This window comes from Diadema antillarum, unplaced genomic scaffold (genome assembly GCF_040938485.1).
Source record: "Diadema antillarum isolate AM-2024a unplaced genomic scaffold, OU_Dant_1.0 seq00000891_RagTag, whole genome shotgun sequence".
NCBI classification, from domain to species: domain Eukaryota; kingdom Metazoa; phylum Echinodermata; class Echinoidea; order Diadematoida; family Diadematidae; genus Diadema; species Diadema antillarum.
This window is the reverse complement of record NW_027271755.1, coordinates 250,181-394,359: the sequence shown is the minus strand read 5'-3', so window position 1 is coordinate 394,359 and position 144,179 is coordinate 250,181. Positions and strand designations below refer to the sequence as shown.

General features: G+C 37.8%; 1 protein-coding gene across 1 annotated transcript; it reads right to left on the bottom strand.

Moving 5' to 3' along the window:
* Positions 1-66,586: 66,586 nt before the first annotated feature.
* On the bottom strand, positions 66,587-139,137 carry LOC139740941 (poly(A)-specific ribonuclease PARN-like). Its single transcript, XM_071651527.1, is given in 21 exon segments — positions 66,587-67,773; positions 71,755-71,870; positions 73,351-73,642; positions 85,866-86,027; positions 101,676-101,731; positions 116,844-117,021; positions 118,102-118,177; positions 120,482-120,568; positions 121,588-121,722; positions 123,655-123,735; positions 126,054-126,099; positions 126,759-126,797; positions 129,441-129,503; positions 131,288-131,385; positions 131,387-131,449; positions 131,451-131,473; positions 134,774-134,834; positions 135,792-135,873; positions 137,087-137,154; positions 137,545-137,690; positions 139,119-139,137. Coding segments are annotated over 21 exon segments (1,944 nt in total). The 3' UTR covers positions 66,587-67,720.
* Positions 139,138-144,179: the final 5,042 nt, after the last annotated feature.

The window sequence follows — 144,179 nt, the reverse complement described above, 5'->3', positions numbered from 1 at the left end:
ACACTGACTGTATAATAGTAGTCGTAAAAAGTGATGGTGTGAACTCACTCCATGTTTACATTGACTTAGCGGGGAATCCCAGCCAAGTTAAAGGTTAGTCTGTAAAGTCAGTCGAAACGAGTAAATGTTTAAAAGCATACAGTGAAAATTTGATCAAAATTAAATGAAAATTATGGAAGTTATGAAATTGTTGAGTTTCTAATCTTTGCCAAACATTTCTCGAACAGTAATAATTGAATATTTAAACGTGAGAGCTGATTATACCATCACCTCACAATTTTCCATTGATCCAGTGTACTTAAAAACCGAACAAATACTTTCTTTGCTGTGAAAGTGTAAACCATAATGTTATTCCTTCCTGAATAACTTCAAAATAATTACCAGTCAGATATATCAGCATTTTAAAATGGGGCATAATAGCGTTTACATAAAAACATAGAAGAAAATGTAAGATTTCGAGAAAATACATGACAAGTGAGGCAATGACATAATCAATTCACACTTTTGAATATTCATATTGACTGTTCAATAACTGTTTTATGAAAATTACCAAAACTTCAGAACTTTCCGATATCTTTATTCCATTAATATCTTTTCCCAGTTTCAATAATACTTGTATCAACTGTCTTGAGTTCTCAACATGTTAGATCTTTCTGTTTTCCCCTAAAAGTCAACTTACTATTTTTAGAGCGTTTATGCACTTTGAAGCCATGTGAAGCCATGTGAAACCTGGAAAATTGTTTGGCGCGTGTATCTCTGCGGATTGGAACATCTTTCTCTTCATTCAATACAGAAACGCTCGTTATAACCTCCGCCAAGGAGGTTACATTTTTGCCGGCGTTGGTTTGTTTGTCTGTTTTGTATGTCTGTTTGCAAAATAACTCAAAAAAGTTTAGAACGGATTTTCATGAAATTTTCAGGAAAGTTGAGAATGACACAAGGAACAGATGATACATTTTTGTATTGATCCGGATCCAGGACATTTGTTTATTAATTCTTTTTATCTATCTATTCATTTTATTATTATTATTTTCTTTGGGGGGGGGGGAGGATCTTTTATCATTGGGAAATAGGGTCATTTTTAGGATATGTGTATATAACTCCTCAAAGAATAGCCATCATTACTTACCGTCGCTATCAATCTTTCTTGTGCACTATGTCATGATGACCGTTGATTAATTGTTATTACACAGTGGGAACGCAGGACAATAATAAAGGCTTGAAATCACAATATGGGTGGAAATGAGCTACTTGGTGGAGGTCCGCGCTCCCCTAATGCTTTTCTAGTTTAATAATTATCCCATCATCGTCCTACCGAATAAAACAGTTTTCACCTCTTATTCTCTTGTCTAACCGTCGAGAACTGCCGATACTATACAACTGTTGGTCCGGAAAAATGCAATTTCTACGCATAAATGGTCAATGTGTAGATATGATTAGTGGTATGTAAGGAATGCATTATGAAAGGTGAGAGTTTTGCTGAGTCGCCAAATTTGCGATGATGTCAACTTTTTTCTTTTGGTACAAGAATAATTCAATATAACTATCTATTGCTGGTTAAGATTTTGTAGCTAATATCCGTGATAATTTTAGTTTATCTTTAGTAAGCTTGAACTGTTGAAAGAAGGATTTTCGTCAACAACATATCTTGAATGAAGTAGGATACATTAAGCATTAACTGAACAGAAATATCAAGTGATAGGTGAACATTAAACGTGAAAATGTGAAATTATTATCAAGGAATTACCAATAAAAGCACGATAAAATTAATATGAACATTATTTTGGAAAATTCAATAAGTTACAGTCTACGTCACTCCACTGTAAATGTTGCTTGCGTTGAATTCACCTTCGATGAAATACCATCAGGACTTTAAAAAAGAATGAATCTGAAAAAAAAGAGAGAATGTTTTCTATAGTCTGATTGATCACACTTTATGCTTCTCGGGGAATGTGAAGGAACGAAACTGCGTATTTTGAGCAAAATGTCCAAACGTACGAAAGGAAAGCGGACACTGTACTTTAAGCGACTCGATTGTGATAATTCTAATAACCGCATTAGTTAATCCCAAAATTAACTTGGTTGTCATTATCTCATCACTTGCTTTTTTATCGTTCGGGAACTGTCATTAATCTAATCTGTTTGATATATATATCACATCACGCTCATTCAATATCTCTTATAGCAAGTGATAACCTCATTATAAGTATAAGTGGGAGCCTGCAGCCATTTCATAGACATGATTATACCGCTACTTATGCACATTTACAACAGTGTGAAAGAAATCTCCAGCATACAACTTTAACAGGTTTGCCAGCTTTTTGTGTAGGCATATTTGATATTTTTACAATCAAAATTCACACCAAATGAAAATTCCTTGGTTTCTAATCGTTTCGCTCACGTTTAAACAGACAAATATATGACAAAATGAGCAATCATACGAGTAGGAAAGACGGTTGAAGATCTCTTCATCTGTACACAGCACCACAAAGCTATAGCCAACCAGAAATAATGGTCTCAGCTATAAAGATCTAGATATGCTCTCCCTCACGATAAACCTGTGTAAATACGGTTTTAAAAACAAAAACAGATGGCCGACACAGAGCTAAAATTTCAGTTAAAGATTCCTCAGTTTGCATGATTTCATATAGAAGCGTTGTCCGATTTTGCTTTCGTGTTTGTCTGAGCGTTGCCATAATAGCCCCATGGTCTCTGAGCCTAATATCTGTGTTGATGCACGGGAACGTCAGGGTGCAAAGTGTGGGGGATGATGAATGACGGTAGAAATGTGTCAATACATGTATCTCTGCATAATTATTATAGACGGGAGATATTTATGAAGTTCAGTTTGACGTGTGTACGATAATACTTTATAGAGACCAGGGGCCCCCTTTTCATAAAACTTGCCATCAGTGACAACTGCCACATTTCTATGACAAATTTGCTCTCAGCCAATCAGATGAAAGGATTTCAGTAGCTTGTCACATCTTGGACAACTTGTCACTGATGACAAGTTTTATGAAACGGGCCCCATGTCTATTCATAGTCGATGTTTGTATGGCTTATTCCTCCAAGTGGAAGGTCAGGGATGTTTCCATAAAACAAAATACTTTTTAGCTCGGTAATATGATAGCATTTATATACATTATTATTACTGCAGTCAAACCTGTCTATAGCGGCCACCCAAGGGAGACGGAAAAATGACCATTGTAAACATGTATCCGCTAAATATACAGGGTCTTTTCTATTGGGGTATTGAGTTTAGTAGTCGTATACGGCAGGTGGCTGCTGTAGACAGGTGGTCGCTTTGACAGATTTGACTGTAGTATAGTAGTTTTATGGATTATGTACCACATAAAGTAACAATGGTAGGACCTAAATGATTATATCTTGTCAGTTATGGCAGGAGGAGTGAATGCTGAAAAGCAGAATTGGAAAGAACGAAAGAGAGCGAAAACTGTGATGATTTTTAAATACTGAGCGAGTCTCTCCTTACTGGCTGCAGGAACTGGATGGTAAAGATCTTCACCAGGCAGAGCGAGCAAAACTAGAACGATATGACGTAAGGGAAAAACGAGAAAGTTAGAATCGAGTACCTAAGACAAAACACAGACGAAGGACGGAAATAAAGATACAAACAGGGACCTGCTGGAGTTGGGATGTAATTACAGAAGCAGACTTGTACTAACAAAATTATAAAAGCAAAATGATCTACACTTGCCTATCGCAGGACAAGTAAAGGTTGACGTAAATGTGAGTATAGAAATTTGACTCGAAGGTATAAAATACGAGTTACGAATGCCTGTCGTTTATAAAATATAGAACCGAAAGTCTAAACATCATCCAAGGACTTTTGTAAATTGCTTTAAAGGAGGTAATATTATAATTCTTTTTGTATGAAAAAAAAATCTACAGTAATGTTCATCTGCATGAAAGTAATTTACGCAAAGATAATATTATCAATATTGTATTGTCAACTATAGAGGCAGTTTCAGTCAAGTATGCATAATGACTTATGGGATTGACCAAATTACTGATTATGAAGCTTAATATATAACGTTTGTATTCGCGCGTATTGATCTTGATCTCGTCCCGTTGAGGACGAGTCCCGAGTATACTCGGGCAGGTGTCTGTAGGGAAATGCGTGTTGTAGCAAAATCAGTCCGTCCTCAATGGGCTAATTAAAGGACAAGTTCACCTTCATAAACATAAGGAAATATAAAAGAAAATTCAACATATTTTCACTTTTTTCGCATAATAAAAGAGCAATTGACTTGCCTCTTTCTAAAGGCAGGGGGAATAATATTACCCATAACATTTATCGGTAACGAGTCAGGGGAATGTGTACTTTTTTCAAAAGATGGAATTTTGTGAAATTCTCTTTATATTTTCCTTATATTGTTGTACGCATGTGACATCTAAGTTATTCATACACTGCAGTAGTCTTCTCATCCAGCGGGTACTGCACAAAAACTTCAAAAATTCATAACTTTTGAACGGATTGTCTGATTCTCCTCAAACGTTCAATGATGTGTTCTACTAATATTGCTACATTCTCTCAATCCTTATGTTTATGAAGGTGAACTTGTCCTTTAAAGCAAGATATCAAGACAAAAGTACCGCAGTATCAAATGTCTCCATTCTTTTTTTTTCTTGCAGTATCCTAAGTTTGAAGTTATCCCCACAATATTTTATCATTCACACTACTATTTGGGAGCAGAAATAAGTGAAAAGGAAAGATAATCAAAGCTGCTAAATGATTCTTAATGTATCAATCAAAATACATGTAAGTTATAAATGACGCTTTTGCCAAGACAGTGGCAGATGATCACAGATAGCACACATGAATTAAGATACCGTAAAGCTAAGTATGGAATTAAAGTGTGAGTTTTATTTTCATTTTTTTAGTTCGCTACGACATATCCACTGCTTCTGCATCGGACATTTCAGTGACAGCGCATAGACCTATACGTATAGAAAGAAAACACATCTGATGGGATTTTCATAGAAAATGTGTTAACGTCTCTCTAAAATACATACAGAACGAGATTTAGGTTTAGGCATGAGATGTCTAGTGTTGGAGCAAAACGATTCAGCTATCAACTTGAAATTAAACAAATATTATCGTATTTACCACGTGGCCAGAGTTGGAGAGGCTTTCTTTCTATAAGTATATTGTCAATATTACATTGTCATTAGCTCGTCCTAATGCCTGTGTATAGCTTTTACATTTATTTCAACAATTTTCGTTTTGCAGTATAAATGGAAAAAAAAAAGTTTGTTGTTTTCAGACATAAGCGTTTAATGACACTATGAAGTACTTCCAGTCTGAAAAAAAAAGAAGAATCTGGTGTTTGGTGCGGTGCGTAAGTAATGCATAGATTTGGATCTCTATTTGATTAGACGAGATTAGGATCAGGATGAAATTACACCGTTTATCATGTGATGAACTGATATTCTTGGCATCAAAACTTTCCATCAAGTCGACCCCTCTGAGCCTATATTACTTACGTTTTCAATCACTCTAGTGTTTGGTCGGTAGTAATTGTTTTTGTTTTTTTTTTGATAAACGCTAAAGTAATAAAGAAGAAATTACTAGATTAGATGTTGCTTTGTGTTGGGATCACGATTAAAATGTGAATGAAATGACAGTGGTCACGTGGTTTGCGGCGAGGGTTCGTTTGATAAACCCTCACTCCACAGAAACTACCGAATGCATGTCATTTACATTTGATTGATTCGATTTCATTTGATTTGATTTCTGCATCACTTTTTCCCCACAAGAATGTAACACAAAGTCAATTAAAGAAAGTTATTGAGCATTGTTTGAATCTACCAGTCTAACAGGTGGAAATGATTTGAAACGGTTAATTGTGTTACTTCAATGTACAGCACTGTTTTTCGTAATACTATACAAAATGAAGACGCGCAGGAGTCATTTATTGCGTAAGATTTCACCTACCTGCTGTCCAAGAGACAAATCAAGCAATCAAAGTGTTGTAAAAGCAACGCAGGAGGCCATTTATATCACAAGCAGATTCTTACTGAGGATAATGAACTGTGACGTAGACATTACACACAATACGGCATAATAATATATGAATAATCCTTTCAAAACTCACCAAGAGGGGGGGGGGGGATGCGCAGTGGTGCATATAGTGCAACAGTGTGGAGAGTTTGCGTATCTACAAGTATTGTTGTGTTTATGATATGTTGGTGATAACGAAGGTATGCTTGATGGTCATGTTAGTTCTATAGGCAAAATTCGAGGCCCTTTCGTGAATGGTGAGAGTGAATAGAGAAGGAGAAGCAGTGAATAATTAGCGACATCCTGAAACTGTCAGCCATGCACCCTGCTGGAAAGAACACTGTGTCTCACAGTGTGAGACTCACAGTGTGAACACTGTGTGAACTCAGTGTAAAATCTCTTCACACTGTGACTCTCACACTGTCTCTCACAGTGTGAGAGTCACAGTGTGGAGAGAGTCACAGTGTGAACACAGTGTGAACATGTCTTTTGTTAGTCACATTGATATCACAGAAACATGCAAGTTGTGCTGAGTCGAGGGGAAGGTGCATTCCAATGTCGTTTGTTAAACATTTCAGTACTTTAGCAATGATTGGCAGATGAGGTCATCTGAGGAATATTGGTTTGGAAGGATTTTTTGTGGGCGTTCCCAAGTAATCTGAAGAAAAATAGAAGAAAAAAAAATCCTTCAAATATATGGAATGTTTCTAGATATTCGTTTCACCGCAAAAGTGATGATGAGGGTATCATAAATCAACAAAAATCAACATGCATTTGGATTTCAGGGGCCCTTTCAATTCGAGCATTTTAGCAGTGTGAATACAATGTGATTTATCAATTCACAGGGTGAAACAAAGCATTACTATGTGAACACTCTGTGAAAACCACACCATAGTGTGAAATCATCTTCACACTGTTAAATTCGAGCGTTTTCACATAGTCGATTATGTGAACACACTATAAACACACTGTGAACACACTGTGGGACACTGTATTCCCTCCAGTAGGCAAGTAAGGATTGATTTAACTTCAATATCTCAAAACTGTTTTTTTTTTTTTTGATAGATAATGAATTTTCATGCTAACATTGACAGGGAAGGAATTCCAGACATTCGGTCCATGGCATTTGAAAGACTTTTTTTTTTTTGTTCTAGGATATTTGTTGGGTTTGCTAAAATGATAGCAAGACAAACCATGCAAACGGCAAGATATAAGGTAGGAATGAATTTTGGATTAAGGGATTAAAAAATCATTTAAAACTGAAGGAAACTGATTTAAAAGGTATGAATGTCATTGATTTTGTGTTTTTGAATAATAAAAGGATGAATCGGGGGGAGATATAATGGTGGGAGTTCGTAATCAACCGCATGGCGCTTTGTTGTTGTTGTAAAAGTAGTATAGGGTTTGTTTTGGTTGAACGACTATTTGCATAAATGCAGGTTGCCAATTATGGTAATTACATTGTTAGCAATGACTTAGAAGTCACTGGCAGATTGAGATATGAATTTACCATGGAGAAAGACTTATACTGATATTGACAGAGTCTACATTTGATAGGTTCCTGCATGGTGAAGTCTTATGGTATTATCTACGTTACATTTTCGATAGACTTCACTATTATGGGGCTGAAAGAAAAACGTAATTTTGTAGAACCCAATGTTGCTGTATTGTGTTATATCTTCCTCAATATCCATGGTACGTAACACGTATAAGGCGCAAATAATTTTCATGTAATCGTATAGGGTCTTGGGTATTCTGGAAAAGAATATTCAGCAAGGTGTATTAGCACAATGATTCAAATTTGATGTTTGACATTTAAATTCCAATTTTGATTTAACAATTCACTGTAACATTCATTCCATTTGCATGATTTTATTTTCGTTGCATTCTGGAGCAAAACCATAGAGTTGAATATGTTCTTGAAACACGTTTTGTTTTGTTTTATTCTGCTTAATTTTGTTTATTTAAGGGGTCGATCAATGTCTTCTTTTCAAATGTAGAATATTCTCGTTTTTTCTATCAAAAAAGTATAAAAACAGCTATACGCCGTATGATATTCTGAGCACTGTAGATCACTTTCTCCATTAATGGGCACACACACACACACACACATTATTCTCTTTTTTAACTTCATTTTCGCTCCACCGGCTTGTCGTAGACCTAAGTCGTGGTCCTCTTGTTCAATCACACTGTCGCAGTTCCAAGCAAATCACAATGTTCGTCACCCTTTATTGAGGGAAAAGCAACTTATTATCGTGAAGTACATGAAATGAAGTTCATTTTGATTGAGGATTAGCCCTCTGGTTCCTGAAACAAACAAATGAGAAAAAAAAAGAAGTATTACAGTATTCATTGGGTTTTGAGGGCAAAGATTATCAACTTATATCATATCAAACAAGTCTGAGACCCTTCTAAAGCCTCATTTTATTAACAGGTTGCAGTTGTTGTAATTTACATGGATTGCAGTCGCAATTAACAAAAAAAAAAATGAAGCCTTTGACGGAGTAACTTTAAAACCGACATCTATACGAACTTAATACGATGTATTATTCCCTGGATTGTGGCAGATCACCCGCAAGACAGAAGGACCTTTATGTGTCTGTACATGTGAAAACATCATACACATACACACATAAACACACACACACACACACACACACACACACACACACACACACACATTTTAATAGCCATATCTCTATGATACAATATGTCAATTTCTCATAGAGTTGCATTCAGTTCAGAGTGCTAGTCATTGTGAATCCAAGAATAAAAGCACAAAATATAAACCGCCTACGTTTATATTATATATCCAATGTCACATTTGCGAATAGGTAGGAAAATATGTAATGATTAGTCAATAAAACAAGTATTTACACTTCACTCTCGCTGCGTTTGTACCACTGCATGCTGTTTTTCATTTCTGTTTTCATAATATTATGTAGATACATGATTATCCTGCTTGGCATTGGTTAGGTATAATATCTATAATCACAAGTTCTAAGTTTGATATACGATTTGGCAAGCGATTGAGCATAACTTGGCAAGCCTAAAACTCAATGCAAAATGGTCCTCATTCAGTTCCACTGAAGTTTGTTCGGGAGAAGAAAAAAAAAAAAACCCTTCACGTCATGTTAGTTTCTAAACTGTGATAGGTAGATTACTTGTACTTATAAGCTGTTTTTTTTTTTAGTTTTAGTTTTTGCAAAATCATCTACGGGATAACTCATGCTTATAAATGAACTACGATATGTAGATAGAATACGATGCAAACACAAAATATTTAATACTTAATTTTAGCTTGGTAAGCTTCGATCTACCTAGTAGGATAAGGTTTCTACAATTATTACCTAAGAAATTTTATGTTGTATTCGATTCGCAGACTATCGACGAAAAATCAGATTGGCACACTCAACATGTTCAAGAATAGGATACGCTTATGCTTACACATGACAGAATACATTTGGTGTTCCAGAAATAACCATTGGATAATGTTTGTTACAGACTATCATGTAGTAGGATTTGAGGACTCAAAGTACCTTGCACTCCGATGGATTGGTGGAAAAATACAAATAATGTAATAAAATGTACTTTGAGTTTCTTTTTGTTACGTCCACTGAAGGGTTAGTTCTTTTTCACTGACCTTGGAAACAAAAAAACAAAAGCGAGCAAAATCTTTCTGGTGCGGTATACATTATGTCTTGTATGGACAGTCATCTACACAGATGCCATTTTATATTTCACGTTAATTTTACTGCAGTTACTGCCAGTACAATAATCTCCTGTACTCTTCTGTACAGTATGTAGAATATTCGCTCAATAAAGGGTCTGTTTGAATGCTCAGGATAGGAAAAAACGGCGAAGCAGGAAGTTTAAAAGCACATTCGGCACGCATGTTTCGACATGACTACTATTTTTATTACTGTAAAACACATTCTACACTATTTCTCTATATGTATGAATGATAATAAAAAAAAGAAGTAAACGGGAGAACTGGATTGATGTTTATCTTTCCACGAAATCATGCAACGTTCTATCTTCAAATGCTTGCATTCTCTTTGTTTTTTCATACATTATCGATGTAGACAAGAAAAGATAAGCAGCTGTGCATTCTATCTACTCTTATCTTTCGACTTTCTCCACCTGACTGGGTTGGCTATGTGTTTTTTACGCTTCCTCCCTTTCTCCATTGTCGCCTCTAAAAGTACAAGGATCTTTGTTTGCTCATTAATCATGTTTGCACGTTTCCTGTATTTAATCACCATAGATATAATTCAGACCATGATCAGTTTCATTTTTCTCTTTTTTTTTACTCTTCCATCACACCATCCCGCCCCAACCCAGCGACCATGAAGGGTACCGAATATTTTATTGAGAATGGTAGTCTTAACAGTCTTTCTTAGAATCCTCTGCGGGTCTGGATAGACTCTGGAAAGTGTAACCCTCACCTTTTCACATCTCAGCTAATAACTTTACAATGGTTAATGCAGGGCTCAACATTAGCGGCGGTGGCCCGGTTGCCCGGGGCCACTAAAAACATGATGTCGGGTCACCAAATTTCAAAAAAAGGTTATCTTTTTGATAGCTCGATCGATCGGGCAACTAAAATTAAAAATGAAATCTTGTATTTCCTTTTATTTTGGGCCACTTCACTTCTTTTTTTTTTTTTTTTTTGGGGGGGGGGGGGGGGTGGGGGGGGGGATGGGGTACCAAATTTCATATTCAAAGATTTCAGTGGCCCGAAGGGCCCATCAGAGAAAAATTTTAGTGTCGAGCCCTGGCTAATGCATGAATCATATACCAATGGAAAACCAACGGAATTAAACATTGCCTGGACATTTCAAGATATATCTATTAAAGATGGATTTGTGTGTGTGTGGGTGTGTGACAGATTTACCATCGACTACCTCCCGAAACATTACAATTGTAAATCGGTAGCAACCAATCCTTAAACTCTTGTATGGAGATGGCTAATACTCCTCTGAAATGGTTACGGTTCCTTATTCCAAACAATTACCAAAGGTTCTTTGTTCCGAGGGTTCGTTATTCGGAAAGTTTGTTGATACAATACAAATGACAAAAAAAGTATCGTCATTTCGAAAGTTTGTTTATCCGAGAACGAAATAACACTGGAGGTTCATTAATACACGGACCTTCGGAATAAGGAACCTTACACGTTGGTTCAATTTTCAGACTATCGAACCATCGGAATAACGCCACAAATTAAATAATAGGATAAACGAACCCTTTTTCATTTCTGGATTAACGAACATAGGGAATTCGCGTGTTTCGGAATAACGAACCTTCGAAACAATGAACCTTATTTCATTTGCGGATTGACGAACCTTCGGCATAACGAAGATCACCTGTTTATAACCAGTGTGATGAACACAACTTAAAATGTCACGAAATTCCGGAAGATAAAAAAAACAAAACAAAACAAAACAAAACAAAAAACACACACACACACAGAAATGGATTGGGTTGATTGCTCGGGTGACCGTGTGATGTGCGTTTTTCTGTTTTTTGCTTGCGTTTTTGTTTTTAACTTTAGTATAGACTATAGTTGTTGTTGTTGTTGTTTTGTGAACGTTTTCTAGTTGTTTCAGATTTTTCAAAAGAAACATAGGCAATAACTGACAACTAAATGCTTAACGATAAGACAGTTTAACTTGCAGAGAAAATTGATTGAAATTACAAAAGAGGTATAAGAGCACCCTTTCAATTACACACAGACAGCGAAATCAGATAGCTCTGCTCTTTAATTAAAAAAAAATGCCAAAATGAGCTGTGCAAAAATGGCGTCGTATGTGCACACTGAAATACATGACTTGGCTTTGTCACGTGACCATGGCGTCGGCTGTGCAGATTTGAGTGTCTGTTTTTGCACACTTGTATCGATAATTCATTTTTTATAACGGAAGGAGTTACATTCGTCTTGGAGGGACGTCTAATAACATGACACAGTTGATGCCTTTTTTGAAGGGAATGATGAGCAAACTGCACCTCAACGGTGTCACTTTTAATTCGCTCAAGCTAATTAAAGGAGCATTTCCAGACGATTGTCATAACTTCACATCATGAAGTTCATAAATCCACAGTTCCATGCATAGATTTGTGAAATTTATTGTGGTCCTTTAGCAGAGAAATCAATATTCTAAAAACCTGAAAACAAATTACACTGAACAGTGTTGATGACATAAGAGCCTCACATATTTTCAGCAATGTATAGCAGTGGGATACCATTACAATACCATGTGCTTAACAAGTTCACCTGTGTAAAATTTATGCATGCCTTCTTCTTTTGTTCTGCTTCCTTGAGCTCCTATTAATGCATTCATGTAGTGAGGCTGTCATGTCATCATCCTTGTTCATTGTGATTTGTTATAAATTTCTTCATCCCATTCACTATAAATTTTGAAACTCCGTGACCAAGTCTAACCAATTTATAGTTGTCCATAATCAATGTAAAAGTCTGAAAATCATCCGGAGGTCTCCTTTTAAGGTCAGCTGTATTATCTAACTGACATCAATTCAGTGAATAAAGAAACTGGTCGTTGATTTTTTTTTTTTGTTTGTTTTATAAAGAAACTGGACGTTAATTCAATTAATTAAGACACTTGAATGATAATAAGTGTGTCGAGGAAAAATCTGTCCTTTCGATAGAAACGTGAAATAAGAAGCATTTAATGCGTATAAGCTCTATTTTCCTCTCATGTTGAAATCACTTGGCTAACCTCCAAGAACATGATTGAATGACTTTACGCTATGTTACCGAAAAGGATAACGGTCAAGGTCATGCTTTATCATCATCAGTTTTTAAAAACGCTCCCTCTATATTGGTGTGCAATTTAATTCCGTGGTTCGCGCGCTTTTGATATTCTATACTAGCTGTGTTTCTTTCCGACGTTATTTAGAAATAAATAAATAGATAAAAATTATCGAAGCAACTTCCGGAATAATGATAATGCACATAAAATGAATGATTACGATTTATAAAAAAGTGACAGCAATAATATGCTAACTGTCTTGTCGTGTATGTTGCGTATTCTCACATAAAATGGGTGCACGGTATAACATGCATATTTTGTTACAGAGTACGCTTTGGTTATTTCCGGTTTGCAGGTGCATGATTGTCTTTGTACAATATATGACTGTATGTGACGTCGCCATTGGGCTTAAGCGCGGGATGTTTCTAGTTAACGGAGTTTAAACAAACAGAACGGGAAAAGTTTCTCCGACATAGGACGAAAAAAACAAACAATGGGATAAGAAATTGTATTGCCCTCTTGGTTTACATTAAAGATTGATACTGGTCTTAACTACTTATGCACATTCACTGTGCTGATGAAAAAACAATCGCTTCAATCTGCTCCCACTATAATCTGAAACATAATACTACAGGAGCATAATTCCGTAAAATAATGGCCTGATAAGGATAAATAACGAATTCACCATTGCTAAAATTATTAGTATGCAACAAAGGAATAAATGAAAGAACGTTATATGATTTGTGTGTGTGTGCGTGTGTGTATGTGTGTGTGTTTGTGTGTGTGTGTTTAAAAAAGATAATTTAGTACAGCCATGAGGGAGTACGTAAACCATACGAATGTTACGGGCTGTATCATTAAGTTACCTTATCCGCTTTTGAATTTACACCGGCAACATTACCACAATTAAATTTTTATGTAAACAAGGACACGCGAAATTTATAAACTCCATAATCATCTCTTTATGAAAAATTTTCCTTTCTGTTAGAGCGACGTCAGTCTATACTTTTTAATGGCAACTTTCATATGGAGTAAGGTTTCATGTTTATAGGGCGCCAAACGGATATCTTCGCCCTACAACCTGTTTGCTGTGGAAAATAGTGGCCTTCATCGAGGCTCATTCAGTCATAAAGACGATCTTATATAATTGAAGTGAATTTGTTTTTGTAGTTGCCATGTACGACAAGGGGACCACATTATATTAGATGAATGTTATTTTGTTCAGTTGTGTAGATCTATTCTATCCTTTCATTTCATTCATGTATTCTTCGAAAACCTGTTTGTCCCATTAGGAGCCATGTGCTGGACTGCTTTGCAAGGGATAACCCTGCTGCACTCGATGCTAGTTGGGCGTTAGGAGCGCGTCCATGACATTCGCCTAGCGAGTTGTGAAACCCACGGGTCTGCGCTAGGGTCTCAGACTGACTTTGCCCGGGGAGTAGATGGCGTAGGAAGCGAAGCACGTACCGCTGGACGTGGAGTGTAACCATGGGAGCTCTCACAGTGCGACAGAGTGCTGATTGCTCGTCGGTCTGCCTCTTGCCTGTTACTGTAGAGCTCAAAGTATTCAGGTAAAAAAAGATGTTTTTCCCCCACTAATGACGCACATTACCTGTTTCAATGGTTGAACTACACTTGTAGTTGTGCGACATTGACGATTTGGAGATATGACTACATTACATAATCACCTCATATTGGACCGACAAGGAGAAATGTGTGGAGAAGCATTGCTACAGGTTAGTACAAAGGATTGGGTGAGAGTGGAATGATTATCAAGAAGAGGACTCAAGCCAGGAACATATAGAAGCTCTATGTTTATGGTGTAGGGAGTGTTCTGGGTGGGAATAAGAAATCATTTTCCCGTTGTCCATAATAAGATAATGGAAACCAGAATACTCGGTGGACAAGATGTCTCAGTGTGACATAATGACAGGTTTGAGGTTCGAATCTCATGAGCAAACTGTTGCTTGCTAAGATGCTTTCTTTTTGAGGTGGTGGTGGTGGGATCACTTCATGCGAATTAGACAAACCTCAGCGTGTGTACTTCTTAGCATAAGAAACAGACATGCTTTAAATAGTGTGCCATAATTGAAAGACTACTGGCACGACTGGCGACATGTATATAGTAGATGGCAAACGGTAATAGTTACCAATAGACTGTTAACAGGTGCTAGAGATATTTCATATCTCCAACACTAATATCAATATATTCGCGAACTCCCAAGAAACTTTCACGCCATTTAATTTGGTAAATGAAAACTACGAACTGCCATGCTTTTTGGACTACTCTTCGTCCTCATCCCAACGCTATTAAACAATGAGCAGTGATAATTAGAGACGAAGATGTAATACATGAAATACAGTTAACGTGTAGTCGACATGGATTCGTAATAGAACACTGAGTACCGAAAATACGGTTCGATCATTTTTGGATGCAGCGCTTTCCATTTTTCGTTATGGTGTTCATAAATGCCACTTGATGGTATAGCGTGTTATTGACGAACCCCAAATACCACTGATGTTGTTAGCTTTTTGATCAACATCATTTTGCAAAGGAAAGCCCATGTGCTGGTTGTTTTTTTTAAATTTTCCATCCTCTATAGTTAATACACAAAACAAAACATAAATCATACATGAATCAAAGAAACATAACAATGAAGATGGATTATCCATTTCAGATTCATTATGATAATGATTCGGTTCTTCCATAGGATCTATGTCACCGAGAAAATTAAGAAGTAGTTAGACGAGACGAGACTAAATGACGTTTAACACTTAAACTCACTAGGAAAAAGAAACGGCACTAATCATGCTAATCAACAGAGTGGTATCTAAACGTAGGACAGAAATACTTGCATGGTGGAGAGGCCTTGATGCGAGTCTGCGTCGGCATAATCGGCCGGAACGCCGGGGAAGTTTTGCTCCAGCGCCGTCGCTTTCGCTTCACGAGTGATTTCATATGCTACAAATATAGCTTTCCAGATAACATCCGTCCAGGTCTGTTTACCAGGAAATCAGATGATCTGCTTTCTTTGTGTTTTTAGAGTGGGTGTGTATGTGTTTGTATGTGATATCAGTGTGAAGATATAGAACACGAATGCAAAAACATGTATACACAGCAGTATCTCTTTATAATAAGCTGTCATTGTAGTTGCACCACTGGAACGAAATGTTGTCTTCTTCATATTGTTGCTGTTTTTAGAACCAATATCGACGTTTGAGAAAACATATAATTGCCGTATGCTTGTACAGACTGCTGTTTTGTTTGTTTTCATTTTACTTCGTTTTGGGTATTTTAAGGATGTTTCTTTTTTCTTCAAAGCAGTGACACCCTTTAGGCGAAAAGAGGGAAAAGATTCCAGTGAATATTTGATTACCATTACATGCTTATGCTGACGGTCTCCTGCTTACGTATTGAATCAAATGTACTGTCTTTTCTGTATTATATGCAACCATAGATGTTTTACAATGATTTTGTTATGATGCATGTATAAGATAATATAAAATCCACCTTTGTATTGCTCCTTTGTCATTTCGCTGTTTTGTTTTTGAATTAATCACACCCATGTAATTTATTTTGATTTGATTTGAGAGGCAGAATAAAATGATACGAATGACGAAGATTCAATGATTACTTTATCGGGTTAGCATGAGATGAAGCAAGAAGCATCAATAATGGAAAACTCAATCATTAGGAATTAGATACAGCATTCCCGCCACACCCCTCAAAATATCGGACCACCAAAACTGAATTGACCGGACGACCAAAACTGAATTGACCGACACTGTTTCATTGAAAGATACAAACTTTAAATTGTAGATTTATCGAGACTACACTCTCAATTCTTCCATTTCAGGTTTGGTTTCTTCCTTATCAGGTGCGCGCATGAACTTGTAATTAGTACGAATCAATTTCACGCTGTGTTTGATTTGAATATAGGATTTTGGAATTGTACCAATTCTTTTTAAAATACCTCCACGATGTGTAAGGTAGGATTTGGTACTCTAGGTTTTCCCAGCTAATTTTGTAAAATTGTCATCCATTTTCATTCAACACGTGTTTAATGGGCATTCAAATTTGTATGTTTGAACTTTTGAAGTGACTTTGCTTGAGCGATTTTATGTTAAGTGCTTTCAAATACGTTTTTGGGCACGCAAATCAATGGTAAGAATTCATATTCGGTGTGAAGGCATTCAATTTCGAGTTTGGGCATTAATTTCCAAATTTGTGCATTCAAATTAACGCGATGGTTTAACGAACACTTCAGAGCACTTTCAATGTCATTTTTGAGCGATCGATTTTCACAACTAAGCATTGAAATTCGTCATACATTTTCAAATAATAATAGAAAGTGATTTTGTTCATATGGAATGTGACTTTTACTTTTTGTGTTAAATTTCGTTATCATGATCGTCACCCTTTGAATATCTCTGAATATCATTCTTTTCCTCAACATTCCATGTGAACGTCAGTATAAATCCTTTTTTACATCATGATCATCAAATTGCCTTGTGGTTTTTATCTTAAGGCTCTATTTTAAACATGATCGCCATATAATCGTAATTTTGAATTTTTATTTCCATCATGATCATCATCATGTGTGATCCACATATATAAAAGAGTTGTCTTGACATTCAATTCAAAATAGAGTAGAAGTAATGTACTTTTTTTTCAATGGACAAGCAGAGTCGATTTGAATGCTCCTGTTGTGAACGTGTTTGCCCATACATACCATATGTATGCAAATTTGAATTTTCGGAAAGAAGCTGCAGAAAATGTATGCGCATTCAATGAATTGGAATGCTTAAAAGCGAAATCGGTTGCCGCCTTAGTTAATTCGAACAACAACAACAACAACAAACCGATTCTGAATGACGATATTTCGATTCATGAGCGTATTTTATGAAAATGAATGCTTCTAATATGGAAATTGTATGATAAGATAATGAAATTGGCCGGGAAATCTATATTATTTGACACAAAGAATGAAGAGAATAAGGATTTGGAGCTGAACCCTTCCGTTAAGCCAGTCGACGATATTAGATTTACGTCATTTCAACCTTCCCCCGCTTCTGGCTAGCTTTCCATGTGTTTGTTTTGATAGAACCAATGATTCGCAAGCCGTCAACATTATTTGCGGAGGTTGGCAGTTGATAAAGCAGTGGGGTAAGTGGCGTGAAACACACAACCCACAAACAAACCAGGTATAGAGTTAACAAAACAGATGCCAATCGCTTGTACCCTCAAAAAGTATGATAATTGAATTATTCCAATGTAAAGTGAAGAGTGTAAAGTATAGATATAAACGCTGGAATAATCCAGCTATTCTCGAGTTTAAGATCAGCGAAGTTCCCTTTAAAAAATGATAATAAATCGGCAGCAGTTGAGTCCGAAGAGAATGTTCATTCATGGACAATCTGGTCATGCCATTACCAGCATTACCAGCATGAGACAGAGAGAGATAGAGGGAGAGAGACACACACACACAGAGATGTATATATACATACATATATATATATATATATATATATATATATATATATATATATATAAACATGTTGAAACTCATTCTTTATCGGCCAAAAATGCATTACCAGTTTGTTTCTTCATATATATATATATATATATATATATATATATATATATTGTTATGGAGGAGAGTAAAAGATGACCGATGACTGATATAAGAATTCCCCATCTTCATCCATTATCCCGATGATAAACGTAACAGTGTTCCCACAATAAAACCACCTGTTATCACGCCTTCAAGCTGGGCAACCGTACTCTGGTACTGAAAATGCATCGTTTCCACTTTCAACCTATCCCCAAGAAAACTGTTCCTGGAAGGAGTATTTGAAGAGTTTTATCGAAAAACAAACAAACAAACGAGCTAACTCCATTCTTGAGAGTTTGAGACATTTGCTATCAAAGCTGCTAAACAACAAATAAAATAATAAGAAAATACGAAATGTTATTAGTCATACCTTTAAGAACATTCCTTGTCATGTTACAAGTGAGGTTACTTAAAGGGATCATACAGTTTTGGTTGAGACCTAATTTCTGGTTTCTAACATTTTTTGGTGAAATAATGAGAAATCTCTAATGAAATATGAAAGAGCATGTAATTCTCGATGAGGAATTCAACATTCATTTGATGAAAATTGGTTTTGAAATGGCTGAGATATCCAAAAAAGAATGATTCTAATAAAGTGTGGGACCCACACTTTATAACGATCGCTTTGTTTTACTTTGTTTTTTGGATGTTTCAGTCATTCCAAACCCGATTTTCATCAAATAAACTTCGAATTCCTCTTAAAATGGTATGCTCTGTACTATATCATAAGTGGGTTTTTTTTTAGTATCTCGCAAAAAGGTTAAAGCCCAATTCTCATCTCCACCAATACTGTACCATCCCTTTAAGGTTTTGTTTTGCTCTATCTGATGATGGACTTACGTCATGATAATGTTTCAAAATGGCGCTCAGCCCGTTTTTTTTTTTTAGATGAAACTCTTCATTAAAGTTTATCCAAGCACGCATATTGCTCTGGTTCGGAGGTTTACATTCGATGGAATTTGCGATTTCATCCAATTTAATCCGCTGTCAAGCACACTATTTTTGATAACCCTTTTGATCAGAAACATTTACTATCGCGAGTTCAACGTAGCATACTACAGAACATTTTTGGAAATGAAATTTGTTTCTTTTTTCGCATGCTTTGATATCTTAATCTTGAGATTGGCGCGCCATGATGTGTACATTACTCAGAAACGATATTTGACAATGCATGAGTCATTTAGTCCAGTCAAGGTATAATCCACTAAAGTTGATAACAGCCAAAAGGTGAGCGACTCGTCATATCATTTTGTAGTGAGTGAACTATTCATATAAATTATTTTCCCTCGCACACGCATCTACACAGCATTTTTGTGGAATCCAACAAAACATTGTTGGTTTACTGGTTCGAAGGACTGGTTATTTTGTCACGGTAATTCTTCCAAGGAGAATATTCCGAGCCTTTTCATTGAACGATAACTTTTCGTTGATTATTAAAGTAGTAAGTTACCAGATCAGAAATATTGAAAGCATGAGAAGTAGCAGTGATTATTATGTTTAATCTAAAAAACACACACACACACACTCAAAGATATGAAAGTTACTTATCGCTATAAATGTGATGAATGTATCTAAGCATTACAGCAGGTCTTCTGTCTATCTATAGGGACAGAGATGAGTATAGCAAAGCAAATATCGCACAACAGCGAAGCGTCTTGAGATTTAAAAAAGTATATATGTATATACATATATATATATATATATATATATATATATATATATATATGGCATTCTTGGCCTATTCGTTTGTTTGTTTGTTTGTTTGTTTTTGTTTGTTTTATCTAATCACGGAATAAAATGCCCTCGGTCAGCCAGGCAATGCTGGTTTTGTTTTTGTTTTTGTTTTTTCTTTTTCTTTAAATGTTACAACAAGAACGAAAACACACTCACACACACACACCACAACACAAGCAAATCAATCAAATCAAGTTAAAACAGAAACAGTACAACATGCATCGCAACATTAATGAAAACATTTACCAAATATTGCGGGAGAGAGAGGGAGAAAAAAAGAATATTCATTTGTACTGGGCATTCACGATTTCGTGTAAACTTATGCAGTGCCAATTTTGAATGCGGTCCATGCATGTGGCACGCAGTTTATTTAACTAGCAATACAAAGGGAAGGATGCGCGGTACGTCTCTTCACTCATAGGCGATCCTGGTGGGTTTTTTTTTTAATGAATTGGTTATTGTTGTAATTTCACACATGCTTCTGCCTCGAGAGCGAATACGCAATTTACTTTCGTCATAAATAATTTGAGAAGAGACATATGCATCCGTTTCACGTTATGTCTATCAAAAGCAGAGTCCAAATGAAGCGCCATTGTTTTTTTTTTTCTCTTTTCCTTTTTTAATCACGCCACTACAGGGTTTTGTGTATAAGTGTTAAGTACGTCTGACGAACAGCCATCGTCGAAAAGCCCACGAAACTGTGGCGGTATATAAGGGGGAACAGGCACAGTTAACTATGCACGCTCACTGGGCTGTTCAGGGCCATGTGGTGTAGTGGAAGCTACATGATGGACTCCGAAGTACAGGAGAACTCGTGGGTCTGACTTCTGGCCAGGCCGTCCATCATTGGACAAGGATAGGGACTTTGATTTACAACATTCCTCCTGACCAAAGTGTACGAATAGCTGCTCTTAGCAATGCTCGAGGGTTACATACATACCAATGACAGGGACCAAAAGGACAATTTCATAATACCGGTGATGATGATCATGATGATAAAATGTAATTGTCCTATGTTTACCCATGATAATCTTCAGGATTGTCTTCAGTGTCGGCAATAGCCGTTAAGGGATATAATTATGCAGCACACATTTGCAGAAATGTAGGTGTTATTTTGGATGATAAATTGATCATGGAAAATTTTGTGTCCCAAAAAATTTCTGCTCTGTTTCATTCGCATTGAACAAAATTGGATAAGTTCGAGGTTTTATTGACAAACACACATAGCATCAAAACGTTCAGTTGACGCTTTCTTCATATCCAGTGTTGATTTTTGTAATGAATCACTTTTGTGGCTTGTCGATCAAACAAACAAAGAGAAACACTGCAAAAAGTCAGGTGTTAAAAATGAAACACCGACCTGGTGTTAAATTCCCGGTGCTCATCTATGGTGTTAGATCAACACCTCAGGGTGTCATTTTAAGATATAAGATTGTGTTTTGAATAGTTTCTTAGTTACTTTTCTTCTTGTTGATTTTAAACTTCAACAAGACGATCACGAATTTTCCGATAAAGTACTTGATCTTTTAAAAAGAAAGTGTAAGCACATTTTGCACCACAGCAAGACCAGCTGGTGTGGATATTGAAGCTGGACGGGTGATATAACATTGAAATTAACACCAATAATGTCAAATCAACACCATGCGATGTCATTTTTGAATTAACACCAGCGCAGTGTCAAAAATATCATCAGGTACAGTGTCAAATTAACACCACGAACACTTTTCAACACCATCGCAATGTACTTTCTACACCTTTGGGTGTGGTCCTCTATTGACACTTGATCTGTGTTAGATTTAACACCCAAGATGTTAAATCTAACACCGATGTTTTTTGCAGTGTACAACCTGTCCAAAACTCACGTGTCACGTGTCCAAAATCAAGAAGCATGAGCAAAATTCACCAGTTCTAAGAAGCTTACACTGGCTTCCAGTCAAATATGAAAACAGTTTAAGATAAGATATTGCTATTAGCTTTTGATTTTTTTTCTTTAGTTTGCTCCTTACTATGTGAGAGAACTATATTTCAAATCTACACACCGAGAGGAACCTTCCCTCAAAACGCAGAGACTAGTTTGTTATTCCGAACAGAAGAACCAAATTTTATGGAGAACGAAAATGTGTACATAATAGCTTTACCTTATGGAATAATCAACCCCAGAATTTCAGATAAATTACTGACCGACTAACGTAAACAGCTTCAAGTCTGCTTTGAAAACGCATTCTTAGAGTCCAAACAAACATGAGACTCGGTACGAATAACTATTATTTTGTATATTTTAATACAGTCTTTCTTTTTCATGAGAGCATACATGGGGGCATTATGTTGTGCACTATGTGTTTAGCGTTGTATCAGCATTGTTAATTATTATCATTTTGTTATTAATACCCTCAACAATTCAAGCTACCGTGCACGTAATCACGTGATGAGGAACATAGTAAATGCGACAAAAGAAAAAAAAAAGCCCTTCTTTTTTAAAGGGAACCTCCGGATGATTTTCAGATTTTTACACTTGAACAACTATAGATTACTTAAACTGATTACAGAGTTTCAGAATTTATAGTGATTGGGATGAGGAATGAGAATGTTTTCAAAATCTATAACGAATTGCAATGAGCAAGGATAATGACATGGCAGCCTCACCATAAGAATGTGTGAGTTGGGGCTCAAGGAAGCAGAACAAAAGAAGAAGGCATGCATAAATTTTTCACAGGTGAACTTGTTGAACAAGCGATTTTGTAATGGAATTACACTGCTACATTTCTGAAATATATGAGGCTCTGATGTCATCAACACTGTTCAGTGTAATTTGTTTAAGATTTTCAATGTATTGGTTTCTCTGCTCAAGGACCACAATAAATTCCACGAATCTATACATGGAGCTGTCGATTTATGTACTACATGATATGAAATTATGAAAATCGTCCGGAATGCCCCTTTAAGGTTTGAAGGACCAGGTAAACTTCTAGTGTGTTTGATAATCCAGAGCCTAGATATCCTGTAAACAACATGGCTCTATAGTCAAGAATGCGTTCTGTTTTCAGGGAATGCGTTAGTCTGTGATACGAGCCATGTTGTATGTGTCAGAGAACAAACCACGCAGAGTTTTACGTTTTATCATTGTCCTATTCAATTGGTGGTAAATCGGAAACCTGCATGGGTTAGTTTGTGGAAAGAAATGCATGGTTTTTGTTTATATTTGCGTCAGATAAAGGGGAGGGGATTAAATCTTTGCAAAGCTTTTCAGAGCTTTACACAGCTAGACTGGTCATAAAGTTTACCTCAAGCTTTATCTGTTATACCTGATAGATTTAGATGCATGCAATATTCAGTCACACAGTCATAATATACAAGACAAAGTGAATGTGGCAGCATTTCATATATCATCATCTTGTATTTTCAACTTCTCTTTCATGGCTTATTGCTTGGGCTTGTATAGAGCATCAGATATGTGATGATAATCAAAGAAAACGTTGAATCAGAATATGTTTTAACCTTTCGTATATGATGCATGTGAAAGTGACATGATTCAATCATATTGCCGTTAATTTGGCTTTAAATTCTATGGGGATGTCCATTCCACAACTGGAGATGATGAAGGAGACTCTTGACAAAAAAAAAAAATAAAAAAACGTAAAAGAACGAAATTAATCATGCATATCTCTAATATTTTTGTGACACTGATACTGCGTAAATGTAATCTACCAGACGTATTCCTTGTATGGCATTAATCATACTGTGATGCTGTGGTATGGATTCGGGATTATAATGGGAAGCACAGAAGGTGGTGAAATTTTGTTGTCTCTTGAAGACTTCTGAAGACATCCAAATACTTATCTATATTTATGTAACTGAAATAATACACCATCAACGTCATCAACATCCGTCTCACGTGAACTTCTTGTCATCTTGTCTTTTTCTATAATACCCAATCCCAATTTCATTTTTAGATTATTTTGTTCTATACATCGATAACGAGTGCGTAATATTCATTTGGAAAACTTCTCAGGGTATTTAAGATGAGGTGTGAGCTTAGAGGAGACACACCCTAACGAGTTGTTCCAAAGATCTAAGAGTCTACTCCATTCTCTCCAGTGCTGCCACATTCACTATGTCCTGTCTATGACTATGTGACTGAGTATTCAGCTGATATTGCATGCATCCAAATCTATCAGGTATAATAGATAAAGCTAGAGTTAAACTGCATGACCAGTCTAGCTGTGTAAAGTCCAAAAAAGCCTTGCAAAGATTTATTGAGACGAGATGATCCTATTCTATATATTCTCTATGTGATCACCTTTCATGGAGTGCAATTGCAATTCGAGCGATTTTCATTAACTGTTTTCAAAAGCTTAATATAAATATTTTAGACATGGGTTGTTTTTCCGCTATTTTCTTGTTTGCGATTGTTTTCTTCCGATCGAGGAAAAGAAATGCCATAATTTTGTATTTAATGTTGTGTGTTATCATTAATATTCCACCTATTTTTCTATTTCTATCTTTCTTTTTTTGGGCGGGGAGGGGTTCATTATTCTTCTGAGATATAGACATACATATATAATTCCATATATATCATGTTTATATATATGATTAAATCATAACGAAGAATCAAGAAATAAACTAGTAATGCGGGGTTTTTTGCCAATAAAGAATGAGTTTATTGGACTCATTTGAGTCCAATAAACTCATTCTTTATTGGCAAAAAATGCATTACTAGTTTATTTCTTGATTATTCGTTATATTGAAGCCAATACGTGAATTCTCAACATGTATGATTATATGTGATATTCATTAACTGCACTGAGAGTACCTAGGTATTCAATAATTTCTCACTGTTTTCCCCAGGACGCAAATTGACACGCCTTTTCATGGAAAACTCAAGCAAAAAATAAAACAAAACAAAACAAAACAACGACCAAAAAACCCACCTAAATGATAATACTGGAATGATGTATAGAAATTTGGTGTTTCATATGTTTTAGCAATCCTTGAATAAAGAGCTACTCTTTTTATTAAGTTTAAGCATAAACCGTATAGAAATTAATACTCTTGCTCAATACACAGAAGAATAATCTTTTAAGTCTATTATACATAATATTATTCATTAAGTTTTAAATTGACTCAATAACATTTCTTTTCGATTTCTTTTAAAAGAAGTCAAAAAATGTATTTGTAGAGGTAATTTGGTAATACATCATGATGTCACAGCTTAGTATACAGAGTTAGTGTAAGTTATGTCTTTATGTGCTCATAATTATATCGTAGGATTACTTAAGTGGGTATTGTTGCATAATATACGTGAGGGTAAAATTCAATGCAAATTGCCATTCTATGTATGAAAAAGAAGTGTGAGAATAGGGCTGGAAGAATTTTGCAATGATATTTATAGATAGATATATTGATAGATTTGTCGAATATTGTATCGCATCTAGTGAAAGACGAACTGCAGTATACTACTATGACATTTTTTTTTTTATTGAAACTGGCATTTGGAATTTGAACATCTATCCAGCTGGAGCGAAATTGAATGCCAACTTTGAGTCATTAAATTGAATGAATTTCCATCTAAACTGAATGAAATAAAATCTAAAAAGAATGACATAAAATGAAATTAAATACTCAAAGAATTAAAAGAACCTGAGAGTAGAGCAGAGACCGAAATCGCTTGAATTCGAACGCCTTTTCATTAATTCGAATGCAAATCTGATGAAATTGGGCGGGGAAACCTATATAATTCAGACTGAAAACAGGAATAAGAGACAGGATTAATGTGACATAGATATTAAACAGAGATTGCTTTCAATTTGCTCTTGATTACAATGTATATTAATCACAGCCTACTAAAGTTGTTTATCGTTTTTAATGCAATTCAATTCAATTCAGTTATACTTTATTTCCATCAATAAAAAGAGCCGATATGTTTATGTTCATGGTTTTTATGTATGAAGTTCAATTCAATTCAATTCAATTCAAAGTTTATTTCATTTTTTGACAAAACATACGTTTCACTTCTTTTGGTAACAGAGAATGGGGTAAATAGAACATAAAGAAGTGAAAAGACTGTACAACGCTTGAGGACCTATTATAGTAGTCATACATAGTATAGTACAAAAGAAACAGAAGTGATCAAAGTGAAGTACATTGTATGCCGTTACCTAAAGTGCGAAAAATGGAGGGACCCACTAAAAAGACAGAGCTTGTAGTGTGTGGGCCACTCTTTAAAGAGCGTGTATACATAGTGTGTGGGCCCCTCTTTTTGTTAAAGACAAATTAAACATCGCAGGTTAACCACTTATACTGAGGGTAATTATCCTAACCATCAATCGGGTAATAGTATTGAGTGTTATTTCTGAGATAGTTTCGTTATTCAAAGTTATTGTCAAGTAAGGCTCCTTTTGATAATGATTCACTTTACATTTTTAAAATTTGAATCATAGGCCTATGTATTCGAGGAATTTGTCCTCAATGATCTTCTAGGGTTTCTTGTTTGTTTGCCTGTTTTCAGCTTTTAGGTATTTCACGTTGTCTATTGCAGTTTAGCTATTAAAAACATAAAACAGCGGAATATGAGACGTCTCCCATTCAGGTCACTTCCGTATTATCCTTCACCAGCTTACGACAACAGGAAAAGCACGTAGGGCCTATAATTATTATGACACAAATTGGAGCAATCACAAGTTTCATTTCAGCTGATGACCCCAATTTCTTAAGAAATGGAATGCTCATAATAATTGGCTAGCTTATTATTGAGTTAACTGGAGCAATCGTAGTTGCAGAGGAACCCGCCCATGTGGGTATCTTATTTTAATGTCGTAAAGGTCTTATGGGCTTTTCTCAATGTTTTTTAACAGCAGAAAAAGAACTGATATTCTTTATTACTTCAATGTTGTAATTCCTAATCACGTTGTAACCGCTGAGTATAGACCTGTTCGGTTTGGACGCTGCTTTTTATGCTTATTTCAGCCATAACTATGGATGTGGGTTCGATCAGTTTGTCTAATAATTGATTTTTGTACTGACATGACAATGCACCTGACTAATTGCATAACCCATTGAATCATCTTTTCTTCTTATTTTGGAATCCCCCCCCCCCCCCGGTTATAGCCGACATAAGTTACGGTATTGTAAAACCGAATAGTTCTATATAGCGACTGCCGTGGAGGGACGTGCATGCAGTCAGCCCTGTATGACATTGTACTACGGTTGCCATTTTCTTGCATTGTACATTGTAGCACAATGTCGATGTAGCAAGCAGTCAGTGCATGTGTGCTGTTCCTCTTTCGATCCCGCAGTAATCATGTGACTGAAAATACGTCGATGAACTCTGTGGACGCCGACCTACATCATGCAAACAATGCTTGCAAGCTCATTCATGACTTCGCCAGGCGCCGACCTACTTCAATGAGCTCTCTCACCCGGAGTTTGCCCCGTGTTTCGTTCCACCAGGAGATGGAGAGATTCACCTCCCTGGTTCCACAGGGCAAAGTGCCTTTAAAACTTCAGTCAATGGTGCGTGATGTGCTGTGTGTGTCTGCTTTAGCTGTGTGTGTTTGTGTGTGTGTGTGTGTGTGTGTGTGTGTGTGTGTGTGGCGATGTGTTTGAGAATGGAACTACTGAGTGTAGATATTTCAAACAAACACGCGTTTATTGGGGTGAATATTGATAATAATATTTGATAATCCTTGACATTGAGTAGAGTCCTACGTATGTGTCTGTTCTCGGTGTTCTATACGTGTAATACCTCAGTTGTATTTCCTCCTTAAAAAGCGCCATGAACTCTAGTATTCTAAGTGCCCTCCAATCCCCCACGGAAGTACCAGCTTCACTTTCGCACATGCCTGCACTCTTTGTAGAGGATAATTGTTATTTCAAAGCCTGAAGCGATATTTATCACCAAAAAAGAAAGAAAGAAAGAAAGAAAGAAACAGACACAGCCGAGGTAGTAGCCGTAAACTCGTATACGTGATGAATACGTTTTGATACCAGGGCAGCAAGGTGGCTATACAGGGCGTATCAAAAAAAAAAAAAAAATGTTCAGGCTTGGCTGAACACTGACGCTCTTTGTCCAGAGTGTGAAAAACGGCTTGCGCCACGAAATTGAGAGAAGATGGGAAATTCAGCCAACAGTCCAAATAAGTGTTCTCATTCAAACAAATTGCTCTTTTGCTCACAGTTTTGATTATGTTATGATAGTTTAGGAATTTAGTCTGGCGATTTTCTGTCATGTTTTAAATGAAATGTAATTTAGACAATTTTTTCAAAAGTGTAACTTTTTTTTTTTTTGATACGCCCTGTATAGCCACCTTGCTGCCCTGGTATCAAAAGGGCGGTGAGTTGGCTCAGTCGGTAGCGCGTCTGCCTCACGATCACGCGGCCCGGGTTCGAACCCGAGTCTGGACTGAGCAATGTTGTGTGTAAACATACCGTCCCCTCTAGCAAGAGGCAAAACACTCTGTCCCTCGGATAGGACATAAAATGGAGGTCCCATGTATGAGAGAGTCACAGCTCATGCACGTAAAAGATCCCGCTTCATTCATTCATCGCAAAGAGCAGGGTGTCTAACCCGGTGAAGTGGTCCTACCCCACATCCAACTGGACCCCATGGAAGACCAGCTTAGTGTAGCTGAATATGGGCTATCCAGCCATCTTCACAGATGGAAAATGAACAACAACAACATTCCATTGTGTTATGGAAGGTTGATTAACAACATCAAGATCTTATAAGCATAGTTATCACAAATCATGCACAGACAATATCCAACCCACATGCCAGTCACTCAGTCAAGAAGAAAAGTACAAAATTAATGCATCCTCAGATCATTCAGTCAATACAATCAATCCAATCCAGTCAATCAATCGATCAATCCAATCAATTAATCCGATTAATAAATCAATCAGTCAATCAATCAATCAATCAATCAATCAATTAATCAATCAAGCAATCAATCATTCATTCAATCAGTCAATCAATCAATCAATCAATCAATCAATCAATCAATCAATCAATCAGTCACAATTGTATGCATGTTTTATAAAAAGTGGCAGATCGACATGGGGAATATCACTCCCCCCCCCCCCCCCCGTGGCTTAAAGGCTGATCAATGTTTGAAAAACTGGTTTATTTGTTAGTTTATTCGTTCAATCAGCCGATTGATTATTTCAATGACTGAAAAGTGATTGATTATTGGGTTGATTCACTAAGTGATTGAACGTCTCAATGACTGACTAACTGATATATCGGTTGATGCATTGATGGGTTGATTGAGTGATTGATTGGTCAATCAATTGATTGATTAATGGGATGAATGATTTGAATGTTGATTAATTTGGTACCACTGCCGCATTAATGAATAACTGGCATATGGTATTGACGTGTCCGTGTATTGTGAAAACTGTGCTTTAACACTAACTAGGCCGGGCTATTTAGGTAGTTGATAGAGCCGGGGGGGGGGGGCCTCCCAGCCCCCCCCCCCCCCCCAGATCTCGGCCGTCGACCGCGCGATCGCGACGAAAATTGGCACACACATTACCTATGATGTAATCTAAAATACCATGAAGTTAATTTATCAAAAAATCATCATTTATGCTAAATTATGCTAATTTATGCATGATGATGCATAAAATCAAACTATTTGGTATAAATCACACAAAAAAGCTCAAAACAGGCACATTTTTTGTGTAAATATTCTTTTTAGTGTCCTTAGCAAATGTAATAAAAAATAGTGATATCAGAAAAAAATCTTAAGTATTTTATTGTTTTTTAATTTCTTATGTATTTCTTTGTTTTTTCGACTATGTTTTTCATTGTTTTTTCGATGAAATTTGTCCGCAACATCGCTTCGAACAAGAAAATATGATATTCATTTATTTTAATCATTAAAACACCAAAATAATCATGCTTTTATGAAATTTGCCAGTAAGCACAGTTTGCATTGAAATTGTACACGAATTGACGTTTTTGAGCAATTTTTTGTCTGGCATGCATGTACATATTCATGCGTAACTTCGGAACCGCGCGCCCGGGCGTCGCAAATTTGGTGTTAAAAGATGCGGGAGACTTGAAAGAAAAAAGTCATGAAACGTCGCGGCGATAGCTTTTTGCGATTGCGATACATCGCGCGGAACGTCGAGGGAGGGGGGGGGGGGCTCGGAGGAGAAATTATATTCAATGCATAAACAAAACAAATTTGTAGTAATTTCGATAAACGTACATCAACAAGAGACATGTGATGATGAGTGACGACATATAATTGCATTTATAAGGTATATACATGCATATTACACGAATGGTAATGGAAATGGAGGGTCCCACTAAAAAGCCAAGCTTGTACGATATGGGATCCTCAGAAATACATAAAAAGCAAATAATGGCTTCATGAAACTACAAACAAATATATGAAACAAAATCAAAGAAACCAATGTCAACTGACAGAAATGAAATAACAGGAAAGAACGAAAAAAACAAAATGGGAAAAAAAAATGAAACTGCAACACACGCCATCGTGGACACAAGCAAACAGATTTCCAGGACGTATAGGAGTAGTAATACGCACCCTTGAATGATATTGTGAATATAAGGATTGGGTACATATACCAGAAAAACTACAAAAGCGCGGACATATTAAAAGCAAAGAATAGACACAATGATGCATTGTTCGATGACTGTCATATTTGAGGAGAACTTATATTCGACAGATTATTTTACTCTCATGATAGAAAATAATTGATGTGTAATGATTAATGCATAAGAAATAAGTGATAACTTCTTTGAGTTAATGAAACAAACCTAGTTCGGTAATATGTTATAAGATTTCAATAAAAATAATTTCAATTTATTCTTGAAAGAATTCAAAGTTCGTACTGTTACAATATCATTAGGAAGTGAGTTCCAAAACTTTGGCCCATCATAAATAAAGGTGTTCTGAGCCAGAAGAGTTCTGAAAAAGGGCAAATGAAACTCATTCGAACGCCTTGTTGGGTAATTGTGGACGGACTGATTTCTTGGAAACATTGTTTCAAATATATTTGGAAGATTTTTTTATCATAATTAAACATAGATTGTCCTAGGTTATACAGATACAAATCCTTGATTTTCAATATTTTGTTTTCAAAAAATAACGGGTCATTATGAGAAAGTATCTTGAAGTAATTACACACTCTAATTCTCACCAATTGATTTAGAAATGAGATCATTAAACTTACGATAAACCTGGCAAAAAAAAAAATCCGAGACTATCATAACATAATCAAAGCTTTAAGCAAACGAACAATTTATTTGAATGGGAGCACTTATATTTGGATTGCTGGCTGAACTTTCCATCTTCTTTCAATTTGGCGCAAGTCATTTTTCACACTCTGGACAAAGAGCGTCAGTGTTCAGCCAAGCGTGAACAAAAAATTGTTTTGTTGATTACACTTGATAGATGAGATTATTGGGCATCCATGAATATGAAAAAATCTTCCAAATATTTTGAAATGTAATTTAAACAATTTTTTTCAAAAGTGTAACTTTTTTTTTTTTTGATGCGCCCTGCATAGGTCCTGTGTGAGAGAGTCACGATCCGGGTTATAGGGTTATAGAGTTAGGGTTAGACTCACGTACGAAATCATGTTTCCTTCCTCTAAAAGAGCAGCAGCAGCTAGGGTGCACACCCGCTGAAACCAAGGAACCCCAGAAATAGCCCTCCCTATAATAATGGATACGCATGATGTCAGGAAAACCCAACCCAGCCCTAATTTGACTGTAGCGATAGATAATAAAAACGGTATGAACCATGCACACTGCGTGCTGGAAGAAACTGAAGAATGATTTACGTTTAAGTACAAGCGAATTTCTGTATATAGAGAGAATCTGTAGAAGCTCCCTCCCCCTTTCATTATCAATTATTGCCTCTTGTCTAATTTAAATGATGATCGATATTTTTCCAAGAATGTCGAGCATGATCATTTTTGGTGGTCGCAGGTGTACAAAACGCAGCGGGTCTTCATGTGAGGGCGAAATATCGGTTGCAGGGGTAGGTTCTGAGATCACATGATACTCACTATGCCCCGTGCTCTGCCCCGTGCTATGTCCCCGTGCTATGCCCCCCCCCCCCCCAACACACACACACACACACACACACAATGCAATCGTACTTTACTCCACTCAGATCTCAAGCCTGTATAGATAAAATATCTAGACTAGCCCGAGCCCTGTCACTTTCTACCTACCAAAGATACTAAAATAAACTATTTAAAAAAAGATAGCCAAACAAGTCTGTGAAAGGTATTGTTTACCATTGGAAGCAGTGATCTAAAAAAAAAAAAAAGATGTTGAAGCTATCACACATTGATGCATACGTGTTGGTCAGTTAAATCACAGAACATCCTATACCATATAAAACTTTCGCAATAAAGCTTCAAATAAAAGGAGATATAACTATTTTTCTCAGTAAACCATAACTGTAGACAGTTTATTCTTGAAACAATTTTGTTATAGCTATTGTTCACATTTTGTATATTTAACAATATTTACCACTGATTATACTGATTAACATTTTTACATCGGTTGTTTCTATCCCTAACTCACATCTTAAAACTATTTGAAAGTAGGACCTACTATAGCTGGGTTTTTGTTTTTGATCTGCAAATAGTAAATAATGCCGTTAAAACTAACTGGATGTTGTTGATGGGGGTATTCAAACCCTCTGTATAAAATGCATCTTGTTTCGTAAACGGCTGGCTTTCTCATGAATCAAGGGGGACTTTCTCATGAATCAAGGGGAACAATACATTTTTTTTCCCGGCTTGGATTCAGAAAACACCTCAAAGTTCTCTCAGTTGTTTCTTTATAAGAACATCCGAGAAATAAAATGAACAGATCCCCCCCCCCCCCCCCTGCAAATTTTAAATCTGGGGTGAAATAAGTGGGTCTGCTTTAATAGATATGAAATAGAAATAGAGATAGAAATAGATCTCCTTTTTGTCAACACGTGTGTCTTAATGATTTTGGAGAACGACAGGTGTGAGGCCTTCAGCATTTGTCATTTCGAGCACGAGGAGAGGCGTGTTTTTCCATCCGGCTTGTGATATATTTCTTTGAACCTGTTGCATTGTACTATATTTTTACTTATTGTATATACTGCATAGCGTTGTATCATTGTTTGCTATTATTGTGTCATATTATATCGTATCGTATTCAAAATCCTTTCAAACATCTAAAAAGTCCATCGGGACATGACATTGTTGTATATTTGATAGGTTTTCCCACTCACTTTTTTTCCCACTCAGCTTTTAACTTTTTTGCAAGATGATTACACAACCACTTATAAAATATTAAAGAGTATACAATTCTAAGAGGAATTTATAGTTTGTTATGAAAATCGGTTTTAAAATGGCCGAGATATCCAAAAAGAAAGTAAAACAAAGCGATCGTAATAAAAGATGGGTACCACCTTTTATCAGGATTGCTTTGTTTGGGATATCTCAACTATTTCAAAACCAACTTTCATCAAATAAACTTTGATGAAACTTTGAGGAACTAATCGAGTTCCTCTTAGAATTACAATGTTATTTCATACTCCATAAGAGGTTTCTCATCTCACAAAAAAAAAAAGGTTGGAAACCCGAAGCTCGCCAGTTCAAGCAAAGATAGTAGATATACCTCCTGGCCGATGCTCTATTTCTGTTATAAAGATTAACCATTTCAACTAATATTTTGTTTAAATTGTTTTTCCTCTTGTTATTGTTATGTAAGTCCGTTAACGTCCCCGTCAGTGTCAATGTCCGGGATTGTCCGCATGTGTCTTTTTATTTCTGTCCTTGCCCTTGGCCCTATCTCTGTTTTTATATCTTAATTTTGTCGTAATTTTGTGTATTCATACGGCATGTTAATTATATCCATTTTGAGGGGACACTCACTGCTAGTTTCTTTTTTTTTTTAACGTCTAGAGATGTACCCCGGCATGTTCAAAACAATTGCTTTATTGTACTTACAAATTATGTTTGAAGGAAATTATTAATATCATGTAACTGAACTGAACTGAACTGAATACAGAATAGTCTATAGGTTTTCCTGGATTCGCTTAAAATAATCTGTATTTAACAATCACAATTTTGTCTTCAATTTATCGACGACGCCCTTTGAGCTAAAAAAGATGGAGACATGTTTGTTTTCCGTTTTTGCGAGAAATGTCAAAAGCGGTTACACGTTATGGACAGTATAAATGAAAAGCAGCAAGCAATTAGACTTAGTGATGTCACAATCACTTGCTTTATCAAGGCGCTTTTAAAATTGTATACGTCGCCAGTCTAAAGACTAAAGAGACTCGTATGCTCGAATGGTTGCGATTTTCAAAACACAAGTCTCACATTGCTCGAAATGTCCAAGTTTCTGATAATGAGGTTTCACTGTAATCAAATTAAAATATACTTACTGACCTGGGTATTTTGATGGCCCTGTTTCAAGATTCAAGATGAGATAATCAAGTTTTATGCGCTTGAATCGCGATTATCATGCATATTCACGGTGACTTCTTATTTTGACAAGATTTCTTCCGAACTGGAAAATCAGGAATTGACAATGAAAGCAGTTATCATAGCGCTTTTCTGAGGTAGCCATTGTGCTTTGTGCATTGGCCATTGAGATTTAACCCACATGGACAGTATGTGCACATCGTAACGCACTCAGATCTTTTCCCCGCGATTCATTTTCAACAGTGACTGTGTAGTCCCTTTTGGCTGATGGCATGGCGCGTTATACTACAGTATACGGCCAGCCCTTATGACGTATTTTGTACAATACATGTCACCATTATATTCATGAATCTTCGGAATAGAGGAGCATGCATTGACAGTGGTTATAAAGTACACGCAGAAACGAGGGCAGCTCCCAGAGTTCTCGAACCCGTCACCTTCCTGATTAAGATGAGCAGTCCATGGGAGTGATCTGCCAGACCCCGCTACGTCCGTGATCCCAGACCAATTAATGGTCCGCTGAAAGTAGTACGTTCTGGAAAAGGTCATCGAAACCATGCCAAAGTACAGTGACATTAACATCCCTGACCAGACCGGAAACAACGCCAATGATCTTTCTGACAAGCTGAAACATTCTTGCCAGGAAAATATTATTGTTTCAGATTAATTTTAAAAAAAAGAAATAGAATGGCAGCCTATTTGGTCGTCATGTGTTAGTTTGTGCCTCACCATTGTTAATTAAAAACATTTATTACTTGGTAGTAATTTGAACAAGACTAGTGTAGGTCGCCAGTATACCAGAGACAGAATCTTTCTTCAGGGTCCTACATAATTGGTTAAACGAACGTGACTCGAATGACATTGATTACTAATACGACGTACCTTTACAGCCACAGTTGTGCTTGCAAGGATTTATTAGCAATTTTACGCCACCATAGGAGACCAGGATATTCAATTAAACACAACAACATTAACAACAGCATGGAGACGAGAGAATTTACTGTCATGCATTAGTCGTTAGATGGCGCTAGTTAGTACCCGCCGACAGAAGGCTCTGCCCGCCGACCACCCCGCCGAATGCGTTGATCGCATCCATCGACCCTGTACGCAAAAACATCTCCATTACAATTAGGTAGAAAATCTTCGTAAACACCAAAGCGTGATCCACCATGAAACTCTACTGGCTGTGTTAAAGTCTTTAATCTCAAAAGTATGTTCTTTGCCCGGCCGCAAACAGACAGTATAGACAGAAACGATGTTCATCGCTGCTCATCTCTGCTTTTTTTTTTTCTTTTCTTTTTTTAAACTTGCATTTGCCTCATCCCCCTCTATTATTTCTCTAGCTACCTCTTTGTATTTCCCACTTTCTGATCATCTGTCTCTCTATCCATTTAATCAGTATCTATATAATTATACAGTTTGATTCTTCCACTGGGGGTGAAGCTACAAAACAGTATTGATTCACCGGAAAGATGCCATTCTGATGCGACATAAATGACGCACAGGACAGAGTGGATCGGTTAGAATTGGATGCCACGAGTTTAACTTTAGAACTGTTTAAACCAACGAGCACAAACGAGTTGGTTTTAGACTTTTCCAAAGTTAAACGAGAGCATCCAATTCTAACTGATCCACGAAATATAGGCCTGTGCATCATTCGCGTTATAAAATGGGCCTGTAAATTCGTGCGATACAACCTTTTCCCATCATGCGTCCGGTACACCAAAACACTATTCAAGACTTGAGCCATGCGTTCGGATTTTACCAGACACATGGCTCAGTGTGGATCAATAAAAATCACTGCATGACAACTGACCAATCAGATTACGGAGATTCTAAAGCCCATTCTTATAATAATGTTTATGCTACTTTGCCCCTATACCGCATTGGTAAACATGGTAGTGCAATACTGTGCAGCTCCACATTAAAAACAGTGATTAAAATGATAGTGGGCATGCGAAAGTGACAATCGATCATATTTTGGCAGTTGTTATTTTATATGGAGAATGTGTATAATGCATCAATGCAAAGATTCTTATCAAGAGCATTTCAGTCTGTTGATAATGTCATTTGTTCGCAGCATCGTTCCTTTTCTTTCCTCTCATCTAGATGTCTGTTTTCAGAATTCATACAAGGCCTGGTGATAAGAATGGGCAAATTTTAGACTGTTAGAGGTCGTGACCCGGAATGACAATCAGTAAACCCTCGGTATCCCCTCTAGACTCTGGTGTAAAGTGGACGCTTACATGCACAGTGTAAACTGTCCTAAGATGTTGATACAATCATGCCCAATACGTTTTCACGATTTGGAGCTTTCTCCTTTTTTTTTAATTGATTGATTGATTGACTGTTGTTGTTGTTGTTGTTGTTGCTGTTGCTGTTGATGTTGTTGTTCTTGTTGTTGTTGTTGTTGTTGTTGTTGTTGTTGTTGTTGTTGTTTCGTTCGTGGTTTAACATGAAGAGCGCCATCACTAGTCTGCGAGCAACCAGACACACACGACGTCAAAATTCAATTCGCTATTGAGGTCAAAAGCGAACGCCACTTCTTTGCGCATTCTCGTTTCATTACGTCAAACAATGCAAGTGCAAGTGCTTTAGTTGTTCTTTGTTCTTTGTGTTCACAGGATGATGTCACAATCAATGTTTTGATCATAATGATACTGGACCGATATTCGAATGTTTATACAGGTGTCCCCAATTAAAGCAGTGACATTATAGAAGTATCAATCATTCATGTGAAAGGAGTCCTTGATGGGATCATCCAAAGGTCGTAAGTCAATTCAAAGTAGAAAGAGGAAGTGAGAGTCCACCAACTGTCTTCTTGATGCAGCTTCTTTTCTCTTGAAGAATGTGGGGAAATGCCGCTGCATGGTTACGCAAGACCCATTTTTGGAACAGGTTTAGACTGCCAACACTCTCGAGGAGATGTTTTAAAATGATATCGATAAAACATCAAGACCTTCATCCAGCGTGTCTCATTACATGTCTTGTTGTGCAACGACATAAACTTGAACGATTTTGGCATAGAAATCTGACAAATGCATTGATGTTTCTTTGTGGGCGCTCTGCGTGGCTCAATAGGCATTTGAGAGAACGCGTGAGGTGGGGCGCTGCAGTGATACGATTGTACGTGATCCCATTGAACTATGCTCCGGTTGAATGTTTGTCGAATCGTACACAATGATTAACAATCCTTTGTAGTGAGGGCGTAATTCTTGAAATATTTTCAGCAGCCTTCTATGCCTTATCTGTTTCATGAACGTGGGGAATACCACCGGTACCGCTCGCAGTGTCACGTGACCAGAAGGGCGCGAAATCAACTTATCTCTCAATTTATTGTCTGACTCTTCCGACGCATTATTCACGTACAAATGCACGTGACTTTTTCTCATAAACTTTACTAAGTGTGTAGAATGCGATCTTGTATATTCCATAGCACATTATAGGGCTTTTAGTTTTGAATAAAGTCAACATCAAAATTATGAAAGAACTTGAAAGGTTGCATCCCGTAGACTTTGTTTGTATTCATCTTTTTTCCTTCCTTTTTGTTTTTTTAATGTGGAACCCCCGTTTGATATTATGTGAAACATCATCATGATCATAAATATTTTATTTATTCGCAAACTCAAGTTTGCAATTGCATAGAAGCTCGAGAAGGAACACTGTGAAGTTGTTTCCTTTATTTCTTCTTGTCTTTCTTTCCCTCCAGTCGTGTTGAATTTCACATGGTAGTCAGTTGATAATGTTTATCATACTTACATATTTTCACTTACATATTTTCATACTTGTAAGACTTTTTTACGGAAAAAAAAGTTGGATATTTGAATTAATCATTTATTTGTTTTGACTGTCAGATTCAAATTATACTGTGTTCAATTGGTTTGTTCAATTGACGTTGTATTTCATTTATGTATGAAAAAGAAATTCAGAAATCAAATCAAATCAATCAAATCAATCAATCAATCTATTTTCGCCAACACTCAACGCTCCCGCGGAAGTTGTATGACCTCCGAGACAAGTATAAATGAGACCTGAAATGCTCACACTTGTCATTCAACACAGCATCAGGTCCATGTAAGCAATAGATTAATTTCTTTACTTGTCACAAGCATTATTTACCATTTAGTTTGCAGATGAACCAAAAACCAAGCTTGAATATAGTGCTTCAAAATAGTTCTAAAATGTGATTCAGGGATAGAAACAACCAATGTACAACTGTTAATCAGTAGGGATAATCATTGATGCAAAATGAGAGTAATAATTGTAATAAACTTGCTTCTAGAATAAACCGTCTACAGTTATGGTTTGGTGAGAAAAATAGTGATATCTCCTTGTATATCTTCTTGTATTTTAGCCTTCATTGCAAATGTTTTATATTGTAGTCTGTTTTGTGATACAACTGACCTATACATAATGGATCACATGTGATAAATCGAACATTTGTAAATCACTGCTCCCCTTGGTAAATTATCATCATAGTTATTCTATGATTACCGTTGTAATAAGGATTTTAATGTAAACTTTTGTTCATTGTCAACCGGAAGGTGAATGTCATCATCATGCAGCTGTCAGTCTACCTAGTTTGTAGATTGGTGATAGATTTGTACGATTACCAGCTGATTACAATGTGCACCATCGCTCGCGTTATACCTTTGTCAACTAAAGTTTTACGCCAGTCTAATGATGCTTGAGCTGAATTTCGACAGTGCTGCGTGCGCGTGTATTCTCGATATTTCTTAGCAAAGTATGACCCCCCCCCCAAAAAAAAAAACAACAACAACAACAAAAAAACAGAAACTATCCATCGTCTTGATAAAAGTATTGAGGTGCACAAGCAGTCAGAACGCGTTTATATTGAAGCATCTGTCTCTCAAATTGATACTCATCGCTCTCTGATTTTGTCATCCTTTGACTTTGTTTATTTGTTTGTTTGTTTGTTTGTTTGTATGGAAACCAGCTCAAGTAGTTGATTTAGTGTTTCTCCCGCTATCGTTGCGATATTTGTACTTTGTTCATCCGTACTGCCATCAAATATCAAATTGTGTTTGCATAGTCATATTGAACAAAGAAATATAAACGGAGTTCGCTGTATGTCATCCCACGGAGTTTATATCAATATTTGAATATGCCTTTCGGAGAAACGAGTTGCCCGAGTGTGCTATGTTTAGCTCAGCTTACTTTTTCCTATAGATTGGAGGGTTTACTTATTAATGGAGAAGCATGTATAAAAAAAATGCAGAATATCTGGAAGATCAGATAGCCTTTTATCTACTTTTTTTTAACCGCCAAACATTGTTCAAGCTGTTTGCTTTTTGCCTGCCAAAGTACACCTTTGCTTTAATTCGTTGCAGTAATCGAATTATGAGTAAATACTTCTCTTCTTTTTTTCTTTTTTTTTTCTTTTTTTGGCAAAGGCTCTCAACACAGTTGATATTACCCAAGGCCATTGTATTCTGATCATCTGCGTTAGCTTGTGCGGTATGAATGATGGCGATGGGTGCATGCGCGTGGTTTTATATGTGGGTATATACATGTTTTCGAATGTGTGTTTATATCATGCCTGTGTAAATGCAACTTTGTCTTCCAAACCAATCATGTCAATTTCGAGTGATTTATTCCTGTATTTCTAGACTACTGGGTGCATTGTACAGAGTGTAGGCCTATTTCGAGAAACTTAAAGTATTCATCAGTTAACAGTAGATCGATGAGTATGTGTGAATATGCAAAGGGAAAAATAGATAAGTTGGATTGAATAATCACTATGTTTACCGTCTGGGGAGGCATTCAAATAATTGGTGCATATTAAAGGCATAATTTACCATTTGCAGTTTAAACAAAAATCTAGCTTTTGTGCTTCGAAATAGTTCTAAAATGAGAGTTAGAGATGGAAACAACCAATGTAAAAATTTGGATCAGTATAATCAATGTTAAGTATTGTTAACTATACAAAATGTGAACAATAGTTATAATTGAATTGTTTCTAGACTGAACCGTCTACAGTTATATGGTTTAGTGGGAAAATAGTAAAATCTCCTTATATTGTAGGCTTTAATACAATTTTTTTATGGTAGGATTTTTGTTATAAAACGAACCTACACGTATATGCATCAAATGTGATATCTCGAACATTTTTTAAAATCACTGCTTCCAATGGCAGTGAAAGGTAAACAGTACCTTTAAATGGGACATTCACTGAAGAGTATGCACTGCTAATGACATTGAAGATATCTGAGATTATTTGGTGATAGATGATAGTGACAAGGCCATGTGGAATAGCATCAGATATCATACATGACGTCAATCATCCCGTGCTATGATTGTTATTGTTATCATAACTATTGTAATTTTTCCTAATGCAGTATTGGAATTGCAGTTTTCATATGCAGTGCACTTCCACATACGCGTGCGCACGTACACACACACACACATGCACACGTAGCTGCCAACTTGCATGTTAGTATGCTGTTAGTATTTTTTTTTATTTCACCCAGAAATTACATTTTTGAAAAGTATCATATTATGTTTCTAATGAAATTCGATTTATCATACTTTTTATATGCATCTTTTTTTTTTCATTTTCAGAGCAAAATTGGGATTATCATCCCAAAATACATATATTGTCCACCAAAATGATACATATTTTTCCTTATTTATCTTAGTTTGCAGATGGAGGTATGACAGTGTATCTAATTCAATGTATATCGCTTTTCTAGATTTTGAATTCCATTACCATAACCACTTGCTCAACAAGTTCACCTGTGTGAATTTATGCCTGCTTTCTTTTTATGTTCTGCTTCCTCATCCCAATCAGTAAATACTGAAACATTGTACCAAGACTTAGTAGGCTTATAATTAAAAAATAGATGTTCAGCAGCAAAAGTCTGAAAATAATCTGGAAGTCTCCTTTGACTGTTTCGGCACTAGGCCAAATGCTTCAAAACAAGCAACAACTAGATAACTTCTTTGTAGTGTTACAATATATTTGACACTCTTCATTATCCCGCGAATTTCAGACAACTACCTGATTCGTTACTTTGTGAAAATTGGGCGATGAAATAAAAACGTCCAAAATGTGCTCTGTGTGACTGGTTAGAATGGAATTTACTTCCTTTCATCGAACGTCGAATCATGATGGTCATGTTTCGCAACTGTCTTTATAGACGATTTCACTCCAAAGAAAAAACAAAATCTTACAAGTTCTCTTTGACTTCTGGTGCAAAAAAAAAGAAAGAAACACCTCACAACAAAACAAAACTAAACAAACGAAACTAAACAAAACGAAACAAAACGAAACAAAACGAAATTATCATTAGGTTTACAATTTTTTTGTTCCACCCGGCACAGTGTCATGTATGCTTAAAGCTAATCCGAGCATACAAGGACGGTGTCGGGATGATAGGCCAGACAAACTGGTAGGCCTATATCCTTTCTGAAATGTCTTACTTGCTATTACGAGCGGTACCAAGAAATATTACGTACACGAGAAAGCATTTATGACGTCAATGTTTCGTTTTTGACTGTCGCAAGCAAGAGGGGCTGATGTCGTCCACACTGTGTGTATGCTATAGTACTTGAGCGCGTATATTTTGGGCTGAATTGTGTCGTCCCGCCGGCGAGTCAGGTCGTTGTAAATCACCGAGGGCAACTTGAGGGTATTCCCCGTCTATTCACTTCGCAAAAATTGGGTTTGATAAGTGGAAGATCCCGAGCAGGTAGGCACCAACCGGCGTGCAGTCGAAATACACGCTACCAGTTATTGCTTACATCTCGCACAAAGTCCTATCTCATTTATTAACCTCATTCATCATATATATTTTTTCCTTTTACAAAGACACGCCCTAATGTGGTCTGATCTCGCTTGAACTCTTGTATTCATTCAGGGTTTGCATTACGCGTCAAGCTATCACACGAAATACATCGCTCTTTGAACCAAATGTTATTCTGGCTCGCGCGTTCTGGGACAGCAGACGACACAACGACAGAAAGTGTGGCGGCAACCCAGCAGTCTAATGTTCCGACTTCGCTGGTTTCATCTTTTGTATACTTGCTGATCCATTTTTGTGTGCTGCGCGCAGGTGCGCGAATCGAGATGTCAGAAGATGGAAGAATGTCATCTAGGTATCAAGTCGCATGCAGAGACAGTGGCCCAGCTCGGATGATTATTTCGTCATGAACGTTGGAGTGTTAGAATAAGTGACGTATTGCCATTCACCGAGAGTAATGTGATATCTTATACAGGAGTACACTGCTGCACATCAAAATTGTAGGAGATGAAAAGAATGTATATGTGATCAAGAATGGAATAGCACCAACATGACGTCACTTTCTATGACCAGGACAAAAAGGATCTTGTACTTTTTTGTATTTGACTACGTGTTGTCTTCTCCGTCAGTTAGATCATACGGTACGTATTCTTATAGTGTTTATTAATGTTATGATATCTACTTACGTGAATATTATTTATATAAGCACACACATTATTATACATGAATATATATATATATATATATATATATGTGTGTGTGTGTGTGTGTGTGTGTGTGTGTGTGTGTGTGTTTGTGTGGATACGATGCAATTTGTACATAAACGTAATATGTAAATATAATTATTCATAAAAGTTAAACAGATGTAGAGAGAGATAATTCATATACTGAGATTACAGCAGCATATATCATAAGAATGGTTATATTTTAAACAATGCATTGAAACAGTCAATACTTTATTAGCAGTTGCAGCCAAATATGTATTCATCCTCCCGACTCGTCACAACTTCTCTGACCTTCATGACCTATGAGGTCATAGATTCTGACATAACATCGTTCGGTTGCGTTTTCACAAGCTTTGACGTCATAATATAAGCAAGGGCAGCGTGAGCATGAATTTCGAATTCATTCGCGGTTTATTTTTCATAAATGGTCCGGGTAACGATGTTCATTTCTCGTCATTCAATGCATATTTACAAAGAAAACGCATGACCGCTACGGATGGAAATATTATATGCGGCTGTACAGTCATAACTATATTCAATGACAGTCTGTAGTCCAATTCTGAAGGGAAATTAACCCCAGATATACATATGAATTGAGTGAATGCAGCAATATTAGTAGAATACATTAGTGAGAGTTTGAGGAAGATCAGACAATCCCTTTAGAAGTTATGGTTTTTTTTTAGTTTTGTTGACGAGAACGCTGTATCAGAAGAACACTACAGATCATAGCATCGATCACATGTATCACGATATAAAGAAAATATATTAAGAAAATTCCACACAATATCATTCAACATAAAGAGTACACATTCCCTGGACTTGTTATACTGACATATGTCAAGGGTAATCTTATTCCCTCTGCTTTCTGACAGAGTTACAAGTCTATAAGTGCATCATCACACGATATGTGTATACTGTTCACATGCACATAATATCTATATCTCTATTATCAATAATGATATCAAACTATTTGCATCGAATTGACTACCGAGTTACAGGACTAATAAAGTGGCGATGTTGACTTTAACGTCAGAGGGTTGTTGCAAATATCATCGAACTATACAAAACACATGTTTTCTGGCGTATGCTTATATCAATCTAAATTGTCAATGGCATAGATTTCGCTATCATGGTTGTTGCCGAAATCACTTCATCAGAACATGACTTTTTAAAAAAAAAATATGCTAGTTCTGTTAAAACTTCTTCCATTCTGGTTGTTCGATTTTACTCTTTTAGATTATCTTAGTCAGTGTTAGTATGTAGATTTCACTGTTTGGTTGCGATTAATGTTACTTCTTCCTGTAAATATGTGGCACTTACAGATTCCATAACTTTCTTTTTATAAATTCAATTCTACTGAAATTTATTTCATTCTGGTTGTTCCATTTTCCCTTTCTATTATTTTTATCTTAGTGTATTTAGATTTCACTGCGTGGTTGCGACTGTTGTTACTTTTTCCTAAGTATGGGAAGCTTCAAAATCCAACGTCTCTCTTCATATAAATTCAATTCTACTGAAACTTATTTCATTCTGGTTGTTTGATTTTACTCTTGTGTTTAGATTATTTTAGTGTATAAATTTCACTGTCTGGTTGTGACTTATGTTATATACTTCTTCCTGTAAAAATGTGACACTTACAAACTCCATAACTTTCTTTTTATGAATTCAATTCTACTGGAACTTATTTCTCTTGTTTTACCGTTTTACCTTTTTAAATTACACTGTTTCTTTGATAGTGTAAAGAATTCACTGTGTGGTTGCGACTGATATTTCTTCTTTTTGTAAACATCGAAAGTTTCAAAAATCCCACGACTTTCTTCTTATAAATTCAATTCTACTGAGACTTATTTCATTCTATTTAATTGCTTATACTCTTTTAGATTATTTCAGTTAATAATTTTTGCTGTATAGTTGCCACTGATATTTTATATACTTCCCGTAAAATTGTGAAATTTCTTGACTTTCTTTTTATCAATCCAACTCTACTGAAACGTATTTCATTCTGGTAGTATGATTTGACTCTTTCAAATCATTCACTTTTTGAATTTCACTATCATAGTGCGACTGAAATACTTGTAAACATTGTGACAATTACAAATCATATGTGACTCTCTTTTTACGAATTCAATTCTATTCAAACTTCACCTGTTCAGGTCGTATCATCTGGTCATGGAGTAGCGTTTCATACACACTGAATTCTTTATCAATCGCTGAATTCTTTGCGATCGAACAAATTGCACTCCTGTTGGTTTTTGTTGGATATTATAAATGTTACGCAAGTACACAAAATAGACTATAATAATCCTACCATGCATTAGCATCTAAAATGAATATAAAATTGAGTTAAGTAGGATGATAAGTTATATAATAACTACCAAATGGAAACTAAAATCTGCATTTTATTTTGTCATTCAGTCTAGAAATGATGTCTCGTTTAATAGAGATGCATTATTGGCAACAATGGTAAACATTATACAAAAGGTGAACAACGTTGTTCGTTCGATAGAGAATATGGTTGGAGTGTATTTATATTATGCGAACATACAATAAAGCTCCCACAAAATTGATGTAGGGTAAATGTCACGGAGCTCTTTACACGTGGCTGCGGAAATTCCCCGGCCTAAATCGGTCTGTGTGCCGCTGACGGTCCCCTGCAGCTACGACAAATATCAGAATCATTCACTTTATACGTCCTAAGAAAAGACATTGAACAAGGCAAGTGGGGTAGTAAATGAGCATCACGCATGCGCAATGAAACTTTTCTTTTATAATGGAGGGGGGGGGGTGGGCTCATCCTTGAGGCATGGATGTATACCTCCATGCTTCAGGCGAACACGTGGTTTTCTGCACACACTGTGCTCCTGGGTATGATTGCAACTCGGCTCTAAACGACACCTCGATGATACTTTCTTTATAGTAAAAACGCACTCATTGTCAAGATTACAGCGAAAGGGAGTCAATTAACGTCCTAACATGCGCAAGGGGAGCAAATGGTTGGAGTAGTCGTGATCCAAAAACTAGGAAGAAATGGCCACTCGTCGTGTCACTTCGTGCATCTTCGCGCACGAAAACATTTTGCCATCGCACATTTTATACTCGCGCCGAGCATTTTGGAAATAATCATATTTCATGCCTCGTTGTGATCATGATTGTAAATCGTGAGTATAAACATTTAAAATTTATATCAAGTTTAAACAATATCAGTCATTATTTTGCTCAATTTCCTTAGCTAAAATACGTCTAACTTGCTTAAACTTGTGATAAGGAGGAGTATGATTTTCAGTTTTTCTCTGAAAAACAATTCAATATCATGTTTTTTCAAAATTCAGTATTTGTCCACAGAATGATTAAAATGTGCATCCGATTAATGATTGAAAAGATAAATAATATTTTTCTTTTATTAGACGAAACATTGGCAATTATAATTTTTCAGGAAATAACAGAGAGATCACAAACGAGTATGGTGTAGCTCCATGGATTGACAGATAGAGATAGAGAGTGGAAGACCGAAAGAACGAAGAATTAGGACTAAAACATAAAGAGCAGCATGAATGACTATATCCTGCATATATTTGGCATTGATTTGCAGGAACAAATTGTAGTACGTTGTCTGTTCACAAGTAATTAGATCGCTACATTGAAGGGGTATGGGCGAAAGGTATAGTTCTTTTGATATTATTGATAATGAAAGTAATAATAAACTATATTTATAAAGCGGATAGCACACACAAAAATATGAATTAATATCTCTTATATGCACATTGAAGGAAGGAAAATTTGATCCCCCCTTTGAAAATGCAATTTTGCAATTGCAATTATAATGCAAATTTGCAACTTGAAGTAGAATTTGAAATGCCTCTTTTCAATCTGAAATAGCAGCGTTGAAAACTTTGCTAACATAATGATTACGCACCGTGTGTGCTAGTTATGCAGATAACTGCTCATAACGTGAAGCAAAAATAAATAAATAAATGGTAATCAACACATAAAACCAATATGGCTCAACGATAAACTTCTGACAAGTCATTTGCGTTCTGCAGGTGATTGTGTGTGTGTTAATATATAATATATGGCAGGTATATACATATGTATATGCGCACATATATACATATATATATTGAAACAAGGAAGGAAAAACTGACCAGAAACAATTGTAATAATAAATAGCGAAAACTTTGAGCAAAGAAAATGGGTTTTCATTGGGATTCGAACCCGAGACCTCCGGATTACTAGACCGGTGCTCTACCGACTGAGCTATTGAAAGCCCTAGATCGGTGTTCGTCCCAAACCCTTAATTCTCTTTGCTCGTGTGGTCAGAAGCTATATAGTGTGTGTATGTGTGCCACACACACACACACACACACACACACACACATTAACCTGATATATATATATATATATATATATATATATTTATATTTATATACATATTATACACACATATAAATTAATTATGTTTGACTTTTACCACTTGAATGGAGTGTACACAGTCTCACGACTAGGACCACCAAGCAAAAATTCGACTGTTAGTATGTTCTTGTTTCCATGAAATATGTGTGTAAATTTGGAATCCATATCAAGTTATTGTATGGGCCCCCGAGATCATTCATTTTTGGAACATTTAGTGTCTTTATTGTTCATCCATTTCGTCGATGGCTGCTCAAACGCTGTTACGCGATTTTATATAATATAGCACACGGAATTTCAACGAGAGAGCTAGATCCGTACGCCATGTCACTTAATACGATTAACATTTCTTTTTAGAGGTATGAAAGACTTTTTTATTTTTAACTTGTTGGTTTTGGTTTGTTGTTTCGAAGTAGAAATACACAATGACGCAATACCTTCCGGACATGCCGGACATACATTAATTCCGCTGTCTTTTGAGTTCTCTTGTATGTTTAGGGATTGAAACATCTTACTAACTGTAAATGTCGAAATATTTTTGTTGTTGTTGTATGAGCCGTTGTTACCCTCGTCATGTTATGTTTAGTTTTTGTGTTTTTTTAACTGCATTAATATCCCTTCTTCCATCATCAATCGAGAAACAAAAAATGGAAAAAAAAAACAACGAACAGCCAAAATAGAATACATCGATGTTTAACACATTTTGGATTTAAAAGGCGTTAGTTTTTTATTTGATCGCATGAAATCAATCCTATACGTTATACACAAACGTACTGTTACCCATGCTGTCGCCGTCCTGCCATTTCATTGTCGTTTTTACTTCCGGGGTTGTCTTGGCTAATATGTGCCCCTTACGGAAAGACCGAGAGTTTTATCGAGAGCCCAGCTTTGTGGAAGCTCGGTCTTTGACGGAGGAGGATTACGTATGGTTGTACGTTAGCTGCGTTCATACTGGCCAGCACAATCCCAGAAGAAGAACGGACATAATCGTCGAGATGAAGACTAGTCTACTGGTGAGAACGCGCCTGCTCTGCCATCATTTCAGGAAAGTCAACCGTATAAGAACATACTTTGTATCATAAGCTATATATGGGTTTCTAATTGCCTTGTTTTGTGTTACCCGTCCGTTGCTAGGGTCTGATTTGGTTTTAGTTTACACATTGTATTTTCCTTTAGTGGAGAATAGGGCTGTTTTATGCATTTGTTGAATTAAAAGTAAAAACAAATCCAAATATTATGTTATTCAGATGTAACCCGATCACATTTCTGTCGTTTTCAAAGCCATCTATGAAATTCTGTTCCATTGGAAACGAATTTTATTTTTCTTTTATATTTTTCCGAACGGTCGCATAATTTGTCTTCATACGGCATATAGGCCCTATGGCATTATGTTCCATTGCAAACGAGCATTATTTTCCTTTCATATTATTCCGGACAGTCTAAGAATCTGCTTTGATACTGCATATGAAATTATGTTAAACCGGAAACGAGCTTTATTTTCCTTTGGGATTTTTTCCGAACGGCCGCAGAATCTATTTTCATACGGCATTATGGAAGTATGTTTCATCGGAAATGAGCTTTATTTTCCTTTTGTATTATTCCGAACAGTCGCAGAATTTGTTTTCACCCCAGCTATGGACTTATGTTCCAATGGAAACAATCTTTATTTTCCTTGGTATTATTCCCTACGGTCGCGGCAGAATATGTTGTTTGAAGGCAATATCATCAACATGAAGGTATATAGTCACAGGAAACGAGATAATAGTATTGTGTGTAATTAGGTGGGATGAAATGGACAAGTGGTATAAGGTTGCATCCCATAGTGCTCTCTGGGGGACCAATTTTGATTGGATTGAACACGAGGTAAGTGACCTCAACAGTAGCAGAATCATGCATTTTTAGAGTTGGGGAATATCAGGCGGGATCACTACAAAGCACAATATTCTTGTTGTCCCAATTATTCATCCATCCCTCCTGAAATGGGATTCAAAGCATTGCAATCCATAATATATTACGTTTCATCCCCAAATGCAATTTTAGCCGCTCTCGTTCAAAATTATTAGTGTTCACGCGTTAACTGATTTTAAATCGTTCGTCAGTTATATTCATTTGACATTCATGGAAGTTGATGTGCGTGCGACTATCCCCATTTTACCGGAGAACAACATAGGAGTTATTAAATCAACATCTCCTTCACGCAGAGTTTGTAAGAGAAACAATAATTATGACATGGGTTGACATGCAAATTTTAATTCTGGAGATAAGAGCTGAAGAAAGCATTAACAGCTGACCATGGAACTCACGATGTCGATGTAGAACATTTAGAACATAATGGTGATATATAAAGGATATAAAGGATATATCTTCTAAAGTTACTATCTCACAGCAAAGTAAGACAATTTGTATTTTTTCAACAAGGTTCACTTAAAATCGACCAGGAGAAAATTATGTCATATCTCTGATTGAGAAGTTATGGGAGCGATGGTGTTCTGTACAGGCCTACCTGGATATTATGAACAGAAATGCAGTTATGTACAGAAAAGAAATGTTACTCATGTTGAACTCTTCATGGGAAAGGCAGTGTTACAGCAACTTTTGAAATACACGTATTCGGTAGGCCAAAAGATGAGCGTATTATTACAATAGGCCTGCCATTTTTTCAGGATATTGTGAATTCGATGTAATAATAAAATTTTTATGCACTTTAGAGTTTAAAATATCATTCAGCATATACGATTTGAAAGATCAAGCCATTTTTTTCAAAATAAAAGAATATAAATATATACATACATTATTCAAGAAATTACAATATTTCTTCCAACTTGAACAGAATTAAAGAAAATGAAGTTCTGGCTTCTTCGGCTGTCCATAACAACTGAATGCAATGCACCAGTCAAATAATTATATTTTGCCTACCTGACAAGATATCTGTAGCTTAAATAGCCATAACGCAAATTAAAGACTCTTTGGCCCGAATTCATGAAGGTGGCCTATTTCGTTACGAAATCAGTCATTTCGTTACGAAATGTTAACATTTCGTTAACGAAATGTTCATTTCGTAGGCCATGCGACATTTGGCGCCCCATACAAACCTATGGTCTTTGTCCATGGTTTAAAACATGGACAAAGATTGTACCACCTTCGTGAATTTGGGCCAAGGAGGTGGTGTTGACCGCTGAGTGCAACTGTATTTGGAAGGAATTTCCCTTTCTATGTCGGGGTTATAGCAGTGATTTTGTTCAAAAAGTTTAATATAGGTTACGTTTTTGTTTATTTTTCTACCGCTTTCATCAAATGGTTGTTATAATAATCTACATTGCATTTATTTCTTCTTTTTTTTGGGGGGGGGGGGTGGACTATTGTATTGAAACGGATTTTTTGTGACATTAGAAAGAAAATCTGATTTGAATTGATTTAAATGGAACTGAAATACTGTAAGCAAAACGTATTTATCCAGAAATGATTTTATACTCCGCTTAGTCTGAATTAGGCTATTTTGAATTTGAATCTTCTTTCTGCTTAGATGAATAATCAACAGGTCGCCAACAAAAAACGAGGCGACTGCAGAGGCGACTGTCATCTGGCTAATTCTGGATGTCTGAGAAACAAAAACTTTGATTGGAAAATAAGAAATAAAATCTATGTTCATAAATGAAACAAAAAGTATCATCGATAATGCCGACATTTTTTAGTATTTGTAAATTCCTGTTTTAAAACTTTGCATGATCTTGTCGGTCATCTCTTCACTTTCCTTCAATAAAGAATATTTTTAAACAGACGGAATGGCGAGGACCAGTGAAAAGTGCCTTTTTCAAATACAAACACCACTCGTTTTTCAACGGAGTAGAACATAAAAAGCTATAGGGGATAAATTGGTACAGTGTAGATAATGTTTTATTAATTTTACATTTAATTGATAGCTATTTATTCAAATTATTTAGCACAATATTAATCAAGCAAAATAACATTAATTGATCTTGCAGAGTAGTAGAATATAAAGACATAGTTCTCTGCGCTCAACAAATGATTTTATTTTCATTATCCTCTTATGAAAAACCTACATATAATAGAAAGTTATTCTGTCAATCAATTTTTTTTTCTGATCAACACAGTATATAATATCGTTGCCAACCAGTTACACGCAAATTAGATGGCGCAGTAGTATATATATATATATATATATATATACATATATATATATGTATGTATATTCTCTGATAGTGTAAAATTCTTCCATGATCACTTCCTCTGTTTACTTCTTGATGCATATAATCATCTAGCATTTCTTGTTAGTTTGTCTGTTTGTTTGCTTTTTATCTTTGCTTTTCTGGAATTTAGTTGTCTGAACAGTAGTGAACCCGATTTGCCTAGCTTGGAACTCTGCTATGCAGAGACATTTAAATAACTTTTCGTTGCTTTTGCACAATGAAAAAAAAAAAAAACCTTCTCCATGCAGCTTTGGTAAGTCATCACAACCCTTTAATAACAACGGATGTGAAGGATAATATAGATTTATTATGATTTTTTTTTTTTTAAGATAAACTTTGTGAAGATACATAGTTATGCGCAGACCACTTTGAGACGGGGTTAGGAGATGGCCTTATTTATAGCATCATTAGGTTTCATGTGTTGTTCAACCAATATCACGATTTTATGAAACACCTGGGCCCCGTTTTTTCAAAAGATATAATCGACTATAAATTTCCTTACCTCACAGGCTGCCATAGACTTACCATAGAAATCAACATAATCAATCATAACTCTTCATAAAACAGGGCCCCGGACGTTTAATTAGCTATTCTTTCTTGAATTTTTCGTTGATTTACTCTATGCGGATTGATTGGCATTTCTGATCACCTTTAATGAGTCTGTTCCGTGTATATGATATTTGAACTGTTGAACTAGTAAGGCTTTATGTGGTACCACTCACTGTAATGAGTTGAGGGTCTCGTCTTCATTTCTTTCCGCAGCGTACAAAAATAACAAAAATCAGATAACAAATAAGGAAGATAATGACATTTTGAAATTTCACATTTCTTTTTTTTTTTTTTTTTTTTGGGGGGGGAAACATCTCTTGATCACACCTTATTTATATTCTAGTGAGCGAGTTGACGATGTCATACCCTCATAATTTCCATGTATGTTATACATTAAATTCGAAGAAAAAAAACATTTTTAGTTAATACAAGTAGAAGCATGTTCTCATTATATTTTCGGTGGCTTTAAGACAAGTTTTATATTTTATATAGCTGAAATATGAAATTTTTCCACTTCTGTGTATGAAATGAATAATAAATCATGAGAACATGACATCATCAAGTTGCTGCTTTGAATATTCATAAGGACTGGTCAAGAAATGTTTTCCGACCCAAAAAAAAAAGTGAAATTTCAAAATGTCATATCTTCTTTATTTCTTATCCGATTTTTGTCATTTTTGTATCGTTCTGTAGGGAATATGTTTGTCTTTATTTTGAAGTTAATTAATTTTGGGGCGGATTTCCTCTTTAAGGCTAAATTCCTTACACCTTATCATACAGCGCGTCCATCTCTCGTAGACTAGCGAATCGGGGCGGAGTCGGGACCTGCACTACCAGAAAGGGGACCGCGAGTTCGTGGGCTTTTGGGGGGTATCATTGCGTCTGAAATTCTCGGAATTCCACCGATTTCGTAATGCCCCGCAAAATCCCAAATGCTCGCTGGTTGAGGAGCACCGCCGGAGTTGCTTTGAAGCTGATGTCCACGAATGCGGATGTGTAAATATTGAAAAAGGCTTTGTGGTTTGGGTGTGTCAACTTTGAGATGGCCGTATAGAAGAGGGAGAAAGGTGTATCTAACTATATCCGACTTCTTGGGCTGTTCCTATTATAAAGATTTATATCCACACTTCTTGCCAAGAACATACCATGTCGTCAGTCATTGTGAAGATGCTTTGTTGGTTTTCGTTGTGGTCCACTTGATTTACTTTCGTTTCATTTTGCCTATAGGTCCAAAATAACATTTTTGTTCTTCTGTACCCTCATTGTTTTGTTTTGGGTCTTTTTTCATTCTTTCCATTTTTCTCATTACGCGGCGGTATCCTCTGTGAGTCATTTTTCTCGCAGACATACGAATGAAAATTTTAAAATCAAACTTCGGGCTTCATGTGTATATGCCGACTCAATGTACAATGAATGATATTTGATGCGTTTTGAAGTCTCATATAATAGTATTATACTTTTTTTTTCATGCATAACCTCTGCAATCAAAACTTGAAATTGATTATGACACTTAAGCCAGAGAACTCTGAACAGAGAAAACACAATACGCATTTTGCATAATCTGTACATCAAGGTCTCATTTTCTTGTACAAAATAATACATAAATGTATATTAATTTTGCAGATAACGTGTGGTCTACAAATTCCTTATAGATAAACTCATAGCCCCATTTCTGGAATGCTTTGACTTACATTTCAACTCCATGTTCTCGTCGAGTATGATAGACGAGAGTAAATTTAAGAAAATACAGTGGTACAGCTTAATCAGAATCAGACATAGAAATAGGATGTTTTCGTGTGGATTTTAAAAATCACCTCACACGTTTGCACGGAACAGAAATTATTGATTGCATTCACGCCTTATACAAACATGAAGACACAGCACCTCACAACTCGCATTGAATCGTATATTGCATATGCAACGAATATTGTATACAGTATGTCCCCCCAAAAAAACATTACAATCAAATTTTCGCATTGATAACACCCAATATGATTAAATTGTCTAAATGCTACTTCAGGATCTTATAATATAACATCTTAGCTCTATTTTTCAGAAAACCCCATTCAATTTGGTTAAGCGGTCACAGAGAAATGTGACAAGTTGTAAAGCATGTCATGAGTCTGATTCTTCCAAATTTAGCACTTCAATGCTTTTGTGTGTGAATGCAATAGACAGAACTTGGAGGGAAGAGATTCTTGACATCCTCTACAAAATTCCTCATTTCTCTTTGACCACCAAAGCAAATCGAATGGGGTTTTCTGTAAGATGTGGGCAATGAGTTATAGTTTCATACCCTGAATTTGTATTTCGATTGATTCACTATTTAAAGATATCATTGCGGAGGGTCACGTTGTAATTTGGGACATACGGTATAGACTTCAAGCTTTCTGTCAATAACCTCGCAATTAGATCCTCTCCGTTCTAAAAGCCACAGTTCCTTGGTCATTCCCTCCCAACACAACAATAAATAGATGCTCATTATTTTAGTGGTTTTTTTTTCTTCTCGATCTTCTCGATTTCATTTCAAATAAATTCTAGTCAAAGGGAAAGTATAGTTTAGGTTGAGCTGGGGCTTCAGGTTTCCGACTTTTTTTGGCTAGATAATGAGAAACCATTTATGGAATATGAAAGAGCATACAATTCTACGAGGATTTCAAAGTTTATTCAATGAAATTGGTTTTGAAATGACTGTGAGACCCACCTTTCATTAGGCCCACATTGGTTTGCTGTTTTTGGATATCCCAGCCGTTTCTTAAACGATTTTCATCAAATTATAAACTTTGAATTCATCTTAAAATTGTATACTCTTTAATATATCACAAGAGGTCTCTAATTATCTCGCAAAAAGTTAAAATCTGAATCCCCAACCTCATACCATCTCTTACTATACCCAACCACAACCAAAACTATACCATCTCTTGCTACCCAACTACAACCAAAACTATACCATCTCTTTAAGATTTGCTTGCAGGTCAAACAGATACTTGTGAAGCAATGACATCATATCATCACCACGTCTAGTTTGCATAATTTATCAGACTAAGGCAAAATTATTTCATTACTGTGTGAGACTTCAAAATCATTTAACTTTAACATTGTTTATCTGATTGTAGTGAAATTTCTACACCATTCTGTCTGTTTAGTTTTAATCTTCATAATTATGATAAGTCAATATGAAGTGCCATTGTCCAAAATAGGAAACTTTGGCTTCTAGAGAGCTAATAATTACCTAATAAGATGCACTCATGTGAAGTAATAATGTTAACTTATCATGTAGAAAGGAGGTGTGTGTTTAACAAGATAACAAAAGGATGACACGCAAAACTTTCCTCGTCGGTGGCCCTGTATAGATAAATTTGTTCACTGCAGTTATTAGATTTCCAAAAGTTTTACCTTTTGTTTGTTTGTTTGTTTGTTTTGCTCTGTTTTCTCTGCCCAATATACGCACAGGATCCCCGACGGATAGACTACTCGCCGTTTAAGTCAGATTATGTCCAGTATTTAGACAAAAGTACACCTACACCAAAGGAAATAATAGTCCCTCCAATATCAAGATGAGTTATATTGTACTTCAGTCTAAACTCCATAATGGGTGCATCTTGTGGATGAATTCTCCCTCATCAACCAAAACTTTCAAATTTGCACAAAAAAAAAACAACACCTCATTATTCATATTTTGTATACACGTTCGTACAAACACACATAGTGATTACACACACCAACACCAACACGCACATGCCCCAACATGAGTATTTGCTATCTGCCATTTTCACTAACATTATTAGCTGTGCAATGCTACGAATATCAGTGAGAGAACTTAAAGGTAGTGTTTACCATAAATTGGGAGCAGTGATTTGAAATATGTTCGAGATATCACATTTGATGCATATGTGTAGGTCAGTTATATCACAAAACATCCTACCAAGTAAAAATTTTGCAATAAAGCCTAAAATATAAGGAGATATCACTATTTTTCTCAATAAACCATAACTATAAACGGTTTAATCTAGAAACAGTTTTATTACAACTATTGCTCACATTTTGTATATTGAACAATTATACTGATTCAATTTTTTTTTTCATTGGTTGTTTCTATCCCTAACTCACATTTCAGAACTATTTTAAAGCACTAAAGCTGGGTTTTGTTTCATCTGCAAATGGTAAATAACGCCTTTAATAGTAGGCCTATATAATATGTGCAGGATTAATCATCTTAGACTCTCTGACCGACGTCTATTATTATTTTGATAATGGTTGTAGTATACGAGGATAATGCTATATTGATACCTCGATGGGTCTTGCTAGTTGCTCAAGTTGCTCAAAATGTGTTGGAAAAACAGATTTTGAGATTTGGCTTTGAAATACAAACATTACATTACTATCCAGTATGACACCTGTCAAGCTTATTATTTGTTGATTTATTCATTATTCTTTACCCAGGGTAGCCCTATCAATGGTTTATACACTGTCATTCTTTGGGAGCTCTGCAACAGAATAACAAAATACAACAATAATTCAGAATACACAAAGTAATAAATCAAAAACATTCTGCTTTGCATATGTACACATTAGTTGTTTCTATATATGCAAAATAAGTTTTAGTGATAACAATTCACAAATTCATGCGTCACATTATTTGAAATAGGGTGATACCCTCTAAAGGAACTCCTACTAGTATTTGACTCAGTCGGTAGCGCGTCTGCCTCTCGATCCAATTAAGGAGCTACTGAGCGATGCTGTGTGTAATCATGTCGTCCCCTCTATTAAGAGGCAAAACACCCTGTCCCTCGGATAAAGGACATGAAATGGAGGTCCCGTCTTGCGTCTTACTGCTAGACGCGTGCTATTTACCTGTATATTCCGTGTGACGTGCGTGAGAGCTTTGAAACCGATCCTATGGGGACTGCGAAGTACCTGCGTTAAAGCTGCGAAATACCTGCGTCGGAGTTTTCCTGCGAGATGCTGCCGCTAAGGGCCTCCTACTGGTCTTCTGCGTGTACTTCTGCGGGCAAACCCCCGCGACTCACTCGGAACGAGTTTTGAGCATGCTCAAGGCCTTGTCACACCGTGTCTGGGGAAGCCTTGCAGAGAAAATTTTTGCTACCCAGACCTCCCAGCAGTTGGTCCGCACCTGACAGTACCTTGCGCGTATCTCACCCATAGTTGCCCAGAAGTGTGCACGCAAGTCCGATTTACCCGCAGCCAAGTTTTGAGCATAACCAAATCTTTTCCCGGACGAGTCGCGGGCATTGCCCGCAAAGGTCCACGCAGAACGCCAGTAGGAGGCCCTTAGCGGCAGCACCTCGCAGGCAACTTTCACGCAGGTACTTCGCAGCTGTATTGCAGGTACTTCGCAGTCCCCATATGCGGCCAAGTTAATGACATTCTGTGGGACTTCTGGCATTCCTTCAGGGGGATTCCTTCACGGAGTTGTCAGCCCTCACTCGCCACCCATGTGCCTGACACGCAGGTCACACGGAAGTAGAACGTAAGTAACAACAGGTCCAGCAGGTAAGACGCATGCAAAACTTGCGAAATTTTGGCCGCCTGCAAAAATTGTCCTGCGTGCTTGAAAATCCCCACAGGCAACAAGCTCGCCTAGCTTGCCCGGAAAGGTGTGACAGGGCCTAAACTTAGCTGTGTGTGAATAGGACTTGCGTGAGCAACTCCGGGTAACTACGGGTGAGATACGTGCTAGGTACTGTCATCTGCGGGGACCTTCGGACAGTTGTGACAGGGCCTTTAAGATCTCGCTTCGTGCATATATTCATCGCAAAGCGCATAGACCAGGATGCAGCTAATTAGTAAATACAAAAATTGCCGATTTCTTTAATAACTACAAATAAATGTTTTTTTTTTTCGATTATCAGTTTAGATTCCGAAAGAAACATAGCACAACAAATGTCATAATAACATTAATTCAGAAAGTAACTACAGAAATTGATAACCATTGACACACTTTTGGGCTTTTCCTGGATCACTCCAATGCACTGGACAATATTGATCATGTTGACACTCTTACAAGAATTGGTACATAATACTATGGTACTAGAGGAAGGGCCTCGGGGTGGTTCAGGAACTCTCTTACAGATTGAAAACAACTTGAATGTAATATTTCATCCATTCGAATTCTTTTATGTGGAGTACCCTAAGGAAGCCTCCTTGGCCCATTAGTAGTCTTCTGATGAATAGTGATATTCATTATTCTTCAAGAAAGCTTTCCTTTATTTTGTTTGCTGATGATTCCAACATATCTTTTATCTCATTTAGACACTCATCAATTAGCTCTATAATAATAAATGATGAATTTAAAAAAATGTTGCGATACGGTTGAAAACCCACAGATTATCTATGAATGAACAAGAAACTATAAACCTAAAACTAAACTAGTGCCATTCTTTCAGGAATCACCAAGGTCAATTTTGGCTTTATGTAAAATATCTACTTGATCAAGTGAACTTAGCACTCAATTTTTAGGTTTGATAAGTAATGGTAATTTATCATGGAAACAACATTTATTTTTATAATATCAGTGAAATCATACACATCTAGAAAACCAGAGTCATAAATGAATTAAAAGGTCATTTTCCTTCTGTTCATTTGAAATTTTATTTTACTTTAATTCTTATCCATTTTCATTACGGACTAGCAGGGGCATAAGTCGGGTAAACTTTTGATTAATAAAATTTATTTCTTGAGGTTCTCCGTATTATTTGTAACACTTATTTTTATTCTTACACGAATCCTTCATTCATGAATTATATGATTTTTCAGTTAGGGCAGCTCAAGCATAAATTTTGTTCTAAGAATCTTCCAATAATCTGATCTGAAATGTTCATAAAAAAACCATTGTATATATATATATATATATATATATATATATATATATATATATATCATATAATACACATAATATAATATAATAGTATATACGTTATGATTATATGAGGATCTTCCAATAATCTTATCTGAAATGTTTATCGAAAATAGTTATGCTCACAGCTGCCCGGCGAGACAGTCAAACTCACTGCATTTACCTTTGAATAGAACGTTATCTGCTAACGCATTTTTTCATTGGAAAACCAGGCCTAAACTGTGGAATTCAGTTGACACAATTAAGTTTAAAAGGAATATCTAGTTTGATTAACTTAAAGAGACAATTTAGGAATAAATTATAACAAAGATATTCTGTTTGAAACCATCAATCCTCCCGCTTGATATCTTCTCCTCTCTCCATTTCTTCTCTCCCTCTCATCTCAACTTGCCTTATTATATTCCCTCTATTTCTAATTTTCTCTTCCTTCCCCTTTCTCATAAAGAGGACCTTCAGTTTTAGATGTTGTTTTTTATCTAAACCATTTTTATATACTCCGTTATCTGTTTAATTGTCTCTCTATAATGTGATTTAAGTTACTTTTCGGAGGCCTGAGTAATACAAGCTTTGCTTTTGATTTAGACTCCTCCACTGTGGTTCTTATGACAATTGTGTACTTCACCATTTTGTTGAAAATGTTTACATTAGTAGAATGTACCTTCGATTATATCTTTGTAGGTCCTAAAAAACGACAAAATCTTATTGCATCACGTTTTTGTGAACACAGAGTAAGAAAGAAATCCAAATCAATCAATATAAGAGACACTTTTATACTGGTGCTTTATTAGCTCTTGTGGTTATTCATCACACCAAGGAGTTATATAGGTATGTGGTAACTCCTTGATTTGACTCACAGCTTAGTCTTGTTACATGCACTTTTGAGGGAACTGATGTATACTCTGATACCTCAAATCCTTGTGAACTTCTATGCATAATTATTATCTTGTATGTGTGCGATTAAACACACTGACTACTGTTGCTACTGAATTTATTCCACATACCAGGATGTTATAGCTGTGTGCAGTTAAATACAATACAATACAATTTGGGTACTTGTATAGCGCTCTTACAACGAGTAGACATGTATCACAGCGCTTCACAGAATCATTATATAAGTGGGCATCAGAAGTATGTTTTCAGAACTGTCTTCTAGCCCAGGCGGAGGATTGCGCGTTATTGTGTCACATTATTGCATTACGTGTACGGTCGGGAGCGATCGGTGTGGTAATATCTTGAGATATCTAAAGGCTTGATTAATCTTTCACTACTTCATCAGCGAAAGAAAGCAGTCTCCACACAGAATGATGCAGGCTGCATACCGACCACTGTGGTTGTTTAGCATTGTTTGTATCTTCAGAGTTACGAAAGCCCAGGTACCTGAACTGGTGGAGAGATTTGTTGATACCACAGCATCAGCAGGCGGCACTGCATCTTTTGACTGTGATGTGCGTTATTTGAGTTCTTATTCCGTCATCTGGTTGAAAGCAACTCCTACCTTCCGCTTCATCAGTCTAAATGGGGACCTATTTAACCCTACCGACGCACTCAAATACAGTATCTTAACAGATGACGACAATTCGAGCTTTACCCTGCAGATATCGAACATGAAGTTGGCAGACAGCGGGGAGTATGAATGCAGGTATGTTAGTTCTGTAGGGCTTCATCCCTTGGGATCGGTGGAATTGACGGTATTAGAACCCACGACTCATCCAGTGTGCCAGTACGTCACGGTGCCAACTGATTCGGGACTCACGGTTGATCTCAACTGCAGTTTATCGTCTGGGGAAACTTCGGACGTCACTGCTCGGATTACGATGTCTGGGACGAACGTGACTCCCGATTTCTCGCTGGGCGAGAGCATCGTCAGCCGTCAGACCCTGGATGCCATTGTCCAGCTGAACAGTTTCGAATGCTCACGGGAATCATCGACCACAGGGACGACTGAAACGTGCTCCTTCGGTGAAGTCGCCGCGGCTGACGGGAGTCTCGGAGTGACGCCTTTCACCAACGACGTCATGGTGGGACAAACAGCAAGGTTTTCTTGTGAAGCTGTTGCGCAATCAGCCGGAGATAAAATCGTCGGCTTCTCGTGGTCAACCAAGTTCATCTGGGCGAAAGAGACAGGGGCTCCATGAAGCAGAACATGAGAATCTTGGATGTGGAAATTTCTGATGATAATCTACTTGTTGTTTGTACTGCACGTAGCTTACTCGGCTTCACGGTTCAGGGGGCTTGGAAGCTTCATGTCCACTTACTGACTTCCTCCTCGGAAGGACGGAATCGCACGAACACGGCAGTTTGCAAAACCATAATATCTCAGAGATCGCCATATTTTTGTTCCTACTTGCGTTGTTGCTCACTGTCATTGTATTCCTCGCCAAGTCAAAGTCAAACCGATCGTCCTGTTTCTCGTTAGGACAAAGAGGTAGGCCTACTGGTGAGCCCAGAACCTCCTTGGTTTGGACGCGCGAAGGCGATGGAAGGGTAGACCAAATTACCGTCCAACCGTAGCGTGCCTGCCTTACCGAACCAGATCGTCAGCCATATTACGATCAGGCAATATTCAAAACACGGATATAATACGCGGTCATTTGTCTCCTCATTCCCATGTACGCCCTTCCAGATAAATTACGGAAAGTGATGCATTCATGCTTGACTGTGAAATATGTAGTAGATCTGCAAGAACAGCAGTTTAGTATTGAGGAGTTTCGTTTTATTGTAATTGTGTAATGATATAATTGTAGTAGTAGTTGTAGTAGTAGTACACTGTTATGATACTAATAATCATACACGTAATAATGATAATAATATGAAAATGAAGATGAAGATGAAGAATGGTAATGATAATCATAACAATATGTGTGAGGCCTATATAATGGCTGTAATCATGAATAGAGCTAATTACTAGCTGTATGAGGATACGTGGAAAAAAACGTTGCAAAATGCTTATCAAATATTGCACATGATACAAGAATGGAATCTAAACTGACTGACTAATCTTTCTACTTACTTTCAGATGCTTACGTGACAGACCTCAGCGGGAGGGTCAAAACCTTGTTGCCATTTTCTTTTATAGCTCTGTAATTAAACTATCATGCACGATATAGGATATCAGAATGAAGAGGACAGTAGACAGATGTATTAAAGGTATTGTTTACCATTCCGGGGAGCAGTGATTTAAACAAAAAATGTTTGCTTTATCACATTTGATGCATATGTGTAGGTCAGATGTATCACAAAACATCCTGTAATTTCAAAATTTTGCAATATAACCTAAAATGTAAGGAGATATCACTATTTTTCTCACTAAAAAGGTAACTGTAGATGGTTTAGTCTAGAAATAATTTTATCATAATTGCTGTTCAGATTGTGTATATCTAACAATACTTAACATTGTTTAATACGTTGATTCACTTTTTTTTTACACTGGTTGTTTCTATCCTGAAGTCACATTTAGAACTATTTTGAAGCACTAAAGGTGGATTTTTGTTTTAACTGCAAATGGTAAATACATGTAATGCCTTTAAAGTAAGGTAGTTAATGGGTTAAGACTGTTAAGCCATAAAAATAAGTCTTGATTTCAGTGACTACACTAGTAGTCTGGAATCAATACTGCTTTATGATAACAAAAATATATAATAGGGTCTACACTCTACACTCAAAGAAATATAGGTTCAACTTCGCACCTTCACCAGTGTAACACTGGGGACACCTTTACGGGTGCAGTGTTGCAACTTGACAACTTTCAGACTAGAGAGGAGCAAAGTTGCTTCTTTTAAGGTGTTCCCATTGTGTTTCTGGTCGGGAAGTTGCAAAGTTGGACTTAAGTATACACTCGTACTCTGAAAACTGAATAAACTCGAAAATCACTTTTTATAATCAATCTTTCGTATTTATTGGATAGTTTGGGTATTTAGCCATTTTTGGCAACACAACACATAAATTTCTCTTCATACATAGAAAACCACATATAAAAAACATTTTGAAAATACAAATGTGCCTCAACATGTCGGTACAAAAGCATTTATTTCACAGTTGTGCACACGAATGCACTTTACACGGAAGAGTGTGGGCGGGTGGAATTTGGGTCAGGTTGAATGATTTTTTGGGGAAAATACACAGCTATGATATGAATGCACTACTAGAAAGATAGGGCATTAAGGCTTGATCGTGGGAATGTAGAAACATTGCACCTGCTCAAAAACATAAATGAAATGAAATTACCAAGAGTGTGCTCAGAAGATAGGCTATGTATTACGTATAACTAATGGACAAAACTTGGCGGTCAACCCACACATTAGCTAAGACGCTACATGTAAATTGGACCATGCTAGCACTACATATCAACATCCTTTGTTGTGATGCTAATGCCTCAAACTGACGTGTTCACAAAATGGAGGATACCCACAATATTATTTTCTGATAATCTTGAAAGGAATATTTATTTGTACTTCAAGGATTGTCTTTTTTTCATGTTAAAGAGTAAAGAAGGGTATTTGGCAAAACAAAAACAAAAATCAGTGCAAATATAATCATGTAATTGGAGTATTAATAATCACCATAACAATACTCAAAGGCATTTACTTTTCTCTTTGTAAAAACATAGAAATCATCACATCACATTATCCCATAGTAGCACATGATCACATCATGCATGTACCTGGCATCCATCCCCCTTGATAAATGAGGCTCTTGATTCTACACCAATGTAATATTTTACCATCTCTATCTGAAAAAAAAAACCAGCAATAACGACCCACGAACTACGGAAGTCAGCAGTAATCGTCAGGTTGCTGGCAACGTTTGTCCATTGTATGAGGTCACATTACAGCCATAAACATACCGCTACAATGAACACTGATTCGAAAATGAACTCCACGGCACATTGGACAACATTTCAGACTTACAATCACACATCCGAATGAACGAAGACTGCTTCATGCGATGGAGATTTTTTATTAAACAAGTACCAGTGTCTTAATCTTGTTATGCCAGAGTTTGAAGGTACATGGAGACGCACTGACATTGGCTCATAGATAAAATCTTAAAATGCACGAACATTAGCACGGGAGGGAACATTCTCATCCTAGAGGGAAAAATTGATGAATAGAGTATTTCTTTTCAGAGAACACCTTTTGATACATTTGCACGCTGCTGAAATTCTTTTTTTTTTTTAAATATTAATTTCATGACTTTTAAGGGTAGCAGCAGTGGCAAATTTGAGAAGAACCATGAGTGATCAAAGGGAACTACCATGTCAGTCAATTTGATAAGGCATCAGACAAAAGGTAGAGAGCATAAAATACACTCAAAATGCTATGTACAAAAAGAGCACCCTTGCAGATGCAAATTGACAAGTTATATGCTTTAAACATGATGATACATACAACAACAAAAAATCAGAAAACATACAAAACATCTCTTTTGACAGCTTCATAACTTAAAGAATTGTCAGGACTCTCACAGAAAAAATATCAAAGTGGAAAAGTATTTTAATAGGACCTTGTCGAACACAGAGCCAGCTTTTAAAAGTTCATTACTGCAAAGTGTCACTGGCAATCCAATGCTGCCCAAAACGGAAAAGTGGTTTTGTATTGTGGGAATGGTTTGTAACTTGTATGGCCGAGAATGGCTTCGAACTTCTTTTGAGTTGGGGGGCGGGGGAAGTAGTGTTCAGTATTCTCATGATTGCTAAACACACTTGCCCTCCATCAAAAACATGTAACCTATAATTATAAAAAGAATCTGGGAGGAAATAGCTGTCCCTTAATCATGACAAGAGTAAATTCAGATTACAACATATCAGCCATCTCTTCAACTCCTCTCATAAAATGCCATACAAGCAAAACATTCTGCAGCACACTATAGATACCTCTCTTCCGTCGCATTCAATTTTATGTCACAAAAACACACACGACACATACACACACACACACACACATAAACACACAAATAATTGCATGTCCCGATGTCCACAAGTATTCACATGCTTTTGATATCAAATATGAGCCCTTTTGGGGAAATTCTGGGTCATCATCGCATTCTCAATAGCCAAGGGAATTTTCCATCTTGTGCCATCGTCATGTGGGGGGGGGGGGGGGGGAATGATACCATTGAGTGAGAGAGGGAGGGTGGGGTGGGGTACCCGTCCTTTGTGATTGGCTGATTCCAGGAGGCGTTTGTGGGGAATTTCCAGTGGATAGTCCCATTCATTCACAGACACATATGAAGTAGGCCTATGGTATTGTGTAAACAATTTACAGACCACACCCTGATTCGGTCCTGAAAAAACAGAGTATGGACTCGGTGTGATGTCCAACAGAAATGAAGCAAAATCGGAGGAACTGCTTTAGTGACGACAATAAAAACAAAAGCACCCTCACCAGTGTGGGACTAACCATAGTGAAATAAATAATGGTGGTTTGATGCCTCATACGAAAAGAAGTGCCTGCAAAGTTACAATGGTGTTTTTATCAGCTTGATGCTATGACCATGAGCAGTTGACTAAAACTTGATTCCATTTAGCTTGTTTTGCATATATGTGATATGCTCCCAAAGACAAGAGATTGTCTCAGAGATTGGGCTTGGGAATTTTTGAATAGCTGGGATTTCGGCGAGGCAGTCCAGAATGGGGCTGCGTGTGAGGAGACTACCGAGATTCTTGACCCGTAATACCCCTTGCTGTAAATGAGCGAAATTCTGGCGGGAAGCCAGCGGTACCATACCAACAGGGCAAAGCCAAGGATAAAGTGTGCGTGTAAGCTGAAGAGAGACAGAGATAGAGAGATTTTTTTATGCAAGGAAAGATAATAGGCCGCAATCACACATTGAGGAAAAAAAAGGCAACTAAATGAACATGCAGCAGAGTGCACTTCAAGAGACATCTTTCACTTTGTACCCACTGTACTATTTTCCTCTCAAAACAGAGCAAAGCCAGGATATATGGGATGTACTTCCGCATCCATAATCAAAATTTGGGCGTGGTTTGATTTGCTGATTTCAAGAGATGCAGCAGGCAAGAACTAGAAGAGATTGAAAATGGTTTGGTTGGTTGTGATACATGCTCATTTTTAAAGTTTGAATTATAATCGTTGCAGCGAATTATATTCGTTGGCAAATAACTATTCACCATTCATCAAAAGGTATTCGTAAGCGCTACTACGCAGTTTCGAAACACCACTGTATTGCCTCAAAGAATCAAGCATACAATGTGAGGGCACCCAAAGCAACACAAAATATGTACAAGATCAACATGGCATCACCACCTTACAGGAGATCACTTTGCACCCAGTAAGTGACTACATGGAATGACTTACACACCAGAATCCGGCAACACTTGAGTCTCTACAAAATTACTGGAGATTTTTCATACTCTTTACTAGTCAAAACACAGTTCTGCTACTACCCCCCACCCCCCCCCCCCCCAAACATACCCACACACACATAAACACATACACATGCACAGCACATAAGATAAACAAGGTCACGATTCTGTTATTATTGCATAGATAGAATTCTTCATTTTTGGAGACGAGTAGACATATGAAAATGATTGCAGTACTAGACCCTAGCTTTGCCAATCCCCTTGAATTCAGACTTGGCAATCCATATCTCATACAAAATTTACTAAGGACCCTCAAAACATGCTTGTTAGAATTTAATATCTCGACGCTGATGTCAAATTAAATCCAAGGGAATTAATGTGAGCATTCTTGGCACTGATAGACTGATCTACAAAAGGTTTGTCATGTTTTTTTTAACCCTAACTGTGCCCACTAAATTCCAGTTTTAGATGATGGAGTCAAAAAAATCAAACCTGAAACTGGCTGCCACTTGTTTAACTGGTCAAAATGTCGTGGTAACCTCTAAGGGGGATGAATTAAATGTCCCAATAATTAGAAAATAAAGTACGATGGGATAAACTCAAAATGGGACACTTGACATGGATGAAAAACTCTCCCTTCAGCCTTGGACATGTCAAAGATTAAAAAAAGAAGCGGACATTGAAACCTGTTCGAGGAACACCTATCACGATAATATGAATGTATTTGAAACTGCATCCTCATGATTCTTTGAGCCATGCCTACAGAAGTTCTAATTTTCAGTGTTTTAAAGCAGATTGCAAATTCAAGGCCCAAAAGGGGGTCAAAGTAGTCTAGAATTGAGAAAATTTGAAAGACCAAGACCTGATCAGTTCTCTGCCTACATGGGACGGCTCATCTTCTTGTAACCTCTTGGGACACACATTGGTCACTTCAGCAGAAAGCCGAACCAGGTTGAACTCACATGGGGTGTGTACTATGGCAACTGGAGGGATCCCCGTTTCTCAAACACACAGATACCACGGAGGAAAAGTTCTTTCCCCTCTCCAGCAGCTTTTCTCAGCAAGACGTGACAAGTCTTCTCGAGACTGCCAGCTGGTGGAAGTTGAGGGCCTCCTTCCACTGTGAATTCCTCGCTCACAATATTGTACCTCCAGTCTTCTTCCAGTCTGGTCCTGTCTGTTTGTCTGTTTAACAAGCTCTTTGCACATCTACCAGCTAGAAGCCACAAGGCTAAATTGTCTTTACATCATCTCAGGGGTCACTGGTCACCATGTTGAGGGTTCCTCAAAAAGCTTGGCGGGTCCCTTAGCAGAGGCATCTGGGGATAAAAAAGAGAAAGTTTGACATCAAAAATTGACCTTTTTTTTTTTTTGTAATCGGCCATCATATGAAGTAGCTTTCAGAGCATACATTCTTCTTTGACCACACAAAAAAGGGGGACAGAATGTAAAGTGGTAATTATCCAGACAGCATAGATGTAACATACTATTGACAGTAGCCCTGACTGGCTGAGAGAGGCCCTACTGCTTGGCTGGAAGTAGCCCTAATTGACACTGGGCTATAAAAAAAAAAGAAGAAAAAAAAAAGGAAGAGAGAAAGGAAAGGAAGTAGAATATTGTCATGAGGTAAGTCTTAGAGGCCCTTTGAATTTCTTAAAAACCCTTTACATGCTCTTCACTTTCACATCTGATAACTTTTGAAAGAATGATGTTACTGCTTTGAAAGTTGGTATTAGAAAGGGATAGAAAGCATTGATAGAGTATGCTCAATTTTAGTTTGGTTTGATAATCACTTCATCGTTGTTGCTATGGTGTTATACATCCTGTTTTTTGTCCCATTGAATGCACAGCTAGCACGGCACGGTAAGATTAAGCCCTTGAATAGACTGTATTCTTCTGAGCCTCTTTTCTCAGCACACACTTTTCCAGGGCGTGTGTTTTCTTTTAATATAGATAGGTTAGGAGAGTCCATTTGAATTGAGTTATACACCATTTTGAAGCTCAAGGTCTGCTCTTTTCGAATCTGCCCTTAACTAAAAATCCATGTCTGGCGATCTTTTGTAGGTTTTGTGATGTAGGGTCACATATCATAGCTAATACTATCATTTCAATAACAAAGTACCACATACTGTAAAAGTTTTAAACTCCGTTTTTGCGGTTCCTTCATATTTCACATCATGTGAAATTAAGTCTTTGATGGAGATCTCGTATGCAGACACATTTTCTAGTCATAATCCCCTGAACATTTTGCCTTTTGTCTTTTTTTTTTTGATATTTGCATTAACTTAATGTCAAGTGAAATATGAAAATAAATATGCTGGAATTGTCCATTAAAGTCTCGAGTGTAAAACCAGTATAATTTTAATAAGGAATGAAAAAAAGCAGAAACTTTCACACAAGTGATTTTTCACGCTCTGCCACGTTAGTTGAATTGTGTGTGTTATCGATCCTGCGGAATAAAAATGTAAAATACATGTACTGTTACAAAAATATATATGTGTGTTGTTGTTGTTTTTTCCAGTAGCTTCTCACATTGAATGTGCGAGTATTTCCATGCTTAAAAAATGTCAATTTTTCCAGTACTACACACTTCAGATGATGATGGGAACCACTTTTCCATATGAGTAGAAAATATTCATCATATCTTGTGACAGTATTTGATACCACTTGATGCTAACAAGGAACAAGGAAATGGGCAATTTTCAAGTACTTTAAAAGTGGATATTTTCGCGCGACTAATTTTTCGCGCTCGGCCCGGTAAGAAGAGTTTCGCGTGTTTTTAATTCCGTGGGGTCAAGGCAGTAAGTACTGGAATATATGGCATGCAAAAATATTTGTGTGCTTTTATTTTCGCGCTAGTTTCTGGTTGCGCGAAATGCGCGAAAATTTCAATGCCGTGAAAATTTCCACTTTTACAGTAACTTTGATAACATTATTGGGAGAAAAAAAGATACATGCTTGTTCAAAAAAAGTCAAGGAGTCAAATCTTTTGCTATCACTTTCCATTTGAATGGCTACATACACTGCAGTATTTGAAGTGGAAGAAATTTAAATAAGTAATAAAAACATTTTCATGTGGATTTTAAATATATATAATGGGTGACACACACATACATTCTTTGCAAACAAAATCACGGTTTGGATATTTCTGATTTGATTGGCCATATGTGGAGGCACATTATTGAAGCAATTCACAGGCAATTTACCCTTTTCACTGCATATTTGGGTAAAAATACAGTAACACCCTTTAAACGCACAGAGTCCTGTATCCTATGAGAAAGACAGGCCTTCAAATACAGTATATCTATGCCTGTCTGTATACTGTAAAACATGATATATTCTCGGCATGAAATTTTCGCGAATTGGAGCCGACGGCCTTTTTCGTGGCAAGAAATTTTCGCGAATTGCCTCTTGCGTTCAATACATATAGTGTAGATAAGAAATTTCGCGTACATTTTAATTTCGCGAATCTTGGCGCTCACGAAATTCGCGAAATTAAAATGCACGCGAACATTTCTCGTTTTACAGTATGTATGCAATCAATATTTGTGTGTGGGTGTGGGTGTGGGTGCGTGTGTGTTTGTGCGTGTGTGTTTGTGTGTGTGTGTGTGTGTATGTATGTGTTTGTGCATGTTTGTAATGATTCCATGACACTTGCTCCTGTGACAATTGCTCCCATGAAATATGTACACGCTATTAAGCCAAACATAAATTATAACCACAAACATAACCCTTACCCTAATCCTAATCCTCTCATCAAACTAAACCTAAAAGCCTAACACAACCCTAACCCTAAGTCCTTAGAGAATATAAGACCAGAGCGACTGTCACAGGAGCAAATGTCGTGTCACCATTTGTGGTTCCACAAATCAAGTATTCATTATCTGTTTGAGGTCAGTACAATTCATAGCCACTTTTTGTCTCTGCACATACGACTCTCTACCAGTGACACTTTCTCTATTTCACAAACCGGGAAACATTTTTAAACGTGATCTCATACAGCAGCTGTCTGAATGGATGGACACAAATACGTGTACACACACAGTGCATACCATATCGCATGAATCTGTGCAAAGTACAGAAACCAAACACTCCCACTGCCGGCTTCATTCAGGGCTTCCCCGATATGATTCCCACTTGATACTTATCAGAGAAATAGAGAGAAAATAATAATGTATACGTGCTACCACATATCAGTGTTCTCATCCGTACCATTCTTTCCTTGGTACCAAAGTGTTTTTCTCTGAAACTCCTTTCTGGTCAGAATGGGAAAATCTTTCTCTTCAGACAAACAGCAATATGAGCACAGGAACAATCTTTACGGACATGACATCTCACAAGATGCGTAGGCCAGTGTTTGTGTGACCTTGCATCTCAAAACAAACCCAATACTTGCAACACACAATTTTTGTTCAGCTCAGGTCAGAGTCAAAAACAGGTCGGAGAAACTCAGGCTGCGTTTATCATCTTTCCCATGTTTAAAGCACGTTTCAATAGCCACTATAAATGTCATTGCAGCTCATGTCTTTCATAATATGTTTCTTTTTTTGTGTGTGTGTCAAGCTACAAAGGAAAGAAGTACACAAATAAGACCTAACTGTCTAACATTATAAAAATCCTTTCACGCATTCATACCACACTAAAAAAAAAAAAAAAAAAAAATCGAATCTGATGTTGAACAATGAGCTAAAATATTCATACTTAAATGCAGAAAGTCATATGTAGGATTCTTTGTCTCCTGGCCCACTTCTTGGAATGAACTACAGCTATGAGACATGGTGCAAGTGTCTGCTACTGATACTAACATCTCCCAGCTGGATTTGAGTAATTTCCTTGTTGACCTCTGTGTTGGACACAAGAGTGCTATTTGCAGGAACGGAGCTCAGCCCGGAAAGAGTCATGGACCAACATTTCTGAGAAAGCCAGCGTCTGCCGATCACTTGAAATGAAACCAGACTTTAGTGTGCACTATGAATCCTGTCATATGACACCAATATAAGATAAATTTTTCTGCAAAGTTAGAGAGGTCTTTTTCCGTGATTCCTACATTCAGTGTACACATATTAACTACTAACTGTGACATTTACATGCCTTTTACTTTTGGAATCTTGACTCCTCATCAAATTTGTATAAAAAGTTTCTTGCATGCAAACACTTCTGATTTAACAGTATGTCATCAAACACAGGATCTACGTGTGTGCAATTTGTTTTCTCAACATTAAACAAAATCTTGCAGATTAGCATTAACACCTCCTTCGCTTTTATCTTAATTTTGTTTTTTTAATTGTTTTTCCACTCACCATTCTCTTCACTGCTTGTCCGAACCATCTTCGGCTGAGCGGAGGCGGATGATGCGGAGGAGGAGGAGCCAGCGCTGGGCGGAGTCACACTTCTCCTGGACACAAAAGGAGCAGCGCTACCACCGGTGGGAGGAATAGGAAGGGGGAGAGAGGATTGGGTCCATGAGTGGAAGGCAACACGGATGGATTGCAAGATGGGCAGAGAGATGGATAGAGAGTGAGATTGGGTGAAAGAGTCAGGAATGGATATATGCATTGATGGGTTGAATGACAAAGGGATAAATAGATAAGATAGATAGATAGACAAACGGATAGATAGATAGACAGACAGATAGATAGACAGATAGACAGACAGAGAGATAGATAGATAGACAGACAGATAGACAGACAGATAGACAGACAGATAGACAGATACATAGACAGACATAGATAAACAGATCAGATAGATAGGATAGACACATACATAGATAGATGAGATATAGATGAATGGACACATGGAAAGAAACATAGAATACAGTAACAGACAGATGGATGCATAGAAGATAAATAGACAAACAGATAAATAGACAGACAAACCAACAAACAGATAGATGGACAGATAAATGGATATTTAGGCACATATAAGATAATAAGATAGTGATCAGCAAACAGATAAACAAGAAAATTGACAAACAGACAGATAGTATAAGAATGAAAAGAAGAATTGGGAAGGGAATGATAAAAGGAGAGATGTGGGAAGGACATAAGATATATGAAATCGAAAGAAAGAGATGTGCAGTCTCTCTCAAAATACATAATGTAAAAGTGGATATTTTCGCACGACTAATTTTTCGCGCTTGGCCACGCAAGAAGAGTGTCGCGTGTTTTTAATTCCGCGGAATCAAGACATCAACAACTAGAACATAAGGCACACAGAAATATTCGCGTGCTTTTATTTTCGCGCTAGCTTGCGGTTGCGCGAAATGCGCGAAAATTTCAACACCGGAAAAATTTCCACTTTTACAGTAAGTGTAAAATCATAGAAACAATTGCTTTATCGGCTTGCATGCAAAAAAATTAGTATGGAGAAAATGATATTTTTGCAATGTATTCTGTTTGCATGATGCAACATTGTGTGTGAAGATATTCAAGTACAGTGAGACATTCTATTAGATTTTTTCCCAAAGGTATTAACTGTTTTTTTTTTTTTCACTATTGATGACGAAATAGTACATTTATTTTTTCTTGCACCGATCGTTCAGAAAAATATTTACAATGATTGTATTAATGGTGTATGCACAATTGGAAATTGACTTGATGGGAAAAGAAAATTTGTCATTTCATTGTATAGAGCTAACCTGGGCTGAGCTTGCATTTGATATCATATAACTGCCAATTCGTGTTTGATCGATCACATCTTCACAAAATCATAAATTTCTTAGTTTCGATCACAATTCACGCAAACTCTCACTGCTCTGTTCCTCTAAATTTTCTGCTTCTATTCACCCCCCCCCCCCCCCCAAAAAAAAAAAAAAATTAAGGGTTGACTTCCCCTTTAAAGTAGGGGAGGTGCTACACTCATTATTTGTGGATAAAAAGCCAATGACAGGAGCTTACTTGGGGTCCATCTGTTTAGTCTTTTTGGCACTGCTGGCCATGAATCCCGCCACCTCTGGATCAAACTCATCCAGCTTGTCCGGCGAGTGGTCGTGGGCACGCTTCTTGCCTCGTGGACTATCCCCGGCTGCCGAAGGCCCAACTTCTTCCGTGGGTCCAACTTCCTCGGCGGGTTCGGCTGCGTCCGGGAAGTTGGGGTACGGTGTGAAGTCACCATCCATGTACTGTCTCTTCTTGAAGTCTGCATAGGTTGTGACTTGGTAGATAGGATTCTTCTCAATGCTGGAGAGAACTGTGGTGTTTGAAGGTTGACAGAAATTAAAGGGACATTCCAGACAATCTTCATAATTTCACATCATGTAGTATATAAATTGACAGCTCCATGTATAGATTTGTGGAATTTATTTTGGTCCTTGAGCAGAGATACCAGTACTTTAAAAAACTTTAAACGAATTAAACTGAACATTGATGATGATGACATAGGAGGCTCACATATTTCAGAAAATATTACAATACCACTTGCTTAACAAGTTCACCTGTGTATAATCTATGCATGGCTTCTTTTGTCCTGCTTCCTTGAGCCCCAAATCACGCATTCTTATGCTGAGGCCGCCATGTCACCATCCTTGTTCATTGCAATTTGTAATAAATATTGAAAAACATTCTTATTCCTCATCACAATCACAATAAATTCTAAAACTCTGTTCCCAGTATATAACTAATTTATAGTTGTTCATATGTAAAAATCTGATAATCATCCAGAGTTCTTCTTTAAATGACACAAACTTCATACATGACCGTAAGTGTCCATATGCTTGAACAACTAAATTTAAAACATATTAATTTAGCAAATTATATGACCGCAAATCCATATGATCCAATGCCATGAAAGCCTGATGAAGTAGTTGTCAGACATCAACATCCTGACTATTGTAAACATCTTTATTTTTGCATGACTGCATGGCTCTAATGGTAGAGCGTTGGAAAAGCGCGCCTTCAACAAATTACCAACGATTTGTGTGCTGGTTACCTCGATCGATCGGGTCACACACATTAGGCAGGATGGGATGCATCACACTAATTTCTTGAGGCGAAATCACATTATCAAATACTGTAAAAGTGGATATTTTCGCGCGACTAATTTTTCGTGCTTGGCCGTGTCAGAAGAGTTTCGCGTGTTTTTAATTCCGCGGAATCAAGACATTACGCACAGGAACAAATGGCAAATAAAAATATTCGCGTGCTTTTATTTCCGCGCTAGTTTCCGGTTGTGCGAAATGCACGAAAATTTCAACACCGCGAAAATTTCCACTTTTACAGCAACACACTAGTTTGCAAATCATCCCGCTACTTTGGAAATTTCCCGAGTTTGGATCAGGAAATTTTTTCGAGCTCAGCTTTCAAAACATTATCAAATAGCGCGCTATTTCATCATTGGGTTATGAAAATCCAAGCTCCAGATTCTGAAAATAGCACAGTATTTTGAAACATCTGGCTGATGTGAAAACGCCTATTCAACATTGCATGGGAGTATGCACACAAACTGGTTGGGAAGATCTCCTTCATCATCATTTTTGGGAAGAGATGAACAGATGTGAATGCTCCCCAATATAACAAATGAGATTTATCCCCTAGGGTGTCTCCAAGATTCAGATATGAGTGTGAAAAAGGTTTGCAATTTTTTTCTTCCAAACTTTTGAAAATCCATAAACAGAATACAAGTCTGACCTAATGTCTACAGGAGAGGGACATTCTTTCCCATCTCATGAATCTATTTTTTTCTTGCCCTGTCTCTTTGCGGTCTTCACGTCACAGATGACAAGACACCATATCACAAATGGCGGTCAAACTACAAATGCTTGGCGATTCTACGAAAAGCCTGTTGTCAACATGCCAAGGTGTGTGACGCCCTTGTGTCACACTCGGGTGACAGTGCATCTATTTATGCCTCCTATTCTTACACTACTGTATTCCTCAAGGCAGTGGAAAAATTAATGAGGGGGCCTTCACCGAATAAGAAAGATGTGGCTACATGAGGAATACTTTGCAATTGAATGGATGCCAGCCATGGCGTGACCTGTCATGGGACCTAATTTTGTTCTGTACCATTCATGTGACACCTACGTGAGATCTCTAAATAAACCACGACCTTTCAAAAAAGAAGTAACTTTAGTCAAAACATGGTTTTCATATGACTGCAGAAACTGTCAATTTTAGCTCAAAAAGGGAGACAAATGCATATCAGAAGGAACGTTTGTGAAGTAACACTGTAATACACTATTTCAGTTTGGTTACAAAGAAAATGTGAAAAAAATTACCCAAAAAGGTAAGTCAAAAGTAATGCAAACTCTGAGGATACCCAGTTGTGGTTGCTACGTGAAGTTTTATATTCAGTTAAATATCAATTACAATGCACTGGGCCATAGCATGCAGTATCGTTACGGGCAAGAGTGTACACAGCTCGTAGGCTGCATGCAATTCAATACCACTGCTAGGGCAGGATTCAATCGATCATCCTATTATAGTGGTATTCTACAAGTACCCACTACGGAATGGTGACAGCACTTTGGGAATAAAGTTAGGTATAAAACTTTTATTATGTCACACATTTGTTTGATCTCAGAATACTTCAAAACAACTGATTATCCAAGTAAATTGTTTCAGCCAGATAAATTTCTTGGTAGAGTGTTTCAATATATAGTAAGCAAATTTGTTTGAAATAGGCAGAAATAACTGAGACAGCCCTGACAGTAATTGTCGAATATAAAGACTATGTAACAACTAATGATATAATTTGGTAAGACTAGACTTAGAAAACAGAATTAGATTAGGAGAATCTACAGATAAGGTAGGGGTTTAAACGTGATATGATGCACTCCCATTATCATTTGATTTTGATTTTTGTTTTATTTCTGAATTTCTTTTTCATACATAACTGAAATACAAAGTCAATTGAACAAACTAATTGAGCACAGTATAATTCAAAATCTAAACAACTGATTATTTCAAATATCCACCATTTTTTTTTCTGACGTAATGCAAAATGAAAATAAACAAAGTATTTTGTGCATACATTTATGCAAACATAAGTTACAGTATATCTATTGTTCAAAGACAAAATTAGGCAACCCTTGATGTACAGAATTTCAGGAGACCATAAGAGGTACTTGATAGGCGCACACTAATTTTTCATGCGCGCCAAAGAGGTTTTTGATGCGCGCGTTGTAACAACTCGGACCATTACTGCGAGTAGCCAGAACGCGAAACGCTACAATGTAGTTTATACAGGCCGCTCCCATAGTACAACACTGTACAATTCAGAGGGACAACCAATACAACTCATCCCGCCGTCAAAGCGAGGCCGAGTTATCCCCGAGTTCGAGTTTAGCCTGACCCCGTTCGGGTAAGTTCTGAGACTGAACCCTTTTGGTCAATATTTCGCATTTTCAACGTTACCCATCGAATATCTTGTTATTACAGCGTTATTCTGCACATTTCCCAGGCATACGTTTACATTTGGGAGCGAAATTTGACAACTTTTACAGGCGTACCAGAACTTTGTTTGGGCTTTAAGCAAACGCTTGATGAGGGCAATGGCCTCAGAAATGATTGTCTAAATAATACAACATTGTAAGAATATAATATACTTGTAAGTCACCACTCACTGAGTGGCAATAAAGAGAAAGGGAGGAAGAATGAGGGGAAAAAGTGCAGCAGTGCAATTGTGCAATTATATGGTGCAATTTCTTCCATAAAGTCTACTTTCAAACTTCCTAGATGTCCAATGTTTTACCAATGCAAGTGTCAGCAGGCAGACTGTTTACAGCACACGAAAATGCGGGGATTAGAATCCTATGTCATGTTTATGATAATGATAATAATAATAATAATAATAATAATAATAATAATAATAATAATAATAATAATAATAATAATGATAATAATAATAATAGCTGGCTTTTATATAGCACAATGACATTTCACACTTGCTATTAGAAAGTACAAGTATCTCAATGCACTTTACAGACTAGTATTACCCCAGTCACTGGATACATATTTCTAACCAGCACTATAAACAGTGCTCACTCTCCACTCCCTGGGGAGCATTCCAGCCAGTCGCAGCCATTTACAGGCATGCAAATGCTGATCATAAGCTTTCTCATCCTACATAATGATATTGATGATAATTAATTATCATCAATATTGATGATAATAAAACATCTAAGCACAGATACAAACTCTTGTGTCCTATAAGGTGCAAACAAGCGAAAAAATATGATTTTGTATATCACATTTACAACTATCAGTCTTTGGCTACGTTTATCCACTTTCCCATGTTTGAAACACGTTTTTTATACCCACTATCAAAAAGCGTTTGCAAATGCTTTTCTGATCTCGTTTCTTGAAATGTCGCAGCTCCACTGCGCAGTTTGACCGGAGGGGTGGAGATGTGTAGAATTTGGCAGAGGTTGGCATGGGCAGGCCAGAGCATGCATTTCAAAACAACTTTTTGTATTCATCAACTGCATAGAAACACATTTCTAGCTAAAACTTGTTTGCAATTGCACTTTTTTCCAGCACTTTTAATAGAAACATGTTTCTAACCCCATAATCAAAGCAGCTTTGCATTTATCAACTACTATTAAAAAACACTCTGAAAGTTGTTTGGAAACCTTAACTCATTCTGCGCTGGAAGTGCATTGATAAACGCACCCTTTAAGGTTCTGGGACCTTGAGTTTCTTACATCGTCAACCTCTACTCACTGGAGGATGCATTAAATCAAACACTATCTCTGGAGATCGAATCAAAGAGAGGAGTGATACTGGGATGATACAAACAAGGCGAAGTAAAAGAAAAAAGAAGCAACTTTCCACATATCCACACTCCACATGAGAAAGGAAGGGGGTTGTTCACTGTTTTTCATCAGCAGTGGTTCTGATTCTGGGGGTTTAAAGGAGAAGTCCAACCTGAAAATAAATTTTTAATGCATAGAGCAGATAGAAACCTTCATGTGCATTTTGTCTTTGCGAATCTTGGCTCTTTGCAAAATTTGCAAAAGAATTCTGGTTTTACAGTAAACTTAGAATCTCAATTGCTATGGTCACACTGGCAAAAGTTCGGGAAGTTTAAGATCATGATCTTTAAGATCTCAAAGTTTTGCCACTGTGACCACGGTGTGACTAAAAACTTCCCACTCACACTAGGGTTATTTCCTGGCTATCTACCAATCTTCTCAATCTTTGGGCAGTGTGAATGCCAGCAACTGAAACTCTGCAAAGTTTGTTAATATGTGACCAGTCCATCTGTTTGTGGGTGGTGCCTTGGAAGTGTGCAGCCATTGTGATGTACAGGCGTCTGTTGTTACGTCACATCACTAGCCATCAGACGGTGTACACTTTCTTCTTTCTTGCGCATGTGCACTCGCAACCCAAACTTCAAGAATTTAAAGATTGAGAAGTTTGGCAGCCAGCGTGGATGGACAACAGAAGATTGTGAGGACATCGCAATCTTATGAACTTCAAGATCTTTCGCTAGTGTGACCGCAGTGGCTATTGAGCCCGTCATGTCACAGAAACCGTTGACATTTCTGTGGTCTGGTGATGTAGTTTGTTACATTTGTTTTCTCTGTTCATTGCTGGGGTTTCATTATACAAAGTACACATTTTTTACTTTGAGTTCTTTAGAGTTATACGTATTATATAAGTGTTTGTTTTGGTTGCAGAATTTTCAATAACCTCATGATTGCTAAATCAATAAAATAATTCTTGAATTTGCCACACATTTTTAAAAAGTACATTTCCTGTTTCTTTCCCATGTAAGGCATCTTGTTGCTGTTGTTTTTTTTTTATTTCTCTCTCCTTTTGTGCAGACTTGATGAATCCAATTGGTCCCAAAGTAACCTTTCTCAATTTAACCCGTTGAGAATGGACTGATTTTGCTACAACACGCATTTCCCTAGACACCTGCCAGAGTATACTCGGGACTCTTCCTCAGCGAGTTAAGGTTTACTCTGAAAGCAATTATTCAGGACACCCCTTCCATGCTCAGCAAATTTCACCCGAGATTTCCTGGGGACACGGGGGTGATGCTGTAGCATAAAAGGCATCACAGGCAAACTCCCGGGTAAAATGCCGGGTGTCTTTCCAGAAACCTTACCCTCCAACCTTCCCTGGTAAACTCGTGGGTGTGCCCCCAAATTCCAGAGTGATGCTATAGCATGAACATCAGGGGTAAATTCCTGATTACTGAGTGAAAAGCAAAGTCAGCATACAGGTCTACAGCGTCTTGCAAGGCGTTTGCATGTGCGCCATCGCGTGTTGGTGTACTTGCACTGCAGAAGAGCAGGCGAGAGAAATTCAAGCGGGAGCTCATTTGCAAACTCTCTGTTTGATTCTCCGCTGAATCTCCCAGGTGATCACAGGAGTGACGAGGGTGAAAGGGGGTATTAGAGGTACCAATTTAATAATGATCAGACAATAACATCTGCGGCAAACTTTTCCCAGGACACCATGAGTTAATTTCTAAGGAAGTGACCATCACAGACACCGACATTTCAACATTTTTCTCTTCTTCATAGCATGCCATTGTCCTCTAACATAAAACAAGTTGCAAATGGAGGCGGGCCGCAACATTCTCTTGCAGGCAGAGCAGGCAGAGCAGTGGTTGTCGCCCATCAGAAAGGCTAAAAATACATCGAGACCCGCCAAAGTCATCTGGCTGAGAAAGGCAGCACTCCAGGATGTATTTCAAGAATGAGAACCCCAGATGGGGGGAAAAATCACTGAACGTTCAACACCACAAAATGCATCCTGATGACATTATCAGGTTTTGAATATTTCAATTCACCGATCAGAAAAAAAAGAAGCAAAGAAAAGCAAAAAGAAAAAAAAAGAAAAGCAGGCAAATTTAGTATGACTGTAATACTTTCTCAGTAAGCCTGACCTGCACTGGTATTGCTTTCCAACGTGCACATTCATGTGATCACGTATACATTCAGAGTATAGTTCCTCCAGCATGAGAATCACTTTAACAATCGTTCCAGGCTAACCGGGTCGACGTGTTCCTAGAAATTCTATATCGCAGTGGAAGGGAATATCCTTATCCATTCTTCTCTATGAGAAGTGGGAGGAGTTATGGCATTAACACTAACAAATGAAATTCACACTTTATGCATGATTTAAAGAAAAAGAGATTTTTACAGTAATTTGAAGCCACTCGCGGACTTTATTTCACCTTCCTGTACCAGATGAATTGTCAACATTCATGGAAAGGCGTTTGTATGAATTGATTGATGAAAGATAGGAGATGGTCTTATAACAACCACAAAGTTCAAAACAACAAAACTGCTTGAACAACAACACATTTTGTCAGTGATGACACATACATTCATATCAATAATACCTAACATCATTTAATTGGCAATAATTACATGTGATGATTGTGACATTAATAGTAACCATTATGCCAATGCTGAGGTGATTTGATACTGCCAAACACAGTTCTACAAATATATAAGTTTGCTTTGTAAAAGAAGATTTTCAAATGTCATGACTCTATTAGAGGTACATTTTTAGGAATTAAAAAAAGTGAAGATGGATACACTTAGAAAAAGTGGGTTTTTTTTTCTGTAATAGTCTCATTTTTTGTTGCATTTTGAACAAAAATCAGAGACTGAATGTCTCATCTATTCTTATAAAAGATCAACGAATACAATTCCTCTTCTGACTTAAAGTGAAAAATGGACTTCAAAGGATTTGGAAGATGAGAAAGAATGCCAGTGTTCTTATATTTCAAAATGTCATACAGTATCACAGTTTAGCATGTTCTGTTCCAGAAGATCTAAAGATGTTCAGTGGTCCTCAGTATTTCTTTAATTGAAACCAGTCTCATAATGGATAGAGTATATTGCCGGTTCTTCATCTTAATTCTTACTATTTGAAATTAAACAAAATTTGAGCTGGGAGAGAAGGAAGGACGGTCAAGATGACAGATGAACATATGGATGGACAGACAGACTGATGGAGGGACAATGCCAAACAAAATCACCTACTGCAGCATTAAAGGAAAATGAGGATTTATAAGGGAGTTTGTGGGGCAAAGATTGCGATATACCCTACAGAGAACAAGTCCACAGGATGTTGGACTGAATGTCTCTGTACCATACAACCTGAAGGACCAAGTGCTCTCTGAGACGAAGCGGGCAACGAAACAAGTTGGGTTATTGGATTGACATTCCATCTGATAAGATTGTTTCATTACCAGAACTAGAGCAATTCAACTGCCACATGTGGTCTACCGGGATGCCTTCACATTCTCACATGATCACTAGATATTCTGCCCAAAGAATGACCTCTTTAATGGTATACTAAGACAGTTCATTGACCATGACCATCGACATTTTTTAGAACTGACCCATGTATAGTCAAACCTGGCACTTGTCACGTGGGGTCACTAATGAATTCCCCCTCCCCCAAGAGAAACCGGTTACAGCTCGTTATTCCGAAGGATCGTTATTCCGAACGTTCTTTAGTCCGAAGGTTCGTTATTCTGAAGATTTGTTATTCCGAAGGTTCGTTAATCCGAAAATGTGATGAGGTTTGTTATTCCTAAGGTTCATTAATCCGAAAATGAAATAAGGTTCGCTTATCCAAAGGTTCGTTAATCCGAAAATGAAACAAAGCTCGTTGTTCCGAAGGTTCGTTACGGACCCTATATCACTTCGGATCAACGAACCTTCGGAATAACGAACCCTATTTCATTTTCGGATTAACGAACCTTCAGAATAACGAACCCTTCATGTATTTCATTTTCGGATAAACGAGCCTTCGGAATAGCGAACCTTATTTCATTTTCGGATTAACGGACCTTCGAAATAACGAACCTTTGGAATAACACCACAGATGTTCGGATTAACAAACCTCTAGGTATAGGGAATTTGTGTGTTTCGGATTTACGAACCTTTGGAATAACAAACCTTCGGAATAACGAACAGCACCCGAGAAACCATGTTAACCTCTTGAAGACAAGTCCCCGAGTATACTCAGGCAGGTGTCAATGGGAAATGCATGTTATAGCAAAAGCAGCTCATCCTCAACGGGTTAAAGACCCTGTCTATAACAGCCACCTCTTCTGTCTCCCTCAGGTGGCCACTACAGACAGGTTTGACATATTTTCACCCATCTCACTGAATTACAGCCCTACTGGACTTCCATGTTGAAATTACAGGCCCTAGAAAACAACATTGCAGCCAAAGTTCAGTTACTTTGACCTTTGACCTTCCACATCATTTCCTATAACAAATTCTTGATCCTTCCCTCATAAATTTGTGATATTTTACTGGTTATAATAAATGTATATTATCATTTTGAATGTAATACATAATTTAATATTACATTGTTATATATCATTTATTTATCTAATATTATATTCAGTTTTATATCTTGATTACTGTTTTAACTTATTCTTATTTTGTATTGTATCGTTTATGGACTATTACAACGTAATGTTCAAAATTTGTTTCAAATTATCAGCTGTATTTTAATCTTTTTATGCATCATACAGTGCTCTCTTGTAAAGCAGTTTTACATTATGTATGTACTGAAGTGACTACCCTGTATAAAGAACGAACACAGAATGAATGAATGAATAAATAAATAAATAAATATGATATTTCATGGTGAAGCTTTATTTGCTGCATCATGGATCAAACATCTTCATTTACTTTCATATCAGGTTGAGACTTGTCCAGTGATTACATCATCTGCTCATGTACTGGCAATTTGTGGCTGTGACCAAAATGACTGTGACCGAAATTACTGGTGCACACTAACAACAAGGAAGAAAGTATGTGCTGTCTGACAGCTTTGGAGGCATAGCACACAGGAAGTGGACTGGTCATGTGACAAACTTCCCAGAGTTTCAGCTGTGTGCGTTCAGACAGTACAAACTTCAAGAAAATTTGCCTGGGTTTGGGGTTTACCTAGGGACATTTCATGAGAAGTTCTCTGAGAAGTTTGCATTTCAGACTGGCCAAACTACGAAAACCTAAACAGCTAGATATTTCGCCAGTGTGACTGTAGCCTTTTGTCAAGGCCCTCTTGCCGTAAGATGGCTGTAACAGGCAAGCGAAGTGAGCCCCCACCAAACGCAACAGCGCAAAGGCCTTTTGAGATCTGCTTCAAACATTATTATTCATGACACATGAACCCTATTGAATGGTCATATTAATGGGTTCCGGTCGACCAATGGAATGGCACACTCCCCACATCCTCCATCTTGGCGTTGTCCTGCCTGTTTGCATGCATCATCGACCACCTGTGGAGGTCTTTAGCATGCATTCGCCATATATGCAAATTGGGCTCAGGCAGACAGACACGCAGATTGGTCGACTTTTACTCCCGAAATCGGGGAGCAAAAGTCGGTAATTCAAAGAGCTAACAAAAGGATGCGAAGCAGATCCCAAAAGGCACTCGTGCAACCCCATTCGGCTGGGCTCTCTTCACTATACAGCAAGAGGGCCTTGATAAAAGACTAGTGTGACTGTGGCTATAGCAGTCTCCACAGAGTTAACACAAGGGACATCAAATGCCAGTTTGATACAGGTTTAAGTTCTCTCCTGCAATTTCTCACCAAGGAATAAACGACTTGCAAATTCCAGCACTCGGAGTGATGAAACTAAAATCAAAACTTTGCTGCAAGCACACAAAGCACCCTTGAATGAGTTGACAAAACTGAAGAACTGTAATGAATCCTGCAAACATCTGTGCGTGTATGGAGGAAATAAGATTTCTATTTCGTGAAGTGTTTTCCCTTTACTTTCTGGACTGGGTTCCTGTAAAGATAATTTTGGATGAAGTCTCTCTGTTTGTTTGTTCTGTTTTTTCTATGTCTCTTTTATGAGAGTCAGGTTAGATTGAGGCTGTCCCTGTTTCAATTTCATTTTCCAAGAAGAGGCAACATTTCCTTGTGACGCTCCAGGTTTTTTTTATCATTATTATTATGAGGTATCCCAAAGTGAGTTGCAATTCTGTCGAAGATATATAAAATGCCCATTTTCCTCATACAGTGACTCTGAATTTGACCTAAATGACATCTAATTTCCTGGTCTGGAGTTTTTCTAAGACAATCCTCATTATCGCATATACCTGTAACGACTCAAACGGTTGTGGCGCTATTTAACTTCCATAACAATGAGTCGACAATGCTGTGGCAGTGCACAACGTGAGCTCTGTTTGATCTTACATGTACATGAGAAACATGGAGCATTATCTCTATCTCGAAACTGCATGTTGAGTTTTGTAGATTTTTTAAAAGCAACTGTTACCTGTTGCGAAAAGAATTATCAGCTGTAAGCTCTGAAATGCATTCTTGTTGTGGAGTGAGAATGCTTCAGTCATGATAAAAAGGGGAAAAGTAGATGATTGTGATTACCGCATAAGTTTGCCCTTAACCCTAAAAAGACTGGGCTATTTTGGTAGCTCAAAAGACTGGGGGGGGGCCTAAAGGGCCCCCCCTTAAGATCTCGGCCGTGGATCACGCGATCGCCACGGAAATTTGCACAATGGTAGTGTGCGATATAATCTACAATACTGTATATTTGAATTTTCCAAAATAGTCTTCTTTTATTTTATTTTGATTAATTACGCTAATTTATGCAAGAAATCAGACTTTTTGATCTAAATCAGTAAACAAAGCTCCAAAAGTGCTCATTTTGGGTCTAAATATTCTTTGTGGCATTCTTAGCAAATGCACTTGAAAAAAAATTCAGTATCAAAATTAATTTCTTATTTATTTCATTGTTTTATGAATTTCTTATGTATTTCTCTGTTTTTTCGACCTTTGGTTTTTGTTGTTTTTTTCATCAAAATTTGTGGCAGACCCTTTTTGAAGCATAATACTACTGAAACAAATTAATTTTAGCCATTATGAGTAAAAATAAGCATATCTATATGAACCATGTGAAAAAACTCAATTTGTATTGACTTTGTACACAAAATCACATTTTTGAGCCATTTTCGGTCTCACGTGCATGTACAAAAGATTATGTAACTTCAGAACCGTACCCCTGGGCGTCACAAATTTGGTGTCAAACTGTGCGGGAAACTCGAAAGAAAAAAGTCATAGAGCATCGCGGCGAGAGCATTGCGTGTTGCAGAGTAATCGCACGAAATGTCGAGGGGGGGCCTTTTAGGCCCCCCCCCCCCCCCCCCCCCCCCCCAGTCTTTTTAGGGTTAACCCATTGATGACGAGCCCAAAGTATACTTGGGCAAGTGTCTATGGGAAATTTGTGTTGTAGCAAAATCAGCTCATCCTCAATGGGTTAACTAAAAATTCACATCAGGCGACTTTTTGGTGGTTTTGTGATGCAGGGTCACATTTGAAAATCACACCCTCTCATTTTTGATGGAAAAAAAATAAACAATTAAAAAAAAAAATCACACTTTGTAGCAAGTCTTCTTTGATACACCACAACACTCTAATGAAGACCGAAAAACAGCATCACTGTTGGACTCACCGGTCGACGCCCTCTCTTTCTTGGCTAGGCCGACCAGGGCAGAGGTGTCATCTATCCAGCTGATCGAGATGGACCCAAAGGGGGAGAAGAGGTCGTAGAGGTCAACGGCCTTCCACTCGGGAGGGAAGGTCACATGGAAGACATGGTCTCTGGATGGCTGTACTGAATTGATTTGTAAAAGAATGATAATGATTTATGATAATAACATACTAACAGGAGTTAGAGCAGTTAATGACCATGACGAAATAACAATAATAGCATGTCAATAACAAGTAGCAAAAATGACTGCATTGATAATGACAATGATGATACAGTGTAAAAATGATTACAATTAATATCATCATTACTTCTATCAATGAAATGATTCTTACCATTACACCATCATCAACTAATACTACGACCATTGTCATTATTACTTTCAGTGTTATCAGCATCATCATTGGGCCGAATGCATAAAACAAGCAATTGCTTGTAAGCAATTGCTTCAAGCAAAAGCACAAGCTCGTCTAGCAAAAAGGTCTAGCTCAAGCAATTGCTTAAATCCATATGCATAACCTTTTGCTTGTGCTCATACCTTTTGCTTGTCCCGCACAATCAATTGCTTGCGTTTTCAACAAAAGGGACGTCAAGCATGTGTGTGCGGAAACATTTCCTGACATAGCAGAAGAGTGATGAAATGACACTCATAAATGAACACACAGGATAAGCACACACATCTATACACACACACGTATTGGCTGATTCCCATCACTACTTGTAGTAGCCCGGATCTGCCAGATCGCACGTGGAGAGAGGTCTCCTTGCTCTCCACCGAAGTCAGACATCGTACCTGTTTTTCATCACATTTTGCGTGCTAACCAGTGGACATTCCCGTTGTTGAAAGGAAAAAGTTTCTTAGACTACTTAGGAGTAATTTCTTGTAGATTTATACCACTCCTGCACAAGTGTGGTATTTCTATTATGAATATGAAAATGATGCTTAAAAGGGAACTTCTCAGTTACGCAAAAGCTCAAGCTCATTTTACAGAGCTTGGAAAATCGTAAGCAATTGCTAGCAAGAACAAGCAAAAGGTATGTTTTATGCATGTATATGTTTTCAAGTAAATGCTTAGTCTGTAAGCAATTGCTTGCAGGCAGCAAGTAATTGCTTGTGCTTGCTAGCAAAAGCTTCTGCTAGCAAGCAATTGATTGTTTTTATGCATACGGATTCGAGTAAAAAGCTAGCACAAGCAATTGATAGCATTTATGCATCCGGCCCATTATCATCACTACCATCATCATCATTATCATTCCTATCTTTGTCCTTATATTGTCATCAAAAGTATACATTGTTGGTCACTGATGAAGTGTCTTTCTACATCATTGCTGCAGTGTTCAGGGCACCATCTAAACACCTGTTTATGACTTGCTGATACTGGACTCACACAAACACACAAGCCATGATTACACTGGCAAAACTTCTTGAATTTTAACTTTTGGAACACTTCACAAAGTTTGCTCCTCCAGTCATACTAGCAGCCAGACTTCTCAAAGTTTCAGTTCTTGCTAAGTTCTCAAAGTTTGGGTCACTGGTGCATATGACCAACGAAGAAGAAAGCGTGTGCCATCTGACAGCTTCTGAGGTACCGCAAACATGAAGCAGACTGCTCATGAGACAAACTTTGTAAAGTTTCAGCTGCGTACGTTCAAACGGCACAAACTTTGAGATGATTTGCAGAGGTTCAGGAATAATTTCCCTCGTTTTAGTGGGGAAGTTTCACGGAAAGTTTCACAAGGAAGCAGGAAGTTTGAGGTCATACTCTGGCAAAAATGTGACAACTTAAAACTTCAAGAAGTTTTGCCAGTAGTGACCGTGGCTACATAGTCTTCTCACTCCACTTGAGGGGAGGGGGGCATTCCAGCCAGTCTTCACTGTCAATAACATTCAGCTGTCTACCGATTGCCAAGTACTGCATAGAGAGGCAACTTGTGTACAAAGTGTCTTGGCCTGGGGATGCAAGTGCTATGAACTTGGAGCTTCTTATTAAATGTGCTGTATCCACAATCCGCGTAGCCTATAATCTAGGCAGAGAATGCAGCTATAGTATTTGCTGTTATGGTAATGTCTGATGCCATGAGAATATGGCCTTTGCTATTAAAGCAATACGTTTGATGCAGCGAGACTACGAACAGTGAAACACAAAAAGTTGCCACTGATTCATACGCTGTAGTTGATACTAAGAAAACAACGACTATAAAGCAAGACGAGTGGATATATAGGCGGTGGATGCTTTGCACGCATCCACTGTTTGTAGTCTCGCCGCATCAGACTTGATGCTTTGCAAAGACAATAGTCTCACCGCACCAGACATTTAGCTTGACAGTAGAGACCATAGCTGCATCCTCCGCCTAGATTACAGGCTTCAATCCACAAGACAATGACACCTCCACTTTGCACTTTTAGGGTCAGGCATGTGAGCTAATATAGACCTTTTATTCCTTCTCTTTTTTTTTTTGGTGGGGGGGAGGAGGGGGGCTAAGTGGGGTGGATGTTCCTTTTGCAATCATGATCCCAGCTTGTGCACCCTACCAGTGTCACCTCGTTAGCCAACACATAAATCGCTGCCTCATTCACAAAGTATTACGAGCGGCATATTTCAAAGGTCCAAAGTGCACATTTGCATAGAGGACATAACATGTGTACATAGAATGCGTTATTAAAGCTAGATATACTCGGGGTTTCGATGGCAGAGCGTGCACCTGCCATTACGTTTCAGCACGTAAGCACGTCGGTTGCCATTGAATACAAGGAATGCTAAATACACAAACTTATCCTATCACAACTGCCGATTGCAGAGGGGTGGAGTAGTAAATTATATGATTGATTGCAGGATGTCATGTATGATAACAATAGTCTGAGTACCATTTTGACTGAAAGTTGAAACCCTTGACATACTTTTTAAGATAGAACATGAAGGATGTTTAAGACAATTTTAGTGCTAGGTAATCGGACAGGTTTCTGGAGTGAACTGCGATTACTATGTGTAAGATAAAAGGGGCGGGGGAGGGGAAGGGGGAGGGGGGGGGAGGGGGAAGGGGGAGGGGGAGCAGGGGGAGGGGGAGGGGAGCGGGAGGGGGTGTTGATGCTCACCTGAACCTCAAAGCCAACATGTAAAGGGCTCACACCCGTAAATACAATGGAATGTCCGAAACCCCTTCACAAATTCGTACCAAAGATACCAAAATAAATGAAGAAAAAAATTAATTAAAAATCAATGATGCAGTTTGGCAAAAAACTGAATAGCTGTAGATATTGAGTATGAATTCCTCTACAAATTGCATTTTGGTTAGAAGATGAAAGCTTTTCTGGTGGAATTTGAGGGGACTATATTTCATTGGGTACGTGCACGGAAAATGGGTGACTTTTTGAGTGACAAGAACTCGTAGTCTGGCTTTTCGTACCCCTGAACAGAATTTGAACTGAATTATCCACCCTGAGAATTTGATGGATGAAAGGGTACATCTAACTTATCCAGGTTAGTGAAGCTGAAACACCTCATTTCTCCCAGCTATTTTACAGAATTTTTTGAAATTTGATTTTTAACACACGTCCCTATGGGGAAATATTTATGGGTGTGAGCCCTATAGAGGATGCATGCAATGCACACAAGTCTATGGGAAGTATTCATCCCATACAAATTCTGCTGGTTTATGTTGTTGTATTGTGTCAGATCTCTTCCTCCCTCCCCCCTTCCCCTTCCTACCCCCCCCCCCCCTTCTCCTCTACCCCCCCCCCCCCAACTCTGTTTGGCTATAATTTGTTTTCTTATTATGTTGTTGTGTTGTTGTGGTATAGATAGACCTTTGTACATAGCAGTCATCAGTATCACACAACTTTGAATGACTGTGTTATTTTAATGTATTTCTTTGTTTGGCTACCACTGGAAGAGGTCAAAATTCATAAAGTTAGTCTGTTTGACAGAACAAAGTCTGTTCAAGTATTTTGTAGGCAATAATGTGATGATGACACCCCCATAATCAAAGATTACTGCCTGCATCTAGGTATTCATCTTATGAAGAACTGATCAACACTACATTTTTATTTCTTTAAAAAACCTCAAAGGGTGGGAGTTTCAAAAGTGTCCCTTTGAGAAGCTTTATAACCCTAGAATGTGTAATTTCCCATATGATGTAGGTGCAAATATCATCAAAAACACATTTATGATGTTTAAAAGTCAAATGAGAAATATGACCTTCACTATAGGGCTCACACCCGTAAATACAATGGAATGTCCGAAACCCCTTCACAAATTCGTACCAAAGATACCAAAATAAATGAAGAAAAAAATTAATTAAAAATCAATGATGCAGTTTGGCAAAAAACTGAATAGCTGTAGATATTGAGTATGAATTCCTCTACAAATTGCATTTTGGTTAGAAGATGAAAGCTTTTCTGGTGGAATTTGAGGGGACTATATTTCATTGGGTACGTGCACGGAAAATGGGTGACTTTTTGAGTGACAAGAACTCGTAGTCTGGCTTTTCGTACCCCTGAACAGAATTTGAACTGAATTATCCACCCTGAGAATTTGATGGATGAAAGGGTACATCTAACTTATCCAGGTTAGTGAAGCTGAAACACCTCATTTCTCCCAGCTATTTTACAGAATTTTTTGAAATTTGATTTTTAACACACGTCCCTATGGGGAAATATTTATGGGTGTGAGCCCTAAAATGAGTACAGAGGCTTGAAGGAGCAGTGAACACGTCGGCCTTCTAGCCAAAAAGGCTAAAGGAGGACTTCTCTGAAAACTGGCCTCGGCACCAAGGTGACTTTCTTCATTCTCTCGTGGGAGTTTGTGTTGGTTTTTTTTAAGAAGAAAACAGAGGAACTTTTTGAAACTCGCTTTAGTGCTTTGTTTGAGACAACAACAAAAAAGCAGGGAAGTGACTTTTTCTCACTCATCAAGGCTCTCTTTATTTCTAATTCTATTCTATTTTCTTTCTTTCTTTCTTTCTTTTTACAAGGAGAGGGAGGGGAAGTAACAGGGTATGAGAAGGTCAGAGAGCAACTCTCTAGAACTTGCTGGAGGAGGCCTTTACCTTGTTTAGGTCAAGAACTCAAGAAGGTGACTTTCAAACTTTGCCCTGGCCTTTTTGGCACCTTGGCAAGTTTGATCAACTTCCTCCTCCATGGCAATAATAAATTTTATGAAAACAACAACAACAACAACAACAACAAACAAACAAAAATCACTTAGCTCAATATGAAGTTCTGTGAATTTTCAGTGTCTAAAAAATGACTACAAACTTGTGACCAGAGCACCAGAGTGTGTGCTAATAAGTTGCGTTCTGGGATTAGAAATAAATTGATGGGCTTTTCTTTTGCATGCTGTTCGCATACCCCGTGCAGGCAAATTGTCATGAGAATTTCCCCTCTCCCTCCCCCCTCCCATAAAAAAATAAATAACAAAAAAATCAAGTTGGACTGTTTTTTGTATGGTAATGCCCATCGCAATGATAACATTTGTGTGTGTGTGTGTGTGTGTGTGGGTCAATACACAAGAATTTAAAAATGGTTTTCACATCATGTTGCAAAAACATTTTTCACAAACCGTGAATTTGGGTGTGTGGGAACAAGACTATTGATTTGGTGCACCATGGACTTGAGTGGAGAGTCGGTCTAGGATACCTGGCGATTAGCATCACCAAAGTCCAGAGGTTTGGTAATTTATCTATCTCCATGTGATGCTCCTATTGGGATGAGATCTTGAGCAAACAGTTGTAATTCAACAACATACAAAAGCAGGTGTTATCTGAGTTAAACATATCCTACAAATTTCTGAGAATTTGTCAATCTAGCCTACATCTCGTGGGCCAAAAGTCATAAAAGATATCTGCAGTGAGCCCCTGCGTTTCCTCCCCTTGATCCCAATAGAGTGGAAAGTCTAATTGATTTGGTATCAAACAGCTTCAAACAATATGACTGCGAGCACTGATGCATTGTGGGTATGGGGGTCACATGTATTGCCTATTCTGGAGTATGGGGTACCAGCTTGGTTTGTTCATGCCAGGAAACACTTTGATCTCTGTAGGCGCGGTCAGACTGGCAAAAGATCGAGAAGTTTAAGATCGCGATCTTTAAGATCTTATAGTTTTGCCAGTGTGACCGCAAGCTTCCCGCGAAACTTCCCGCGAAACTTCTCGATCTGTGTGAGGGCGGTGCCTCCGAAGCGCGAGGCCATTGTCATGTACAGATGTGCATTGTTACGTCACAATCCCTAGCCGTCGGACGGCGCACTCTTGCTTGCGCGCATACCAATGGCCCAAACTTCGCGATCTTTTGCCAGTCTGACCGCGCCTATCGATGCGTTGGAGAAAGTTCAGAGGAGGGCGACACAAATAATCTTGCGCCAGAGGCGGCAAGAAATGTCATATGATGAAAGGTTGCCAGTGCTAAATTGGTACACTCTTGAATCAAGAAGGTATTATTTGATGATGTCATTTTTTGTGAAGACGATGTATAATCTCATTCACTGTGAATCCGTGCAATGTAATATCTTACTCTGTGAACGATATATAGAGCATGATGTCAGATTTCTTTTCCTCAAAGCAAGAACCAAACGGCTACGACAAACAGCAATCCATAGGTTTCCAGTACTCTGGGAAAACCTCTCTTCAGATGAGAGAATCGATATTGTATTTGGGTATATTTCACATACTCTACAAGTTCTTGAAAGTGCAATTCTGAAGAGGGTTTAAGTTGTAGTTTTGATATCACTTCAGAGAGTGACGGTCAATAATGATAATGTCAAAAGCATCTCATGCGTGTCATGAAATCCTGCCAGGGAAAAATATTCCATTTGATTAAAGAACCTGACCCCAGAATAATCAAACTCAAATAATAAAAGATAAAATGCCAATTTTTACTCACTTATGGCAAATAAGTTTGCTAAAGGCTAATTCTAATAAGCATATAAATGTTTGAAATAATAAATGTAATAACAACATGAAATCATACATCAGATGCAACAACTGTGCTTGTTTGAAAGTCATATGGTATATTAAATGAAGTTTAATGATGCCTACATGTCTTCATTCGAGATGTTCTTTTAAAAAGGAGACAAAGGGTTTCTCAAAGAAACTGACAAATGTAGATTGGCATATTCATAGAGGAAAATTATCTTAATTTCTTTTCATTTCATGCTACGTACTATTCCATATTTTTGGATGCAGCAACTATTAAAATCCCATCATCTTTTGATTCTGTGTTACTGGATACTCAAGTTGAAGGTAAGACATAACACTCAAGTTGAAGGTAAGACATAACACAAAGATGTAAATATACATGGTAAAAAAAAGGGGGAGAAAATGTGTTCTTTTTTGAGGGAGGTGGACGATAAAACGTGTGCCATGGTAGTCAGTCATTTGATTGAGGATACTGACAGAAACACACATCAAATAACTTTATGCCATGGCAGTCACTTCAAATTGATTGTAGATGTTGACAGAAACACACAGCAAATAACAGATGTTGGGAGACTTTGGACAGAGTGTATAATACCCCATTCATACACAAAGCTGGGATCGGAGCACTCCTGAAGCAATTTGACTTTGATACTAGTATGCCCCTGTGTGTCTGTTCATACAGAGAATCACTGCTAGCTGAGATCTCAGGTATTGTGGCTGAGAGGGGCAGAACTGTCACTATTACCCCTTTCATAAACTCATCCTCCAATTATCCGCCTAAGAATAATGCGGACATTTCAATAAAAAATGCGTTCACAAACTCTGAAAATTATGCGCATTACTTTTATGAGCGCCCGTCCTGAAAAAGGCGGATAATCATCATGGTGACTGCACACGTCCCTCCTGCGGCAAAGACAGGTGACGTTTTGACCGCACCCCGGCAATTATCCGCATTATTTGGGTTTGCGTTCACAAACTCCAAATCTGGTCCCGATGCTGCTATTATGCAGATAATAGAAGGGTCGAAAAAAGGCGGATAATTCTTCCCCCGCTCCGATTTTACGACCAAATGATGCAGATATTATCAGCATTATTGAGTTTATGAAAGGGGTATATGACTCTCGTGTAAAGCTGTGTTTACACCATGTTCCCAGCGACCATGGCAGCCCCATTTGCCCGAAATGCAGTACGCCGTGGCTAGATGAGACATTCTCCTGTTTTTCCCGCCTCGCATTCTACAAATTGTAGTCTTGTTCGTTCCAGTTCTCGTCCCCGGTGAACATAATGACATGGGACGCTGTTCTCACTGCGTCTGATCAGGCTAGACTACCAATATTTTCCGTCACGTCCCGCCATGGCCCGCCTCCGAGTTTTGTTACAGTCTATCACGTGCCGTCGTGTTGTGTTGCATTCACCCCGTTTTATCAAGGCATACAAAATTTCTCATCAGCACCGGGACTGCCGTGGTAAATTTTTTAACGGTTTAAAAATCTGACACAGCATCAACGGCAATCACGGCCTGCTGTGTTTGACAATCCCATCTCACCGCGTCATTTCACGCCCGTCCCGTTTTTTCCACGGTGGCCTGAAACAGGGCTGCCGTGGTTGCTGGGAACGTGGTGTAAATGCAGCTTAAGCAGGAACTCCTAACATACAAACTGCATGCACAGTGCACACTGCACACTGCATTTCTCTTCCAGAACGCGTTGAGCGTTTGTGACTGTTTAAACAGAGTTTATAGCACTTTAGGAGTGCTCCTGGGCCAAGCCTCGAGAAGGGCATAAACTTTAGAGCACTCCAGGGCCTAATTATCTGTTCATACAGAGCTCAGTGGGATTCAGCAGTGCTCCTGGACCCTTATAATGCCCTATATGAATGGGGTATAGGTGACTGCACTGCGTCAGCATAGAAATCTATTTAAACAGTTCTGTGTATCAATATTCTGATGCAGTCACTGATCAACAAAAATGGAACCCTTCCAAAACTACATGAAACTTTTATCATTTCAGTGAAACAGAGGGAAATTTATGAGCCTGATAATGGTAAAGTGGCCATCTGTTACAATAATCTCAATACCATTTTTTCCATTAATTTTTCCTCCACTGTAGTGTTGAGTCTGGCAACTAATGCTGAAGTCAAACTGTTCAACTTGTAGCAAGCTTTGACTAAGCACTGGGATGTATTTATGTCAGTCATTTCATTCCCTGATATAACATTATTATTATGATAGAGGGAAACATTTTCCCCAAAATTTCACAGCCATTTTGATCATATCGTAGTGAAATGAGAATGAGCCTACAGAACTTTGTGCATGCTCAATATTAAAAAGCCGAATCAGTTTAAGTGTGGTAGAATTGTAAAAGAAGAGATGTAACATGCAATCTACAGTTTCATCCGAGCTATGTTAGATGTTTTTGGGACTCTGCCTGCACTGAACTCTATACAATTCCACATACCATGAACACTCCCCAAACTTCATAATCCTCACTTTACCAGGGAAGCTGGGCACATAATGCCAGCAGATCTCTTCTTTGTTGGTGGAGAACAAAACTTCGCACGCTATCTGGTGCCCTTCTTTTTCTGTGTGTGTCGGCACATGAAATTTTTTGATGTGCCATTTTGGAAAGAAAAGTGCTATTGTAGTGCAGTCCCTTTCGTGCCGGCTGGTGACACGCATGTACCTCATCAGATTTACATACATCAATGGGACACCTGTGGAGAATGGATGTTGGATACCACTTGTGTGCACAGCATCCCCTTACATCATTTCTCCCTCTCCCCCTCCCCTAGTAACGCAATGGATCCCTAGTAACTGCCTCCTCCGCCTCAATATCAATAAATGGTGATAATAGATATCATGATTATCTCAAGAAGACCAATTCTGCCAGCAGGAATTCAGTCTGCCAATCGCTTAAACCACCCGAGTCCTCATTGTAATTTAATGTAACGTGTCACAGAAATCGCCAGTGCACATTTGCCCACCGCAGCGCCATGGCGACCACGCATCAAACAGGGGCCACTGGATGAAAATGCTCTCGTTGTCGTGACAATGAATCCGATTGATTTCACGGTCTGATAAATCCTGGCATCATTACACAGTGCAGTGCCTGCAAACATCCAACATACTGTGCAATATGTATTTCAGCCCATACAATAGCAAAACCGGGTATATTGATACTGCAATATTGACCATAATGCATCATATCATGTTATGTTTGTGTATAGTTCACATAAGGTCATCATGGTTAGTAAGAACTTCTGGAACACAATGTAGGCTACCCTGGATCTCTAAAACCTCAATATAAACCACAAAGATATTTTTCCCTTGTCATTTTCTGACAGAACTGTAAAACACGATATATTCGCGGCGCGAAATTTTCGCGAATTGGAGCAGACAGCCTTTTTCGTGGCATGAAATTTTCGCGAATTGCCACTGGCGTTCAATGCGTATACAAAAAATTTCACGTGCACTTCAATTTCGCGAATCTTGGCGCTCGCGAAATTCGCGAAATTAAAGTGCACGTGAACATTCCTCGTTTCACAGTATTTCAGTCATTTGTAAGTACACTTTGAAGAAACTAATTAGAAAAGGTATGGCTTTTCTGTTCTATTCCCTCTTAGCTTTGCTCTAACTTTGTATTTGATAGTGGAGTATTGAAACATATCACATAAGATTAAAGGGAACAAAAGTCTAAATCCCTTATATATAACTAACACAAAATGATTTTGTTTTTTCTTTTTCGGGGGGGGGGGGGAGGTGGAGTTCCTTATAATTCTACTTTCTTTCAATACAGGGATTGAAGCACTATGCACATGAAACCTACCTTTCAAATTAGGGGCTTTCAGATCAATAATACTGGGAATGTAGTGAAAAATATGAATTTCTAATTTTCTTTTTTTTTTGGACATTTTTGTTCAATGCTATCTGCAGCCACTAGAAGAATTTCTGTGACAAATACATAAGTGCACAGTCAGCCGACGCTCATCACGGACAAAGAGCAACGTGACATGAGATGACACGGCACGTACAACATTGTTCTATTCATCGCCATGGTCGCTCACTTCAGATCGACTGACACGCAAAAGGGGGAGATGAGACCCTGTGGCAACCCTGGAGCGAGTGACATCCCGGCCATGCACTTTTGTTGTCATGCCGATGAGCCATCGCAAACAGAGCAACATCCCAGTGTTCCGAGAAAGGAGCTATGTATTTGTGCGTGAATGCATTTTGAGCGTATTGTTAAAGTGAGATGGTGGTGTACGATGGTGAGACTTTACTCAATCACTCAATGAAGAGCGGCAGATTGTGATAAAAAGGGATAATTCATACTGACATCGTATGCGTTACACTTGAATTCCTCTTTTCATGTGAGCATAACCATCCATCTATTCACCTATCTTTCTCCTTTTTTGCTGTACTGTATCATGTAAACATGAAAGATAATCATCTTTCCTGAAGATTTTTCTGTGCATAAGTACAGAATTACAGGTAGAGGGAAATGGAATAAATGCTCAACCTACAATGTACCACAACAAAATGACCAATATTGTAAATGTGAAAAGAGCACTTTTTAAATACAAATTTTTGCTTTTTGGACCGTTTTATGTACAGCTGTAACCATGCCTGACTACAAAGGCAAAAGATAGTCAATACTGACGGAATAAAAAAACAACAACAACAAAGAATACATTCATAACAGCATGCAGGATCCTAAGTTAACCTGATTTAAACATAATATTCTACATCACCCAAAATAAAGTATATAAAATTCCATACATGTATGATGCCATTTGAGCACTATATCTGGGTATATTACAAATTGACAAACTTTTCTCACAGGCAATTAACCACTGACTTGGTAGTGCAATAAAAATACCAACATCAACAACATCATATCACATGTACAGATGTACTTGTACTTTAACATTTAATTTCAATAAATCACATCAAAAAGTAATTATCTCAGAAAGGTAAGAAGGTTGAAATCTAAACAGACAATTGCCCTCTTATGTCAGGTCAATGTATGCTCGGCTGAAATTTAACACAATTGGTTTTTGCATGCATATTTTTGAATGAATTTAAAGGGATAATACAGTATTGGTGGAGCTGAGGATTTGGCTTGTAACTTTTTGCAAGATACCAAGAAACCACAGTTTATGAAATGGTACAGAGCATGCCACTCTAAGAGGATTCAAAGTTTATTTGATGAAAATCAGTCTTGGAATGGCTGAGATATAAAAAAACAAGGTGAAACAAAGAGATACTAATAAAAGTGACCCTGCACCTCAAAACAAACAAAAAGTCGCCTGACATGAATTTTTAGTTAAGACCATATTCTGAAAGAGCAGACTTTAAGCTTTAAAATGATGTATAACTCAAATCAAATGGACTCTCCTAACCTATCTAAATATTGGAAAGAAAGCACAAACTCAGGAAAAGTGGGAACTGAGAAAAGAGGCTCTGAAGTACAGTGTCTATTCAAGTGCTTAATCTTTTACCAAACCGTGCTGGCTGTGTGATGAATGGGACAAAAAACAGGAAGTAAACCCCCAGTAACAACAATGACGGGATTATCAGATTAAACTGAAATTAAGCATGCCTCATTAACACATTCTGTCCATAATTAATGCCAACTTTCAAAGCAGTAGCACTATCCTTTCAAAAGTTATTAGAGTTGAAAGTGAAGAGTGTGGACAAGGTTTTTCAGAAATGAAAAAGGGATTCTAAAGACACACCTAATCACACTATTCTACCAAAAATGTTTGAGATAAACTGCAAAAAAAAACACACTTTCCTGCCTGTTTTATGATACCAAATTTTAGCATAATGTAAAAGAAGACCTGCTCTTTCAGAAAATATGAAAAAGTGAAGTTCGGCTAGGTTGACCCATTTCACTTATTTTCAGTCCTCACGCAAAATCAGTGTGTGTGACTTTATGTTCGTTTTGAGGGGCACGGTCACAAAAGGCGTGGCCTGTCGCCTTTTATCATTATCACTTTTTTGGATATCTCAGCCATTTGAATTTTCATCAAATAAATGTTGAATCCTTCTTAAAATTACATGCTCTTTCATATTTCATAAGAGGTTTCTCATTCTCTCACTTAGGAATGTTCAAAACATGAATCCCCACCTCAACCACTACTGTACAGTCCCTTTAAACACAATTGGTTTTTGCATATATCTTTAATGGAATTTAACCTTTTGTGTGCTTTGAGTACCAATTGGCACAGAAAGTCCAAGTAGCATTGTTCACTCTGTCTAAAGTCCCTGGTACATAAAGGGTTAATAAGGATGGAATGATAGGCTACCAAATGAGCACAAATGCCTGAGGAACCCTGGGTGACATACAACTGTAGTGATGGAATGACTGGGTGAGATCACTTTTTTTTTCTTTTTTTTTTTTTCTTTTTTTTTTTTGGGGGGGGGGGATAAATTAACTATTTATGTGCCACGTTCACACACCCGGCTTAGTCGATGGTGTGCCAAATTCACATATTCTGCTCACACGCACAAACCCGCCCAAACCGATCGATAAATCGCCGAATGCCACAGTACAATAAAAGCATATCTCGCGATTCCATTCCTCTCGTATGATACAATGTAGCTTGCATTTTATGTAGTGATTGACTAGCAAGCTGTGTTCCTTACTCAATTTGCGTGTAAATTACAAGTTTCTGTTACTTTTTTTGAGTGCAAAGTCATGCCTTTACAGTAATGTAGCTACTGGTCCTTTGATAGAAAAAGACTCATAGATTTGTCATACAATTTACGTCAAAGCAAAGTTTGTTGGTCTCTACAACTCTGCTCAATGCATATTCAACTTAACAGAAATCTATAAAAGTTACATAGATTTGAAAAAAAAAATGAATGCTTTCTCATAGCATGATTACGTTGGTGTCTCAGTATAATGTAGCATACATGGGGTACACCATGGCACATAAAGAGTTAAGAAAAAATCAGAAGAAAATTTCACATTCCTATGTTTAATGGGGTAAAGAATAAAAAAATGAGGAAACTCATCTAGACTGCCCTTCATAAGCAGACTGTGACGAAAGAGATATGGTCATGCCATGTAGAGCGTGGAACAGAGTCCCCGGGGAATGAAAAATAACGACACACTGAAATAATCGATCAAACCACTTTATAAATAGAAATGCCTCATATCACCTCATATCCATCAATGACAAGTCAGTCATAACTTTGTAGCCTGGTTTTGTGCATGTTATGGATGCCAACATCAAGAGCATGAGAAAAAAAAAAACACACACATTTTTTTTTTTCTGCAATTACTAGGAGTATTGTTTCATAGCCTTGCACAATGGCTATATAGCTGCATGCATCCAGGATCACAGATCTATTGCTAATTGACTGCAATAAAATATTGACTTGTTGCTGTTGTTGCTGTTTAGGTGGCAATATATTTTCTTGTCGTTCCTTTCAAATAGTGATCCTCAAATTGGCATCACATGGAGCAAAACTTCACCAGCAGTGCAGTAGGGGATTGAACTATTCAGAGTGTGAGATGGACACTGTGAAATGATCAGTATTTAAAACTGTCAATATCTCAACAAATATATCCCATGCATTTTTTTTCTTTTTATATTTTTTTAGCATAGGAGTCTACATATTTCATTGAATTTGTATTCATCACTTTGGTACTTTAACATGTGTTGAACAGTAAAGTACCTTTTGTTGACTGTGATAGTGATATGCCATATTTTGCAAAGTTTTGATTTTCACAAATTTTTAGTCAGGCGTTATTAGCAAATTTTATAACACATGAAAATATTATCTCCAATCCCAATGTTTATAGGATGTGAGTTTACATGCATAGTGCACAGACATGATGGTGCTTGTGTCTAAAGTCATGTTTTTGTTGCACTAGGACATTACTCGAACAATCCATTCAAAAGTTGTGAATTTTTGAACTGTTGGTGAGAGAGCACTGGATCAGAAGACTACTACAGATCATTACATCATATATGCAATATGATATACACTGTATACCTTAGAAAATTCTACACAATTTCACTTCATGTAAGTAGTGCACATTCCATGGACTTGTTACTGAGACATATGTCACAGGTTATATCATTCCCCGTGCTTTCTGAGAGAAAGAAAGAGCTAAGTCTAGTGCTCTTTTATCACGTTAGAAAAGTGAAAATATTTTGAAATTTCTTTCATTTTTGTTTAATTTTCTTTCAAAACCGAGTTATGGTAAATATAAATCTTTCAGTTAATTATGAGGATTATGGAGCTCAGAAGCACTACAATGAAATGTTACATAAGAAATTGAACAATATACCATTATAAGAAAAGCATGAGTACTCAAAAAAAATAAATAAATTGTTTGATCTCCAAAAAAAAAAAGTATAAGATTGGATATAGTCTGAGATCTTTTTCCACAAGTTGTCACGAAGAGGGGTCACATACATGCATCTCTCTATTATATACACACGTATACACACACACATATACACACATACACACACAAACATTTTTATGTATGGTACATGTAGATGCATTTACTGTATGTCTGTATTTATATGAAGACAGCATACATACATTCTACACAGACAATAAAGATGTGCACTATGCGATTGCATGCACACACAGACATACTGTAAAAGTGGAAATTTTCGCACATTTCGCGCAACCAGAAACCAGCGCGAAAATAAAAGCATGTGAATATTTTTTCTTGCCATATGTTCCAGTAGTTGATGTCTTGATTACGCAGAATCATGTGAAACACTTCTTACCCGGACAAGCACGAAACATTAGCCGTGCAAAAATATCCACTTTTACAGTAGATAACTATGCTTTTAAAATTATGAGTGCACAGAGAAGACAAAGGTACTCACAGTCTGGCCCGGCAAGATTCAGGTATGGAATATCAGCAATCCTGTGAATAAACATCCTGCATGAGGGGAAACAAAAACAAACAAACTTTAGAATGATGGAGGACAACCAAAGGTGAGGAAGTTGATAGTGAAAAACTGATGACATCATTGGGGAAACCATGGTTTTACATATAATGTCCAAATCTATCACTTTTCATCTTGTTTCTATAGGCAGGGAAAATCCATAGTAACACAATGGCCATATCTGCTTCTCTACCTTGTTTTTACTGGGAAATGTTACGCGTATGTCCCACTAATATACCACACATTCTATATTTGTTATGGGAGAATTTGTTTGAAAGAGAGGGTTGTATTGAATCGCATGAGTATTGAGGCTGAAACTATAGATCAGAGAAAACTTGAAAGAATTAAGAGGAGCTCTAGAGAACTATACCGAATTCAAGGATTGCTTTTGTTTTTGTTTTTGTTGTTTTTGTTTTTGTTTTTGTTTTTGTTTTTGTTTTTGTTTTTGTTTTTGTTTTTGTTTTTGTTTTTGTTTTTTACTAACATGGTGTTCACTTGACACTTCTAAATGTTGGGCAGTGAGAAAAAAAATCCTGCCTTAGTCACATGGCTTGTTGGTATTTCTTCAGATCCCTGGTTTAGTCCTGTATAATATGAAGGGACTGAAATTACAATGTAAATAAACAGTCTCTAAATATCTCTCTCTCAGTAGCGATGGAAATTAGACTGATATTCTATTTCTAATTATGCAATATGTTTTCCCAAACAGCAAAACTTTGTTATTTCAACCTGTTTTACGTGGCCACTATGAAAGCAATGAAATACTTGTGGGTACACAACCACAGGACCAATGCCTTTAAATCCTATATAGATGTGTTTTAAAAGTCATAAATGTAAAAATAAGAATGGTACAAAGTACATTTCCCCACTGATCACTTGGCAATTCTCCCTTTTCAGTTGGTGTATGTTACCATTAGGCCATTACCATTATCACACCTGCTTCAGATATTCACTTGTATAATTGCAAAAAAAACTTTACCCACATTGTGTAAATACACAAAATATACTACATTTACTGCCAGGCACAGAGACGTAGGGAAAACAATGAAACAAGAGAGGTGTTGCAAAAAGCATGTATCACAACTAGAAATGTCGCTATGGCGACTGGTATGCCTCCGCCATAATGCATGGTTTTCCAAATAGGTCTAAAGCACAATGTCTTGACAATGTGTGATGACAGTTTCACATAACTGGCAAAATATTAAAATGACAGGTCTGTCACACATGCATTGAATGTTCGCTTTCCTTGAACTAGGTTTATTTGGATTAATGGCTATACTGTCTAATAAGAGTGCAGGTATCTGGGGATTTGTACCCAACTTTTGACCCTTTTATAAGTTTAAAGCAGAAGTGAAATCTAACACTTTCACTTGACCTTTGACCTTTTGGCCTTTGACTTTTGACAAGAAACTTCCCAGAGAATCTGTATTGGGTAATAAATGCATACACTAAGTTTCAAGAAAAAATCCTGCTGGCATTGCATAGATAAGAGGGAAATAATGGCATTTTGATGAGTGGACCTTGACCTTTGACCCATGACCTTTGACCCATGACCCCTAAATTGATCACTGCCAGTCATTGCATGCATATATACTAAGTTCCATGAAGATACCTTGAAATATCTGTGAGATATGGAGAAAAAAGTGAAATTTTAACATTTTCACTTGACCTTTGACCCTTGACCTTTGATCTCATGACCCAAAACTCTCTCTGGGGAATCTTTATTTGATAGTTCATGTATCCACCAAGTTTCAAGAAAATACCTCCAGGCATTGCAGAGATATAGGGGAAATAGTATAATTCTGAGCATTTGACCTTGACCTTTTGACCTTTGACCTCGAGCGTGTGCACCCAAAAGTTGATAGGCACAACTTCACCCACTCATACATATACATGCCAAGTTTCATTAGGATACCTCTCACAGTTTTTTAAATACGCTGTCCACAAAATTGATTACGGACGGACGGACGGACGGAAGGACGGACGGACGGACGGACGGACGGACGGACGGACAACCCGAAAACATAATGCCTCCGGCGACACTTCGTGGCGGAGGCATAAAAAAGGCAAAACTCAAGGACCAACAGGGCCCTACAACAGACCCAGTGTGGAAAAACCTAGCATGATGGGGAACATTCAAAACAGAATAAAATATTGCGGGTTCATGCCATTGTTGGGACTTAACACTCATTGAAAAGGACAACGGAGGGTGGGAATGAGGAATTGCCTGCTGTCAGCAAAACCTTTAAGGTTGCTGTACTGGCGACGGTATCTGAAGGACAAATGCTCTACTTATGCGATAGTGTAAAATCGAGTGGTGCTCGTGATTGGCAGTGGCGCGTAGAAGTAATGTAGGTCTCACACATGTAGCATGCTGCATACAATGAGCCTTCCATATCCACATCACTTTGTTGCACCAATGATACTATAAACTGGGCAAACAATTCACCACAAAATAAAGACCCACACTTCACAAAAACTATTAGTTAATGTACATTAAGGAAGGTGAAGCCCTTTTTAAAAGAAGAAAAAGGAAATCTGCTCTTCATGTGGGAATTGCTCACTTTTCTTGTTGAAGGCTAGTCCCCGAGTATAGTCGGGCAGGTGTCTATGGGGAACATATGTTATGGCAAAATCATTTCATCCTGAATGGATTAAAATGTAGATGGGGACTTCATTTCTTTCTTTGAGTGGTGAAACTGCAGTCTCCTTTTAACTCTTTATGTGCCACGTTCACACGTTCATCCAACTCAATCAACACGTGCCAGCTTCGCATATTCTGCTCAAACCCACAAGCCCGCCGAATCGCAGTACAATGAAGGTTTTCTCGCGCTTCCGTTCGTCTCACATATAGCTTGCATTTTTATGTGGTGATTGACCATCAAGCGGTGTTCCCTAATAGATTTGCGTGTAAATTTTAAGTTTCTGTCACTGTTTTGCGTGCAAAAGTCATGCCTTTACAGTAATGTAGCTACTGGTCATTTCAAAGAAAAACAATCATTGATTTGTCATACAATTTACATCAGAGCAAAACTTGGCACTTTCTCTACAACTTTGCTCACTACATTTCCAGCTTAACAGAACATTGTAGAAGTTACATACTGCAGATTTGAAAAACAGAATGTTTTCTCAAATCATGACTATGTTGGTGTCTCAGAATAATGTGGCACACAGGGGGTTTCTACCATAGCACATAAAGAGTTAAAGTGCACTCCAGTTATAACGAACATGGTTATAACGAAATTCCAGTTACAACGAAATAAAAATCAAGCTACAACATTATCCATTCTATATATTTCCATTGTTTATTTGTTTGGCTATAACGAAATTTTGATATAACGATAGAAAACTGCCGGTCCCGAGGACTTCATTATAACGGGAGTCCACTGTATAACTCTTATTGTGCTTTATTCCCCAATTAGCATCCAGGCTGGGGCACTTTCTCTGCCAACATGCACGGATGTCTGGAACCCAATTGTCCATGAATAACGATTACCTGATTCCCCCATCTCTACCGCGTCACCATGGATTCAAGCGTATTGCTATACCTGAGTGGACTTGTTAATCTAAAAGTAGGCCAAGGTTGCATGGATTACTGAAAGTTTATGAATAACAAATTGGCAAGTGAGACCATGTGCTTGGCACAAAAGAGGTTAATGGCCCCTCTGTGACGATATAACAGAAAAACCTCCTTTCTAAGGCGTGACAGATTTTATCTCACGAGCGTTCGCCCGCGTCCGGCATGCCTTCTTATCTGTTAAGTAGCCAGCTTGGCACGAGCTTGGCATGCGCCCATGCCGTCCGCGTTCCGGGAACGCCAGCTTAAAAGTCTTTTGTTTAGTGCCTTTGTTTCGAACACAATAGCGTCAACTTCACTGCACCCAATCGACCACGAAGCCATCGCTCCATGTAGCCAGCGTTCGGGAACGCCCGGATTAAGTCTTCCCTTTGTCTTGTGCTTAACACTTACACAGTTGATTTCATGGAAGCTTAAAAAACGGACAAACTAGCAAACAAATGAAACCACGAAAGGCATTGCACTATTACGCGTTAGTAACGCTGTGATTACCTTAATTTGCGTCGATGAGAGGCGTAATCAAGAAGTATCTGAAATAGTATCCGAAATATAGTATTTGTTCCCCTTACATGAGCGTGAGACCACTCTTGTAAGCAGCTTCTCAGGTGAAGCAAAATGTGTGTAATGAAGTGACAAGTGTATAAGAAAAACATTCACAATAGCTAGGTAGATTGACGGAAACTTGACACCCATGGCCGTGCCAGCCAGGCAACAAGCTGGTGGAAATTTCCAGGAACTTCAAAGCAGGTTTGCCGCCAGGCAAAAACCGCAGGGTAAAGGAATTTGCGTACGCGCTGAATGGGTCGTAAACATCGTGTCAATTCTCGCTATCGCCAATGACGTAAAAAGTACCCGGATGTTGATTTAAGCGTCATTTACGGTGCATTATGGGATAGTCCGGTAGCAAAGTCACTTCCGTTCGTACGCGCGTGATACGTGACTAATGCTATTTACACACACAACCGACTGTATTCTACGTGTACTTCCGGTTTTCTCGACTTGAATTACAGCTTTAATATGATTTGACATTTCTCCATTCTTAAGAAATTGCTGTTAATACGACTATTGGTTGTTGCTGCGAAGCTGCCATGTGTTGTTCGCACGACAATAAATGAAAAAAATCTGCAGAAACAGGACCCTTACTGGCATGCGAGACGTGACGTGGCCGCGTGGGTGAAGTTTGCGGGTGACTCCACAGCGCAGTACGTGCACGCGCGAATTACTAGTCGTGGTAGTAGCGCTATTTAGCACTAGGTAGTAGGCCTTGTGCCTATATATCCGTACATTGTACGTACTTACTTGGAAGAAGTTGCTTCGGAGACAGGATAAGTTCGAGATCACTGTTCGTTCCCGATTGTGTTCGCGACATTTCGACAGAGAACAAATAAAAAAAAAAAAAGATGGGCATTCCATGACGATATACTGTATATCCAGGTGGGTGAATATTTTCCAGCATATTTTCAGCGTATGCAGAGATGACTGATCTGTGATGTGCACATCGATCGCATGATCAAGCAGTACGCTGTACCGGTATGTGTTACAGTATAGTAGCTTATGCGCTGCGTGCAGTGGTGCATGCTACTAGTATAATGCGAGGCGAGGCCGGCCGCCGGAGCTGGAGGGGCTAGGGGACTACAGTGTACGAGTATGACAGGCCTGGCCACTCGCTGGCTCGGGCGGTACAGCGGCCTACTGTACTAGTATCCGTAGTCGGCGCTGCGCTATAGGTACAATGTAAGGTACACGTACGCGCACGCTAGCGTTGTGCAAATTATGCTCCGCGCCGGAAGTGCCCTTGCTACCAAGTGTACTACATCTTGACGAAAAAGCCACATCCGGGTACTTTTTACGTCATTGGCGATAGCGAGAATTGCATGGGGCCTGGGAGGGAAGAGGGGCTATGTATAGTACATGTATTAGTAACCCTGTGCTGTGTGATACGTGCATGCTGTTGGAGACACGTGCTGTAGTTGGCGAGAGCTAGCTGATGAGAGCTCCCTGCACCTGAAACCAAGGAGGTACCAGGCGAGCTCGCCTAGTACCTCCTTCCTGAAACCAGGGAGGTACAGTACATACACATCTGGCTCTGCTGAAACTATGGAGCTTTAGTACAGTAAACCTCGACATTGCTTAAGTCGACACGATAAAAAAGTCCCGATTTTTGTCTTGTTATTCCTTGAAAATTTCTTCGTCTTAGTCGACATTTATAAGTCCACAACTCGCGTAGAAGTCAACCTGATTTTTTAGTGCCAACTGAGCTGAAATACGTGTTTATTCCCTCGTCTAAGTCGACATAATTTTTCGCTCAAAATCTTATCGCCATTCTCTTAAAAAAGAATAAATTGTTTTCCCGCTCTGATTCGCTGCATTTCTAATCGGTAATTCCCTAGTGTATGGCGTGGTAGCGTTCGCGCCATGCGTCCATATTGTCTTGTACGCCAGAAATGAAAGGGCATACATTCATTTACATTGGAGAATTACATGTAGTTGGCTACCCAAAGCAGTTCACTTTCCCCCTTTTCTGCTCGTTATTCTCAAAACGCAAAAACTTTGTACACATAAAGGTCCTAGCAGAAAATCATTATCAGAACATGAAATACACGTGTAGGTGTTTCTGTTTATCCGAATATTCTAACGTTAATTATTCCGAAGCGTTAATAGAAACCTGGGCCCGTTTTTAGAAAATTAATCAAATGCAACTACATGTAATTAAATGCAGCTGAAAATTAAATGCAGGTGTATCAAATCACGAGCAACTTTGCACATAAACGCAAGTGCGTTGCTGCCAAAAGGCTTGCGTTTGATATAGTATGAAACTAGAAAAAAGTTGTATGAACCTGAAACTCAATTGCGTTGAAACGCAACTCTAAAAATCAAATGAAGTCCATCAATCACGCGCAACGCTGTATTCAAACGCAAGAGCGTTGCAGGGAAGACTTGAGGTTTTCGTAAGAAACTATAGAGAAAGTGCGTTTAAAAGCATCTCTTAACATCTACGGAGGTGCGTTATTGTTGAAAAGTCTTGCATTATTTTGTTTGTTTTTTCGTATGCAAAATTAAAAATTAAACGCAGCTCTGAAAATCAAATGCAATTGTAAGTCCATGTCATCACGCGGAACGCTGAATAGACTTGCGTTTGATATACGAAACTTGAAAATTGTAGGGAACTTCTTTAAAACTCAGTTGCGTTTCAACGCGATTCTAAAAATCCAATGCAAGTCCATCAAATCACACGCGACGCTGTATTTAAACGCAAGAGCATTGCAGAAAAGACATACTTTTTGTACGAAATTATAAGAAACTGCGTTTAAACGCATCTCTAAACATCTACGGAAGTGAGTTATTGTTGAAAAGACCTGCATTATTTTTTACTTCTTACGCAAAATTAAGAATTAAACGCAACCCCCAAAATCAAATGCAAGTCCATCAAACACGGAACGCTGAAAAGACTTGCATTTCATAATCATCCGACACTAGAAAATTGAAAGAAACTTAAACTCAATTGCGTTTAAACACTAATTCTAATAGTCAAATGCAAGTCCATCAAATCACAAGCAACGCTGTATCTAAAACGCAAGAGCGTTGCAGAAAAGACTTGCGGTTTTTGTACGAAACTAAAAACTGCGTTTAAACGCATAAAAACTATAAACCGAAGCGTGTTATTGTTGAAAAGACTTGAAACATTTTTTATTTCGTAACGGAACTTTCGCCATGATTGAACTTAGTCTGCACTAGCAGGGGAAAGACATCGCAACATTAACACGTTTCAAACTACCGAAACGCATCGTGCTTCACGAAATGTCGATGAAAAAAATAGTAGCAAATTGTTGTTACTGTAGTTCGCTATTCCGAAGGTTTAAATCTCAGTCCAAAGTTAAATAAGTTCGACGATGGAAAGATGTTTATCTTTACGAAGGTTAGTAATCCGAAAGATGTCGTTTCCGGATTAACAATTTTTCTTGTTTTTATTTTAGACTGGCCCGCGCCGTACATCACAGAGCGGTAATGTTGCGAATCGGAGCGCGAGAACAATTCATTTTCAGAGTATGGCAATAGAAATGTAAGCAAAACAAATAAAAATATGGCGACTTAGGGAAGGAAAATCACACATCCTCTTTCAACTCAGTCGGCACTGAAAAATTATCTCGACAGAATCATACGAATTCACACGCATATCTTCACAGCAACGCACTTCAATTTAAATCGCAAATTTGCATGCACTTTGGGGAATATGCGTTTGTTTTTTTCATAGCAAATTTAAAACGTATATACAGTGTCTAGAAACGGGTCCATGTTTCGGATCCCGCTCTTTCAAAAGCTCTCAAGATTTTTGTGTTTTGTGCATTGCCGTTACTAACTTCGCGTATATATGTGCTTCTTTCGCAATAAAACTCGAATTAAGATGTACACAGCGATAGAGGCTCAGCTCAGTAGATACTTGCCTCCAGTGACAATATTCTTGTGTACAACAAAAGAGTTTGTGAGCCCATTAGCGCAATGTCTATTCATACCTATACCTGGTGCCCGATCGATACTTTCATTGTTTGATGGCACATGGTATTGTAGTTGACCATGGAAAGGGGATACTGTCATAATAGGCCTACAGCTTGACTGTTTCCGCACAGGAGGAATACCAACCTGTCCATTCTCAAGTCGACCTGCAAAGAGAATCTCGCTTTTGAGCATTTCAGGCTCTTGGAGAATTATGGGAGGAACGGGTTAAGAAAACTCATTTAAACTATGAATGTAATTATCCCTCTTCCCTGGTTATGCAATGGGCTGTTTAGAGCTCATCAGTGAAGATTGAAAGTAAGCCTACTTTTTGCAAAGCGTATTATAATGACAACTTGTGCAACAATAATTAACCTGGCTATTTGTTAACTGGCAAAATGTAATGTTTGGGCTTATTTTCTTATATAGGTCAGCAAGACGATATGCGGATTCCGTAAAGTTCTGGGTAAAACCTAATGTCCTGAGAGAAGACTTACTAATTTACCCGCGCTTGGAACGGATAAGTCTACCGACTCTCACCAGGAAAAATTTCTTCAGTACTACATACAGTGCTAGCCGTATATAGTGTATGATAGGTTATCTTTATAACAGGCGGGAAGGACGGTGCATCTTCTACAAATGATTTGTCTCTCGTGGAAGAAAACCCGTCTCCTTGCGTGAATTTTAGCTCCTTTTTCAAGCTTGCGGGAAACGCGATGGATGGACCAAACGTAATCACAAAGCGAGGAACATCGTTGTGAACATAAAAACTGAGAAATATGCAAGAAACAGTAACGGACATTTTCATCTCTGTCTGCAATTAATTATTCCAAAATTTCGTTAATCACATAGAATGCAATTAAGTTCGTTTTGATGAATATTCAAGAACACACACACACACAAAATAAAAAAGTTATTCCGAAAGTTCGTGAACTAGAAAACGAAATGCCTTAATCTTATCATATTTTGTTAGGATATAATTATATTCCACTGCTTGAAACGCAGTGAAAGGGGGGGGGGGTCATAAAGCTGTTCGTAAAGATACGAACGACTTACGAGTGACTGATGATAAGTTCTTGTGCTGAATTATGGAAATTCTGATAAGTATAGCACATCAGAACTGATCACCAGTCGCTCGTAAGTTGTTCGTAACTGTACAAACAGATTTATTAAACGCCCCCCCCCCCCCCCCCCCCCCCCCCCCCCCCCCCCGTAACACAATAATGTGATACTAGAAAGCTTTAATGTCATGCTGAGTTAAGTAACCAAGTCAGTGGTACTTCATATTTTATGCAGTGTTTCAAAGTGACAGATTATGAGAAAGATATGTATCAATGTTACATTCGTGTGTATACATTAATTTTGATGGTTTATAGTACTGTTGTACATGCAATTACCATGATCTCGGCAGACGACTGACCAGCACCAATTGTCTCAATTAAAATTGGCTTTCCTATGCTTTTTACGTCGCCTACAGAATGGGTATCCTCTGGTCCTTTCAATTCAGGTATTCATAATTGCCCTCTTTAGTTTTTACAATCGGAAGGGAATAGCAGCAAGAAACATCCTCGTTTAAAAGAGGCTTTTCTTAATAGCAGGTATGCCCTTTTTCTTCTGCTTCCCTTGTTTTGGGGCAGCAATAACAGCCATGGAGCTACAAGCAACAAAACTTGTAGCTCCTTGCTAAAGATGCACCCGACACACAAAAGCGCACCGACGTATTCATTTTGCGGCACGGACACAAACACACCGAAGTTCACAACAGGCTGCCGTATTGGTCGATGATAGATACCGTCTTATAATTGGATGATTTTCTTTGACTCCTCATATAGAATGCTTTCGCCTTATGAAGTGACAGAGGAGGAGCATAAACGCCGTCGTGCGTCGCTATAAAGAACGACTGCTGTATTGTTTCGTTTAGAGAAAGAATCAGGTTGTGAGCTTGAACGGAAACAGAACCTGAATTTTAAGAGATTGTCATGGTTTTGTTTGTTTACTTGTTCGTTCGTTTGTTTGGTTGTTCGTTTGTTTTTGCTTTTTAGAAAGTGAACTACTGACAATAGCGTACAAATATTCGTATTTAAGGTTTAAAGGGATGTGGAATTGGATTATGTAAAGCTAAAAGCCGCGTTTACACATGTTCACGGCAACCACGGCAGTCACATTTCAGGCCATCACGGACAAAATGGGACGGACGTGAAACAACGCTGTGAGACGAGATAGGCAAATGTGACAGGCCGTGATTGCCGTGGATGCCGTGTCACATTCTTAAACTGTTAAAAAAAATTGCCACGGCAGTCCCGGTGCTAATGAGGAATTTTGTATGCCTTGATAAAATGGGATGAATGCAATGAAACACGACGGCACGTAATAGACCCTAACAAAACTTGGAGGCGGTCCGCAGCGGGACGGGACGGAAAATATTGATAGTCTATAGCCTGATCAGACGCCGTGAGAACAGCGTGTGATAGCTATAGAAGTTCGCCGGGGCGAGGACTGGAACGATCCGAACAAGACTTAGAATGCGAAGGTGGGGGGGGGGGGGGAACAGGAGAATGTCTCAACTGCATATACTAGTATACCCACAGCGCACTGCATCTCAGGCAAATACAACGTGGCCGCCGGGAACATGGTGTAAACGTAGCTTTAGAGTCTGTAGAATCCACATTTATATCTATAGGCATAACTAAAACTTGATTTCTCGTGACTTTGACACACTTTGACAGACTTTGACAGATTTCTGTGCACAACATGTACATGTAATATTCAATTCCACACACATACACACACACACAAAATATCTTCGACCTCCTAGACCATTCTCCCGCCCATCATTCTCTCTCTGCATCTTTTTCTGTTGTTATTTTGTTCCACCTATGGGGATGTATTCTATGTTCGGCAATAATAGCGCGTTTCATCGTGTTTTGTTTTGTTTTGTTTTATTTCATTTTTAGATTTAGATCGGAAAAGCAATATAGACGGGAGGTAAAATTCTTGAAGCAACTATACAGTTTCAATTTTTAGTTTGACATCGTTCTTATATTTTGATGTTCGTTGCACCTGTAAGGTTCTTGTAATGCGAAAGTTAAATAAGATTCGCTATAATATTCTCGAAAATTCCCTCTGCCGTATTGATATTCGTTAATGTGAAAAATAAATACGATTCATTAATCCGAAACCGCACGAATTTTGTGATTCTAAGGGTGCATTTATCGGGATATTAAATTAATTACGTTACTCTGAAAACGAATAACACAACTTGTTCCTTTTAATTTCTGGGATTAACAAAACATCAGAAAGCAGAGCTTATTTAATTTTCGGATTTTTAGTCTGGCATTGGGGGTTAGTAGTTCGGAAAATAAGTATGGAAAATCTTTGAGGCAAGAAAATAATTTGAATTCCTATTATGGCATCGTTATTTCCTTTGCCTTATGTTCATTATTCCGAAAGAAGAATAAGGTTCGTAAATCCTATGGTTCTTTTTGCTGAACCCGCAAAACACGCAAATTTGATATGCCTTATGTATATGTGTTAATCCAAAATTGTATTAGGGCTAGTTAATACCATTTGTGGCATTATTCCGAAGGTTCGTAAATGTGAGAATGAATTACGTGCATGGTACGAAACTTATGTCATTTTTGGCTAAAAGAAAATTAAAAACGCCGAATCTTTTCCTGTGACGGGAATATATGGGTTTATTTCTGAACGTGACATCGTTTACTTCTTTGCACGATATTCATCATTCCGGGAAAAAAAAAATATTCAGATGGTTCATTCATCCGAAAATGGAAAAAAAGGTGGGTCGTTTATCTGTAAAGAAATTATCATATTCGTGGTAAGAAACTTCGTTTTCGTATCAGCTATATAACGTCCGAAATTTCGAAACTTATATAAAAAAGAAAAGCGAACCTTCAGCATAATAACAAACTTTAGCGAATCGTAACAGTTTTTTTTTTTATATCAATCGAGCAGTGTGGAATAACAAATCCGACATTTGTTTTAGCATGGTATTGAGCAGAATGTTACTGCTATTCACTTCCAAAAGTAAAAGCAATTATCTGACATTTATTCTGGCATCTTCTGGAGCCGAATGTGATTGCTATTTACTTTCGAAAGTAAAGCAAATATCCGACATTTATTTAATCACCATACGGAATTGAATATTACTCTGATTCATTTCCGAACGTCAAAGGAAACATTCGACATTTATTTTAGCATCTTCCGGAGCTGAATGTTATTGCTATTTACTTTCGAACATAAAAGCAAACATCAGAAATTTATTTTATCATCATACAGAGTTGAATATCATTATTATTCATTTCTGAACGTCAAAGCAAACATTCGACAATTATTTCACCATCTTCCGGAGCCGAATGTTATCCTTATTCATTTCCGAAGGCAAAATCAATTATCTGACATTAATTTAAGCACCGTACGGAGCTGACTCTTACCGTTATTAATTTCCCAAAGTATAAGCAAACATCCGACATTTATTTTAGTATCATACGGAGTCGAATATTACCGTTATTCATTTCCAAAATTAAGAGTAAACATCTGACATCTATTTTAGCATCTTACGGAGCCGATTGTTACCGCTGTTCATTTTCGAAAGTAAAGGCAAACATCCCGACTTTTTTGGTGGCCCGATCGTACCAAAATCTTCATTTCTGAAATTTCGGTGGCCCGACGCGCGTTTTTGGTGGCCCCGTAAGTGTCGAGCCTTGACTAATGTCATCGAAAAGTAAACCAGAATGCAACTTCTCGCTTGTGAATTATTGCTTGTGAATAATCGCAAAACTTTGGCAAAACTTTTGGAATACCAATCCTGTTCATGACGCTAGGAAACTGCGAGTCGTGAGAATTTTGCGAACTCGTGCAATGTTACTCCGTAGCGTATGCGAGCATGTGGAGTCGCAATCGTTTAACTGTCTGAAGTGCGCGATTTCTCTCACTCGTTTTTGCCACGCGATTTATTTTAACTTGCAAGAACGATGTGGAATTCTGGCGTCCACCGTGAATTGTGCACTTGCCGGCGCAAATTGTTCTTTTCAAAGGTGAAGCCGTGCGCGGAAAGCACGTGGTTGGGATAATCCTTGCGTTCCTAAAGCGGAGAGGAACGCCATGAATGCGACTTGTGAGCAAGCCCGTTCTGTTGCGTCCAAGGAACGCCCTCATTAGGCTGATGAATAGAGGGATTAAACCCCCCATTCTGCACGCAGGAGGAATAGGGGCGTCCCCTAACAAAAGGAGGAACGCGAGCATTCCCCACGCGGCCGAACGCTAGCTATATTAAATCTGTTACGCCTAAATGAATTGAAATGCAATTACTGTACCAAACACACACACAAAAATTTAAAAATCATTAATTTTATTTCCTATGTACTAGATTTTTCTTTTTATCTTTTATTACATTTTCAATCTTGTTTCTTTTCTCTTTTTTTTTTTCTCAATCATATGGTCTAAATAGATATCGGCGTTTCATATTTCCCTGTATCTGATTTTAATCTGAGACCTCTGGCTAAACAAACAGACACACACACAAACAAACATACTGCTTTGGTAACTATTCTTAAAAAAAAAAAAAAAATGTAAACTAGAGAAGCACTCTGAGAGTGCAGACCTCCACCAAGCAGTTCATTTCCACCACTGATCTTGTTTTTCCATAGAGATCAGTGATTTCTACCCAAACGTATGCATGCTGAAAAATGCCAGATTTCCCAATATAGAAGCCTTTAATTATGTCATCAATGCCAGCTGCACGGCGCGCCTCGCCCTGGACCAGCAAAAACTAGACGATGCACTCTAGTGTGCGTATGAAAACTTCAAAAATATGCAGCTTGAACAAACAAGGTCATTGACCCTACCTGCCAAAATATGGAAAATCCTTCATAAAATCCATAAAAATTTCTGGATCATTTCCAAAATTTAATCATCTGTTCTTTGTGTCATTCTCAGCTTTTCCTGTAAGTTTCTTCCAAATCCGTTCACAACTTTTTGAGTTATTTTGCACACGGACAAACAAACAAACAAACAAACGGTAATGAAAACATAACTTCCTCCCTTGGCGGAGGTAATAAGTATGAATTATTTAAGACTAGTTCATGATGGGATTGAAACGCGCACAAGGATGGCCAGAGAGCTGCAACATGGATCATTATCAAATTCATGAAACCTTTACATCATGGTGTGAGAGTCCTTCCAGACTAATGTTTCCCTTATAGATGGAGAAGCATCACATACTGCACATTATGTCCCCCCCCCCCCCAAAAAAAAAAAAAAAAAAAATCACAATCGAATTTTTGCATTGATAACTTCCAATATGAATAAACCGTCTAAATGCTACTTCAGGGTCTTAAAATATAATATCTTAGCTATATATTGCGGAAAACCCCATTCAATTTGGTTAAGTGGTCACACAAAAATGTGGATCTTTGTAAAGCATGTCATGGGTCTGATTCTTCCAAGTTTAGCACTTGGATGCTCTAGGAGCTGCATAATCTGTGAACACAATGGACAGAACTTGGAGGGAAGGGATTCCTGACATGCTCTACAAAACTCCTCATTTCTCTTTGACCACTGAAGCAAATCAGATGGGGTTTTCTGTAAGATGTGGGTAATAAGTTATAGTTTCATACCCTGAAATTGTATTTGGATTGATTCACTATTTTTTAAAGTTATCATTGGGGAGGGTCCCGTGGTAATTTTTTTTGGGACATACGGTATATACGTACAAGAAAAAAAATTTAATCAACACAACTAAGAAATCACATTTCTGTGATCAGGGGTCCTTTCATGAAAGTCTTATTATGAGAGACTTTTCACTCACAACACACACTTATGAGAGACTTCATGAAATGGATTTTACTTCTCTTTGAAAGTCTCTCATAGCTACATATGAGTGACTTTGGCCATTCCAAGATTTAAGTAAAGACTTTTATGTGATGACTTCATGAAACGGACCCCTTTTGCCAGATATTTTTGATACAATTTTCCTTGTTTTGATAAAAAGAGACAGATAGACTGGACACTGCTCTTACTTGTTCAGAAACGGCTCTATGAGATTGGAGGTTGGGGACACCCTGGGCTTGGGCGGGGTCAAGAATGTCCCCAGATAGTTGGCCATAGTGGCAAAGCACACCCCAGTCACGTAGGCATCATAGGCGGCCTCGTGGAACTTCTCGCTCGCCGTGTAGTCCGGGAAGTGGGAAGGTATGACTGTGAATTCAAAAGATGGCAATGTGCATGTCAGCCAGCATTCACACCAAAATGTACTGTATACAGCATGTATTTCGCACATAAAATATTTCATGAATTAGGGTTTGACAGACAATTTCACTTGTGGATGAATTGGCAATCAGGAACCAAAAATGATGAAATGAGAAAGAAGTATCATTTCATTTTAGTAGAAGAGTTTTTGATTGTTTGCCATGGAGACAATGTTCATAGCATTTGTGTTATGACTGGAATATTCGTTATGAGTTGTCACTTTTCCGTGCATGTCAGTTGACTCACAAAATTTGCAGAAATAACATCTTTATAACGAAATATGCCGTGTATACAGAGGATATACAAAGTCTTTAAAATATGCATACGTATGCAAGTCTATGCCTTTGCATGATGCATGTAATTTTATGGAAATTTGGGAAGAAAAAGAGCACATGGGGAAGAAAATATATTTGATTTAGATACAAATGGCTTCATAAAACTTGGAGACCTTGCAAGATTTCTGGAAATTCATTGAGTAGGTGCAAAACAGAGCTCAACAGTTTACACCAAGCTTACGCAAATATGAAAACCGCATGTGATGGTAATTGCAGGAAGGAAAGGAACATAATGGTGCTGAGGAAATAAACAGCAGGCACTCTAACCACTGACAACACATTTTCCTTCTCTGGGTAGATAAAACAAACTCATGGTCATCTAACTCACAGCAAACTGCACAAAATATCAACATTTTTGGCTTGGCAGTGCTGAGCAGAACAGATACTTAGCTGCTATAAAACTAGTCACTCAGAACTTATTGACACAAATCAACTGCCTCTCAAGAGAGCTATGTGCATTTGAGATCTCATCTTCTATATCAGGCTGCCTCCATTATATAGAATATATGGCAGTGGATATCTTTTGAATATGATTGCAGATGAAATGTTTACATTTCATATCATCGCTATGCCACTCTAATCACTGACATCACAATCAATCATTTTAGGTTCAGCTTCAAAAAAAAATTGATTGCAAAGGAAGAAGCCATAGAGGATTGACCCGTCAATAAAGAGGTTGTAAGCATCCACTCACCGATATTTGGTTTCTTGAATGGCTCCTCCTGGCATTTGTTCAGCAGATCTGGGAGTGCATGCATCGTGAACAGCTCCTAAGAGACGGGAGAAGATAACAGCATGTACACTACTCTACACTGCCACTTTTCTCTGAGTGAGTTTACACAGCAAGTTCAGGTTGATTTTATGAGATATCAACAACAATCACAGAAGCAGACTGGTTGAAGTCTCCTCAAAACCAGTCTGGAAATATGAAATACTATTAAACATGATATATTCACAGCACAAAATTTTCATGAATTTGAGCTAACAACATTTTCTGTGGCATGAAATACTTGCGAATTGCCACTGGCGTTCAATGCATATAGTGTAGAAAAGAAATTTCGCTTGCATTTTAATTTTGCAAATCTTGGCGCTCGCCAAATTCGCGAAATTAAAATGCATGCAAACATTCCTCAATTTACAGTATATGAAATCTACTAAAGTTATGTGATGTTTTGTTTGTTTGTTCGTTTGTCCCTATTTTCCATCTGTACAAAACAAGACAGTTGGCTAACTTATATTCAGATGCACAATCATAGTGCTGCCGGTCTTCTATGGGAACAGGTTGTATGAATTGTGCATATTTGGGGTAGACCTCTTCACCGGGTAGCACACCCTGCTCCTTGCAGTGAGTGAGTGAGTGAGTGAGTGAGTGAGTGAATGAGTAAATGAGTGAATGAGTGAATGAGTGAATGAGTGAATGAGTGAATGAGTGAATGAGTGAATGAATGAATGAATGAATGAATGAATGAATGAATGAATGAATGAATGAATGAATGAATGAATGAATGAATGAATGAATGAATGAAAGAATCAATCAATCAATCAATCAATCAATCAATCAATCAATCAATCAATCAATCAATCAATCAATCAATCAATCAATCAATAATTAATAAATTAATGAATTAATGAATGAAGCAGAACATTTTGTGTGCTTGGGTTACGATTCTCTCTCATACTCGGGTTCATTCTGTCCTGTCACAAAAAAAAAAGAAGGTTGGAAACCTGAAGCCCCATTTCACCCAAAACGATACCATCTCTTTAACACCAATTAACCCTTTCTGTGCCCGGGACTTTGGACAGTGTGCACAACACTATGGGCTTTTCTGTGTCTCAGCACTCAAAGCGCAAAAAGGATTAAAGTCAGCTTAACCAGGATGTGGAATTGGCACTCTACACATTGAGAAGACACCATACCAACCAACAATGACTTTGCTTGGCTTTCCCATAGCCACTGGTTCCCTCTCACCTGCCTTGCAGTGCACTTCAGTAAGTATTCACAATGGTGCACGCAACAGAGATTACATTGGTGCCCACACAAGTTCCTCCACTGTGAGAGGGTTTAAATTCCATCACGAAAAATAGATAAGAACATAAAGTGACTTTGATACTCGGAGGGGGAGATCTTTTCACATGAACATGGAGACGTGGCAAAAAATTGTGGATCAACAAAGGCGCACATAACAATGCATGGGGAACATTAATTTGTGCTACAATCCATGGAGTGCTGTGCATTCCAAGCTACACATGAAAGGGCCGGGTTGCATCGCTAACATACGCTTGCAAATGACTTCATGCATGAAGCAATGGTGTCCATGGCAACTTGTCATACCAATTTTGCTTTTTGTATTGGCAACAAATACTGTTTTTTGCTAATCCAAGAACTCATTTTTGCCCAATCAAAGAATGTTTGGAAGACGATTTCTGGAGCATGGTGCAACTGATTACAACCGAATAAATATCTTGATGGAGAGGGGGATTGGGTTGAGAATAGTTTTAACTCTAAGCCAGAAAGGGGTACACTCTTCTGTCCCAACCTCCCCCCCCCCCCCCCCATACACACACACACACACACACATGCACACAAATACTGGTGTCTGCACTCAATTTATTATCGCAGTTGGTAAAAATAGTGGTCTAATGCGAAGCTCTACATTTTAATATTTTAACATTTTAACATCTTAACCCACACATTTGGCAAAGATAGTTGCCTAAATTGGAGCTCCACATTCTAATATCTTAACATGTGAACATTTTAACCCACACTTTTGGAACACATAGCTGTTTCATGTTTAGGTTTTTATTTCAACTTTGGGTCTCTGAATGAGACTATGATACACACTAGTACAACTTGATAGAGTGACACCACATTTGCTCCTGCGACAATTGCTCCGGTCTTATTTTCAGGATAGGGTTGTGATAGGGTTTTAGGTCTAGTTTGACATGTGGATCAGGATTAGGGTTAATGTTATGTTTGTGGGTAGAATTCACGTTTGGCTCAGAGTGCAATTATTTCATGGGAGCAATTCAATTGTCGCAGGAGCAAATATCATAGAACCACTGGATACACCTACCTTGAACGGCTGTGTGTTGGCCATCACTTTGGTGTCCAGTAGCCTCGAGAAGACACAGCCAACCATGGCCTTGAACTCTGATAGATCCTGCACCAAATATGACATTACCACGACACAAGACATCGTCACTGTGGCAAAATCTGGTTGCCTGTTGTACCAGTTTTTACAGAATATCCACAAAAGTATGAGAAAAAAGAAAATATGCAATTCAATGGTAATGGTAGAAGAGTTGGTAAACATTTATAAGATTTGCAGGACACTACATCACAGTTGGGCTTTGACCACGTACAAATAGAGCAAAACTCCAAACAAAAACAAAATAACTTTCAATTGAAAAAAACAAAGTCATTGAAAAGTCTGGTCTAAAAATGTAATTCCCAACCATACCTGAATAGACAGAACAAAATCATTTTTTATTCTTTTTCGAGATGGAGACGCATTGGACGGACAGTACGACAGACAACATGTTGTACATTTGATTGGTGGGTGTTACCTGGTGTTGAACGTAACACAAATCTAAACAAACAGAGTGTCAAAATTAAGGATGAAAGTGATACGTGGATCTGGCAAAGGTCTTGTGAAATTTGTCATACTCAGAGTGGTTACAAACGAGACAAATCATTATTGGGATGAAGATTAAAATGATGATTGTTATTCATAATCAAACCACGGTACGAACTTAAAAGTTTACTACATGTGTGACACCAGGTTTATAGTGGAAGGTCACGAAAGCTCCGCCTCCCAAATCATGTCTGAGAGGTCAAGGCTAGACGTGAAAATCCGTACTGCCATTTGTGTGATTTCAGGTTTTTTTTTTTAACTTGATATCACCTCCACAGTAGAATTTAAATTTATATTTGTGATATGAATATAATTATGATTTTAGTTTAGTTACACATGTCGAAGAAAAACTTAGGTTTAGTATTCTCTTAGTAATTTCCTTTTTACTTAAAATCATAATTCATGTGACAAATCTTCTCTCATCATTATACCAACTTATCTTCGTTAAAAACAAATTTTATTTGATCACTTGGCGTTAGAGGAAACATATAAACAGACACAAACAAGCAAAGCAAAGGGGAAAAAGTAAATAAAGTGGCACTCACGTCTGGCAGAGGTCCGGTGAACTTGTGCATGATGTGGAGAACGTCCAGCATCATGTTGTGGCCGACGACGACCTTACCGGACTCCGAAATCAGTTTGAGCACACGACTCATTCCAGACGCCTCGTCGACCTCATCCTGTGTTAGAAAGCGAAACCTTCAATCAAATTCTCGAAAGCAAACACTGTGTGTCACTGAATGCCCTGTGTCTTTCTGAAAGTGGTTTATCTTGTGGTCAGAAGTGATATACTGTATATCTGATCCAGTCCAGAATTTGAAAATGCGTAACTGGCCACAACACACCAGCTACACTGTACCAATACTAGGGAACCTCGCTACAGAAAGATGCTTGGTACCATCTAAATTTCCTTGTTATATATCAAGCATCTCATTATATCAGGGAAGAAAATTATTACCATTATAGTGAGGTTCCACTATACATGAATTCTTCACTTTGTAACATCATTTTCTTAGTCTCTGGGAACATACACCTTGCTTGCTTAAAATAGCAGATTACCAAAGAGCTCTAAACTTTTGTGGTTCCAAGCAAAAGACATCCATATTGACATCGAAAATGGCATGGACTATGAGTGCTACCATAATTACAATCAAAATTATCAACATGAAAACTGCAGCCTGAAGCTTGCTGATGCATCTGGTAACTTATCTTTAACATCTTATCCTTATTTAGAGAGTGATGAATTAAAACCTAGAAAATATGGCACTTGTGCATTTGAATTCAAATTGATGCCAGAGTGGCAATCACATTATCATATTAATAAATCTAAATTAGCAGGAACAATTAGACGACTTGGTGTGCAGAAATTTCACTGTGTATTACAGTTACCAAATCTCAGAGTTCAAGAGATAGGAGCAGATGCATATCGTCGCTGGGGTGACAAGACATTGTACCTGCAATTTTGGTAAAAATGACCTTTTTTGATTTATGGTCAAATAATCGGTTAAGTGATGTCCTGTCCAAATCCTAGCTGTCTTACCCCAAAAATGAAGCCACAACGGCATGTCCAAGGAAAGGTTATCCCATTCGCTATAGTGCTTTGGTTGCCATGTTTTTTGGCTCTCCTGAACATTTGACATTTTGTAGATACGAGGTCTTGTCGCCCCAGCGACGATATAAACTTTGCTATAAGAGAAATTGTCATTTGTGATACATTTCATCATTAATCCGTGGAAGACGAATCCCGAGAATACTTGGGCAGAAGTCTATGGGAAATGTGTGGTATAGCAAAATCAGTCTTCAGACTTCACAATAATAGGAACACAAGGTTGACTACAGCTTATGTTTTCATGAAACAAAGATGAATGTTGCTAATATAAAAATGGCTGGCAGGTATGCCATATGTGACCCGCTACAACAAAAGGATCCGAAAGTCGGGGGTAGACAATTTTCTGAAAATGGCATGACATTATTCCCTTACTCTTCTCCTTTAATTTCATGTATAGCACAGCTCATAAAAGTACTCGGTTGCGGAGATATCGATGATCTTATTAGCGCCTGTCAAGTGTTTGTGGAAATCAGTGTTTCGAGAAAAACGCCTTCAAAGTTTTCCTTCCGACGCTATCACCATCAAGGGGAGGCGAGACAGTTTTCAAAGCTTGACAATAGAAGGCACGCTCCTAGCAACCTCCGCTATGTTCATTCAAGCTTATGGCAGCGGTCTACGCACGACCAATCAGTAATCAGGATGCCACCCACTGGCCAATAAGATCACTTCCTCGTTGCTAGGGGCGGAGTCTAGCTGCAGAGTTAAATCCAAATCTTCGGACACGTTTCTGTTACGTTGAAAGTCTGAAAATCGTGGCCCAGAAAAATGCTGATTTCTTGCCTTTCCATTGATCATTTAGCTGCGAAATTTCGGCAGATGATAGAAAAAAACATTAGACTACAAAATCATGCCAAAAACAAAAATGCAATTGTTTTGTCCAATTTTGATGATGTGACTTCAAACTTTAGGATAATTTTGTTGTAGCGAGTCACATATCTGTGAACGTTTGTGAGTGTGTGTGTGTGTGTTGGGTACATTTATTTGCATGTGTCAGAGACTGTACCAGCTCTGCCTGCAGTTTCTCCTGTGCCAATCTTTTCTTATCATCCTCCGTTGCCCTGGAGATGATGATGAACCTGTCCTTCTGCAAAGATATGATGGTGAGAGAAGGGTAAAACCTTAAAATACTACTAATCTCTTGATCAACTTGGATTGCCACTGTGTCTGAACATGATAAAGAATAAATTGTCTGATGAAATAATAATGAAATATCTATGCAGTCTACTCATCTTTGGTTAAAACTTTCTACCCCACTAATCTGCCAACATTTCCCTGTCCCGACTCTTCTGCCTTGTCATAGAATATTATACGAATGCAATAGTGAATGGTCACGAGTGCAATGGTTCAAGATTTCGCACAAGGTGAAAGATAGAGGCACTCTATTCAACGAGGCGAAGCCAAGTTGAATAGTGCGCATCATCTTTCACCGAGTGCGAAATCTTGTTCCATTGCACGAGTAAAGACCATACACTGTTTATTTTATACAACACCTCGAACATCAGCAGATGTGGTCCACACAGATTCTTCAATTAAGCACAGAAATGGCAACCATTTTCCGTCAAAGACGAATGAGTAGCCGCACAGTCACAGTCACCGTACCGTGTATGTACGTACATATGGTTGAAGTTGTTTACAAAAATGGGTGACAGAAGTACACGCTTGTAAGCACGCTTGTAATTGTTGAGTGCGCACAGCACATGTTTGTTTATTGTGACATCAGAAATGTGCGATGAAACAGAAACTTCGAGTCAATCGTGAGTTTAACACGGGAGTCAATAGAAATGGTGGAGTCAGCCATGCGCTATCCATTTTTGCTCAAACAAAATTGCAGGGCTGACAGCCACAGAGTGCAATGTAACTAAATGTCACGTGATGGGCGATCGACAAATTGGATGGCTACATCCTAATTAGGTGTTGTCTGTCTCCGAACACTTTCAAATGAATTATATCGTATATTCGTAATGTTATACTGATGCTTATTGTGATCATTCTTTTCTTGTTATAGTAAGGTGTTGTCAATTTTCTGTATTTTTCCTCTGTTTTTACTGAAAGTGTTGAATAAATCTGTTGAATAAATAAAAGAGAGCTAACATCGGTGCTTTGTTTACCCACTGGCATGTAAGCTGGAGTGTTTTCTTCACACCACGCCAATACAGAGTAGCATAGCGTTACGTACCCTCTATGCCGAGCTTACATTACCCCATTTGTACCCACTGTGCCAAGCTCACCATTACCCTATGCTGTAGCTGCCTACATACCTGGTAACAATGTCTCTCAGGATACAAAGCCTATGCAGTACTCTCCGCGTAGAGGACAGTACGCAGACAAATCGCAATTTATACACAAGTCTGAGCAACACTATGCAACTGTACATAAAAAAGACTAATACCATGTAACATCAATGAACATCACCTAATACTAATTTTACTAATCACAAATCTTGTAATAAATAAACTATTTACTTATGTTAAGAATATAGAAAATATAATGTGTTAATATACAAATGATGCACAGGATAGAGTGCGTTAGTGGAGGCGTATAGGCTCCACTAATGCCACGAAATAATCCTGTGCATCATTTGTTTTATAAAATGGGTCGAAAATTCGAAAACTAACAGCATTTTTCAGCGTTTTTCACATACCTTTGTGGGTCAAGACGTTCGAAGATGTTCGTCCCAAACATTTACGCACGTCGCACTCGGAAATCCCACACATACAGTATAAGTATGATGGGGGGTTGGGTTTCCGGACACTTAAGTTCCCGCTTGAAAATTTACTTATTTTACATAGAATATGCACCCTTTACCTTAAAGACTTGATATAGACTCCTCATATAGGCCTACTAGCCAACATACTCTGAAAACGGCGTGAGAATTAACTTGCTAAATCGTTGGATTTGCCCTTCAAAGTGACTCCATGTACGCGTCCGGTCCCACAACGCTTGGTCTACTGTCTACGTACGCCACACATGTTATGCACAAGGGAAGAAAGGCCGGCCGGCTGGCAGCCCGAACTAGAAGTTGGTTACAGGATTGACAGCGCGTATGCATGCAATTCAAAGGAGCCACCGCGCACACAGACGATCGGCAATAGGATTTAACACGCAGTGCAATGGGACTAGAATACAGGAAGCACACGTGACTCATTTCAGCGCTTCCTATTGGCTACATTCTTGAACCCATTTTATAATATCATTTAAAGCACTGAATAAAATAATCTCTTGAAATCTGGAGGATTCTTGGCTCTGGGATTGGAGATCAGGAGATTAACACATTTCTCAGGAGTCTGCAAGAAAGATAAGGGATACCTCGGTATGTTGGTGGCTCTGTTTACATACAATAGTATAGTATTCATAATGAGCTGCTGTGTGTGGGCAGCGCTAGGCAACATGCAGACAACTTACCTTGTCTTCACTTGTGTGTGTATCCAGGTGTAAGCCAGTGGGAAATCTACAAGATTTATGGGGTTAAAAAAAGCATACCAACATTTTTTAAATGAAAGATGATATAAAACTGGCCACTTACATTGTCTGTGCCAAAATGTTCACTATATATTTCATCATATACAGAAAGTAATACACCTGTCAATAATATCATAGCATTTTGTTTCTATTATATTATGGTGGTCCAACAGGGATTGCTGTGTGTTACAGCAGCAAGCCAAATTTTTTTGCTGAACATCCTACAAAAATGTGCGACACTTCAAGCACCATGCTATAAATTGATGACAAGCAAAAAAACAATAAATAAATAAATAAATAAATAATCAAAAAAAAAATTACCTATGAGTTATATGTGTCTGCAACCTTACCAAAGAAGAAAAAATATACATAATACTTATTTGGCAAAGAGTCATTTACCTTTATGCATAGAGTTCATTCACTTTAATCAAGTACACAAAAATAAGGCTACAATAGCACCTGGGAAAAGGTGCAATATAGTGTGCTGTGGTATACATGGTGTGGTACAGTACAGTGTGGTGAGGTGTAATAAGGTCTGGAGCTGTGAAGCATTGCCATGCTGTAGTACAGCGTGGTGTGACGGAATGTTACACTTGTATGTCATATGCCATGTCACATGACTCAATACTATATTCTATCCCATCATACCTTGCTCTAACACTCTGGTAGATGAGCTTCCTCTGGAATCTAAAAGAAACATAGAATGGATATATTTTGTTATTTCCCATGCAAGAACAAAACTGTAAACAATGTAATTAATCAAATTCATGAAATTCTTTCACTGAGTTGTTTTGATTTGAATAATTACGCAGTACCTGCTGCATGTTACAAGGATTAGAACCCGCACTGGCTAACGGACGGAAGCTTGATCATCTAGTGGACAAGACGCCCGTTGGGAGATCAGGAGGTTGTAGATTTGAATCCTGCTGGAGTATATGTACAGTTGTATGCCCATGATTTCTTATGTCATAGCTACTACTGAAACATTGATCAATTCAGTGCTTACTTACGTTGAAAGCTGAAAAAAAAACTGTGTAAAACTTCAAAGTACTGTAAAAACAAAATTTTCGTGTGCATGACACTTTTGCAGATTTTGTGAGGAGCAAGATTCCCAAAAGTGCCTGTTAATATGCATCAGAAAGGTTTTGTCTATGCAATGCATTGAATGCCAATGGCAATTCACAAAAGTTTCATGCCACAAAAGTATCTGGTAATACAGTATTCTGTAATCAACTATTTCAACCAAATGCTGGTACATGGCACTGACTGTTCTGCAAACTTTGTATAACTTACAGACAGTGAATTCCCAACAACAACAAAAAGGAGCCACATATGAGGATAAACAAGACTGACTGATAGTGAGAGGTTACCACTACATGTATAGTTGTGATACTTGATCTTCAAAAAGGTGTGTTTTCCTACAAAACAGAATAACACACTTGATCTAGGTGTGAGTTTCTTCAATTTGTCTCCCTGACTACAGACCCAATTTTGCTGGAAGAAGGGGGAAAGGTCTCATAAATGTCAGCATATTAAAATGAATCTGTGGGCTTCAAGGCATTGGCCCTATCCCATCACAAGAGGGAGCATTTCATTTTTCATGTTACTATTGTACTGACTGTTTGGGGAAGTTGACCTTGTTTACTCCTTCACAATTTTCCAATCACATCATGTTCCCAATGATTTGCATTTGGCAGAAAACTATAAGTCAGATTTCAGCTCAGAATATCTACTAAGGTGTGTTCAGTGAGAGATTAAGAAGGGGGAGGGACAATAGTCTCTGATTCATCATACACTTGTAATTTTTCTACCTGCTGTTGGCTTTTTCCATTCCCTTGCAACATTGCAACTACTATAGTAGGGCAGATATGTAACAAAAATTGGTCAAAATGCTCACATCCGGCGGAAAGTATGATATTTTGCATATAGGGGTACTTTGGGGCGCTGATTTCAAATATTGCCAGATCCAAGAGATTTGACCACGGGGTCGGCCGCCATTTTGAATTCCAATATGGCCGCCATCACAAAACAAATTCAAAGATCCTTATCTTCAGTTCTGAATGACCTGTGGCACCAAAATTTGGTACACATGTGCATTTTGACACATTGAATTTGATGACAGATTGATTCAGAGTGTCTGACAAACATCGAATGGCCGCCACTTTGAATTCCAATATGGCCCCTCGACGAAATATTCAAAATCCCTATCTCGATTTTTAAGTGGTGAGTGACCCTGAAATTAGGTGTAAACAAGTATCTTAACATACTGAGTTAAAATATTAACTGATGTGATGTGTCTGACAAACGCAATGCCTGCTATTTTGAATTCCAATGTGGCTACGAAGACAAACATCACGACTAACATTCACGGGCATGTCAAAAAGTGCAGCAAAAAGGAAGCATAATGCACCTTTCACTGACGTCACAATGTAAATACATCAGCGCGCACTCTATCAGTTACAAACGCGCGCTCAATCAGGTAGCCTAATTTACAAACCCGAGATAGAGATTTTCAACACTCCAACATGGCAAATATGTATTAAATTCAAATTGGCTGCCGTGCAGCTTGTCAGACATATCAAATAAGTCTGTTATTAAAGTCATCATATCTTCATGCTTTTATATATCAAATTCCAATGGCTAATGTCATTCAGAACTGAAGATAGGGATCTTTGACGGCGGCCATATTGGAATTCAAAATGGCGGCCGACCCCGTGATCAGATCTCTTGGATCCGGCAATTTTTGAAATCAGCGCCTCAAAATACCCCTATATGCAAAATTTCATACTTTCCGCCGGATGTGAGCATCTTTTTCACATATCTGCCCCACTACTAGTACACTGTCAAAATTTAGGAATTCTTCATGGAAATAGGACACTGCATAACCAAATATCACAAAGAGGGAAATTAGCACTTAAAAAGAATACAAAAGACCTCAAAATAAATGTTATGGTATGACTACTACTGATGCGTATCAGGGCAAATACGCCTAAGGACAATTCCCCCTCCCCCCCCCCCCCCCCTCCCCAACCCCACTCTCCACCGGCTAAATATTGGTTAGTGATAAGGTTAGAGTTACAATTAGAGTTAGGGTTAGGTTTAGGGTTAGAGTTTGGGTTAGGGTTAGGAGTAGGTTCAGGATTAGGGTTAGCGTTAGGAGAAGGGTCTGTGGTAGTTGTCTAGGGGGTAATTGCTCTACTGTTGTTGCTGTTGTTGATGTTGTGGTCAACTCTTGCATTAGTCCTCCTTCTGTTATGATGCATCTTCTATGAATACGGTACTGAAAATGTAAATATGCTAGTCTGAAAAGATGACTCATCCGATGTTTACCCTGAGCATGGCTTCAGTGATAACTCTTCCTCACTGCTTGCCTTGAATTCCTGAACCTGGGTGCTGAAAAATTCAATAGCAGCAATCAATAATACATTATGGATCAAAAATATCAATAACTGAGAAAAAAAAAAGTGACTTCAGAAATCATGTGCTAACACAAACAAGATTGGGAGAAAAAAATATGTGAGATGAGAATGAAACTCACCCTTATCTACAAAAGAAAAAAAAATATCTCAGCTGTAAGGTATGAACAGATATGTTGCTCACAAACAATTTTTATTTTCAAATTGTAAAGATTATTTGCCAATTACATTATATTCCATTATTTCATATCTATTCATCTCTTCATGATTTACTGTAAAACGCGGAATTTTCGCATGCACTTTAATTTCGCAAATTTCGCGAGCGCCAAGATTCGCGAAATTAAAATGCACGCGAAAGCCCTTGTTTACACTATGTGCATTGAACGCCAGTGGCACTTTGCGAAAATTTCATGCCACGAAAAAGGCTGTCGGCTCCAATTCGCGAAAAATTCATGCCGCGAATATATCATGTTTTACAGTAATCAAAGTCTTCATCATTGAGATAAGCAATCAATGAACTGCCTTGGGTAACAAAATGACTTACTACTTATTGAGCACTTGTCAATTTTCCAATATCATACTTTACTAAAATAGCTGGTAAAACAAACATTTCCCTTCCCATAGACTCATTCAAAGATAGTAAAGAAAATGCACAATCATCCCATTAGTGGCACATAGACCCCGTTTACTGTGCGAGGCTCGGCCGCAGCTCGGTTGCGGCTCGGCCCAGCCCCACTTCAGTGTAAACGCGCAAAAGGCCAAATGCGGGACCAAAATTGGCCTCGCATTTGGCCTTCCTCCGGAGGTGGTCTCGGCCGCGGCTCAGCCTTTTCTCAGTGTAAACGCAAACTGGGCCAAATGCGCGGCCAATTTTAGTCTGGCTTCCAAACCCTCTGCCCGTACTATTTCGCTATTCAGGATATTAACCCCCTCAAGGTCGAAAACTAGTATAGTTTAAGGTGTTTTGTCCTGCAAAGGATTTTTCTTCGGCAAAGGCCTTGGCCTGAACGGCGAATTCGTCGCCACGGAATCCACTTGGCAAAGGGTCTGAAAACCAGACTATACCAAATTGCGTTTGTTTACAAGCAGAGCGCCACTACAACAAAATATTGAAAGGTTTGAATTGAAAGTGCGGCCGAGCCCGGCAGTGTAAATGGACAAAATTGCGGGGCTCGGCCCCACAATTGAGGCTGGGCTGTAAACGGAGTCTTAGAATAAGTAGCCTCACTGCCCATTTTAGATAACACCACATATTTGGGTTATCTTATTACTGGCTGTAGTTCATGGGTGGCTGATATCTCACTGATGAATACTTAAATTAAATCATGAGTAATATACTGAATCACTGCACAGCCATTTAAATACTGATTATAGTATTGCCTGCCATTTGTAGTGGACTGAAGAATTATACTGTACTTGTTAGGATGACCTGGTCCTAGCACGGGCAATACATTCAAGTGAAGAGCTCTACTGCAAAACGAGCTAACTCCATTCTCACCAAATTGAGATATTTGCAATTAAAGCTGCTAATAAAACACAGAAAATACTAATAAAATATGGGATATTTCTCATCATAACTTCAAGAATATTCCTTGTTATGTTATAGGTGAGGTACCACTGGACAGATTTCATTTTGCTCCATTTGATGACAGACTTACTTTAAAATGTTTGAAAATAGTGATTGGCCCATTTTGCAATGAAACTCCTCAAGTGTCCTCCTCAAAACAAGTCAGTATCATTACATAAATATGCTATACTCACATCACATCATCAATGAACACTTTGTGCTCTTCTGGCACCTCCACTGGCCTCTTGACGACGGTCGGCGAGCTGAAATTTGGGCTGGTGTCTGAAAGGAGGACTAACGTTGCCCTCATACTGAGAATGCCTCTGCACAATCAACTCCTTGACCCTGTCCCTGTCAAACGGCCGACAGGTAGCCAATACCTAGAAGAAGCATGAGAGGCATGGATTTCTTGATCGTTTTCAAAGATTAATAAATAAAAGTGGCAGAGATTATATGTGACCCTGCATCACAAAACAAATAAAAAGTCATCAGACTTGGATTTCTAGATAAGGGCAGATTCTGAAAGAGCAGACTCCAAGCTTTAAAATGATGTATACATAAATTCAAATGGACTCTCCTAACCTATCGAAATATTGGAAAGACAGCACACACTCTGGAAAAGTGTGAGCTGAGAAGAGGCTCTGAAGTGCAAGGGTCTATTCAAGCACTTCATCTTTAAACCAAGCTGTGCTACCTGTGCGATGAATGGGACAAAAAAACAGGATGTAAACCACATAGCAACAACAATGAAGGGATTATCGGATTAAGTTGAAATTGAGCATGATTTATTAACACATTCAGGCCATCATTAATGTCACCTTGTCAACAGAGTGTCTCAAACAAAACTATACACTTTTGAATTGGCTGCCGAATAAGAAATATATGATTATGGGGGGGAAAGGTTTATATGTGTGGATAGCTTATGGACTCAACTTTCATATGACACCAAAAAGTCTACAAATAATTCATGCTTGAATGAGCACTGCCCACTTTTGTAAAGGGTATGAAAATTAGGCTGCGCAGGATTAAGCCTTCTAAATTTGCGACAGGTGAGTCCGTTGGAGCTTACAAAAGTGAAGTTGATATGATAGATATATGATCAATTGCGATCAGTTTGGGTTTGCTGAGTGAATTTTAGGGTTTATTGGACCAAACTTTTATGCATGAGTAAACCACAGTTGCATTTATTTTATTGTAGCATTACAAATTTCCCTGGTAGACTCAGTGGTGTGTTCATGTGAGTCAGGATGAGGTGATGGTACATGTTCCAATTTCCATGTTACACACTCTTATTTTTTTACATCTGTGACTTGAATGAAAACCTTCGCCCCACATTGCAGTTATTTATTTTCAGATGAGTAGAATAGCTCATTGATTTACTTAATAACCAGATGGGGATTATGTAAATTCATTATTCAAATACACATGTACATTTTGTTGAAAACGGAATGTATTACGTTATGTATGTCACAGCTACATGGCTACTTATTATTCAGGTTACCCATTGACCTGAAGAATAAATAGCTGACATGATCTTTGACATTTTTTTTGACAACCCATAATTGAATATTCAATGTTACATAATCCCTACATGGGTATTAAGTAAATCAATGAGATGTTCAATGTGGGGTGGAGGTTTTGTACCATCACCTCATCCTGACTCACATGAACACACCACTGAGTCTACCAGAGAAATTTGCAATGCTACAATAAAATAAATGCAATTGCGGTTTACTCATGAATAAAAGTTTGGTTTATTAAATTAACCATAAAATTCACTCAGCAAACCCAACCTGATCGCATTTGATCATAAATCTATCATATCAACTTCAGTTTTGTAAGCTCCAACGGACTCACCTGTCGCAAATTTAAAAGGCTAATTCCTGCGCAGCCTAATTTTTCATACCCTTTACAAAGTAAGCAGTGCTCATTCAAACATGAATTATTTGTAGACTTTTGGTGACCTATGAAAGGCGAGTCCATAAGCTATCCATACGTATAAACCTTCCCCCCCCCCCCCCCAGAATCATGTGTTTCTTATTCGGCAGCCATTTCAAAAGTGTATACAGTTAAACTCGCCTAAGTCGACGTCGCATATGTCGAATAATCGCGCAAGTCGAAGATTTTAAAAAGTCCCGATTTTTCTCCATTGACTTACGTGTATTAATTCACTCACAAGTCGAATTTTTTAAGTCGAATACTCGCCTAAGTCGATGAAATTCCAAGTACACTTTCACGGAAAAACCATTGAATTCACTGTGCCTAAGTCGAATAAGATTTTTTTATTGTGTAATAAATCACTGTCAAAATTATGAGACGCCAGTTTTTGTTTACATACAGTATACTGTATACCAAAAGAAACTTTGCGTTAAAAACATTAACGTTTCATATACACAAGCGGTTTCACCTGAATCGTTATTAACGCAAACTAACGATCTGGAAAATTAACGTTTGTAGTAACGATGAGTAACGATCCCAAGCGCAAATTAACGATGTTTCGTTGACATTAACGATGATAGGTAACGCAAGAACTCACGCGAGATTTTGGTTTCCGTTACCCAGACCTGGTGAAAGGACGACGTATCGCCTCTGCCGAGTGTAGCGATCTATGCCTTATATACTTAGCGGAGTCTTTTCGCGAATTGTATCATGATTTCGCGAATGGTTAATATGCGACCGGGGTCACCAAAAACGCACGCCGTGCCAACTACAACAACAACAACAAAAATAACCCGGATGTTTGCCTTCAGTTTTGGAAATGAACAGCGGTAACAATCGGCTCCATAAGATGCTAGAATAAATGTCAGATGTTTGCTTTTAATTTTGGAAATGAATAAAGGTAATATTCAAAGTGGATAAAGCGTCTTGCTGAAGGGCAAATATCGGGCACACCGCTCCAGCTCTCAGCTCCAAAGTAGACAACATACATGTACATTATACACGTGTATGCGTGGTGTAACTGTAAGTCGATTTTATTTCAACTTACGCACAAGTCGAAACTTGCCTAAGTTGATGTGTTTTGCTCAGTCCCGAGAAGATCGACTTATGTGAGTTTAACTGTATAGCTGAGACCCCCTGTATACTGTCAAAAGTTATAAGAGTTGAAAGTGAAGAGTGTGTAAAAGATTTTAAGAAATGAAAAGGGGCCTCTTATCACACTACTCTACAATAAAACTGTACAAAGAAAGGGTAGCAGAAAAACTGCTGAAAACACACTTTCCTATTCGTTTTATGACCTAAAACTCAAGAACAATGTAGAAGAAGAATAGTTTTGTCAGGAAATATGAAAAACTCACGATTGACTCTGTTGACCCATTTCACCTTGAGTCCTCTCGTAAAATCAAGTGCTACAACTTTTTGTTGGTTTTGTGATGTACAGTCACATACACTATGTGATACAAAAATAATGCCTCCGGCACCACTTCGTGGCGGAGGCATAAAAACACTAGGAAAAACTATGCTTGAATTCCGAAGAAAGAGAATCACTCCCGTCACATTTAACTCCGACACTCTGAGCACAAGTAGTTTTACAGCTAACGAGACAGCCTCAAAGCACAGTAAAAATGTCCTGTCAAAATTACTTGTCATTAAGCAAGAGCTATTTGTCCTAATTCAAGTGTGTAAAATGCACGCTCAGTAAAAAAGAATTGAATGAATCCTTCTTGCAGTGTCATACTAACCTTTGTAAAATACCTTGTTGAAGTCAAATCCATGTGACACCAGGAAATCTATACTCGAACTCTAAAGAAAAAGAAACATGAACACATGTAACCATATTAATTTCAGGTACTGGTAATGAGAAAGCCTAATAGAAGTATTACACAGCTTTAGCCTGTCACAAATATCTTCTGTTATATTCTTGCACCTGGTAAATGCTGTAGTTCAAATATGAATTGAAAGGAAACCAACATCAAAAAGCAGCAATATTAGTAGAAAACGTTGGTGAAAGTATGAGGAAAATCGGACAATCTAGATTTAAAGTTTTTAAAGTTTCAGTACCATCATCACAGAATAAGGAGACTATCACACGTCATGACATCATTCTGGACAAAATTATAGAGCAAATATGAAGGAAATTCAACATATTTTAACTTCTTCTGGCATAATTTCCAAGTACTAGATTTACCCGTTTCAGAAAGTAGGGGTAATGATATTATCCTTCACATATTATGTCAGTAACAAGCCAATGGAATGTGTACTTTTTATGACAAACAACAACCAAATAAAAAAGAAATTCAGCTAACACTCCTCTTTGCCCTCACAATTACAAACCAATTCCTATTCCAAGATACAGGACTATCACAGTTAAGGGCTAACATCATGCAAGGTGTCACAGACTCATTAAGCAAACCATTTTAAGAGCATCAAATGCACGACTATCTGAATCAGAAGAAGTTATCACCATCCATGAAATGCAAATAATTGCAAACACTCTCTCCCTCTCTTCCTCTCAGATAGGACACACAATGGAGGTGCTAAGTGTTAGAGAGTCACAACCCATGAATGTAAACAATCCCACTTCACTACTCACAAAAAACAGGGCGCAAACCCGGTGAAGTAGTCTGAACAAAAACACAGGAAATGGGTGGGAGATGTCGACCCCTCCCGGACCGTGACTGACAAGAGTGGCTAACAGTATCACCCAGACACATTGTGCGATATGAGAATGAAGGACAGTGTAGCTCAATTTTAGTGTACCTGGCACAAAAACCTCTGATCAGGTGCTTGTCGAGTTGCTGGTCTTGGAAACACATAGAAGTTGAATGGATGAGCTGCATATCTGGTTGGGTAAGGGGAAAAAGATAAAACATTATAGTGAGTGATAACCACAGCTTACAAAGCAATTCTGAATAAGGATTTTAATCATAAATGCATTTTGTATAAGTTTTTCTCTTACAGTCACTTTCTTTCACTCATTGCTAATTCTGTTTTGGAATGGGTCTCTGTTTATCTTTTCTAATAGATAGGCAATGAAAGTTTGAGATAAACCTAAGACATCTGCATATACAGTGCACTCCCGTTATAACGAAATGCTCGGGACCGGCAGTTTTCTTTCGTTATAACGAAATTTCGTTATAACCGAACAAATACAATATATAACGAAAACAAGGAAACAACGTATATACAAGTATATCATATTCTCTTCGCTGAATACTCATCATACACTGGAAAGCTATGTGAAATGTGATGGGATAACTGTATTACAATAATAAACGTAAGTTCCTCTCAGAAACTGTGCGTGACACAAGGAGCGAACACACAGTGGTGTGAAGCGCTCACCCATGCAGAAACGCTATAAATGCTTGTTCCGCTACGTATGTTCGAAAGCAATTCGCATTTCGTTATAACGGAGCACATTTCTTTTGTTTTTCTTTGTCTGTGGCGCTCGGAAAAGACTTCGTTATAACGGAAATTTCGCTATAACCGTGTTCGTTATAAGCGAATTTTGTACCATAGACTTTAATGGTGATAATTTTGGGACCACAAGATTTACTTCGTTATAACGAAATTTCGTTATAACCGTGTTCGTTGTAACGGGAGTGCACTGTAGTCACATTAATCCAATCGTAATACACATTGACTATCTAACATCTTGGTTAGGAAATCATGGTATCCCACTTTTGAAACTTGTTGTTACCTAATCGCTGTTTTCTCATCATTCTCATAATATTCTTACATATTGTAGGATATAGAATCTAATGTTATTATGCTTCTTTGGTAAACTCAAGGGAGAAAGGAAATGAGCGGTGACACGGCAGTTGCTCCTGCAACCAATTACTCCGATTTTATTTTCTCTAAGGACAAAGGGTTAGGGTTAGAGTTGTGATAGAGTTTTAGGTTTAGTTTGATGTAAGGAGTAGGATTAGGGTGATGTTTGTGAGTAGCATTTACATATATGCTTGGCTTAGCATGCAGATATTTCACAGGAGCTATTGTCGAAGGAGCAAATGTCATGGGTCCACAACTTCAAGACTAATATCAAGATCACTTACCCTCTCTTCTGTCTGTCAAACTTGAAGATACATATCCCAAGCTGGATCAGCAAAAAGTCCATGCAACTCTGCAAAGCAAATCAATGTGACAATTTAGCCAATCTAGCCTCTTTTTTTTTCTAATGAGGAATACGACGTATTTCATGAATTCTTACAGACACCATGATTATGTACAGGTGCTAATTCAATGAGCAAAATAATATCATTACTTGTACAATTGTTACTTTGTATAACTTCAGGAGAAAAAAAAAATAAGATAGTGTCTACATAATAAGTATGTACCATTGATGCATGAGGGAAGTGCCAATGTCATACAGTAGTCTCGGTATTTGAAAAATGAAATGCAGATTTTCAGAATTTACAAAGATAGTAAACATTTTTTCAGATTGGTTTAAGAATGAAAGCCCTTACGTTTTACTTCAATCATGTTTTCACAAAATCGGCTGTGGATCACTTACATTCTTCAGGTACTGGTATCGTTCTTCCGGCGTGTCAAAGAGGTTGGCAACAGAGTCACAATGAAGTCCTGTGAATTCACCGTCGATTGCAACAAACGACGAGTGATCAAGAGCTGCTGCCATCAACTTCAATGCTTCATTCAAATCTATGATTAAAAGAGGGCAATACACACACAATTTTTAATTTCTGCATTACCTAGCCTGAACTGGGAAAAAAAAAGAGAAAAAAAAACATAGAATGAATATAATCGCAAGTGTTATCATAAAATTGTATGCCGTGCTATCTTTGACCCTATTAAACACTCACTTTGAGCATTGCAAAAAACATATAGGGTAAGACTTACAAAGCACAAATCTCTCAAATATATTAAATAACAAAATTACGCAAACGGTCCTTTCCATTTTTCATGTGATCATCAATATACTAGTCTGGCATATAAAATTCTGGCAAATTGAATATCTTGGCATAATATAGTCTGGCATATCATATCTAAAAAAAAAAAAAAAAAAAAAAAAAAAAAACAATTTTACTCTTTTTTTTTTTTTTAGTGCATAGCATGCATACACTGATACTAGGACAGCACAGCCTGTCGCATGTTGTGTGGTGACATTCATTCTCAGATTACCTCTAGCTCCACCCAGGCTAGTATACACTACTAGACATAGAAATACTGTGTAATTTACAAGGAGAGACAAGCACAGGTAGAGAGGTGTCAAATCAAAAGCTCATTTAATTTGACAGTCACCGGAATTTATAAATTAAATAAAGACTGATACTATAGAGATTTGTTGTTGGTTAGACTAGAGTTAGATTTGTCTTATAAAGTTTTGTTATCCACTGGCACAAGATCAAGACTTCCTACAATTTCTTTCTTTTTTAAGTGTATGTTATGTGGTGTGATAGAGGAGAGCAGATTAATTCTATTCAAAATAGTTTTACACATGTTGATTGGGCCATTGATTGTTCACAACAAAAAGGGTGCTAACATTTCTAAACTGTGGGTCTGTGCCAAGTGAGTTTTAATTATAGTTCGACGACTATGACAAAGATTCAGGCATGGACACATTAACTCAGTCCCATACGTAATATATTATGTAAGCGATACTATGCCTTGACGACGTTTCCGTTATTAGACTCAGTCTGCGATTAATTTCAGCATTTACTTTCCACATTGAAAAGAAAGAAACAATCTTGAACACAATGTGTTTCGTAAAAGGTAAACAATATCGTTGATTATTATTATAATGTACTGCTTATCCACCTAACGGTTAGATAGAACAGATGCTTGTGTTGTGCTCATGCCGCCGTGTCCAGCATTCAAGCAAGCAGCTAGCAGTCACATCGACAACAGAACGGCGAGCCTTCGGCCGCCTACGCCGCCCGCGAGAAGATATCGCTGCTCGTGGTTGCCCTCGGCCTATGCCTCGACTATCGCAGCTGCAGCTTACCCTCCATTTTTTCCAACACAAACAGAACTAAAATTGCTTAATTGAGGCAGACGACGAGCTGAGAAATTAGCTGTCGTCTAAAATTCTGGTACAATAGACAGACTTCATAATTAGATTCTACTTACTTTCCCTGGTTACTTCCATGATTGATGGGAGCTCTAAGCTTGTTTTCAACTTCGGCGCTTTCAGGAATCGTATTCGTGTTTGTGTTACAGACACAGTGCAATGCAGTGTCATACAAATGCAGTACCAAAGTCCACACTTGCCATCCGCGCGCCACAGCAAGGAAGAAAACGTGCATGACGAGTGTGTGATGTGGATTTCTCAACTTCGCGCTTCGCAGGCACTCTGATTGCGTAATAGGCCTATAACTGCGAGGGATTGGCATTGGTAAACGCAACAATGTACCAACTTGTGAAGTTGCAATCGCATATTATCCCAGCTGGGCCTGTCTTATAAAGACTTGTGATAGAAATCAATCACAAGTTTCTTGTGAGCTACAATGCAAGTTGCGATTGATTTGGGGACTTGTGATTGATTTGAAGGCTTTATATAAAGACGGGGTTACTTCTCAGTTCTGTATTAATTGTCCATTTTTCACGCCCATCACCCCCCCCCCCCCCCAAGGCCAGATTATAGCTTAACTTAAGCCATATGCCAGAGTGAAATACTATATGAGCTCTACTTGAGCCGTCAAAACAGAAAGTAAAAAAAAAAAAATCCGCTTCTACCTTTTATCAACAATAATTTCTAGCACTCACAGAGCTAACGTAAAACGTCAGTCTTCAACACACTCCCGATGTTACTTTCATAAATATGATACACCTAGTTAATTCATAATGATAATACATGACGATTGTAATAGCAGATTATAGCGCATACTAGTATTTAACAATTCAGTGTCCCCTGTGCGCTTTACAATAACTCAAATCCGTTTTATACGCAAAAAAAAAACATAATACATGTATTGATAAATCATATTGACAAATTATATTCATATACCAATATATAATACAGTAGTCTCCGCATAATCGGGTAGGCTCAGGCAGAGCGTTTCTTACCCGATTAAGCGGAGTACCCGTTTAACAGAAGAACACGTCTCATTTACAATTGACACACACAATATGTATGTACAATTGTACATGCATTGTACACTGCACCAAACACCTACACTGTATGCTTAACACGCGTGCTTGCACGGCACATTATACATACGTGTACCTTACACTTGCTCAGTCACGAGCAATAATTTACACTCTTTTTAAGGACAAATATGTCTTCAGAAAACTTTGTCGTTTGACTATAGACTCCTCGCCAACACGCAGGCGTTTTCCGAAATGAACACGTCTCTTTGCATGCACTAGTCATGCAGAACGTTGGATTACTTTTCGGGAAGTGATTAGGGAAAAACCGCAAATTATGGAGCTGGTGCATGGCCTGATTTTCGTTGCAAACATCTCGTATTGTGAATGTTGTTGCGGAGCGAGGGAGGAGTGCAAGTGTGTTCAACTTCTGTCTGTCTATGCAATTGTGAGTGCCAGCCTCATGTGTAATGTTCGTTCTCATGTGGCAAGTCGGTACGTGTACATGTGTTTTCATGTTTAATCACTTCCCAAATGATCGGTCCACTTTGCAAATTAAGCAGAGAATGTGATTATCCTTGGAAAATTTGACTTTTATGAGTTCTTAAAGTGTTACAACTGCGATAGAATGTGGGTAGAAATTAGATAAGAAGAAAATTATTTACCCGTTTATGCGGAGAGGCAACCCGATTATCAGGTAATTTTAATGTGAATTGGAACTGATTTTGACATTACTACCCAATTAAGTGGAGTACCCGTTTAAACGATACTCGATTACGCGGAGAGTACTGTAACATATTCAATTCATCGAGAGATTCCTCAGTATAGGACCCTAAAAAAGACGGTCTCGAAAGGAACAGTTGTTACCCACAAGGTAGGTAGGTATAGGTAGGTATATATTTCGGTTAAAAACATATACAAAAAAAAATACAGTTTAAAACGGCTGGAATGCCCATATTCAACGGTGCCGCCATTTAATGGCACCACTGGTCTTCCATAGGGTCTAATATGCAAAGAGGCAGAATGATACATAGAGATAAAATTGGAAAGAGATTGAGAAAAAAAGTACAGACCTTGAGGTTACAACATACATGACATTATACGAATCGAACATTACATAACAGAACAGAACAAACTAAACCCGGCTATCCTGTCACAGCAAACAATATACCATAGCAACTGGGATTCATGAATTTGTATATCCTTAGAAAAACATTTGAATAGATAGACTGAGCAATGAAAAAAAAAAACACGTGCAAGTTTAATAGTTCCTTGAACTCTTCCATAATATACACAAATGAATCTTATTGCGTGAAGTGCGCAATCATAGACAGGGCAGAGCCAGGCAAAAACTGCCTTTTTTTCCAGTCAAGGTTTTCTCACTTGATTCTGGTACTTTAGACCATACTTAACAAAATAAGCTTCTGCGCCATCTTGAAATCTGTCCCGAATCCAAGATGGCCGCCAAAAATCCAAAATGGCCGCCAGACTACCTAGAACGTGCCTTCTGTGGTTAAGATTTGTCTGGGGATGGTTTTTTTTTTTACTCTATTTGATGATAAATGGTAAGAAAAATAAGATTCAGTGGATTAAAATTAGGATCAGTTTCTTTTTTATTGCGAAAATCCAACATGGCCGCCAGACGCAGCTCCCGAAATTAATAAATGTCATAGTAACCGGAGGGCCAAACCCTAAAAACTCACTTACTTAACGAGTGAGTTCCACTCTCTCTACAAACTAAGTAGACCATGCTTATTTTCAAATTTCTATTGTAACAAACAACATACCACTGGTCTATCTCAAAAAATTTGTTGCAAAAGCCTCCAAATCCAAAATGGCGTCCAAGATGGCCGCCATATTTACTGAATTTGCTATTTGAAAGATAGAATTTGATAGAAACATCAGATTTCAACAAATGTGATGTCATATGAAAGAAAATAAAATTTCCTACAAGTTGATACCATTTTTATGGGCGATTGTGATAACTGAATTGAGATATAAAGGAAAAATACTCATTTTTTTATTTTTTTGAAAAAAAGGAAAATCATGAAAATGCTTGATTCAGCATAAATCAGAAAAAGACTGAAGGATTATCTTGAAACGTTTTTAAGAATTTTGTTTAACACATAATTAATATTTGGAGAAAATTAGGGGTCAGTACCATATGCGGTTCAGGAGTTATAATGTCTCAAACTTGAAAACTCACTATGTAAAAATTTCCACTTTAGCTGTGACAAGACCTTGTTGGTCGTAAAGAGAGTCTGCATGCGCCAAGACTACTACACGCACCACTGGCACTGACGCTTGTAGCAGTGCCAGTGGTGCGTGTAGTAGTCTTGGTGCGCGCAGACTTTTTTGACAAACAAGAGTTTGTGCCTGCAAACTAACTTTTCATACCAAGTGGTAGCTCAGGTGACGCCGATCGCTATCATTTCAAAGTAGATTGTTCTAGAGCAGATGAGATGAAGCAAGACATGTCTTTCAAATAGAGGTAGAAGCTTGAAACAACCATGCTATAGAAAGTTTAAAACAAAATTTGGATCAATCACTCAAAAACTTCAAGATTGCAGGCCATCAAAGCTGACATAGTTTATTGCGCCAAATTAAATGTATTATTTTAATTTTGGTACAATTTTGTCTGTTGTGCTATCTATTTATAGTTTTTATATATTTTGAACATTGTAGTGCTATTTCAAACCGTCATGGGTTTTTATGGAGATATTTTTAAAACCAGTGATATTCTACTCCGAAAAAGAAAAAAAAAATCGAGTGGAAGTTCCATTTTTGAAGGACTTAATAACGGAAATCAGTAAATTTAAAGTAAAATAGGAGTTAATTTTGAGTGAAAATTTTCATTTTCACTCATTTTAGAGTGACCTTAGGGATCACTCGTCACTCTTTGAGTGATCCCTGAGATCACTCTAAAACGAATGAAAATGAACATTTCCACTCTCGAGTGATCCTGATATCTAAAATGTGAAAGCATCTACCAATGGCATTAGTTCAGTTCAATTTTGACACTATAACCCACATGAAATCAGCCTAAAACGATGTAAGAAAAATATATTCACAGTGAATACACTTTCAGCATGCTTATTTGTAAATTCAATTCAATTCAATTCAATTCAATTCAATTCAATTCAATTCAATTCAATGTTTTATTTCATTTTTCGACAGGAACATATGAACATCACTTCTTCTTTTTTGGTAACAGAAAATCAGGTGCTCAAAACTATGTAGGATGAAAAGAATACAATAATTGTAGCACCTTACAATCATTACAGATTATCATAAAACTCGAGTGATTTGAAGTAAGTAAACATTGTGGAAAATTCGAAAAATGGGGGGGGGACCCACTAAAAAGACAAGTCTTGTAGAATGTGGGCCCCTCAGAAATGTGAATATACAGCATGAATAATCATTTTGGACAGTGTTATTTGAACAATATACTGAGAAGTAATTTCGCACAACACATTTAAAAGCAACTTTGAGAAATTGCCGCCATGTGGGATTTTTCGGGGGGGGGGGGGTGCTCGGAATAGAAGGGCTTTCAAGGACATGTACGGATCAGATATTATTACACATATGCCATCATCATTCACGTTTCTACAACAGCAGAGTAACATACAAGTACAAAAGCATATCTTTGATACAGAAGCATTTCTTTTTAAAATCAAAGATCGGGCCTTACCCAAACACTAAAATGAGCTCCACCCCCCCCCCCCCCCCAAATAAATAAATGAATAAATAAACCCTCAATATGGTTTAAACAAGGACAATATATATGATAGACAGCAGTACAAGAAATTCTAAAATTATATCAAATTATTAATCAAGATTTGACTCTGACGCAACACACTAAAGGTATCGTTTACCATTGGAAGAGATATCACATTCGATTTATATGTGCAGGTTAGTTGTATCACAAAACATTCTACCATGTAAAAAAAAAAAAAAAAAGAAAAATATATATATATATATATATATATATATATATATATATAATGAAGCCTAAAACATACGGAGATATCACCATTTCTTTTCAAGAAACCATAACATTGATAATTGTTGACAGCTTAGTATAAAAAACTAGAAATGTCGCTA